Source organism: Bacillus rossius, chromosome 3 (genome assembly GCF_032445375.1).
Source record: "Bacillus rossius redtenbacheri isolate Brsri chromosome 3, Brsri_v3, whole genome shotgun sequence".
NCBI classification, from domain to species: Eukaryota; Metazoa; Arthropoda; class Insecta; order Phasmatodea; family Bacillidae; genus Bacillus; species Bacillus rossius.
In genome coordinates, this window is record NC_086332.1 from 105,907,433 (window position 1) to 106,051,611 (window position 144,179).

Here is a 144,179-nt window from a genome sequence, read left to right on the forward strand (position 1 = left end):
TATTTCCATTTTAAATGATTTCTTTTTGTAAAATCTTATTTAATGTTTTTTTTTGGTTAATTATTTAATTATTGTGATTATTTCCTTTTATAGTTTTATTCTGATTTGGTGTCATTCTAGTTTTATTGTTTTTCCATATATATATCGATTGTGTTTTCATGGCCGGCTACTGGGAGCGCGGGTTCGTTTCGCCAATGACGTCATGAGCGCTCGAGTGCCGGTGAGCGGGGACTGAACTGTGGGCCGCGGTCTGTTGGTTTTTTGGAGTCGCCGCGACCGGACGTGTGTCGCGAGGCAAGCAAAACGACTTTTCGACTCTGCACCGGCCAGTCCTCGCCGGGGCCTGCTGAGATGGGGCCTTGCCTTACCCGGAGGCGTCTTCAGCGGCGAGATATTCGAAATCTACGCTAAGGTAAAGAGGCGACACATAGCTTTGGCAGTAGCGGGTTGTGGATCAAGATTTATAATTAAAAAGAAGCATAGTTTTGCGAGGCGAACTTTTATATGAACTGCGTATAACTGTGCAAGCTTATGGATTAGACCTTCCCGTTCTATAAAATGGGTCAATGCTACTTTGCTGGACTATGATAAATGTGGAGTGTAGAAATTGCTGCTATGCCCTGAAGAGATTTATTATTTAAATTATGTTTACCTGCAAGATTTGCTCTCAGAACTAAAAAACATTTTTAGTGAAGCCGCCTCATTTCGACTGAGTGATATTTTGCATGGCGCATTTGACTGGACTATATCTACTCATTTTCTGAAGGTCACGGTTATCAGCTGTTTGATTCTTGGAAGCAAGATCTGCAAATATTCATGATCGTGCACGTGTATAAATCCGGCTCCCAGTAGGACTCTTTTTGGAACTTTTATAATTAATTGTTTTTATTATATAGTATTTTTATAGTATTTGTATTTTCTGATTATATAGGTATTTTGGATCTTTTGAAAATGATATTAATAATAACATTTTGAGTAGCCTTAATCTTTTTGATTGTTGAAATGAGCCAAAGTCTTGCTGTATACGTTCGTAGTTTTTCTACCTTTCATAGCTCGACCGCCCGGGTGCGACTTTTTGGAGCGAATTACCTTTTTTTTTGTTTTCCCTGTTTTTGTATTGATGGTTACCCAGGGTGAGTCGGGGACGGGACCTCCCTTCCAATTTGGCTGGAAGGCGGGTTTCAACATGCTTTGATAAACTTTGTACAATTTACTTTTTTTTGGCTCGTATCGGCAAGAGAGGCTCGTTCCTCATTTAACTCAGCCGATGAGGAAACACACGGAAATGCTGAACCACCGTCATCCGACCTGAAATAACCACACCCTGTATAAATGTCTTGTCTTCCAATTGTAAGAGAATAAGTTATAGTGCAGTGCAGACTATCCATGAGTCGAATATATACGCAATAATCATTATTTGGGGAATTTATTTTGCGCTAATAGAATCTGATCGCTAACTAGACCTCAAAAAGCCGGTATGCCTGCGCTAGCGTGTGTTCCCCTGTAACTGACGGCCGTCTGCAAGAGAAGCCATTTCACTTTTTGGCCGGGCCAGTTGATTGGTGTGCTGACAGTAGGCATGTACATGAAATAAACCCTGCCAACACAGGCAATGAATGCTACGAAGTACATCTAGTCTCGAAATGACATCATTTCCAACCATCGACCATCCGCGAACATCGGCTCTGAACCGCTGCTGGCGCCAAACTGGCGCGGGGCACTCGCAGCTTGGGAATAATGTTCCAAACGAAAACCGTTAAAAGGTACGCTTTTGTTTCGTTTTCCGTTAGTTCGCCTTCGTACACGCAGCCCCAGTTATGCTATTCCAGCCATACCAGGGGAGACATTACCCTAAAGGGCCCTACAGATGAACGGATTTGGTCAGACGGTCAGGTGGATTTTGTCAGATCACGCGTAATATCCGGTAATGTGTTGTGTCGTCTGACGGAAATCCTGTCGGGTGGTCGGGTGAAGTCAGGTGGCCGCGCCATCAGACAGCCATCTGACCGCCTGACCGCATGACCATATCAGAGTGTCTGTAGCGTTATCAGGCGGTTGGGCTGGTCAGTCAAGCGTTGAACGTCGTAGAGAGCGGACATGGCAGCCATGCAGATGGAGCGGGAAGTTCTGATACAGTTTTTGGAGTTGCATAAGGAATTTGGGTGTTTATGGGACATATATAGCAAACAGTATAGCAACAAAGATGCTAGAAATCAGGCTCTTGAGATCCTGTTGGAACAATTAAAACGTATCGAAGGTGATGCAACAATTGTGACAGTTAAAAAGAAAATCGAAAATATGAGAGCTGCATACAAAAGAGAATGGAAGAAAGTAAGTAAAAATAATATGTTTATGGTGTTAAATAGAAAGTTACACTTTATTGTAATATTTATTATATTGCTACTATTTACACTATAATAATGTACATCTCAATTTCAGGTGCAAGAAAGTAAAAGTACATGAGCAGGCAAAGAGGATGTATACGTTCCTTCTTTATGGTACTACGAACATCTGAACTTTCTCAATGAAAAGGACTCGGTAGACAGAAAAGGAACGGACACTCTCAGCACCTGCGGGGACGATGGAGATGTCAATGAAGTAAGTTCATATTTCCATATTATTAAAAAACGTTAATGCATGTTATCCAAAACACTGATCATATTTTCCTGAAAAGGCACACTCACTACATTATTGAAATATTCCGTAAACATTTGGCGAACATTGTTGCCACTCTGCAAGTGCTGTGTTGCATTGTTTTTGTCAAGTTGTATCCATGTATTTCCTGTCGCCAATCGTCTGCTCGGAATGATCCGTTGTCGATGTCTTCGCTGTCAACACAACTGTTTGATATATAGCCCCTGGGATTTCTTCTCAAACAATTGCGTAGAGCACAACAAGCTAACAAAACCTTATCTACATTATAAAGATCCAACAAAATAGGTTTCTGGAATAAATGGAAGCGCGATGAGAGTATACCAAATACATTCTCCACAATTCGTCTCGCCCGTGATAACCTATAGTTAAATATCCTCTTATCATGTGACATATTTTTCTGGGGATATGTTTTCAAAATATGTTCGCTGATTGCGAACGCCCCATCACCCAAGAAAACATAAGGAGCTAATATTTATGTACCAGGTAACAATAATGGCACTGGTAAATTCAATGTGCCAGACTTTAATTTATTGTAAAACTCTGTGTGTTTAAGAACACCACTATCAGATACGCTTCCATTTACACCTGCATTGACATACATAAATTCGTAATTGGCATTGACGACTGCAAATAACACGATGCTAAATGTCCCTTTATAGTTGTAAAATAGCGAGCCACTTCCTGGTGGTTTCTTCACCAACACATGCTTCCCATCCATACTGCCTACACAGTGTGTAAACTGCCACATAGACTCGAACTGACGTGCAATTTCCAACCACCTGTCTTCTTTTGCTGGTAACTGAAACACAAACACAAAAATCACATCAACTACCAGCCTGCAAACGTCGCGCTACAACTGTATTGAAGAAACAGGAGGAGTTAATAGACAGTGCCAAAAATTTACTTTGAAGAGTTGATTCACCAGCTGAGTCATATGGCCGCACAGTAGGGTTACAGTTGACGGAAATGACGGACATGCAGCGTTGTATTGCGGGAAAGTTAATTTCTAACGTGATATTTTATGGAAAATTAGGTGAACTCAATACCCAGTCAACAATCGCAGTGAACAACCACCCTGTACGATCACCATCTCCTTGATGATCTGCCACATCCCATTCCTATACGTCCCATTCTCCGAGTATTCCTGTGTTCACACGGAGCAATACCCAGTACGACAAGTTCGCTAACTAAGGAAACTGTACCAGCATCTGACGGATTAAGTATGTATCAGCAACCAGCTGGCCAAAGTGAGTTCAGTTCATATAACGTGGCTGATATGCTGGTATTCAAGAATTTGTAAAATGTAACAATTAGAAAAAAACACATACAAATTTTTATCAGATTGTTGAAGTATTGTATTAGAAGTCATGAAAGATGTATATTTGATGCTAATGTTTTCTTACCTGTATGCACGTTTACAGTACCTTGTAGATAACCTCGCACGTTTCTGGAATGATTTCCGATAGTAACTGGGGTGAAATTGCAGTGCTGTACTTGAGATCTGCATAATCTGGCCCTGTTGCCAAATATCGTAAGGTTGCAACCAGTCGCTCCTCAGCAGTCACAGCTTCTCGCATGACGGTATCTTCTTTTGTTATAAATGGACTCACTAACGGTTAACAGCAGGCAAGTTCTACCAACTGGTACAAAACAAACATCTTTCTGCAACTAGTAGAATATATTTATTGGCCGGAGATGGTCCTGGAGTCGGAATGAGATGTGAGGTACATCTTAGATTGTAATGTCACGGCAGCCATCCTGGATGACCTTGACTCCGGCCACCATTTTGGATCCGCCATTTTGGATTCCACCACTTCGAATTCTAGAACACGTCATTTTGTGTTCTGCCACTTTGTTTTCTAGATAATTCCACCGTCTTGAAATCGAGCGCCTCCATTTCTGTGAGTTTCACTTTTCATTACGGCCGCCATCTTGAATATCAGAATTTTTAACGCTAGAAAATCGGCACAAAATATAAAATTTATAAAAAAATAATTAGTTTTTATAAAAAAATGTTTTGCCACTTTTTCATCATTTGTAATTATGGCGTCACTGTCACAATTTTCGTTAAAGTCGCCACCTTGAATACCTTAATTATTATCAGAAAAAATGAAAAAATAAAAAATTAGAAAAAATATTCAAATACAATTATTATAAAATTTCATTTAAAAACGCACACTATGGAGCTCGGAGTCTTCGGTTCGAACCCAGTAAGGGCAAAAAAAGACGATGAATACTTTCTCCATGGAAGCCATCGGCAGACTAATCTTCCACCACTAATGCCAAGGCTAATATTACATCAGCCAGTGTGACGTCATGGTGGCCAACTTGGATCCGCTGTTTTCTTTTTGTCTGTTAGAGGGCACTGCCACCTTATTGATTTAATTTTTACTCGCTAGAGTGCAGTAGTATTTATTACCATGGCGTCCGCTATCTTGTCGGCCATCTGAGCCACCATCTTTAAAATCCGTAATTATTAAGCTAGAAATACATAAAAAATTCTAAAAAATATCACCCATTGATTTACTGTTTCATTCACTCTATTTCTGCCCTCGGTTCGATCACTAGAAGATGCAAAAAGGCAATTTTAAGGAAAAAACACTTATTTAATAAATCACTTTAAAAAATTCTAAAAGTGGCTTAAATTCCTAGTGTAGCAGCAGCCAGTAAGCTACTATCATCCATCTTCACCGTCATCTGGATAATCTGTACATACCGACCTAGACATTCAGAAAAAGTTTTAAAAATCATCAAAAAAATCACTTATTAAAATTATGATTGATTTGACCGATTTATGTCCTCGGTAAGATACTTGCATGATGGAAAAATATACTTTTTTTAGGTAAACATATTTATTTAAATTTAACATTGATATGACAGGTCCAAGAAAGAAAACAACAAAATAACAAATAAAAAAATTATCACGCCAATCCTACATGTACAAACAAGGAAATTACTAGTTTTTATCGATTTCTGCAGTCTTATTTGAAGTGGAACTATTTATTTTAAAATGGGATTTCAAGGCACTTCTACATGACAGTCGATTACCCAGACACGTCCAATCAGCAACCAGGCAGCAACCAGCAATCAGCCTAAGGCTCCTTTCACACGAGGCGACTGATCGCGGCGACTGATCTCCGCAACTTTTAGTGGAGCATTGTTTTGTATGATAACTTTCACACGAGGCGACTGCAGTCGCTCGAGCAGGCGACAGTCGCTTGCAGTTGCTCACTATCGCAACTGATCGCCGCAACTACAGTTGCCGCAACTGGATATGAAACATGTAATCAGATACACGTTTTCACACGAGGCGACTGGTCGGCGCGACTGGCGAGTGGCGTCTGCCGTTCCCATAGTTGTGAAGTGACCGAACCATGGCACATCGTGTTCATATGAACCGTTCTATTACTAAATTAATAGAAGAAAGAGTAAACACTGAAGACCTCATTTATGAAGTACAGAACAACGAGGCTATTTGGAACAGTACACTTGAAGAATACGGAAATAAACTTGAAAAAGGAAATGCATGGCACAAAGTAATAACGAAATTCTTCGGTGATTTCGATGAAAAATCATCTCCAGAGAAAAATGAAATAGGTAAGATAAAACTTTATATTAGTTTCATTACGGTAATGGTTTATAGATATAGTGATACATAATACGCTTTGTAAATGTATGAGGCAGTGACTACACTAAAAGTACTTCCGTAATAAAGTAGCGGCTGAAAATATTTTTTTTTGTTCTTGACAATACACTTGTCCACACTTATAAAAGCCTCTTGAAAATAGTTTACAATAGTTTTAAATTTTGTTTTGCGTTTAATGGTTCTTTTAATATTCGAGAAATTTGTGCTAGCGTTGTTGACTTGCAATGTTGTTGTGATACGGAACTATTTCTCTACCGACAGCAAATATTTTTCAACAATAATAAATTATATTTCAGGACGAACGTTTTCTGCAATGGTTCTTAAATACGTTCCATTTGCCAAGGGACGGAACCTTCTGCACTTATGAAGTACTTGGCAAACATGTCTCTAACATTGCTTGCAAGTCTTGGTGTTGGTCGTCCAGCGGGTTCCATATCAAGGAGCCCTTCAACTGTTAAAGTATCCTCAAAGCGAATCCCGTCCCTTTCTTTTACAAAGTTGTGTAGTAAACAGCACACGCTGACTATGTCTTCTGCTAGGGTTAAGTCAACATTTAATGGCCTATGAAAAATACGCCACTTGTTTACGAGAATGCCAAACGTGCATTCGATATATCTGCGCGCTCAGGAGAGTCTGTAGTTGTATATACGTTTTTTTACACTTAAAAATTTACCTGAATAAGGCCGTAAAATATTATTAGAAAGTCCAAAACCTTCATCAGCAACAAAGACAAAGGGCATAGGTCCATCAAATCCTGCATATGATTCTTATGGCACCGGTATGTTGAGCTGTTGGTTCTGAAGTTTCTTGAAAAATACGCTTTCTTTAAACACTGTGGAGTCTGATGATTTTCCGTATGCACCTACGTCTATAAATAAGAACTTATACGATGCATCACACAAAGCAAGAAGGAGTATTGAGAAGTAGTTTTTGTAATTGTAATATAAAGAACCACTATGAGCAGGTTTGATTATGCGAACGTGTTTCCCATCCAGTGCTGCCATACAATGTGGAAAATTCGTCCTTTCGTAAAATTGTGCTGCTGTTTGCAACCATAGTTCTTCTGTCAGTTCACGGAAACATATCGGCTTCAGTCGAATCCAGATTGCCTTGCAAACTTGACGGACGATGGTAGAAATTGTAGAGATTCCTAGCCTATATTGGAAGTGAAGGTCTGTCATTGTTGAACCTGCACCCAAGTACCTGTAACAAAATACAATAAATTTAAAATGTACACAATCTAATAAGAATGTGTCCTAACAAATTTGTAAACGGTATGTTACAGCTGCTGCTATACAGAAGAAGTGGAAAAGTATCCGGACATGCTATGCTAGAGAACTTCTGAAAAAGAAGACAGAAAAAAGTGGTTCTGGGGCTAGTGGCCGAAAGCAGTATGTATATTTTGAAACATTGCGTTTTTTAGAAACTGTGACGAAGAAAACAACAAGTAGTATGGACTGTGTCTCTGGCGAAGATCTTAGTGTTGAAACAGAAGTAGACGATGATATTTCAACACAACAAGAAGAAAACCCAGTAAATATCCAAAAAACATAACGGAAGAGACAGATCAAAGAAAATGATGAGCTTATTAGTGTACTAAAAAAAATATGTATGGAAAGTACAGCTTCGGATGAAAAAGATGAGGATCGCTTGTTTTTACTATCTCTTGTTTCGGAAATGCGTAAAGTTCCCGATGAAAGAAAGCTCAAACTTAAATCTGACTTAATTTTGGCTATTTCAAATGCTCAACAAGTGCGACAGATGCCACAACAATTTCAGTATAATAATACCAGTACTGTAGGCATCCCATTTCAATCTGTTCCACAAATCAATCATGGTCCATCATGTTCTCCAGTCGGTCTGCCAAGTAATTCATCAGTGATAAATTGTGCACCGCAGAGGGATTATGTTTACAATGTTTCATCTCCTGCATCTACAACATCACATGTATTACGTTCACCAACAGAACCAGTGGGCAGCCAGTATAGTGATGTGATATGCTTTGAATAGTTACTCTCTTTCCCATTTTCGTGGCGTGGTCTCAATTTCTATTTGTTTTCCACAACTGTAACATTTCCTTTATGGTAGTTTTATTCACTGTAGTCACAAGTAAACAACCTTAAGCATACTGTAACTTGCTATACATTGTCTTATGCCGTGTGCTTTATTCAGAACATTTAGTGACTGCTAAAAACTAAAAACTTATTTCTTTATCACGAGAACAATGTTTCATGTGGTTGGTAGCCCCTTGCAAATTAATAATAAACTCATTACAGAAGCATTAAAAGTTATTTTTTATTATTTTTAATCACCTTAAATAAAAATATGAGTAGGTAATAATATACTGATATGTTTATGCCATGTATTAAACATATTGCTTTGATTACACATATTACTTACCTTAAAGTAAGAGCAAGTTTTTCTTTAGCAGGAATACTTTTTCTCATAACTGTATCAATTCCTTGCACATCGGATTCTATGTAGTACAGTAATTCGTCAAACGAATTTCTTGACATACGAAAGTAATTAAAAAATTTCTTTGCATCTGACAACAGCTCGTCAAATAAACTGTAAAAAAGTCCCCGCTCTATTCTCGACCTTAATATAGGATGCACATGCATGCTTCTGCTTGATCTGCGCTTTCTCTTCTTGAGAAGCAAGAGGAGCAGTAGAACCTCTTCGTCCCTGGACGCCATGACGAACTGAAATCTATTTTACTCGGCGATCGCCGCAACCAGTTGCCTGCGCTAACGGCACAGTCGCCAGCAAAGGCGACTGATCGCCACGCTCAGTCGCCGCGATCAGTCGCCTCGTGTGAAAGGAGCCTTAGATAACCAGACCCAACTAGACGCTTGGTCAGACCAGTTGGTGGCCAGGAAAATCTAGTCGATAGCCAACCATATCCAGTTGGTGGTTAGGTACATATAGTCCGAAGCAAAGATGCCTTAATTTCGATCATTATCATACATTTCAAACAGATTATATAAGTTTTCAAACATAGAGACCAGGCGTTTCCGAACCACGCGGCCAATCATTACCTGACTACAGACCTGACGATGCACACTCAATGAAAAGGACGAACGTGCTCGAACAGCTCCAATTGGTCCAAGGGCTCCAAGGGCTCCAGTTATCCCATTTTTTCAACATCTCCAAGTGCACCAAGTTCTCGAAGTGCTCCAAGTGGACCAGTTGTTGCAAGTGCACCAGTTTCTGCAAGTGTTCCAACGACTCCAATCACTCCAAGTTCTCTAACTGCCTCAAGTGCTCCAAATGCTCAAATTGCTTGCAGTGCTCCAATTTGCTCCAACGACTCCAATTATTCCAAGTGTTCCAAATGCCCCAAGTGCTCCAACTGCCAAAATTGCTCCAAGTTATCCAAATAGTACTCAAATTGTCCCAATTACTCCAACTGTTCCAATCACTCCAAGTGCTCCAACTGCTTCAATCGCTCTAAATGCTCCAAGAGAGCCTAATGCTCATTTGCTCCAAGTGTTCCATATGCTCCAACTGCTTCAATAGTCCCAACTGCTCTAGCTGCTCCAATCGCTCAAAACGCTCTATGTGTTCCAAATGCACATTTGCTACAAGTGCTCCAACATGATTCAATTGCTCCAAGTGCTCTAACAGCTCTAAATACTCCTAGTTTATAAATATCATACAGCGCTGTTTGAAATTGATATGTTGAACATTTTTTGTCCGTGCTGTCTTCGTTCTGTTGTTCATAATACTTGTTTGATTTCATCGTTGTTTCAGTTTGTCCGACAGCATCTGATTCAGTCTTGTTTACTGTGAACTTTTTATCATCATATTTTTATTTATTTTTGACTCTTGGAATTTTTCCATGACAAACATTGCAAAATTTCAAGTGTCCAAAAAAACTGCATTAAAGAGTTATGTAATTTAGTTCTTTCTTATTTCTTGAACCTGTCACGTTAATGATAAATTAAATATAAATAAAAATTATTTACCTAAAAACTATTATTTATTTTTTGCAAAATGCAAGGATCGTACCAAGGACAAGAATCGATCAAACATTCATTATTTAAAAAATTGATTTTTTAATGATTTTAAACGTTTAATGAATTACAAGGTAAATAATTACAGATTATCAAGATGACGGTGAAGATGGATGATAGTAGCTTACTGGCTGCTGGTAGACTAGGAATTTAAGCCACTTTTAGGAATTTTTTACTGTTTTATATTAAATAAGTGGTTTTTTTTCTTAAGATTACCTTTTTTGCATCGCCTGGTGTTTGAACCGAGAGCAGGAATCGATTGAATGAAACAGTAAATTAATGAGTGACAAATTTGATATTTTTTAGAATTTTTTCTGTACTTCTAGCGTAATAATTATGAACTTTCAAATGGTGGCCAAGACGGCCGATAAGTTGGGTACACCACTGTAATAAATACTACTGCACTCTAGCGGGTAAAAATTAAACCAGTAAGGCTGCAGTGCACTTTAGCAGACGGAAAGAAAATGGCGGATCCAATATGGCTGCCATTACATCACATTGGCTGATGTAATATCTGCCTTGGTATTAGTGGTGGGAGATCAGTCTGCTGGTGGCTTCCACGGAGAAAGGATCCATCGTCATTTTTTTTTTTGCCTTGACCGGGTTCGAACCGAAGACTCTTAGCATCATGATGTAAGCTCATTTTTTAAAATTAATATTTTATAAAAATTGTATTTAAATTATTTTAAAAATTATTTTAGGGTTTTCTAATAATATTGTTTTCAAGATGACGACCGTAACGAAAATTGATGCTGTGACGTCTTAGTTCCAAATGTTGATAAAAAATTGTAGTAATGTTTTTATTAAATTAAAATTTTATTAATAAAACTTTTCATTAATATCATAATTTTTTCCTTTATTATTATTATTATTATTATTTTAGCAAAGATACGGTTTTTCAAAATAGCGGACTAAACGAAAAGTGGAGCTCACATGATTGAGGCGCTCGATATCAAGATAGCGGAATGTTATAGAAAACAAATGGCGGATCCGAAATGGTTTCCGGGGTCAAGGTAAAGGTCAAGGTCATCCAAGATGGCCCCCGTGACATCACAATCTCAGATGGCAGACATCGCCACCTCAAACCTCACACCGACTCAGGTCCAGCTATAACCAATATATATCACTGCAGTTAACCTTTAGTTTTCAACTGAATAGTATTGTAATTTCAACCATGCAGGTAGTATAACGATAGCAGTTTTTCCTTGCCGCCAACTTTAAACTGCATTGCTAATAAATTATTATGTATTCACTTTTGTAAACGTAACATTATTTGGTATTTCTACAAGCATGTTGAATGTAGCTTTACCAGAGCAATCCTACTACATTCACCTACTCTGTTTCACAAACACATTATTTCTTTACGGAAATTTATTACCAACTTCACAGCGTCGTACGATTGAGAATATAATGGTTAATTGTCGGTAATATGCATTATTTAATTAGTAATATACAGTTGAATTTTTTTTCACAGTCTGGCACATTAATGTGTGCCAAAACCAGCAATCATGCACATTTATTAATAACATAAATTCTTGTATTCATATTATTACATTTTTGTATTTATATTAAAACATAGTATATACTAGTAAATTCTTTCTCGAATACAGAGCAAAAATACTTAAATGATAATGAAAAATGGTTACACAGTTTCGGTGCCTGCCAGACATGTTTAACTAGATTCTAAAAAAAACAAAACAGAATCGATAAACTATTTAATTTTGAAGGTTAACTGTCAATCATTCTTTATACAGCAGAGTCCCGCTAATCCGAACTAATTGGGACCGAACCCTGTTCGGATTAGCGAAAATTCGGATTAGGAGGAATTTTCTTATGTAATGCCATTTATGGTCTTTATGAGGCGTGGGCTATTTAACATCTGATGTGTCAAATATTAAAGATCAGACACAAAACACACCTTTATTATTTAGCGTATTTAGCATAATATAAATACGTAAATATTTAAGTACTATGTACGTAATCATATTTTTTTTCTTTTTAGTTGGAAGGAGAAATAGATAAATAATAATTTTCTTATGTACATATTAATAAACGTAAGACATTACTTGAAAAAGAACTTGTTTTTCTTTGCTTTTCAAGGTTCATAATTGTTATAAAAATATTTATTTTTTCGTCCTAGCCGTGTTCGGATTAGGAGGATTTTCGGATTAGCGGGGTTCGGATTAGCGGGGTTCAGATTAGCGGGACTCTATTGTAGTTGCAGTTCACGTGTTAAAAACAACAGGTATATTTCGCAGATAGTTACCGGTAGCAACAGCAAGTGTCACAGCTTGCTCCAGCTCTGGAGAGAGTGTAGCCGGGGAGCGACGCGCGCGGAGGAAGTGCGAGGTCAGATTCCAGAGCGGCGCGGGACGAGGGAGGAGGGAGGAGGGGGAACCAAAGTGGCAAGGAGACTTCCGGTGGCAGCGTGGGAAAGGAGCCGCTCCGCTCCGCCCATCCTGCCGCGCGGGTCGCCCGCGGCGCGCGCTGCGTCTGCCGCCAGTCCTGCGAGCAGAGCGGCTACTCGCAGTACTGGCTGGTCACTGCTCGCGGCCCTGGCAGTACTGTGTGCTCGTTTCCAATGACTCGCTGTCGGCGAGACGTTCAACTCAATAAAAAAAAAACCTTTAGTCTAAAAAAAAAAAAAAAAAAATCAAGATGTTCGTAACATTCGACACACAGATACAGATGTTAGCTACTGCAGATCTGCATCATGTAATTAAGCGAGGCATTCATTACTATGGTGTCAATGATTTTTATTTTATGTTTTAATTCAACAGGAGCACAAACATTTATGATTCACATGGTTCGGAGGAGAAGGGGGGGGGGGGGGGGGGAAGGCCTCAAAAATTTGCAAGAGAGATTTCAGCGCGAGTTTAAGTAAAAAGGTGCACATGTGTTTATGTTTGAATTAAATTTCGTTACTTTGTAAGCTGGAATAATGTTTCAGAAAGTTGAATCAAGTTTGCAGAAAAAGTATGGATGGATTATACAAGTGAAAATACAAGGAGCCACCATGCACACTCTTGTCCAAGCCTGGCCCCACTGTGTTAGGGGTTGTGAATGCCAAGCGTCACCAGAAAACAATAATATGAAAAACTTAAAACATGCACATTTCATTTTTGGACCAGTGATAAATGCTCTGCAAGAACAGTTTTAATCTGACTGATTATTTCAGTGATTAAACAACAATTTTTTTAAAATTGAGATTTAGTTACTGTTACGCCAGTCATAATTTTATTGCGTGAAGTCATTAAGCTGTGGCTTCCGTAGCAAAAGTGTTTCTTATTACTCATTCAGATGTTAAATAAGTAAAATTAAACTTATAATTAAAGAATTTTCTAATAAAACAACTACGTTAATTCATGTTGTAACACTGACTTGCATTGCAAATATTAAAGTTAAATAACGCACAAATTTACTGAAGGATTAATAAAAAAAGTGAGCGAGTGTTTCAGTACTCGTCAGAGATATGTAAACATTTAACCTCGGTAACGAGCAAATTAATGTGCTATCAGGTTGCAAATAAACTTATAATAAGAAACGCAGACACGAAATTACTAGAATAATTAATTCTTTAAATAATGCCAAGGGTGATAAATATACGAAAATGGTGTTTTCCACTACCTTTCTGGGCGCGAATCATACGTAGTTTCCGCACCCGCCGTAGAATTCGCTGCCGTATTCGATGTGCGGAGCGAAAGGTTAAACTATAAAATGAAGTGGATCCGTTTAAAGCGATAAAGGCTTCAAATAATAGAAAACCCTGGTTGTGGACCTGATTTTCGACAAGGAATATTATTAAAATAATTCCCATATTACTATAATTCGTTAAATATTTAATACTAATTCGTTTCGCATTTTCTCTACAAACTTTAGTTCGCGCCAACCGCCACAGATGGCAGCACCGTGGTTACACATTTCCGTGCCATGTGACTTCCGTTCCATTCACGAAATTACTCCTACCAAATGCCTTATATCAAGAGCAGTGATGCTTACACATCAGTACTTGAAATTAAAGCCAAACTATGCTTTGCGTCGGGCAAAGCCGGCGGAAAAAGGAAACTCCATAACTGCATACAGTGGTTACCGAACCACGGGGAAAACTGAGGACCCTAATTAAGGCATGAACATAAATGACTAAAACGTACAGCATAATCATTCAACAAAAAAGTTCTAATTGATTGGAACATTCTGTGACGGCTCCGGTAGCCAGTGCATCTTCTGATTCGTCAGTCATGAGCAGCCTTTCATCACATTTTCTATGAAAAGTGTGCTTCTGTCTGACATAAGTGATACATGTTCAAAACTTTGCGCTACGTCTCTTGCCTACATAGTTGTCTACTCGCCACATGATAACAGCGCAAATCCTTGTAGCAGAGGTGGGAATATTATTTTCACACTTGTTTATGAAGCGTATTAGAGCCCAAGAAAGAGTGTCTGCTAAGAAGTGAAACTTGAAATACGAATGGTTGGACGTGTGCACACAGCCCGTGCAGTGCAGCTGTGCCTGCGGGCAGCAAGGCCCTCGGCGGGCGAGCGGCGCCGCTGCTGACGCCTGGTACTGACGCAGCGCCATCAGCACCAGATAACCTCTGCCAGTCCGCGGCCCGGGCTAGCGGTGAGCGCTCATCGCGATCCACGGGGGAATCCTTTTCTAACTGAAACTTCTCTGGGCGCGATCAGAGTAACATTTCAAGGCTGAATGTTAATGCAATGGTTTCCTATAACATTGTAATTTTTTTTTTCCTAACCTAACAAAACTAAGTGTATTTTGTTTGGGAGGGGTCTGGGTTAGGGAAGACTCTAAGTGCGTCTCAGGCCGAAGCCTATACGCTCTACACATGCAGGGGGTACCATGCAGAGAGGGGAACATGCATATGTGCTAAGGAGGGGGATTGGCCAGCCATGGCAGCAATTGGCGCCATGACTAACTCCCCTCACTTGGTTATTCTAGCCTATAACTAGAGTTAAGTTGGGCCCAGGCAAAACCTCCATAGACAGAGGGAAAACCCTGGGCACTGACATGCGGGATGCAAAATTTCATGCATTATTAGTGCAGGTTGGCTACAGGAACAGAAGGATGGTTCAGGAAGAAGAGCTGGACGGAGTAGACAGTATCTACTAAGCAATTTGGGTGCTTGGACATTTCTATCCGCTTTTGGGTTGGTGGTAGAGGTGGGTCGAAAAGTATCAACCTGATACTTTGACACTGATACGCGCCTGTATCAGGAACGGCAAACGAGTACACTTGAAAAGTATCAAGTACTTTAGTATCAGTTCATAATTCGCCTGGAACAACACCACGGCCAATGTGCGCAGAACCCGATCACAGATGACGGTCACTTGGGCGGAGCTTGTGAAAGGGGAGGGAGCAGGAACGACGAATAAGGGATAAAGAAGGGAAATAATGTAGGGGAGGAAGCGCAGGGGAAGGCGTTGAAGGAGAGGCGCAAAGCGAAATTGTTACGAGTCGTTTGGTTATCGTCCTACATCAAAGTACGCTCAGAGCGCAGTGCGTGCACAGACTCGTTCAATAATAAAACTAATGAAATTTTAATATTAAAAAGTACATTAATACAAGATATAATATTTATATTTGTGCACCTAACAGCTATGAAAATGCAAATAAATTCTCAGTTGACACTAATAACAGATGTAATCAACATTAGGACTTTTTTTTCCGAAAACAATTAGTAACTAGTGTTTTCATACATTAAAAGATTACGATTTTAAAAAAATTAAAAATTAAAAAAAAAAACAGATACGTACATTAGTGAGCATACTATATCAATGTTTACGTTTCAAATGTTTCTTCAGATTAGTCGATGATGATTTATAACTCAGTTTTTGTTTACACAAATTACAATTAGCAAACTCATTATTTTCCGTAAAAAAATTCCACACAAATGAAGTCTTTTTCGTGCACTTATCCATTCCTTATTTCACTATAAAGATACTAACTACAAAGCATGACAGACAGCCCGCAACAATCAATGTACATGGTGATACACGGCCAGGACGAACTGCAGTGAATGTTGAACTGATTGATACTGGCTGTATCAGGCGGGCATGAGAGTAACAGAGGTAGAGAATTACCGGGCGTGATAAATAATGTATCAGATTCTCCTTCCGGTCGCACGGTCTGCGTACGCGGAGCTTTGTTGCTTTCTGGGACCGTCTGATACAGAAGTATCAGAGACTTGTAACTAGGTACATTACTGTATCAGTATGAGGTTGGAACAGATACCGAAAATTGCTGTAACAACCCACCTCTAGTTGGTGGCACTGGTTTTTTGGGCGACATTATGTCGTTTCCCAAGCTGCCAGTCAGCCACCTATAACATTGTAGTGACGCTACAAGGTTGTGGACGGTGCAGAGAACTCGTTCCCTTGAGCGGGCTCCACTTGGTTGAACCCTGCCACGCTGCAAGGATAGCCGGAATAGCCCGAAGCCGTCCACCTTGCTGGCATCTAGTAAGGGCGTATTTGGGCAGAGGGCAACACAACGGGGTTTTAGCTTATTGTGTTGCACCGCGCCACGGGCCATATTCGCAATAAAATTGTGTTCTTTCAAGTACGTATTATTTTTATACTTGTGTAAATCAGTATTGTTAAACAGTGTTATATAAGTATTGTTTTAAATGTGCAACTAAATATTTTTTTCTGGTATAATGCTTTTCTCGCTTTAGTTTAATATTGTAATTATTTTTCACGAATTATTATTTGAGAAACTAAATCACACATCGTATTATAATTAAAAGCTCACGTGCGTGTAACTATGTTAAGTCCAACTAATAATATGCTAGTTTTAAAACGTTCAAACAAATCCCGTGCGTGGAATATTAATTGTTTTTATTTTCACTTTGTGGAAATATGGTTATAATGTAAAGAATTGTTATGAGGAAGATCCGTGCCTTTTAGTTTTCCGGTCGCTTAGCGGCGGACATGTTGTCATTGTTCATTCATTCGAATGCAGAACATTATCAATGCCTATGAATGCATTGCAGTGTGTCTATGTAGCCTATTGGCAGAATGTTGCACTACAACTCAGAGATAAGGTAATATTTTCATAACCACAAAATCAGTCAATTAGCATGCCCGATCACATCTTACCTATCCTACATAATGTAAAATAATTAAATCCAGTTTATTAAAATCAATCCTAGCTTTGATATTTACGAAACAAATATTCACTATGGTGTATTTCTATGTATTCAATGAATTTCAATGATTAATAATTATTGATATCCTGTTGATATTATGTTTATTTAGTCATGTTTTTTTATTTTATTCAAATTTGTAATAAATATAAAAACAAAGTTAGGTTCTGAAATACTTGAAAAAGAAATGAATACGAAAAATCCCCGCGCTGTGTTATTTTGTTATTAAATTGTATAAATGGTTTTGCTGAGTAATACTAGGTAATATTATAAACTTGGTTGAGAATAACATTTTGTCGAAGTTGAATTACTTTTTAAAACGTGTATAAATTGTAGTTCGAATTGTTTTCATGCTATAGTAGGGGCCCTGAAAATATTAATATAACATTTTATGGTGTACTTACTTCTACAGTGTGCAATATCAATGGTTAATATTAATCAATATTGATTGATCAATTATTATTGAAATTCTGAGCAGTTATTTTGAAGTGAATAATAATTTTTATTTAGAAAATTGTTTTTTATTTCTCTTCTCTCTCTCTCGCTCGCTCTCTCTCTCTCGCTCTCTCTCTTTCTGTGCCGTTTTACCCTTTACGATAAACTTTCGAGTAGAGGTTTGAATTGCCACGTGTACTGTGTCGTGAGGGCTCAGAGATGCTGGGGGGTCAGGCCACGCGCCTCCCGGCCAGTGGTCGACGTGGCGCACCTTGCTGCTAGCATTGCTCCCGTATCCTCCACCCACTCATTCGCTCATTCATCCCTCATCGATGTTCACGATCGAGAAGGTGTACGTCGCACTCAAAAACAGAGAATTTATTTTTTTTTTTTTTAATTCCATGCACTTATCCATGGATTTGGTTTTCACCCTGCATTATAAACAGTCAAAAATATAATAACGTGCCCGTGGCGGAACATTTTTGTTTTATCCGGAACAAAGAAAATGGCCTTCATATTGCCATTAAGTTAATCCTGCTCCAGTATATAAACAGTAAACCGTGATAGCTGAAAATAATACGGTTGATAAGATGAGAGGAAATAGGAACTATGATCGATTTAATAATAAAAAAAAAACTGATGCATTAATTACAGAGAAATTTTGACTAAAAAATTTTTGGAAAATTTTGAGAACATAATTTACATAAAATCCTGTATGTTCTCCAATATTCCAAATTAATCGATTACATAATTTGTCATATTCCATGCAATGAAAATGTATTAATGTTGTAAAGCATCCAGCAATGAATACCTTAAAGAACTTCATACTCGTGCCTACTGAGGTAGTAATGGATTTTTTTTAATATTTAGAACCCTATGTTTAATTCCTTACACTAATAAGTGTTTGTATAAAAATTTGTTTTAAACAAATGTTTGAAATAATGTTTAGATGCTTACAATAAGTTTGAACGAATTCGATCGTGTACGTAGAAAGTATTTCCATTTTATTTCACTAGTCCTGTTTTTCAACTCCTTGCAGTAATTGCTTGTCTCATAAAACTTTGTTTTAGCCAAAAAATTTAGATTGTTTAGGATTTTTACAATACATAATATTGATTTGATAGGAGACTTAATAAGAATGTTATGGATTTTTTTTTTGTCTTTCAATCCTTGTTATTTCCACTCCTTGCAGTAATGGTTGGTAGTACTAAAATGTATTTTAGAATTTTTTTAGATAATATTTATAATGTTTAAAATAAACAAGAACGGTTTCGATAGTGTATATGGTACGAATGTTACGCATTTAGGTTTTATTTCATCCCACACTTCTTCAACTCCTTGCAGTAATGGTTCGTCTTAGCAGAAATTGTTTCAGACAAAAGTTTTAGATAATATTTTGAAGACATAAAATAAATTGTAACTGTTTTGATCGTGTTTATAATAAGGGAGCTATGAACGTTTTTGTCAATTAACCCCTATTTTTTCCACCTTTTGCAGTAATGGTTGGTTGTATCAAAAATAGTTTCAGACTAAAGTTTTAGATAATATTTATAAGGTTTACAAATAATTTCAATGGTTTTCATAGTGATCCTACTACGGGAGCTATGAATTTTTTTTTCTTCAACCACGGTTTTTTTCACCCATTGATGTAATGGTTGGCTGTAGCTATAGAGTCGCACCTGTGTTTTCGTACCATGTGCGTCTCTGCCTGAGGACGGGAGCAGATAGCAGTTCCCGAAACGTCGCTTGTTTCTGTTTTAGAAAACTATTTTGTTTGTTTCGTCTTTTAGTTTTGTTGTGTTTTTGTTTCGTTTCAACTGTTGTGCTGCATTTTTTTGGGTTCAATATTTTTGTGCTGTCATCACTTGGGTTTTTTTCGTTCTCTTCTGTTTTTTGGAAAACTATTGTGTTTGTTTCGTATTTTCGTTTTGCTGTGGTTTTGTCTCGTTTCAACTGTTGTGCTGAATTTTTTCGGGTTCAATATTTTTGTGTTGTCATCATTTGTGGTTTTTTTTTTTTTTCGTTCTGTTAGTCCATTTTTCTTTGTTTTTCTTTGTTTGTTGACCATATTCCTGTTATGGAATATTATGTGGTGTTTATATCCTGTTGACAACAGCAATTTTTTGCTTAATTTGTGTTTTTGTCTTTTGTGTTTTTTGTAGTTTTCTTTTACAGACATATATGTGCTTAGCAATGGCGTATGTCCAAAAGCTTACATCAAGTCAGTGTAAATGGTACAAAAATTATACATTTAGTTTTTATTTTCATCCCTTATTTTTCAATCCCTTGTTCGTCTTATTGTCTTTTAGATAATAATGACAAGGTTTACAAACAATTTGGGTGGATTAGATGGCGTGACTATTAAAGGAGTTACGTTTTTTTTTTTTTTTTTTTTTGTTTTCCAACCCCTGTTGTTTCTACCCCTTGTGGTTATGGTTGGTCGTAGAAAAAATTATAACAAAGGTTTTTGGTATTACTCAAACGAGATATAATAAATTCATACGAATGGGATGATTGTCATATTAAAGATGTTATAACAATTTTCCGTTTTTTAAAAAGCTTCCTTATTCCTTTCGTCAGATTTTGCTCATTAACGAACTCGACCGAGATTTTCCTTTAGTTTATATTTTATATAGGCTTGGAAGTGATTTATACACAATTACGGCAGTTATAGTGTCCATTTAAATGTGTTATTTAAATACTTTTGATTTTACGATGGTTTTGGGCTCTATGGAACATGCAATGAAAAACTCTACAAAAATGTTTCGGAACTCGCATGTGGTAGGCACATCGGCAGCATAATTATTTCGTTAGACAGGTACCTATCTTGTATAGAGTCTCTTTTCGTATTCGTAGAGAGAATGATTAATAAACTCCACGAAAGGTAATGGGAAACAGAAGTTTTTTAAATTTTAAGTTTCAGTTACTGTTATCACTCACCATATTTTATTGAATAAATACGTTTTTAACCTAAAATTACCTTTCTTGCAGCGTCCAGGGATAGAATCGAGGACAAGAATCTATTAAATTAATAATTATTTTAATGAGTTTTTTTATGAATTATGGAACTTTTTCAGAATTTTTAGCAGTAGATCACTAATTTCCAAGATGGCGGCAAAATGTCAAGATGCCGGACGCCTCAGTAATAAATGATTCCTACACTCTAGCAGGTAAAAATTAAACTCTTATGGTGGCAACACACTATCAGACGAAAACAATGTCGGATCCAAGATGGTGGCCTGCAGAAGACGAAAACAATATGGCTGTCATGATGTGATAGTGACTGACATACTATCTACCTTGACATTAGTGGTGGGAGTTCAGTCGGTCGGTGGATTCCGTGGAGGAAGGATCCATTGCCATTTTTAATTGAACGACTTTGCCGGGTTCGAATCGAGAATTCCATGTCGTAAGTGCGTTTTTAAAATTAAATTGTATTAAAATTGTATTATTATTTTTTATGAATTTTTAATTTTTTCCAGATTTTCCAGCAAAAAAATACGGATTTTCAAGATGGCGAGCGTAACGAAACCTTACAACTTTTCTAGAATCCAAGATGGTGGGTGTGAAGTAAGCAATTTCTTATTAACATTTTATTTAAATTGTAGTTAAGAATTTTTAAAAATCGAACGGAGGACTAAGATGAATTCGATAATAAACATTCGACGTAAACAATTTTTTTTTTTTTTTTTTTTTGAATTTTTGTGAATTTTTCTGTTGAAAATTAAAGAATCCAAGATGGCGAGTGTTACGTACGCAACATTTATTAATATTTTATTTAAATATTAATAAAGACTTTTTTTTTTAATTTCAATAATAAGTTACGCGTTTACTCTCGCCGGGAATCGAACCGAGGACTGGGATGGATTGAATAACTCAACTTTTGAAGTAAGCCATTTTTTATTATTTGTTGTAAATTTTTCGTAATTTTTTGGTCAAATATTAAAGAATTTCAAATTTACGAGCAAGGTCTAGGTAATGACTTCGGCGGCTTAGGGCGGCTTGCTTTTAAGAGTCTCAAGCCATTTTTAGGAATTAGTTTTCTTTCGATGGTAAAAGTCTTTTGAAGCATTCCGAACTTCGAATTTATGAATTTTTGAGGAATAAAATGGAAAAATTTCCCTCAAAACGGGAATTTTTCCCTTGAAATAAATTTTTTTAAAGGTATTTTGAGACATTTTTGAGGAATATTGAAGGTCAAGGTTATCCAAGATGGCAACCTTGACGTCACAATCCAAAATGGCGATCGTCACCACGCACCACGCTCTAGCTCCAAAAGCTGGACCATCATTTACGTACTACTTTAGTTGAGTACACGTCACTGAGCCTAAAATTTTTCAGCCTAAAATTAGGCTGGATGTATTTTAGGCTGAGTGACTGTAGGCTGAGTGACTATAGGCTATGTTACTTTAGGCTTAGTGATTTTAGGCTGAATGACTTTAGGCTGTACGACTTTAGGCTGAGTGACTTTAGGCTGAACGATTTTAGGCTGTGTGACTGTAGGCTGAGTTATTTTAGGCTGAATGGCTTTAGGCTGTACGAAATTCTGATCTTGGCTGTTAATGTATGTCAGCGGTTGTATTTTTAGGCTGAACGATTTTAGACTGAATAATTTTAGGCTGAGTGACTGTTCTGATACGCAATGGCATAAAAGTTTAAGTTTTGTGCGCTTCGCATCTCATGTAGTAACATATTTTATACCTAGGTGGCAGCACTGATACGATATATCGTAGAGGACGGTAGTGTCAGATTTCACCTGAAGATGGTGCCATGAGCACTACAATTTCCACCTTTTCATTCAGTGGCAATAACAGCTAAAGCCACAGAAATTAAACTTAAATGTATAATGAATTGGCAAGGTGAACACAACAAATAATTTGCAAATACTAAAAAGAATAATAGTAGTAATACGTTGAGAATTTCCATAGCGTTATGAAAATGTAATAATAATATACAAAACATTTGACTTAATTGGTAGAGGTCGATTCTAAATGAATGTTTGCATTAATTACAAAAATAATCTATAACCTATTTTTAATAAATAAAAAAAACATTTTGGCAGGTCAGTTATTTGAAGACTCAGTGCTATTTTGTGCCAAAAAATTAAAACCATACTGAACGGCTTGAAATTGTGTTAAAAGACACATTTAGAATAAATTGTGGACGTTATATCCACTACGCTACGCTACCATTTTACACTGGCGTCCTTTTCTTTCTTAATATGTTTTGTATGTGTACCTATAATTCAAAGTTTTGTAAGTATTCTATGACATGTTTAACAACAATTTTTCTTGAAGAATTGCACTAATAAGTTTTAGGGTTCGCATTGGTATATTGTAGGAAGATGTAACTTTCTTGCGACGCGATATGTGTATCATATTACAATAATATTAAATTATTTTGAATAATTGTGAAGTGTGTGAATTTTGCATGGTTTTTTGCAGTTCAAGTTCAACAATGTCAGAAAATTTGTTATCTGTGAGATTTTTTGAGTACCTACACGTCACTGAGTGCCAGCCTAAGAATACAACTTAAGACGGTACAATAATCACTGCAATACGAAATAATTAGCAACTAGACACATTTAATAATAATTTTATTAAGTCTTGTGGCAAGAAAATTCAATAACAATGTTCTTGTCACCATATCACATAATGTGAAAATAATATAATGAAAGACTTTACGTCCAAGGAATGAACATTGGCTATCATAAACCACTTTTTGCATACTTCATACGATACCAGACAAGCCATCACATTATCCGGGCTTCCTAGGTACAGAGCTACGCACTGTGTTCGTAAATATAGTGAGAATATCTCAAGTTTAAATAGCTGACCGCGGTAACCAGGATATCTGGGACACGCTTTCAGCCAACGCACAGGCCACCCGCCTTAATACAGTTCACCTGATTACGACTGCTAGCCATTACGTCAGGCGTCGCATCCAGTCAATGCGGATGTGTTTATATTTAATATAAAAGTAAATCAATAATAAATTATTTCAAATAAAGTGTATGACCTATAGTAATTTGTTAATTTGTTTAGCTCGCCGAATATACTACTTCTTATACTCTAGAATATAGTTAAGGAAGGGATTTTGATCGTATTGAGTAGAACATACTTATAGTTTGTATTGCGATATATCTTGTATGAATTACTTACAAATTATTTCAACAAATAAAGAAAAACATACAAATAATTACATTTTCCGAATATTCTTGTCCGTTTGAGTGTGTTTGTTTCTGTTTTAATACCTCAGCAGTATAGCAAATGCATAGTTCGATATATATAGACTATATATTTGTATATATATTTAATTAAAGGAAACAATAACCACAAAATAAGATTGTCGAATGAATACTGATCTCAAGTGATTTCACATAACATATTGTTCGTCTGGATCTGAAAAGCAGCCCATTAATATTACCTTTCCAAGTGGTTGATATAATTAGATGAAATCGGAAATCAGCGTACACTAAAAATGCCAATAAATCTAGGCTTTTTTTTAGATGATTTCAACCAAATACTACTCGTATCACCAGAAATTCCCAAATGTTGTGACACTATAGTTACTTATTGCTGTCATGTGAATATTTCATCTATGGACATAGTAAAAAAAAACTTACTTTATTTTAATTACTTTAAACTTTCACTCGGCTGATGCCAAGTTATCATTACATACGCCGGTCAGATACACATTGAAACTATCATCATTTAAAACACACACCGTGTTTGAATTATTATTTTTGTAGACTAGTACCTACATTCATATTTAGAAGCGTTCAATTGGGAAGTCATAGGCCTATATCGTCATTTGTTCAGCGATGGTTGCGATGTGGTCATTAACTTAATTTTGAAATACACAAATAATCGTACAGCAATTTTTCCGTACACGCCACCGTTTTCGAAAAAATTAATGAATTTTGTTCGCGTTGTGAATTGTCCATACTTTTGTAATTTAAATGATAGAAACAAGCTTTTTCGGTGTTTTAATATTCACATATTGTTTTAAAATATATTTTCATTTCAAATTAAAAATTTAACTATTATGTTTTTATTAATTTTTTTAAATGTTTTTGTAGGTTTTGCGTGCTTTCCGGCATTCTGGAGCGTTCAATACTCCACAGCTTTGGTTCAAATAATGGAGATTTTGTGCTCCACAAGTCGTTCAAAATCGTTGCACTTGCCAACATCCATCGAAAAGCAGACATGAAAAAGGTTATGTAGGGTGATGTTCTGATTACAAACTAGCTGCAAAGTTATCTTTTTAATTAAGTTTTCATGAACAAACTGTTATAAAAATGTGAAATCTGAAATTTAAAAATGGGCTATGTCTATAGAAATAATAACTGAACAATTACAATCGGCCTATGCATTTAACAACATACGGATAATAAACAAACTTGACGAAGAACGGTTTATACAGTAAGTATTGCTTATTTGTTTATGAATACTTGAGAAATAAGTACTTATGTCTTATAGTGACTATGAAATCACAATAAGTTGTACTTCAACAAGTATTACTTCATGAAGTATTACTTTAAAGCATTCGAATAAGATATACTTATTTATTGTACTGTGAAATGAAAACAACGCAGTTCACTATGAATTCCGCCCTAACTGTCCTAGGCGCGAATCCCGGTTATTGAAATGCGTTGCAATCGGACATTGCAGTTCTTTCTTGAATCAGGTAAACAAAATTGCTTCCTCCCGCCACCCTCTCGTTTCTCGGAAAATCCACAGCTATGGCAAGCGTTAACCTTTCTTCCCCTTCCTTTGTTAACATTCCTCAGAGAGCGAAGCCAAGATTAGCCTGACTTCTTTCTATCCATCCCCTGGCATCATTTCGCATTATTTGATGGCAAGAGTGCTATTTCCTTATTTCGTGCTCTCGCATTCTGAATTGGGACAATGCGATATCTAAGCAATGTTAGTATGCATTTAAAACACATGATACGCGCAAAAAATGTATGCACAAATTAAAATAAATTACAACTGCAATGCTTTGTTGCATTGAAATATTGTGATGTCTCAGCACCATTTTTAACATATCCACCGTTTGCAATAACCACGTTCTACAAATATAAACAATATAGCGGATGGCAGAGAGTACGAGAGAGTGCAGCAAGTATATAGCATCGCTTTCTCTGGTACTCTCGCTCTTTCGCACTCTCTCAGCGCATTATCAAGACGGCCAGAGTGCTCTGTACGATGAATAAATGTCGTAGAAACCTGAGCACGACAGAGCACTCTAAACCAATTGAGACACGACCTGACACACGCCCTTATATATGCAATTTGCTTGCTCACTAAATAATTGACAAAATATCCGGTCATTATCAAGTTGTTATAGTCATTAATATAATATTGGGTAAATATGTAGTGTACGGATTAGCGCCAAAAAAAATCGTACAAATCTGAAATAACTTTCATTATATGCTCTTTTACGTCCTCTTTTCATAACCGCCTGCGGAGATAAGAAATTCCAATTACTTTTGGAGATCTCGAATTTTTAAATTTTAATTATTGTAAAAAAATTTTTATAAAAATCTGAAATAACTTTTATTATATGCTCTTTTATGTTCTCTTTTCATTACAGCTTGCGGAGATAAGAAATTCCAATTACTTTAGGAGATATCGAATTTTTAAATTTTAATTATTGTAAAAAAAAATTTTATAAAAATCTTAAATAACTTTTATTATATGCTCTTTTATGTTCTCTTTTCATTACAGCTTGCAGAGATAAGAAATACGAATTACTTTTAGAGATATCGAATTTTTAAATTTTAATAACTATACCTGCTCATTAACACGGCGTTCAGCATTGTTTTTTGTTTACGAGTTTCAATTGTTTTTTTTTTTGTATAATGTTGTCACGTGATAGTTCGTGATAGGCCAATATTCAAATGAACCAATAGGCCGCCTCCAACTTAGGTGAGTTTTTAACGTTTCAAATTTTTATGCTTTAAAAAATTACGTTCGTTCCTACTGTTAATCATTTGTTCCGGTTTGTTAGGTTAGGTCAGCTACATTATAAATACTTTAAAACTAAACAACCATTAAAATTAATTTTATTATTTTTAATGTCCGTTCAGTTTCAAAGTATTTATAATGTAGCTGACCTGACCTAATCTACCTTTGTCCCGTTTTGTTAGTTCAGGTCAGTTACATTATAAATACTTAAAACTATACAACAAGTAAAATAAATTGATATTTTTAATTTCCGTTTAATTTGAAGTATTTATAATGTAACTAACCTTACCTAATGGAAAATTTCTGTTATTTAGTCATTCACGCGCACACGGCAAAATATAAAATGGTGACGGTCAAATGTTTACATAGGTCTTTTATTGCAAAATAAGAACGGCGATATCTCCAAAAGTAATTGGAATTTCTTATTTCCGCAGGCGGTTATGAAAAGAGGACGTAAAAGAGCATATAATGAAAGTTATTTCAGATTTGTACGATTTTTTTTGGCGCTAATCCGTACACTACATATTTACCTAATATATTTTATCGTACTACCAAGCAATGTTATATTTATATGCACTTTTCATATTATCACATTTAGAAAACGCAGATTTTTTTTTTACATGTATAACCCCCAGTCTTTTCGTCCTTACAGCTGCAGGTTTTTGTGGAAAAAAAATGTTAACATGTTTACCACGTGATTTCTCATACTATGCAGCCCTGCCATATTCAGTAATTTATTTGGTTTGTTGTTAGTTAACAAATTTCGGTTCAACGTAGCTGGAAGAATGTTAGCTCTACTATGTAAATAGCTAATACTGGCCGTGCATGCTACCCTTGATAGCAACCCAGAGGTATGCGAGTCAGGTACCGGCCTAGCGTGGTAGATAACCTGCAGAAAACGAAGAAACGTAATACATCAACGTAACAATTTATTTACAGTAGCCTATGTGACGAGAGGCCGCGGTTGGTTACAGGATACTGCGCTCATCTTCTGGCACGTTTTGTTGTTGACTGCCTTACATTAACGTTTTCTATATATATATATATATATATATATATATATATATATATATATATATATACATATATATACATATATATATATACTAGCTGCAGTACCCGGCTTTGCCCGGGCTGAACACCGGGTGATATATTGTCCGCGAGTTACAGCAAAATGGATAGCGATATGTCCAGTGTGGTGGACATTAAGAAATGACACATAATTACTGTTGTGTATCTGTGACCTATGGTTTTCTGTTTACCCATGGCGATCGGTTGAAAGGTTTAGAAGTTGATGCGCTACAGCGCCATCTAGCGGCGAGTTACAAAAAAAATGGTTAGTATAAAAATCTTCTCCATGATAAAAACACTTCGATGTGCCAACTTTCATGGCGATCGGTCAAACGGTGTAAGAGTTTATCGACGTCATACATGCCAACATCCAATTATATATATTCTTATATTTCGAAATTTTGGGGCTTTCTTTTTTGCGGAAAGTGGATGTTCAGGACCTCGAATGGTTTGGAACACTCCATCTCGAAAGAATAGATATTTGAAATTCCTGAAATTGTCGAAATTTTGGGGCTTTGTTCCCAGAAGGGGGCGGGGGGTTCGAGGACCCTGATTGCCTCGAAAACACTTAAAATCGAAAGAGATAGATTTTTAAAATTTTTAAACTTTCGAAATTTTGGGGCTTTAACCACATAGGGGGGAGGGGGATGTTGAGGACCCCGAATGGCTCGGAAACACTCCAAATCGAAAGAGATATAAAGGAATATAAGAATGTAGGCATTTACTGTACTCCTATCTACCATAATAACAATATTGACAAATAGAAAGCTTATTACCTACCTATGAATATTTATCTAAATAAATAAATAACTGTATGTTTACGAATTTACGTACATACATAATATTAAACTTCAAATTATACACGCCAAAAAAAAACTAAGGATGTTTGTGAAACTATTTTTTATTTGTCATAATGTTTAAAACATTTGTAGGATTTGTTTATATGTAAAACTGTGGTGGCAATATTCCGCTTATCCAAAGGAGTATAGAAATTAATAGAGATATCACTCCCTGTACACACCACAAATCTTTGAATTAAGTAAAAAAAACATAGTCCAAAATGAAACAAAAAGTATAAATAACAACTAATTTGACAAAAAAATGTATACAACTGGAATGACAATGTTAACATCCGCCTGAAATTTAATAGAAGTAGGTAGGTAAGAATATATATAAGAAATTAAATGAAATTAAAACATACATAAATAAAATTATCTCACACTCAACCAAACATAATGTTTAATATGAAATAAAGGAAGATGGCAATTACACGTAACTATTCTAATTAATAAAAAAATAATCTTTCCTGAAATTTATACAACTGGAATGAAAATATTAACATACGCCTGAAATTTAATAGAAGTAGGTAGGTAAGAATATATATAAGAAATTAAATGAAATCAAAACATACATAAATAAAATTATCTCACACTCAACCAAACATAATGTTTAATATGAAATAAAGGAAGATGGCAATTACACGTAACTATTCTAACTAACAAAAAAAAAAATCAACTTTACTGAAATAGTAAAATTCAAATTTTTTAACAATATATTACATAATTGATAAATATTTCTGGTCTTCGGTCTCAGCAGCCCTAAGACTCTTTACGCTCAGCAGATAAATTATAAACACTAAACCAAACTCCTTGCAAATAAGTAGGTACTGTAAAAAAATTAAAATATTGACAAATAGAATGAATGAATTTCGAAGAAATATATAAGTTTAAGAATTTATGTACCTACATAATATTAAACTTGAAACTATCCACACAATAAAAACCTAAGAATGTTAGTGAAACTAATTTTTTTTATTTGTCATAATACCTAAAATACGTATGTTTCCAAAATGAAACAAAGTATAAATAATGACCAATTTGACAAAAAAAATTGTACAACTTTAATGACATTGAAAACATACACGTTAAATTTAAAAGAATTATGAGTGCCCTAGGTAGGGAGAAAAAATATATATAGAAGAAATTAAATAAAAAAATGGGTGCCTGTACTTAGGTACGCGCATGAGAAGTTATACTTCTTTAGCATCATCAAAAAATAGTTTTTGATTGCATGCAAAAATATTGCGTGGAGTCCCTCCGCGTGGAATAAGTGAAACTTCGTAATGTGGAAATGAAAAGAGGAATGGGTAGAAATTGATTTTTAGTGAAATCATATTGTATCAAATCAAACTAAAAAAATAAAGGAAATAAATTTGTAACGATTCATAGATTGATCTTCAGAGAGAGCGATACACCTATTGAATGTCTATAAAACTAACTTTTTTATGAGAGCAGATTTTCATGATATAAATCATGAAACCATTCAACGATAAAAGCTGTTTATTTAAGTAAGCGGACGGGTTCGCCCCAAGGAGAAAATTGACGCGGCGAGACCTCGTGGACATAGAGAAATGACACACACTCACTATTTATGTGTCTATGAAACATGATTTTTTTCTGCAATTTAAATTGTAATATACAAAAACGGTATTGAAAATTGAAACAAATATGGTGACACTACAAACTGTCAAGATCTTTATTTTTTTCTTACTCTCTACTTAGTTCCTTACAATAGAAAAACGTAACGCAATGGCTTGAAAGCTATTGCTCGGCAGACATAGAGGAATGACACTAACAGTTTGTATATCTATGACACACATTACATAAAATTAAGATATATTTTTTTAACCCGTTTTAAATTTTTTTTTTGGACAAAAGATAGCCTATGTCCATCCCCAGGATATAATCTATCTCCTTGCCAAATTTCATTACGATACGTTCAGCCGTTCAGTCGGGAAAAGGTAACAAACAGACAGACAGAGTTACTTTCGCATTTATAATATTAGTAAGGATATAAATAAATATATGTATATATATATTAATGATCAACGAATACTACACTAAAATAGTCTTGATTTTGTTTTGCTTAGCTGTTATCACCATCAAACAACTGTACTCCATCCCATACTTTTACGTTTCCGAAATCTTGTAGAATTATATAGGCTGTAATATATATTAATCTTGTAGAAATTATATATATATGCATAAATAATATTAATCCTTTACAGACAAATGCGTACTAAGATATGCTGTAAACGTAAAAAAATACTACACCCATTGTCAGTGGCCTGCGCGTAGACGTGCGAGGCACTCAGTACGGATGTATAGCGTTTGTGCGCCTGAAGGTCTCGAATATGCTAAATAATTCTAGCCGGTTGCTTTCAAAACAGTAAGAAAATACTTATGTTACTCCCCTACCACTTCGTTTTCTCCATAAATAATGTTTAGTTAGTACATTCTTGACCTGTTAGTGAAACGGTTTTCAGTTTTATATTTGTGTGATTTTCCCAACGTCTGTATCATTTCGACGGCGCGACTTTAACATCTTAAATTTTTACTATAATTTTTAAAATTTATGTTTCTTTTAATAAGCAACTATACATTAAATGTTGGCTCATTGCATTTGCTTTCATCTATCAATAACGGTATCTTCTATTTTTACATAAATACTGCCAACAGTAGCTATACACATGAAGCCACCACCTACCGTGCTTTTATGAATACGATGGCATGGCACTTGCCATCAGAATTATAAATAATCAGACAGTTTTGTAGGAGCAGTAAATTTATTTAACTTGGTTTGACAAGCAATAACGATGTCACAAATCTATACTTGTACTGTGCAAATGAAACGATATTCTATACTTCAAAAAGCTTTAAAAAATGGCCATAACTCTGATTTAATTGCAGTTCAACACAATTCTGTCAAAAAATCGTTTTACATTCACTATGATAGTAATAATGGGAGCAGAGATAAACATAACAGTTACAATAATATAATTGCACACAAACCATGTTCTAATGAGAAAAACAATATGTATTGATTTCGTTTAATATATTGATTTATTTTGCTATTTGCTACAAAACACGTGGACAATAAGTTACATGAAAGACAAAAGAGTTACCACGAATTCAATCGTATCCTGTATCTTAGCAACAATTACTCACTTTTGTAAATTGATACCTTCTAAATAACGATTTTTTTTTCTCTCGTGATGTATTTCAAGGCCATCTTTTTATTTACTTCGTATTTACAAGCAAAGTGATGTGGTAATTTATCCAGTTCCTAGACAATATCATTATATATACACGCAGAATAAAAATTTAAATAGTCACATAATTTGCCTTGGGCTTGGATGCACAAGTATAGTAGAGTAACAGCTAAAAAAAAAAAAAAAAAAAAACTAAAGATTTACTAGGAATTCCCCCGGCCAAGCTGTTATATAGAATTTCTGTTGTATTGACTAGCTGTCAAAGGGAGGAATGGCCGGGGACCCAGACGTTATTCCCGACTTTTACTGGCTTTAAGCATGGCAACATGGTAGGTCGCGAAATAAGTTGTAGATCTCATCGCACCCTTGACATTGCCAACACGCCCCAGGGATTTTTCCGAAGATGGCAGGTACCTAACGCCGTTAATGTTTCAAAAATGCCGAAAAACTAATAGCGTCACATACACATGCCATCACAAATAGGAAATAACAAGTATCCATCATACATTATTAATGGCAGGGATTCGGTAAGTTGCAAATCATTCGAAATACTAATCCCGGACTTCACAGCTCTATAACTGGCGTAATTGGTGCCATAACAAAATTTAAGTATGGTGCACAAAGCATAGAGGTAATATACATGTGGATGATATCAAGACAACTTTTTATCAAAATGTTAACATAGTTGTGTCGTAATAAAAAATATTTAACATAAAAAAATTACGTAAATAGGATAATAATGAAAATCGAGAAATTTGAAAATTTTACATGTTGCATTACGTTCATAAAAATAAATATTTCAGAGCGTACGATCTAAGTCATGGTTTCGTTTAAGTAATGCTATTAATAGCGGTATAAATACAACATATTTTTACAATAAAAACCCCAATATAAAGTGTCAAAAAATCCGCAATTATACAAATGAAAACTTACTCGAAAAACTGAGAAACAGATTTGTGATATGTAAGCGATTAATCAGTGCTTACAATAAGAAGTTTATATTAAATGCATTTGCAGGCAACACATTCTTTGTTCTACTGTTCATTTTTGATGTTCTTCATTAATAGATTCTGTTAAGAGAAGAAAAACAAAGAAATTTCACTTCTATGCGGTCCATCGTTTGCCATATTAAAAAGGAACACAGTCTGTCGCCCAAGGTACTTACTTGCTATCATGTCGGAATTTTTATATGTAGGCTACGATAAGTATAATAGTAATGCCTAAAAGATAACAGTACTACAAATAATATTGTTTTAAAAATTTAGTGTACAGTCGTACTACAATAGAACTATGGCCAATACCATAAAAACTAGTCCACGTACCAAAGTTTTCGTACAGTATATACGCTGTCATGCTCTTTACTTTGTTACCGAATTTGTGATAAACTTGAATATTTGTTAGTGTGTTATGATTATGTTAATAATTCCTTGATAATAAAATTTAATATTTACACGTTCTTTTATTGAGTTACCCCTATATTATTATGTATGTGTAAAAACGTGAAAAAATTTCACAAATAAATTGTGCAAAGCTTGGCTGTATCCGAATACTGGCCTAATGGATCCCTTAGCTAAGGGATCCACTAAAAGTGCATCGTAGTGGGCGCGGCCATGATGTAAAGAAGGGGAGGTGAAACCGTGCGCAGGTTTTCCCTCTCCACGCGCTCCCTCGCTACGTCACCTTGGTTGTAGCCAGCGCACTTCTTCCAGGCGCTTCCCATCCATTTCATCTGCGTCTCGTGCGAACCTTTGTTATTGTTGGTGCTTACATAATCCTGAGTGATTTTATGTAGCTGTGCAGTGTTGGGATTTCACACTCATTTCAAAAAGACTCGAGATTCTGGCATAAAATATTTTTATTTTCAAAAAAATGAAGATCTTTGCAATAAGTGGGTGAACGTATGCAAAAGGAAGGACACATTCTGTGTTAGCAGAGGTAAGTTTAAACAAACGTGATTTTAAGTAGAAATGTCGTTTTTTTATAATACGAGTTTTTTTTTTTTATATGATTAACTGTAGGTTAATATTAGGTCAAGGAATATATTTCGTGCAAAATACTGAGTTATTATCTATAATAATAAAGTCTTACGCGGTAAAAAGGTTATTTACTGAATTAATTTATTAAAAATGAAATCTCAACGTATATATCCTACCCATTAATAAAAACTCAAATCAATTGCTTTAAAATGTTTGGTGTTCGGGCATCAGCGAGAACTACAGAATTTATTTCAATTTAACTTATTTTTCTTGTTTGTTATAGAACTAACCTAAACACTAGGTTGTGTAGTATTAATAAAGGGGGGGAAATATTTCATCAATGCATGTAAACAAATCGAATGAAAGTAGGAATGTGAACCCCCTATACATCAAAAAGAAATATGCGCATTTTTTCTATTGTTCAAAATGTTCTCTTTAATGTAGTGGAGAGGACATATGATATCATTACGTTTAAATATATTTAAGTATACACGCAAAACTGTGAGATAAGAATTATAAAATATACAAAAAGTAAACAGGCTTACATACAACCACTTTTGAAATTCGAGGTCTAATATGTTTGTTTTAAATGAATTCGTTTAGGCTTTGGAAGAAGTTAATTTTTATTTTATTACGATATGTATTTAACTTAATAATGTTAATTCAAAATACCGCTCAAATGCGGTGCGTGAAAGTGAATTACTTTTCTTGTTACATGTGATGATACTGATTTTAATAATATGTTAGTTACCTAAAGGTATTTTAAGATTTCAGCACTACAATCTCTTTGTGTTGTGTTATGTTGTTGGTTTACACACAATAATGAAAATTAACGTAAATGAATTCATTGTTATCTAATTTTGTCTTTGCCAATTTTTCCATTCAAGCGTTTAGATAATGGTACAATTTTGTTTCGTCTCTCCATGTAAGAGTTTGTGTTTACGCCTTAAATAGCATTTAACGCGTTAAAAAAACTGCCGTTTTAAATACTTAAAAATAAGGTTTGCAGGGACCATAGCTCAGTACATTCTCAGCGCACGTGCGTGTGTGCTCCATAGGTAATGACCAGGAGGGGGGGGGGGACACAGGGGCACGTGCCCTCCCACCCATCTAAGGTTACAATATACATTGATTAATAACGACTTTTGCAGTAATAAACAGGTATCATACTAGGCCCAGACTCACGTCCCTCCCCTCCCACAGTAATTCCTGGATCCGCCCCTACTGTGTCTACAATCCTAACACTAACACAACTCGGCTATAACTAAAAACAGTGTCGCACATAAGTTTGCATGTTTGTAGGTATTAATTTTTCTAGATTCTATAACTATAAAGCGCATGAGGTATATAAAAAACAGTTATGTATTGAAAATTGTACATGTGGGCATTTGCAGCGCGGCTTTGGAATAGTAATTATGGAGGTAAGCGGCTTTTCCGTAAAACTAGATATAAGTGGGAAAAATGGTATTTCCGATTTTAATATTTCAATGATTACAATGATTTTATTATATTTCAATATTTTTATATTTTTAATGTTTTTATCACACCATTTACCTTGAATTTATTGCCTTCAAATCATTTTAGTAATTACAGAATCCAGGAGGAATTTTTAAACGCCAATTTTAAGGGGAATTAGATGAACTTGGATATTTATTTTGTAATTTTTTTCCATGGAAAGGCCGTGACTCTCTTCAATTGTCTTATCAAATTATGCGAGTGCCTGCAAATGCACAATAGTGCCTGCAAATGCACAATGTACAGGAGGTAAAAAAAAAAATACTTATTTTGTTATAACATGGAATTTTCAGTAATCAAAATTATAGCAAGCAACATTTTTAGTTTTCAGAAGTTAACGTTATAAAAATGGAGAAAGAAACACCTACAGCCAAGATACACAAGTTAAAATTACATTCAAATACCCATGAGGGACGGGAGTTCTTCAAGCCATTATGAATCGATTTTGGCTTTAATAAAATGTAGTGTAGAAGGCATACGGGTTTTGTGAAATATTTACTGGCGAGTTATTTTGTAATTGAGTTATTTTTAGTAATCAACCAACAATTATGTGCCATGTTTTAACGCACAATGTGCTTGAGGGATTTGAAAACTATTAGGTTTTTCCTCTCCAAGATAATAAAACAAAACCAACCTTTTCGTTTTTTTTCCTGTGAAAAATTTTTTGTAATGCCTGCAAGCTGTTTTTTTGCTGAATATTGTAGAGCTATTTGGTTTAATTATATGTTTTTAAATATATATTTTTTAATATACTTTCTATCATTATTTACCCTTTTGTTTATTGTTTGTAACTAAATAAAATTAAATTTAGTAAATAAATAAAAAGCGCTTATGTTTATGTAAATTACAAATAAGTATTTATAGAAACTTTGCTTTGTGTCAGATGCTTTTTTTTGTAATACGTTTGTATTATTATTTGTCGCCTGCATCCTGAATGTTTATTATATCTATTTTATTAATATTCATAATAAATATTTTCGAAGTATATTCATTCCAATTCCCATTACCATTCTGTGTTTACAAGACCCAATCAACATTTTGAATTGATGAAACAGCAGAAAAATATTGCTTCGTTGATTTTATTATTAATATAAACCCCGTGTTAGATGCTAATACATTTATTTAAACTGTATGTTCTAAATGCATGCTATACAATGTACATAGCAAAGTATTTCTACGCTTCGTGGTCACTCCTACTATTCAAACGATTGTAAATGAACTGTCTGTGCGTGGTATTCCCGTAAGCGCGCTGCGTGTGGACCGGGCGGTGCGACCAAGGTGACGTAGTGCGCAGTGGAGGACGAGTTTGGGCGGCCGGACGGTTTCACCTCCTCTTCTTTACATCATGGGCGCGGCCATCTTTGTGTTGAATCCGAATTCTCACAAGGGATGCCGATGCATCCCTTCACGCATCCACTAATTCGAGATTTCTAGGGATGCGACACTCGCATCCACTAACGCGTCCCTACATCCATTAGCTTCGGAATCGGGTTTAATTTTGTTTGTGTATAATATTACTTCCGATTTTCAGCATAATATTTGTTTAAAACATTATAAGCGAAAGTGATAACTTAAACAGAGACAAATGAATACGTTAATAAATATAATAAAAATACGAATTTAAACTTTAAGGATAATTCAAAACTCATAAGTATTTTTAAAGTTTACAATTTATAAAATGTATTTTATTTGGATCGCTAACATGTATAACATACACGTTACATTATTTTTTAATTCGTAGGTATTTATTATTTACGTTTTGCTGAATATTCGTAGAAATCCCTACACAAAATGGCTGCGTGAACATTAGTACGACTGACAGTCAACAGGTGGTGCTAGTAGTAAAAGTATTCGGATACTATCCATCCATTAGAAATGCGTCCTCTACATTGTGGCTGCATTTGCTAAGGGATGTAGGGATGTGTGTGCTAAGGACGCATCCCTATGTATTCGGATACAGCCCTTGTGTTCACAGTTAGATATTGACTGCTTCCAACGTTATTATTTTAGGTTTAAGAAAATATAGCTGCTAAATACAAATTTTTAGTGATTTTTATATATGGTATATTATACTGAAGTGTCTCCTGTCATTATTTCTTCGGCTCGAATTTAATCCTATTTCATGCATGCAAACATATGAACACATGCTGCTTATCATCATTCTGTGGGTTCCCCAATCCCTTACCAGATGTCAAAAATTTTGCTTTGAATCTCGAGAGTTAGGTTTCGAGAATAGTTCCAACACTGCTTCCTAGATGGCACTACAATCACTGAGCGTTTGTAATAAAAAATAACGGTTTTACAGCAGTCAGATACTTATAACATAAGACTTAAACATTTTAGGCTGAACAACTTTAGGCTGAACGACGTTAGGCTGAGTGACTTTAGGCTAAGCGACTTTATGCTGAATGATTTTAGGCTCTACGACTTTAGGCTGAATGACTTTAGGCTGTACGACTTTAGGCTGAGTGACTTTAGGCTGAACGATTTTAGGCTGAATGACTTTAGGCTGAATGACTTTAGGCTGAGTGATTTTAGGCTTAATGACTTTAGGCTGTGTGACTTTAGGCTGAATAGTGTTTCAGAGAGGGTATTAGGCTGAACGATTTTAGGCTAAGTGGTGGCAGTCCCTTTAGTTAATTACTTATCGTGTGTGTAGTTTCACATTGTGAAATGTGTGATTTACACACGTTAGCCACTGTAATTTATGAAGTATATTATGGCAACCCAACCGAAGCTTGTAGTTGAATGCAGCTTATTATAATGAATTTTGAACAAAGGTAGCGATTTTTTCCTCTCTTGATGAGGCAATATTTAAAAAACCTAAACTCTAATCAACAAGCACTAGAAATATAGATATAGGCCATTCAATCTAACTGGTCTCAAACTTGGCAATTCTCAAAAGTAGTACCAGTGGTACCCATTATTCAACTCACTTGCAAAGCAACACATGATGTTAGTTTACTAACACTGACAGCCACACATTGACAGAACAGCAGTGGCGGAAGGAGACGAAGACCATTCGTAAAATTTGAGACCAAATACGCAGTATTATCGTTATATATTAAGCTATGCCTATACGTTTGAATGGCAACTTTATCATTTTATGTCGAAAAATTGAATATGTATTGCAAGTCCATGTGGTGCTTTCAGAATATGGTATCACTGTGTATTTGTATCTAAAAATTAACTTCAAAAGTCATATCATCCCTTCACACAATAAAAAAAAATAATTGAGCTTGAGCCAAAATACGTGTGTCTAAAATCTCAATTATGCCATAAGCATTTTTTTCAGATGCTATTCGTAGACAGATGCCACTCTGATATCGCGGGTAGTTTTAAAATCGCGGTGTTATTTTAAAGTTCTGAGCATCGTTTGGAGGCAGAGGTAGGGCTGTTTGTACCTTATCTTGTATCCATTCAACAACAGCGAAAAAAAAAACAAAAAAAAAAACGTAGTTTTTGAGTTGCGTTATCTGGAAAAAAATACTGATACGCGCTGGAAAAAATTTCGCAGGTTCAATGACCTATTGGACTTGGACTTCCCAGCCTCATGTATGCTCTCCGATAGCGAGTGTTTGCCGGATAGTGTGGCACTGGCCTAGCCATGCCTCCGGGTACGTCCTGGTGCGCTGCTTCCCGCTTGTCGCGTCCATCGAGCGGCGAACTACCTGAGACCGTCATGGAGCACGGTGCAGCTGCCCACGCGCTTGTACCCGCGCCACTCTTGTGCCTTACTGTACACTGTATACAACCAATACAAACTTCTCGATAGGTAGATTTTGTTGGTTCAACAAAACAGTTTCGTCAAATGGTCAAATGGTTTCGGGTATTTCTGACTCGTGTATAATTTTCTCGGCGTTCTGTAAAGTAGATAAAAAGGAAGAGTTTGCCTCCACAACCCAAAGGCAACGTCCGCCACGTCTCGAACTTAACGAGAGTCCGGAAAGGGGTCGTCAGGCTTGCGGTGGCGTATTCTTTCTTTAATAAAATGAGTTTTAGATAAATCTGATTTAACGCTTCTATCATAAATATATTGTTAAAATAAAATTTTCGCAACATATATAAATTCCTGTTTAAATATTAGCGCACTATTACAGTATACGAAACAGCCAAAACAACTCAGAAACACTATATCTTCTTGCTGAAGAATTATTAGTTGGTGAAAGTTACACCATAAATTTTTTTCTCTCTTCAGTAATCGATTTTGTTCAATATTTGTCAAATGCGTGTTTATTCATTCGTAAAGCCTACTCGTAAAATTTCTCAGGTAAGCCTTGAGTTGAGGTAACAAAAGTTTTGTTGAGGTAACAAAGTTGAGTTGAGAAAACTTCAACGGTATTCGTGATTATTTCTGGTTTAATTTGATGGTCAATAGTACCTGAGGTCAACCAAATACGCCGTCGATCCTGACGTGACAGCTGCATGATGCTAAATGACGGGCGCTTGAAAACAACGTACGTAGCTCAAGAGGCAAAACCACTTGCGAGTAAGTAAAAGCATTTGACTCGCCCTGTGTGACTGACACCACGCTTACACGCCAACGAGTAGCCAGCAATTCGTACAGTGAGTTTGAGGCTTTACTTTCAGTCAACGAACAGCGCGCAACACGCTTTACTCGCCCTGATTTTAAAGATCTTAATTTTTTTTTTCTGCGCTTGATGCCACACTGATTTTTTTTTTGCAAATGGGCCAGAAATATGTATGTATTATTATATATACATATATGTAAATTTGTTCATTTACATGAAAATAACTGTATCACTACACTACAAAATAGGGTTCGCAATAATACTTGATGAGGATTATTACCCAGCCATTTATGATTTGTGTTGTCCTAATACCGCCAATAGTTAAAGTTATTTGTAAACCGTTCCCGGAATAGCTTTCCAGTATTAACTGCGCACGTTAATACGCATAATACAACAAAATAATGTCCAATTATTAAATAGCAATATATCTTTCTCATGTTTAAAAAAAATTAATTTTAGAATGAAACAACGATCAAAATATAAAATCATTGTATAATTTACGTAATTAATACTCAGTATTATAACAGAAAAAAATCATTTATGAACAAATAGCTATAGCCATGTGTTGTACCAAGTTACAATATCTTTCTTGTAGTACAGGTATTACAAACTATTTCTTAGCAACTGTTACCAAAGGATGATTTGTATGAGTACAGAACTGTTGGTTCCGTGCACGAAGCTAATGGCTAATGTTCTGTAAGAGTAGAAACTGTTTCTATAATGCACGAAGCCAAGGGCTAATGTTTTGTAAGAGTACAGAACTGTTTGTTCCGTGCACGAAGCCAAGGGCTAATGAGCTCTCCAAACGCCCACGCCACACGCAGCACTAGATCCCGCCCCGTGACGATGACGTCACACCCGCGGCTAGTTCTACGTCTAACACCCGCCCCCCCCCCCCCCCTCGTGGCGGAAACACGGCGTATTAGTGATATTCCGTTAGTTCCATTTCGGTAGCGGATGTCGAGGAAAGCCCGTTGCCTATTTCTGGACCCGCCCACGCTACCCGCGTGGCGCGTGTCGGAATGTTGCGCACGGGGACAGAGCAGATCTGCCCGGTGCGAGCTGACGTCACCACTCCTGGACTCGCAGCTGGTGAACAGGGGAACTGAGTTACTGACGGCAACACGCCGGAAATTAATACAAGATGACATACTCAAGACAATTTTTTTTATTAATGCAATTAATGCTCAAATTATTACTTCCGACTTTATTAAATCCAGATGTATAATTATTTTTATCTATACTAATAATAAAACTTTTTGAGGCATAAAGTCTGTACATTGGATGAAATGAAGGGGAAAACTGTTGGAAATGGCTATTTCATTATTGGAAAAACAAAAACATAGTTTTTTAAAATTTTTGTCTGTTTGTTTTTTGTTTGTTAGAGCATCAATCGAGAACTACTTGACATATTTCGATGAATTTTGTTAGTTGAAAAATCTTCGGCTAACTTAATAATGGTGCTACTCACTCACACACGCACACACGCACACACACATCAACACCTACACACACATAACTACACACACATACCTACACACACATATATATATAATTACACGATTTCAGTCCTAAAAGGGAGGGGGGGTTAAGATAATTCATTATATCTCTGAAACTAATCAAGCTAAAGATAAGGTATTGGGTACCCAAAATAAACATAAGAAAGCTACCAAACACAATTATTGTTATATTTTTTGTAAAATTTAACCCCCAAGGGGTGAAAAATGAGTAATTATTTTTTAAAATTAATAATTATACCTCTGAATTTAATTAAGCATGATAAATATACGAAAACTATCAAACAACAATTTTATATTTTGCATAATTTAACCCATAAGGGAGAAAAAGGGGTATTTTTTTAAGAATAATATAATTGTATCTCCGTTTTTAACTAAGCGCAATAAATTATTTTGAATACCATAATAAACATACTAAAACTACCAAACACAATTTATATAGTTTGCAAAATTCAACCCCTAAGGGGTGAAGAAGAGGTAAATATTTGTTTTCAAGATAAATAATTATAGTTCTGGATTAAATTAAGCGTAATAAGTGATTTTGAATACCAATAATAAACATACGAAAAACACCAACCAGTATATTTACATTTAAAAAATTGAAACTTTGATTGGTGGAAAAGGGGTATGATGGTTTTATTATTAATAAATATACTATCTCAGAATTTAATTAAACTTTATAAATTATATTGGGTAACAATAACACATACAAGAAAACAAACAATAACAATTTTTAGATTTTACGAAATTCATCTCCTAAGGGGAAAAAAAGTGGGTAAGTTTTCTTTTAAGATTAATAATTATATCTACGAATTTAATTAATCGTAATAAATTAATGATTTTGGGTACAAAAATGAACACACAAAAAATAATAATGACAACTTTATATAATTTACGTAATTCGACCCCTAAGGAGTAAAATGTAGATATGGTTTAAAATGTAATGATTATATCTCCGAATCTAATTAAGCATACTAAATTATTTCACGATATCATTAACACGGGCCAGCAATAGTTTTGGTGCCGGTGTATTTGGAGCTGATTTCATATGAATTTAGTGCCCTAAATTTAAATATGGCATTAGGTTTTGCCTAGGAGGTCAAGATTCTAATAAAAAAGAAATATACAATAGTAGTGTATAATAGGGCATCCGAGCCCTGGCTTCGGCTTGAGATGCCGGTGCGGGGATTCAAGCTGTGGATAATGTCACGGCGACCATTTTTGCTGTAAAATTTCCTCAAACCCCCCCCCCCCCCCCCCCCCAAAAAAAAAAAAAAAAAACTCAAAATAATTCAAAATTCCTAAAAAAATTTCAAATTTTGAGGGGAAAATTCCCGTTTTGAGGAAAAAATTTCAGTTAAGTCCTCAAAAATCTCAACACCTTGAAAATTGCTCAAAGTGGATTTAAATCTCCAGTGACAAGCCGTTCTAAGCCACACCTTAACAATTAGGATGTCATGGTTGCCATATTGTATTAAGACATAACTGTTATAATTTTCCTTAAAGCCGCCATCTTGAAAATCCGTAATTTCTAAGCTAGAAAATCGGGAAAAACTTTAAAATTAATAAAAAGTATTAATTGATAAAATTTTAATAAAAAATATTTAAAACACTAATGCACATTTTGTAAATGTCACCATCTTGAATTCTAGAAGCGTTGCTTGTTTCGTAACGCCCAACAGCTTGGACGTTTATGACATAATGGTTACGCGTTTCGTTATGGACACCATCTTGGATTCTAGATCGTTGCGGCCGCAATCTTGAAAATCTATAACTATTATCAAAAAAATTAGAAAAAAAAATTAAAAATTTATAAAAAAATAATAAAAATTTTAAACAAAACACTCCACTATCTTGTATTATGACGTCACGGTCGCCACCTTGTAAATCCATAATTATTATCAGATTTTAATGGGAATAAATTTAAAATTTATAAAAAAAAATTAATCAATATGTAACGAAATATTATTTAAAACACGCACTTACGCCCTGGGTTCAAAACCCGGTGAGGAAAAAAAATGACAACATATCCTACCTCCACAGAAGCCACCAGCAGACTGACCACCCATCACTAATGCCAAGGTATATATCGACAGCTAGTATGATGACACGTCCGCCATCTGGTTTTAGTCTGCTGGAGGCCACCATTTTGTATTCGTCTAGAGTGCACTACCACCATGTTATTTTATTTTTTGTCTACTAGATATTTGACCTTGACATTTAACCTTGGACTTTTACCTTGGCATTGACATCTGACCTTGAACTTGAACTTGACCTTGAACTTAACCTTTGACCCTGGACTTTTACCTTGGCTTGACATTTGACCTTGACTTTTAAACTTGGAATTTTACCTTAGCATTTGACTTTGTACTTTGACCTTGACCTAGACCTTTGAATAGGGACTTATAACTTGACATTAACATTTTACCTTGACCTTTAACCACGACCTTTGTCATTGGACTTTTACCTTGACATTGACATTTGACCTACACCTTGACTTTTACCTTGACTTTGACATTTGATCTTGACCTCTGACATTGGTATTTTACCTTGACATTGCCATTTGACCTTTGACCGTGACATTTAACCATGGAATTTTACCTTGACATTGACATTTGATGTTGACCATTGCCATTGGAATTTTACCTTGACATTTCCATTTGACCTTTGACCTTTATCTTTGACCTTTGTCCTTGACCTTGACCTTTAACATTGGACTTTAACTTTGACATTGACATTTGACTTTAACCCTGGACTTTGACCTTGACATTGACATTTGACCTTGATTTTTAGCCTTTCATTAGACCTGTTTTCAGTACTCGCTACCAGGAGCGCTAGTTAACACACATAGCCGGCTAGGGGTCATCGCCGCCAACTTGTTTTCAATACTTGTTACTAAGAGCACTAGGATCACATAGTACATTTATCATCTGCTAGAGTGTGTTGCCATCATATTAGTTTAATTCATAGCCAATAGAGTGCAGTATTATTTATTAACAGTTATCTCTCACTGTATCCGCCATTTTGGAAATTGGACGCCATTTTGGACATTCGTAATTAATTAATTATTGATGTAGAAAATCGGAAAAAATTCCAAAATTCATCAAAAAATCTGAAATTAATATACTGATTGATTCGCACGATATCCAACCTCGGTTACATCCTTTATTGATGCAAAACAATATAATTTCAAGTAAAAGCATACTTATTTAATAATAAATTATCATAAAGGTTACAGGCTAGAGAAAAAAGCAACACATTCTAAAAAAAAGATTTTTACATAAATTCTACAAATACAAACAAGTAAATTACTAGCGTTACTCGATTTCTACAGTCTTCTTAGAAGGCGAAGTGAGTCCTTTGCATGCCTTGACATGTTGTTTTCGAGACAGTTATACATTACAGTTGATTAGCCAGGCATGTATATTCAGTAGCCAGGCGGCAAGGCACATACAGTCAGTGGTTAGGCACATTCAGTCCATGGCCAGGCACGTACAGTCGGTGGCCAGGCATGTATATTCAGTGGTCAGGAATGTATTTAGCGTACAGCCATATTCGGGTTGTTGGATAAACACGTCCAGTTAGGGGTCAGGCACATCCAGTAGTTGTTGGCTAGACACCTCCAGTCTATGGCCAGGCACGTATATTCCGTGGCCAGAAAAGTATATTCAGTAGGTAACAAGACATAACCAGTTGGTAGTTAAGCCTTTCTATTCAGTAGCCAGGCACGTAATTGGCGTCCAGGTGAGTAGTATAGGAAAGTATTAACTGGGACACGGGTTCTGGGTGTGGATTGTGATTGTCGGTCCGCCATATTGGATTGTGACGTCACGGCGGCCATCTTGGATGAGTGTAACGGGACACAGCGTAACGGGACAAGTTTGACCTTGACCTTTGACCCTCAAAATCCGCCAAAATTGGGCAAAAATTGCCCAAAATTCCACAAAATTCGTCAAAATTTACATTTCTGTGGAAAAAATTCCGCCAAACATTCTCAAAAAATTCCACAATTTAAAAATCAGGATTTCGAAAATCCTCAAAAGTCGTTTTGTCCTAGAAAGAACCCTAATTCCTAAAACTGGCTTAAAACTCCTAAGAGATAGCCGCTTATAAGCCATTTCTAGGAATAAGGATACCATGACCGCCATCTTGGATTATGTCGTCACCGATGCATTTTTCGTTACGGCCGCCATCTTTAACTTTTTTATTTATTATCCGATTTTAATAAAATATTTTTTAAAAATTATAAAAAAATTAAATAATAAAATTTTAATAAAACATTTATAAAAAACAAACATTAACGAAACGGAGTTCGGAGTCCTCGGTTCGAACCCGGTGAGGGCAAAAAAAAAAATAAAAATGGCGACCGATCCTTCCCTCACAGTGGGTGCTGGCAGACTGACTCCCACCACTTTTTTTAAAGCATATATATCGTCACCTAGTATGACGTCATGTACGCCATCTTGAAATTTGGACGCCATCTTGAAAATCTTTATTTATTATCCGATTTTAATGAAAAAAATTCCAAAATTTATCAAAAAATTAACATATTTGAATTCCGTTTGATTATATCGTTGTACGTCCTCAGTTCGATTCCCGGCGATAGTAAATGGTCGATCCTTCCTCCATGAAAGCTACCTAGACCGATCTACCACCACCAGTACCAAGGTATATATCATCAACTGGTATGACATCATGTCCGCCATCTTGTCTTCATCCGCAGGAGACCACCATCTTGTTTTCGTCTGCTAGAGTGTGCCGATACCATGTAGTATAATTATCTGGTCACCAAACCTTTGACCTTGACCTTGAAATTTGACCTTGACCTTGAAATTTGACCTTGACCTTGAACTTTGACCTTGACCTTGAAATTTGACCTTGACCTTGAAATTTGACCTTGACCTTGAAATTTGACCTTGACCTTGAACTTTGACCTTGACCTTGAACTTTGACTTTGTCCTTGTCGTCCATCATGGATCCGACATTTTATGTTCAGTACATGCTACCAGGAGCTACCACCTGCTGGAGTACGCCATATTGTGTGTGTACTTGTATTATAGAGTACATTTCCATCTGGATGATTTTATTCTAACCCGCTACAGTGCAGTAATCATTTATTATGGAGGTGCCCCCCGCCATCTTGAAATTCGGCCGCCATCTTGAAATCATGTAATAATGTAGCTAGAAAAGCGGGAAAAAATCCAAAATTCATTAAATAAATTAGTAATCCATATAATGATTGATTGGATCGACTAAGGTCCTTGGTTCGATCCCTGGCCGATACAAAACCACTTCAATTTAAAAAAAATACTAAAAAAAGTGTTAGGTTTGAGAAAATAAAAACACCGCAAGTTCTATTTAAAAAATTTTATTACATAAATTCAATACACTACTACAAGTACAAAAAAAACACTGACAAATTACCAAAGCCTTTTGGATTCCTCGATTCAAACAGTCTTCTTATTGTACGGACTAAGCCTTTTACATGACTTTAAATGTCTATCCGATCCGTTCATCACCACAGCCAGAGGCGGACTGAAGTTCATAGTACTTATATAGTCTCATTAGCCGGTACAACACATGAGTCAAATCAATAACCATGTTCATTATACTTCTCGGAGCATTTTTTATAATGACGATGTAAGCTATCGAGACGTGAAATTAGTTTATTGCACTTATTGCACTGAAATTGTATTCTTTGAACATTATTAGAACAACCGCTTCTTTCATGTCTGCGAGCATTTGAGGTGATAGTAAATGATGCACCACAGAATTTGCACTGATGCGAAGTACGCTCTTCATTAATTGAAGTATTCAATGCTGATGAAACGTCAGCTGATGGTGGAACAGCACATATCGAAGTCTCCTCCAGTGTTGTCAGAGGCGTTGCCAACGGGATCTGCTCCAACATCGTCGGCGCCGACGTCACGGTTCCCAAAGTCGATGGTACATCCTCCATCGAGTACGACGTTAAAGTCGGTAAAGATGCCATCGAAGTCTCAAGAACAGACAATTACACGACTTATACACCAGAATAAACAAACTAGATGATCCGTACACCGTCGAAGGCAGTAACAAACTGAGCGTCCTGCTGTCTAGAACTCGTTTATATACATTAACCGGTTTGAATAATACGCTAGTCAAATCAAGAACAATTTACTAAAATACTAGAGTCAAAACAACATTAAAAAAATAGAAGCACCATCAACAAAAAAGGAAGCACATTTGGAAGCACCTTCAAAAAAGGAAAAACAATAGGAAGCACCATCAACAAAAAAAGGAAGCTCATTTGGAAGCACCGACAACGAAAAGGCAGCACAATAGGAAGCACCGACTACGAAAAAACAGCACATTTGGAAGCACCGTCATCGAAAAGGCAGCACATTTGGAAGCACCGACTACGAAAAGGCAGCACATTTGACAGCACCGACAACGAAAAGGCAGCACATTTGGAAGCACCGACTACGAAAAGGCAGCACATTTGGAAGCACCGACTACGAAAAGGCAGCACATTTGGCAGCACCGACAACGAAAAGACAGCACATTTGGAAGCACCGACTACAAAAAGGCAGCACATTTGACAGCACCGACAACGAAAAGGCAGCACATTTGGAAGCACCACCATCGAAAAGGCAGCACATTTGGAAGCACCGACTACGAAAAGGCAGCACATTTGGAAGCACCGACTACGAAAAGGCAGCACATTTGGAAGCACCGACAACGAAAAGGCAGCACATTTGGAAGCACCGACAACGAAAAGGCAGCACATTTGGAAGCACCACCATCGAAAAGGCAGCACATTTGGAAGCACCGACTACAAAAAGGCAGCACATTTGACAGCACCGACAACGAAAAGGCAGCACATTTGGAAGCACCGACAACGAAAAGGCAGCACATTTGGAAGCACCACCATCGAAAAGGCAGCACATTTGAAAGGTCCATCAACAAAAAAAAAAAAAAGGCAAAAAGGAAGCACAAGTTAGAAATCAGAATACACGAAATAAAAACATTAAATTCTTATAATTTAAATTATTTATTTTATTGCTTTACATTATACAAATGCAAGTAAAACAAGCCATTATTGTATGTAGCCAGCATTCCTCAGTTCCTTGAGTATGAAGGATATTTCTTTGATGCACGAATAGTTTCCTGCGCAAAGCGAACCATGTAGAAGTCTTAGCCGGTCAACCAATATGTTTGGATCTTTCCATGATGTGTAATCATTCTCTTCTACCACCATCTTCCTTGCACCTTTATAATAAATATTATGATCTCTGGTGTCTTCCGTTTTACCACCAACCTCAGGGTAACTTTCATGTTTGAGACGGTGATCATCACAAGCTTGATCAGATTTATTTAATATATCACGTCGTTTCCATCGTTTCGGTCTCAGGACACCGCCACATTCTTCGATCTTGGCAGCTTTAGGTGCTTCATCATAGTCTATGTCTTTGTCAACAGCCTCAGAGTCACTGTAACAATCACCGTAGAAGGAATCGTCTTCACCCAATTTACCGTAATAATTCGATGTTGATGATGTTGAAGTGTCTTCATCGTCTTCATGCTTCCTTTTCAGGAGTCCATCATTTTTACAAAGTAGGAAAGATCTACTTGAATTCGGCTGGAATATATTCTCACTTTTCACGTTAAGGATTCTTCCATCGTCTTCATTGTTCCGTAAATCATCAACCTCCTTCAATTTAAGTTCTTTGTCGAGATCGGAAGAGCCAAGAAAATTATTGTCGTAATGCAGATCACTCTTCCTTACGCTAGTAGATTCATCGTTGTCCTCTAGCTTGTACGCAGGCTTGGCGCTACAAGTTCTGCCATGTCTTTTTAGGCTCTCTCTCCGCGTAAACGACTTGCTACATCGAACACAACTTATCATATTGCGCAGTGGATTTTTAACACAGTCATTCTTCTCGTGTTGTCTTTTATTCTTTCTCAAGATAAACTCTTTACTGCAAAACTTACACCTATGTTCTTTCGATACAGCGTCAGATCCCGAATCGGAATTCATATTAGTTACTGAGACTAATGCCAGATACCAATTGAGTGTTTTAAATTAGATCCAATACTTAAATAGAAATTTTTTCATATTTCATCAGCGAGAATTAATATATCTCATGCAAAAGTACTTTATGCATGTAGTTCTGCTTTTCAACAACAGATGTCGCCACATGTTGCTTGCAGGTAAATCATATTTAGTTTTTTTATGCGGGATGCGGGATGCTCACTAACGATCGCAAAAGAAGGATGGCTTCGCTAGACTCCAAGGAAAAGGAAGTATGTTGGTGCTCCACAGATGTCTCATGGCGTAATATTAATTTGACTGAGTAATGATATTTTTTAATTCCACCTGATGAAAATGTTGCAAGTTTTGATTTAGTAGCAGAAATTATCGAATTACATGTAACTCCAAATAAAATGACATGTCTCATTAGACAAAAAAAATCCATGCGGAGAGCGGTTTCTCAGAATAGTCAGAAACACTTGAAGAAACCACAGGATTGATTGCAAGAACACGGAAAAAACCATCATAATATTGGCAAGAATAATCAGGAGCACACGGAGAAAACCATCATAATATTGACCAGATTAATCAGAAGTACTCGGAGAAAACCACCACATGTTTTCTTTGATATCATAAAATTACAGGAAAAAATATTTAAATATAAAAATAAATTAATAAAAAATTTAAAAAAATTTAAGAAAATGCATAAACAGTTTCTGCTAGCTTGTAAACTTATCATTGTTGAGCAAAGATAGAGTTCTTGTACAAGCCAGAAATTTATGCATTTTTTTAAAATTTTTTAAAATTTTTTATTAATTTATTTTTATATTTAAATATTTTTTCCTGTAATTTTATGATATCAAAGAAAACATGTGGTGGTTTTCTCCGAGTACTTCTGATTAATCTGGTCAATATTATGATGGTTTTCTCCGTGTGCTCCTGATTATTCTTGCCAATATTATGATGGTTTTTCCCGTGTTCTTGCAATCAATCCTGTGGTTTCTTCAAGTGTTTCTGACTATTCTGAGAAACCGCTCTCCGCATGGATTTTTTTTGTCTACTGAGACATGTCATTTTATTTGGAGTTACATGTAATTCGATAATTTCTGCTACTAAATCAAAACTTGCAACATTTTCATCAGGTGGAATTAAAAAATATCATTACTCAGTCAAATTAATATTACGCCATGAGACATCTGTGGAGCACCAACATACTTCCTTTTCCTTGGAGTCTAGCGAAGCCATCCTTCTTTTGCGATCGTTAGTGAGCATCCCGCATCCCGCATAAAAAAACTAAATATGATTTACCTGCAAGCAACATGTGGCGACATCTGTTGTTGAAAAGCAGAACTACATGCATAAAGTACTTTTGCATGAGATATATTAATTCTCGCTGATGAAATATGAAAAAATTTCTATTTAAGTATTGGATCTAATTTAAAACACTCAATTGGTATCTGGCATTAGTCTCAGTAACTAATATGAATTCCGATTCGGGATCTGACGCTGTATCGAAAGAACATAGGTGTAAGTTTTGCAGTAAAGAGTTTATCTTGAGAAAGAATAAAAGACAACACGAGAAGAATGACTGTGTTAAAAATCCACTGCGCAATATGATAAGTTGTGTTCGATGTAGCAAGTCGTTTACGCGGAGAGAGAGCCTAAAAAGACATGGCAGAACTTGTAGCGCCAAGCCTGCGTACAAGCTAGAGGACAACGATGAATCTACTAGCGTAAGGAAGAGTGATCTGCATTACGACAATAATTTTCTTGGCTCTTCCGATCTCGACAAAGAACTTAAATTGAAGGAGGTTGATGATTTACGGAACAATGAAGACGATGGAAGAATCCTTAACGTGAAAAGTGAGAATATATTCCAGCCGAATTCAAGTAGATCTTTCCTACTTTGTAAAAATGATGGACTCCTGAAAAGGAAGCATGAAGACGATGAAGACACTTCAACATCATCAACATCGAATTATTACGGTAAATTGGGTGAAGACGATTCCTTCTACGGTGATTGTTACAGTAACTCTGAGGCTGTTGACAAAGACATAGACTATGATGAAGCACCTAAAGCTGCCAAGATCGAAGAATGTGGCGGTGTCCTGAGACCGAAACGATGGAAACGACGTGATATATTAAATAAATCTGATCAAGCTTGTGATGATCACCGTCTCAAACATGAAAGTTACCCTGAGGTTGGTGGTAAAACGGAAGACACCAGAGATCATAATATTTATTATAAAGGTGCAAGGAAGATGGTGGTAGAAGAGAATGATTACACATCATGGAAAGATCCAAACATATTGGTTGACCGGCTAAGACTTCTACATGGTTCGCTTTGCGCAGGAAACTATTCGTGCATCAAAGAAATATCCTTCATACTCAAGGAACTGAGGAATGCTGGCTACATACAATAATGGCTTGTTTTACTTGCATTTGTATAATGTAAAGCAATAAAATAAATAATTTAAATTATAAGAATTTAATGTTTTTATTTCGTGTATTCTGATTTCTAACTTGTGCTTCCTTTTTGCCTTTTTTTTTTTTTGTTGATGGAGCTTCCAAATGTGCTGCCTTTTCGATGGTGGTGCTTCCAAATGTGCTGCCTTTTCGTTGTCGGTGCTTCCAAATGTGCTGCCTTTTCGTTGTCGGTGCTGTCAAATGTGCTACCTTTTTGTAGTCGGTGCTTCCAAATGTGCTGCCTTTTCGATGGTGGTGCTTCCAAATGTGCTGCCTTTTCGTTGTCGGTGCTTCCAAATGTGCTGCCTTTTCGTTGTCGGTGCTTCCAAATGTGCTGCCTTTTCGTAGTCGGTGCTTCCAAATGTGCTGCCTTTTCGTAGTCGGTGCTTCCAAATGTGCTGCCTTTTCGATGGTGGTGCTTCCAAATGTGCTGCCTTTTCGTTGTCGGTGCTGTCAAATGTGCTGCCTTTTTGTAGTCGGTGCTTCCAAATGTGCTGTCTTTTCGTTGTCGGTGCTGCCAAATGTGCTGCCTTTTCGTAGTCGGTGCTTCCAAATGTGCTGCCTTTTCGTAGTCGGTGCTTCCAAATGTGCTGCCTTTTCGTTGTCGGTGCTGTCAAATGTGCTGCCTTTTCGTAGTCGGTGCTTCCAAATGTGCTGCCTTTTCGATGACGGTGCTTCCAAATGTGCTGTTTTTTCGTAGTCGGTGCTTCCTATTGTGCTGCCTTTTCGTTGTCGGTGCTTCCAAATGAGCTTCCTTTTTTTGTTGATGGTGCTTCCTATTGTTTTTCCTTTTTTGAAGGTGCTTCCAAATGTGCTTCCTTTTTTGTTGATGGTGCTTCTATTTTTTTAATGTTGTTTTGACTCTAGTATTTTAGTAAATTGTTCTTGATTTGACTAGCGTATTATTCAAACCGGTTAATGTATATAAACGAGTCCTAGACAGCCGGACGCTCAGTTTGTTACTGCCTTCGACGGTGTACGGATCACCTAGTTTGTTTATTCTGGTGTATAAGTCGTGTAATTGTCTGTTCTTGAGACTTCGATGGCATCTTTACCGACTTTAACGTCGTACTCGATGGAGGATGTACCATCGACTACGGGAACCGTGACGTCGGCGCCGACGATGTTGGAGCAGATCCCGTTGGCAACGCCTCTGACAACACTGGAGGAGACTTCGATATGTGCTGTTCCACCATCAGCTGACGTTTCATCAGCATTGAATACTTCAATTAATGCAGAGCGTACTTCGTATCAGTGCAAATACTGTGGTGCATCATTTACTATCACCTCAAATGCTCGCAGACATGAAAGAAGCGGTTGTTCTAATAATGTTCAAAGAATACAATTTCAGTGCAATAAGTGCAATAAACTAATTTCACGTCTCGATAGCTTACATCGTCATTATAAAAAATGCTCCGAGAAGTATAATGAACATGGTTATTGATTTGACTCATGTGTTGTACCGGCTAATGAGACTATATAAGTACTATGAACTTCAGTCCGCCTCTGGCTGTGGTGATGAACGGATCGGATAGACATTTAAAGTCATGTAAAAGGCTTAGTCCGTACAATAAGAAGACTGTTTGAATCGAGGAATCCAAAAGGCTTTGGTAATTTGTTAGTGTTTTTTTTGTACTTGTAGTAGTGTATTGAATTTATGTAATAAAATTTTTTAAATAGAACTTGCGGTGTTTTTATTTTCTCAAACCTAACACTTTTTTTAGTATTTTTTTTAAATTGAAGTGGTTTTGTATCGGCCAGGGATCGAACCAAGGACCTTAGTCGATCCAATCAATCATTATATGGATTACTAATTTATTTAATGAATTTTGGATTTTTTCCCGCTTTTCTAGCTACATTATTACATGATTTCAAGATGGCGGCCGAATTTCAAGATGGCGGGGGGCACCTCCATAATAAATGATTACTGCACTGTAGCGGGTTAGAATAAAATCATCCAGATGGAAATGTACTCTATAATACAAGTACACACACAATATGGCGTACTCCAGCAGGTGGTAGCTCCTGGTAGCATGTACTGAACATAAAATGTCGGATCCATGATGGACGACAAGGACAAAGTCAAATTTCAAGGACAAAGTCAAATTTCAAGGTAAAGGTCAAATTTCAAGGTAAAGGTCAAATTTCAAGGTCAAGGTCAAATTTCAAGGTCAAGGTCAAATTTCAAGGTCAAGGTCAAGGTCAAATTTCAAGGTCAAGGTCAAAGTTCTAGGTCAAGGTCAAATTTCAAGGTCATGGTCAAATTTCAAGGTCAAGGTCAAAGGTTTGGTGACCAGATAATTATACTACATGGTATCGGCACACTCTAGCAGACGAAAACAAGATGGTGGTCTCCTGCGGATGAAGACAAGATGGCGGACATGATGTCATACCAGTTGATTATATATACCTTGGTACTGGTGGTGGTAGATCGGTCTAGGTAGCTTTCATGGAGGAAGGATCGACCATTTACTCTCGCCGGGAATCGAACTGAGGACGTACAACGATATAATCAAACGGAATTCAAATATGTTAATTTTTTGATAAATTTTGGAATTTTTTTCATTAAAATCGGATAATAAATAAAGATTTTCAAGATGGCGTCCAAATTTCAAGATGGCGTACATGACGTCATACTAGGTGACGATATATATGCTTTAAAAAAAGTGGTGGGAGTCAGTCTGCCAGCACCCACTGTGAGGGAAGGATCGGTCGCCATTTTTATTTTTTTTTTGCCCTCACCGGGTTCGAACCGAGGACTCCGAACTCCGTGTCGTTAATGTTTGTTTTTTATAAATGTTTTATTAAAATTTTATTATTTAATTTTTTTATAATTTTTAAAAAATATTTTATTAAAATCGGATAATAAATAAAAAAGTTAAAGATGGCGGCCGTAACGAAAAATGCATCGGTGACGACATAATCCAAGATGGCGGTCATGGTATCCTTATTCCTAGAAATGGCTTATAAGCGGCTATCTCTTAGGAGTTTTAAGCCAGTTTTAGGAATTAGGGTTCTTTCTAGGACAAAACGACTTTTGAGGATTTTCGAAATCCTGATTTTTAAATTGTGGAATTTTTTGAGAATTTTTGGCGGAATTTTTTTCACAGAAATGTAAATTTTGACGAATTTTGTGGAATTTTGGGCAATTTTTGCCCAATTTTGGCGGATTTTGAGGGTCAAAGGTCAAGGTCAAACTTGTCCCGTTACGCTGTGTCCCGTTACACTCATCCAAGATGGCCGCCGTGACGTCACAATCCAATATGGCGGACCGACAATCACAATCCACACCCAGAACCCGTGTCCCAGTTAATACTTTCCTATACTACTCAGGTGCATTTGGTTTGTGGTCGACATGTCCAGTTACCAGCTAGTCATAACTAGTCAGCAACAAGGCACGACCAGTTGGTGGCCAGGCATGTATTTTGTGGTCAGGTACGTCCAGTAGGTGGCAATACGCGTCCAGTTGGTAGCCAGGAATGTCTATTCAGCGTTCAGCCACCATTAGGTGGCAAGTCATATCTAGTTGGTAGCCAGGAGCATCCAGTAGGTGGTCAAACACATCCGATCAGTAGTCTAGAGGTAATTTTTCGTCGATACTACACGAACAATCTAAATAGTTTATGTACAAAATCATACGCATAGGCCAAGCGTATACCGAACCAAGAGGTTTCATTCACCGATATGTGACCAACATTTTAAACACGTTATGTTCAATGCCACGGAAATATACCTACCAGTCGTCTTCGAACCATGAGACCAATCATGTCCTGAGTACAGATTTATCTATGCTCATCATTGATCAACAAAAAGGAAGCAGATTCTAAAAAGAAAGCACATTAGTAGAAAAGGAAGAACTTTAAAAACGCAAACACATTAAAAAAGGAAGCACAAATTGACGAAAATTCTATGTGGTGTGATACAATATCGTCACAGGAATACGATCTCGCCAATATATGGTAGGCTCCAACTGCACCAATGCTCCAAGTGCTACAAGAGCTCCAAAGCTCCAATTGCTCCCAAACATACAAATTTCTTATTGCTCCAACAGCTCCAAGTGTTACAATTGCTCCAAAAGCTCTAACTGCTCCAATTGCTTCAAAGCTCCGAGTGCTCCAATGCTTCAATTTCTCCAAGTGGTCCTAAGCATCATTCGCTCCAAGAGCTCCAATGCTACAATTGCTCTAATTGGCCAACAGCTCCAAGTGCTGCGAAGCTGCAAATGCTCCAATTGCTTCATAAGCTCAAAGTGTTCCAAAGGCTACAACTGCTCCAATTGGTCCAAGTGCTCCAATTGCTCTAAATGTTCCACCTGCTCCATCGAAATTTGGCTCCAACATATTTCATTTGCATTTTTTGATCGAACTTAACAAGAAGCATATTCGAAAAAAGGATGCGCAATTGAAAGCACATTCTGAAACACAGTAAAAAAAAAAAAAAAAAAAAATTAACGAAAAGGACGTACATTTCGAAAATACCATCTCAACAGCATGAGTCTGTCCCATCAGTTGGATATGATACTACTGTCTTGCCTACGCAAAATTAACGAAATTGAAGTACATTTTGACGAACATTTAACTCAGTAGGATGCGTTCGTCAATTTTACGGTAGGATATAATGCCTCTAGCAGTCATTGGCTACAACAGTCATTGGCTCCAACGGTCATTGGTACCAACAGTCTGTGGCTGCAACAGTCTTTTGGCTCAACAGTCAATGGCGCCAAAAGTTTTTAGCTCCAAAAAGTCTTAGGCCAAGCTGCTATTTAGCTACTAGACTAGGAGGCTACGAAGCTACGACACTACAGGACTAAAAGTCTACAAGGCTTCGATTTGCTACGAGGCTACAAGTCTACGAGACTACATGGCTCTTAACTGTCTTTCACTCCATTCAGCGGCGAGAGTTAATTTATCTCATACAAAAGAACTTGTTGCAAGTAGTACATATTCTTGCCGACAGATGTCACATGTTGTGTTGAGGTAGATATTATTTGTTTATCATGTGGGATGCGGGATGCTCACTAACGATCGCAAAAGAAGGAAGGCTTCGCCAGACAACAAGGAGAAGGAAATTCGTCTTGCATGATTGTGATTCTCAGCTGTCTCAAGGCATGATATTTGACGGAGTAATGGCGGTTTTTGTTTAAATTCCACCCGATAAAAATATTTTTTGGTGATTATAGATTTTTCTGCATGAGAAATATATAAATTTAAATTTTCATAGTTTTAAATCTACAGCAGTAATATTTTATACTCTTGGACTAGGCGACAATGCGATTAAAAAAAATTGGCTACCTTCAAACAGGCTGATAAAGCATCTTTGTAGCACTTACATAGTATCATCACTTTGTACCCTACCTGCTTCTCGAATCTGGGTGTGAATTTGTGTGCGATTGCTGACGTAGCATTAATGTAACGACATCTTTAGTTTATTGTTTTCATTTTGACATCTTGTGATGGTTTACCCTTAATTAGCTCACGGCATTTCTGTGCCTGATTTAAAACAATTCTTTGGACATAAGCTATTGCAGTTTTGCAATGTTTTCTTGTGAAAAAACATCAAGAACACAAAATAAAAACATAAACCCACAGATACCAAGCCTAAATCAGCACATGTCAAACAGAGTATTCTGTGAAAGGAATATACAGTCATGGGAAAAAAAATAACACAGCACAGACGCTAACAACGAGATAATTTCAACAAACATACTGTTTGTGCCTGATGAGGGGAACAGATGTTTAGTATCCTCGCTGGGTTAGTCTGTACGCTGTGTTATCCAAGGATGTTGTCTGTTTGCATTTACTGTTTTTGTTGAAACTGTATCTTCTTAGTCCACTCTGTTCGTCTGTGCTGTTATTTTTTTATGACTAAATTCCTTTCACAGAGTATTCTGTGTTCTCATATATTTAAAGTTTCACATGAGCTGTTTTAGGCTTGTTATAAGTAGTTTTATATTATGATTTTTATTTTGCATTCTTAACGTTTCCCTTGATGCAATGTCGTTCGTCCGAGAATTCTATTAAATCAAAATTCCCCATTGAAAGAATAATTTAAAGAACGTATTTTTGTGCCTTTAATTAATTTTGAGTAGAATGGCAATCAGTGCTATTTTTTTTTGTTTTGGACTTTGCAAATTTTAACTGTTGTTTTTAAACTTATAACTAGTGCTTAATGATTTTTCCCCATTATATTATTAATTGTCATATTTATGTGTTAAAAAATTAACTTTTTAATAATAATAGTGCATTTGTAAATGTGCGTTACAAGGAACCTTTCTCTCGCTTCAATTTTGCCTCCAAGGCAACCTTAAAATAAATACATAAATAATATGTAGATCCAACGGTAACCAAGTTTTCAGATGCACCGTCCGAAGTTAAAAAACACGTTATGATACGATGTACTTATGTTTGTAAAGAGTTCAAGTTAGCATGGGTATCTTAAGAACACCAGGGTTGTTAGAAGTATGTACAATTGAAATGATACTTGAACCATTTTCGAGCCTTGTTTACCACAGTAGTATCATTATGAAGCAGTTACGGTACACGAATGTGCCATTATTTAACAGTGACGTCTGTAACTTGTTTATGAAGTGTACCGTAAGAATGGCTGCCGAATGTATTGACAACTAGCGTAATAGCACTTTTTTTTTTCTATACTGATGCGATATAGGAACATTTCTGGTTTTCACCATATTTCTTCTATAAGCCCAACGAAAACAAACAAATGAGGAATTAAAGATGTTGAAATTTTACTATAAATGCGTTTCTTAGTATTTTAGTTTCGCTTTATTCGTGTTTTGAATAGTGTTTTTCCTAAAACAAGAAAAAAAAACCATATTTATGTACAAATAATTTTTATCGTATACTGATCTAGTAGGTAGTATACCTATTATATATATTTTAAAATAATAACCAATTTAAACCAAACAGAGCTTGGAGTTTTGTCAGGAATGTATTATTTTGGGCCAATGAGGCCGTGTTACGGTAAGAAGAGCGAACTGGCGCAGTGGTAATGCACCAATGACCTGGCCGCTCGCCGTGGCAGAGGTGTTTCAAGAAGCCGAGGATTGAACACGCGCTGAGGCCAGCAGCAGGGTGTGCCACAAGCTGTGTCGTCCTCACACCTGGTGCCCTGCGACCCGCGGGCCCACGGAGAGATGCTCGCCTCATCGCCCTTGTCGGCGGTGCCACGGCTCGGGTTTGCGTTGTGGTGGAAGGAATGTTGTTGTGCTGATGTGGGGTGCAACTATGTAACTACAGTTGGCGGGAAGGGGCGGAGAAAGAGATGAGCATCCCTGTGGAAGCAGTCGTGCCGCTAGTTGCGAGGCGAGGGCGAACAGCCAGATCTGTCCGCGTGCGAGGGAGCTCACACCGGAAGTTGAGAGGCCTTCCCCCTCGCCCCGCCCCCACCCTGACCCGATTACCCCCCCTCCTTCTACCCCGCGTACCCCGCTCCTAAACTAGCTTCATTTCCTCCGGCCGGTGCGGGCAACAGCGGCACAAGTGCCAGCGCGGCCACGCGCAATGCAAGCACGCTGTAACACGCGACGGAATCGCGCCATGCAGGTTGTTTCGTAAAACATCCTTTATAAGTGAATAACATCTCTAAACGTTCGTAAGAAGATTCATCGTAGGGAACATTTTTTCTGCTCTGCCTTTTCGGTGGTATTCGTACCTGTAGGGATGAGACAATGGGAGCAGGGGCGTAACCAGGGGGGAGGGGGGGTTAAGGGTTCAACCCCCCTCCTCCCTTAACCCAAAATCTTTAATTAATTTCTTATTCATCACTCAAACAAATTTCATATTAAAATTAATACAATTTAAACCATTACAATATTTAAATTTAAGAACCGAAAACTGCTAAAATAGCACTATTTTACACCTTATAATCCAAATTTTCCTGGGGGAGAACCCCCGGACTCCCCGCTTTAATACGGGGGGGGGGGGGGGGGGCATGCTTCTTAACACCCCCCATACACAAATCCTGGCTACGCCACTGAATGGGATGAAGGTTAAGAAACCCAGTTGGCAACAAGACAGGCAAGGATGAGTTGTAAAGCCATCGGGTGGTCTGAAAAGGACGTGAATTAGGAAGGTTTCGACAATCTCACAATAATTAGTAGCTCAGGAAACAAACTTGTGAAAATTTTGTCCAAAGCTGAATTTTTGACAAGTGGTATAGTCGACTATGCGTAGCAACATACCAAAAGTTTACCGCCGTAGACCTGCGTATCACCGAAAACGTACTGTTAAGTCCTATATGTCAGCGACTTAAAATGCTTCCCATTTATGTACTTTTGAACGTAGACTTTCCAAAAAATTATTAAAAATAATCTATAAACGCTATTATAATATTAATATTATAAAAAGTCCAGAGTGTAAATATTAAAGGTAAAATAAATTGAAGAAGTAATAAAATAGGTGGTTTTATATACAGTCAATAACATAAAAAACCCTATTCATATAAAGTAAAGGGTCCGTCTTATTAAATACGTTAACCAAAGTTGTTGCAGATTTCTTAAGCTTCAAAGTGAGATATTATTCAAGAGGCTAGAGTAATGGATTGAATCGCTAGAGCTTTCCGAGCGCAGCAGTGTGGTGTGCGAACTGCGACGGTGCTACCGTTGCAAGCGCTGGGGCTACTTCCGCTCCCACGACATCCAGGGTTTTTAATATATGGAAAATTCGTTCCAAACTGAAATTTAGTACAGTGGTAATATCAAAGTTTTCTAGTAACATGTGAAAAGTCTCCTCCACACCAAAAATGTGCAGTTAAGTCCTAAAAAATAGCTTCTTGAGTGTTCCACAGTATAGCATTCCTTAAACATTATTATAATATATCTACACTAGACCAAACCAAAATTAACTAAAAAAAACCTACTTGAGAACATTGAAAAGCGTTAGTTATTTATATATTAAATAATATTGGGAAAAGAGGATTATATTAAAATTTACAAGTATTAAAAATAGATATTACATAAACATTAAGAGCCCGACCTTAAAAACGCTTAAATAAACCTTGTAGAATATTCCTTAAGTTTTCAAATGGTGTATTTGTTGATAGCCTGGTACAATCGACCTGACATCTGAAGTGTTCCGAGCTGCGTAGTGTGTTACGTAGGGCGGCGGTGTTGAAGTCACTCGGGCCGGGACGAATTCCGGTCCTAGTAAACCAAGGTTTTTAATGTGTTGAAAAATTTGCCAAAACTGAATTTTAGTACTATGTTAGAATAAACTTTTCCTAGTTACGTATCAACAGTTTATTGCCACTAATCTAGAAGTATATGATTGCAAGATGGCAGCATAACGAAAAGTGCAATTTTAATCTCTAAACTATCAATAAACTAAAATCACAAATAACATACTTATCACGTGGCGTCAACTGATGTTGAAAAGCGGAACTACTTGCAACAAGTACCTATGCATGAGATAAATTAACTCTCACCACTGAATAGTGCTATTGTAGTCAGTTAGAGACATGGAGTTTCGTATCCACGCGCCCAATTAGCCATGCAGTCTCGTAACCATGCGATCTGGAAGCTTCGTAGTCCTAAGCCTCGCGATCACGTAACCTTGAAGACTTGCAATCGCATAGTCTCGTAACCTCATGGCTCGTAGTCTTGTAGTCATGATGCATTGGAGCCTCGTAGACTTGAAGCTACGTAAGCAAGTAGCCTTTTAATCTTATAACATAATGCTGCTGGTGCAGTTGAAGCACAAGAGAAAATTCCGACGAAGACAGATGTGGCAATTGGAGCCTTGTAGGCGAGTAGCTTCGTAGTCAAGTACTCATGCAGACTTGTAGTCCTGTATCCTCGCAGTCACGTATACTCGTTTTCTAGAGGCTTCGTAGCTCTGTAGCTTCTCAGTCTCGAAAACTTGAAGATTCGTAGTCACGTAGTCCACTGAATGGCGCTATTGTAGTCAGATAGAGACATGAAGTTTCGTATCCACGCGCCCAATTAGTCATGCAGCAAAGAAATAAATATTATTTACCTGCAGCAACACGTGGCGACATCTGATGATGAAAATCGGAACTACTTGCAACAAGTACCTCTGCATGAGATAAATTAACTCTCAGCACTGAATGTTGCTATTGTAGTCAGTTAGAGTCATGAGTTTTCGTAGCCACGCGGCCAATTAGCCATGCAGTCTCGTAACCATGCGTTCTGGAAGCTACGTAGTCCTATTGCCTCGCCATCACGTAACCTTTAAGACTCGCAATCGCATTGTCTCGTAACCTCATGGCTCGTAGTCACGTAGTCATTATGCATTGGAGCATCGTAGACTTGAAGCTACGTAAGCAAGTAGCCATGTAATCTTATAACATAATGCTGGTGGTGCAGTTGGAGCAAAAGAGAAAATTCCAAAGAAGACAGATGCGGCAATTGGAGACTTGTAGACGAGTAGCTTCGTAGTCAAGTACTCATGCATACTTGTAGTCCTCTATCCTCGCAGTCACGTAAACTCGTGTTCTAGAAGCTTCGTAGCTCTGTAGCCTCGCAGTCTCGTAAACTTGAAGATTCGTAGTCACGTAGTCTCGTAACCTCATGGCTCGTAGACTTGTAGCTACGTAAACAAGTAGTCATGTAATCTAATAACATAATGCTGGAGTAGTTGGAGCCGAGTAGACTTGTATTCTTGTAGCTTCAAAGACATGTAGTTTCGTAGCCACGCGGTCTTTTAGCCTTGCTGTCTCGTAGCCATGTATAACTCGTAACTAGCTAGATCATTTTAGACTCGTAGCCTTGTGGCCTCATAGTCTCTTAGACTCGTAGAATTCTAGCGAAATATATTTGGAGCTGATGAGACAAAAGACTGTTGGAGCCAATGACTGTAGGAGCCAATGACTGACGGAGTTACTAGACTGATGGAAACAATAGACTGATGGAGCCAATGAATATTGGAGCCAATGAATATTGTAGCCAATGAATATTGTAGCCAATTACTATTGGAGCCAATGACTATTGGAGCCAAAAGACTGTTGGAGCTAAAAGACTGATTGAGCCTTTTGGAGCCTGTTGACACATTTGGAGCAATTGGAGCCAATGAATATTAGCGCCAATGAATATTGGAGCCAATGAATATTGTAGCCAATGAATATTGGAGCCAATGAATATTGGAGCCAATGACAAATGTGCTGCCTTTTCGTTGAGCATTTTACGAATAACCTTAACTACGTATATGTACTGAAACATTAAACTCGATAGGATACAATAGTCAATTTACGGTTGGCTACAATGCCTCCAACTGTCTTTGGATCCAACTTTCTTTGGCCTAACTGGATACAAGCCTACGAGACTGCATTGGTACTAGACTACATGGCTAAGCGGCTACATGACTACGAGACTACGAGGCTACAAGACTACGAGGCTATAAGGTAACATGATTATGAGGCTATGAGACTATGAGGCTATGAGACTACGAGGCTACAAGGCTAAGAGGCTGCAAGGCTACATGACTATGAGACTACAAGGCTTCGAGATTACGAGGCTACAGGACTACACAGTTACAATGCTATGAGACTGTGAGGCTACAGGACTATGAAGCTACAAGACTACATGTCTACAAAGCTACAAGGATATATGGTTCCAACTTGCTACAATAAGTGCAAAGAGAAGCAAAAAGATAAATTAGCCAAACTGACGAGTCAGGTGAATACAATAACACATCCCACAACACAGAAAATTAACACTGTCGTTAATTCATCTTCAAGAAAGCTGTCCAATAGCGAGGAAAATGTTCTACAAAAAGGCCTCAATTTCAGCATTGCTTCACGACACATTCCTGCACTTGACATAGTTTCATCAGTTGAGAGCGCAATATACAAACTTCCTGCCGCCAAACAAGATGAATTTCGTTCGAATGTGCGTACAGCAATCACCTCAGATGGTCCGCCTAAACCAAGTCTGCAGCCTGATGAACTCAAGGCCATCAAAACTCTTAAATCTGACCATAACATTGTAATCCTCCCAGCTGATAAGGGTCGTGCTACAGTCATACTTGACAAACCAGACTATGACCAAAAAATTACTGATTTTATCACCATTGATCAATATACAAAACTGGTAAAAGATCCCACAGCCATCATTGAAAGAAAAGTGTACAAAACTCTACACCAGAATCACATCCCAGCAAAAACTACAGTAGATCAGAACTGACGCCTCACAGCAGTAAAGCACCCCACATTTACGGTCTTCCAAAAATTCATGAACACGACATGCCTACTCTGCGCCCGATCATCAGTTGTTGTAATTCCCCATGCCAGAAACTATCAAAATATCTCCTGAAATTTGTTGTAGAGATGGTCACTATTTTGTTTGGGATGCAGGATGCTCTCTCACGATAGCAAGATAATGAGAGCTTCTCTTTAAGCTCAAGGGGAAAGGAAATCCTTTTGCTTGAATGTGTTTCTGAGTAGTTTTAAGACAAAATCGTGGTCTGAGTAATAAAAGTTTTTTGTCTAAATTCTACCTGATAAAAATATTGCATGTGATTATTTGGAAACAGAAATTTACTAACTAAACAAAATTCTGAATAAAGTTGCTTGTCTTATTACAAAAATATACATGCGGGGATTGTTTTCTCAGGAATGACCAGAGGCTCTTGAATAAAACCAAAAAAATAATGACAGGAATAATTAGTAACTCACCATAAAGTTCGAATACTGACTGTACTAATCAGGAGCACACTGAGAAAACTAATGCACATTTTTCTAAATCAAGATCAGAGAATTACAAAAATTATCTTAAATAAAAATTACAAACAACTTCTGTCAGCTCGTAAAATTGTCCTTTGTTCAGCAAGGATATAGCTCTAGCACAAGTCAGAACTTTTTTGCAATTTTTATTGGGGAAACTATAGAGATAAAATTTTGACAAGCGAGGATGGCTTTACCCATGTATAAGGGGTCGTTGAAAATAATGCAATGTTTTTTTCAACTCAATGAGGACAAGATATGTATTGATTACACTGGTCTACAATCAAAATCTATCCAAGTTAAAAAGAGTTCATGCCTGTTCATTTCGATGTGATATAAACGAATATGATGTTTAAAATGTTTACTTAACTCTCATATCCTTGATAAACAGAAATTAATTTTATGATAGAGGGAAATTTTGCAATTGTGGTAATTTATTTTGTTTTCAAATAAAGGTTGTCAACACTGAGGATGCCATATTTTGTTTCTAGACAAGCCATTTTGTTTACATAAATGTCCATTGTTGTGCTTATAGAACTTATGTGCCCTATATTCTCAGTAATTTTCTGTGTTTGAAGTTAAATGTTCACAGGTAAATAAGAAATCAAGTGCACACCATTGTTTTTCTTCTTGGGTGAAAAATACATATTCATGATCTAAATTTTCTTAACCAATTTTTTTGGTTTGTATTCCAGATTAATTCTACTTCAAGATGCTACGGAAATGTGATAACAGTGTGAATAACTTTTGCTATGTTTGCCATGAAGTGACTTTTGATTCTCAGAAATGTGAATTGACTTCATTAATAAAGACAGCATATTACCATTGCTTTGACTGTAAAATAGATAAGGGTAAACATTGGGCACCAAATATTTGCTGTAATTCATGTGCAGTAATCCTCCGTTGTTGGTTAAAGGAAACAGTGAAGTCAATGCCATTCGCAGTTCCCATGACATGGCGAGAACCTACAAATCATGTCACTGATTGTTATTTATGTATTGTGACTCCTCTTAAACATGGCATGTTAAGAAAGAAGAAAAAAACGAACCATCACTTATCCAACTTCAACATCGGCAACACGACCTGTACCACATGGAGAAAGTCTGCCTGTTCCTATCCCTCCGAAACATCATGTCCTAGAATCTGATGAAGACATGGAAGGAGAATACAACCAACAGCCAGAGGATTTACAGGAAGATCCAAACTATACACCAGAACCGATCTCGCCCAGTAGGTCACATAAAATTACTCACGAAGAACTTAATGATTTGATTCGTGATCTGTAGTTACCAAAAAGCAAGGCCGAACTTCTTGCCTCCAGGCTTCAGCAGTGGAATCTCCTGGCGAATAGTGTGAAAGTGTGTGCATATAGACATCAAGAAAGAGACTTGATACCATTCTTTCAAATGGAAAACAACCTTGTTGCCTGCAATGACGTAAATGGTCTGATGACATATATGAGAATGGAGCATATTCCGAACACTGGAGACTTTTCATTAACTCCTCTAAGTTAAACTTGAAAGCTGTTTTGTTACACAATGGAAACACAATGGAATGTTCCTATAGGCCACAATGTACAAATGAAAGAGAGTACTATGTAATAGTATGTCCGGCGCCAGGGTTCAGGGTTGTGGAGCTGGAGCCGGGTCAATGACCGATTACTCTGACATCACGGCAGCCATCTAGGACTCAAAAATCCTCAAAAATGACTCAAAGTTACTCAAAAATTCCCGTTTTTAGGAAAAATTTCTCGTATTCGAGGGAAAAATTTCCGTTTCGAAAGAACATTTCCAATTTTAGTCGTTAAAAATACCAGCAGATAGAAATGTCCATAATAAGGCTTAAGCATCCATTTATACAGTCACCGATAAGCCTCTGACGTCATCATGGATTATGACGTCACCATTGCAATTTCCGTTACGGCCGCCATCTTGAAAATCTTTATTAAAAAACCAATTTTAAAGAAAAAAATTTAAATTTATAAAAAAATGCAATTAATAAAATTTCAATAAAAAAATTTAAAAAACATAGGTACTTTTATGACATGGAGTTCGAAGTCACGCTTCGAACCCGGTGAGAACAAAAAAAAATTAAAATAGTGACCGAACCTTCCTCCAAGGAAGCTGCTGGTAGACTGACTCCCCCCACCACTTATGTCAAAGTATATATATCGTCACCTAGTATGACGTCATGTCCGCCATCTTGAAAATCCGTAATTTTAATGCTAGAAAATATATAAAAAATATAAAAAATTATTAAAAAAATTAATCAATCGAATTGAATAATTTAAATTTAATAACATATTACATAAAAACACAGTTGCACTTATCATTCTGGTCGCCCTCTCGGAATGTATAAATATTGCATGTTTTGTTACTCCCGCCATCTTGGTTGAGTACGATGTAATCGTTACACTTTACGTTACGACCACCATATTGAATCCTATTAATGTTGCATGTTTCGTTACGGCCGCCATCTTGAAATTCCGTAATTTAATGCTAGTACTTCCGAAAAAATTCCAAAAAAATATTTTGAAAATTGCATACTACAAATGTTTAGTTACTTAATTGTTTTCGGTCCTCGGTTCGATTCCCGGCGAGAGTAAACCAGTAATTTATTAAAATATTTTAAAAAATCTAAATAAAAAGTAATAAAAATGTTATACACCATACGCGACATACTGAATTATGTCACCACTTGTATCAATTATCGTGAAAGGCACCATATTGAAAATCTTTATTTATTATCCGATTTTAATGAAAAAAAGGGAAACATTCACCAAAAAATTAACAAATTAGAATACTGATTATTAGATCGATTCCCATCCTTGGTTCGAAACAGGTAAGAGCAAAAAATAAAAAAACCACAGATCCTTCCACCACAGAAGCCACCTATAGACAGACCTACCACCACCAATACCAAGGTATATATATATCTACAGCTGGTATGACGTCATGTCCGACACCTTGTTTTCGTTTGCTAGAGTGTGCTGACGAAATGTTAGTATATGTTTCTGTTCACCATACCTTTGACCTCGACTGTTGACATTGAACTTTGAACTTGACCTTGATTTTGACATTGACCTTGAACTTTGAACTTGACCTTGACCTTTGACATTGACCTTGAACTTTATTCTTGACCTTGACATATAACCTTGACCTTTGTACTTTGACCTTGACCTTGAAATTTGACTGTAACCTTGAAATATGATTTCGACCTTGACGACCATTATGGATCCGACATTTTATATTCAGTACATGCTAACAGGAGCTACCACCTGCTAAAGGACATTGCCACCATCTTGTTTTCGCCTGCTGGAGGACACCATCTTGTGTGTGTACTCGTCTTATAGAGTACATTACAATCATGCTAGTTTTATTCTAACCCGCTAGAGTGCAGTTATCATTTATTATTACTGAAGTACCCGCCATCTTGAAATTTGGGTGCCATCTTGGAATCGTGTAATTATTTAGCTAGTAATACGGGAAAAATTTCAAAAGTCACCGAGAAAAATCACTTATTAATTTACATATTGAATCGATGGATTCCTGTCCTCTGTTAGATTCCTGACCAGTGACAGGTGTAACTAAATATTAAATATATTTAATATTTTGTTTTCCATTACCTTTTGGGAAATTTATTAATCATTTACTCTACGAAAAACAACTCATGTCAATATACCTGACCAACTAAATAAATAAAGTGCCGCTATGCCTTACATGAAAGTCTAGTTTTTGATACTTAAAATAACCTTTAAAATGTTCAGGTACAAAACCATCCATACATTTACACCAAGCATCTTCGGACCGCAAGACCGGGTCATGAACAATGTCAGGCATATAGACCATGAACACAGTACACACAGGAAAACGGAATGTACACACAGGAAAACGAAATGTACACACAGTACACACAGGAAACGGAACGAACACACAGGAAACGGAATGAACACACACACAGTAGCGGAAACACAGGCTTAGTTGGAAATCAGAATACAATAAATAAAACATTAAATTTTTATAATTTAAATTATTAATTTTAAATCTCAACATTATACAAATGCAGGTAAAATTAGTCATTATTGTATGTAGCTAGCCTCCTTCAGTTCTTTGAGTATCAAGGATATTTCTTTGATGCTCGAATAGTTTCATGCACAAAGCGAACCATGTAGAAGGTTTAGCCGGTCAACCAATATGTTTGGATCTTTCCATGATGTGTAATCAATCTCTTCTGCCAACATCTTCCTTGCATCACAATCACCGTAGAAGGCATCGTCTTTACCCAGATTACCGTAACAATTCGATATCGTTGATGTCGAAGTGTCTTCATCGTATTCATGCTTCTTTTTTAGGAGTCCATCATTTTTACAAAGTATGGAGGATCTACTGAATATAGGCTTGAATGTATTCTCACTTTTCACGGTGTTGATACTACCATTATTTTCAGTCTTCCCGAAGCCATCAGCATCTTTCAATTTATGTTCTTCATCACGATCGGGTGAGCTAATACCATCACGCTCAGGACAAGGAAAATTATTTACATCAACCAGCACGCTCTTCCTTTGTGTAGTGTCTTTATCGATGTCCTCCATACCGTAAGTGGGCTTGGCGTTACGTGTCCACCATGTCTTATTAAGCTGTCAATTCGTGTTAACAACCTGCTACACCGATTACAGCTTAATATTTTGCTTAGTTGGTTTTTAACACAATCATTGTTCTCATGACGTCTACCATTCCTTCTCATGACAAAATTCTTGCTACAGTATCTACAGCAACTTCCTTCCGATTCAGCTGCAGATAACAAACCATGATCCATTGTGTCTTCTGTGACTAATGTTAGATGCAAACTGACACTTTTACAATTAGAACCATTACTTAAATAGAATTTTTTAAATATTTCATAGGCGAGAGTTAAGTTATCTTATGCAAAGCAAATTGTTGTAAGTAGTTCTGCTTGTCAACAACAGACGACGCCAAATTTTTCTTGCAGGTAAATATTATTTATTTTATGTGGGATGCGGGATGCTCACTAACGATCGCAAAAGAAGGAAGGTTTCGCTAGACACCAAGGAGAAGGAAGTTCGTCTTGTATGTTAGTGCTTCACAGATGTCTCATGGTATATTATTTGACTGAGTAATGGTTGTTTATTTTTTGAAATCCACCTGGTAAAAAAAAATTGTATGTGCTGATTTAGTAGCAGAAATTCTCGAATTAAATGTAACTCCAAATAAAATGACATTACTCATTAGGTAAAAAATCCTTCATGCAGAGAGCGGTTTCTCAGAACAGACAGAAGCACCTAAAACAACCACTGGAATAATCAGGAGCATACGGAGAAAACCATCATCATATTGACAAGAATAATCAGGAGCAACCGTATTCACAAGAATAATCAGGAGCACACGGATAAAACCATCTCACTTTTCTTTGATATTATAAAATAACAGAAAAAATATTTAATAAAAAAAAATGAAAAAAAAAAATACATAAACAGATTCAACTAGCTTGTGAACTTCTCATTGTTGAGCCAAGATAGAGTTCTAGTACAATCCAAAATTGGAATCGGAAGGAAGCCGCAGTAGATACTGTAGCAAGGATTTTGTCATGAGAAGGAATGGTAGACGTCATGAGAACAATGATTGTGTTAAAAACCAACTAATCAAAATATTAAGCTTTAATCGGTGTAGCAGGTTGTTAACACGAATTGACAGCTTAATAAGACATGGTGGACACGTAACGCCAAGCCCACTTACGGTATAGAGGACATCGATAAAGACACTACACAAAGGAAGAACGTGCTGGTTGATGTAAATAATTTTCCTTGTCCTGAGCATGATGGTATTAGCTCACCCGATCGTGAAGAAGAACATAAATTGAAAGATGCTGATGGCTTCGGGAAGACTGAAAATAATGGTAGTATCAACACCGTGAAAAGTGAGAATACATTCAAGCCTATATTCAGTAGATCCTCCATACTTTGTAAAAATGATGGACTCCTAAAAAAGAAGCATGAATACGATGAAGACACTTCGACATCAACGATATCGAATTGTTACGGTAATCTGGGTAAAGACGATGCCTTCTACGGTGATTGTTACAGTGACTCTGAAGCTGGCGACGTGATCGAAGACTGTGCTGAAGCACCTAAAGCAGGCAAGATCGAAGACTGTGATGGTGTCCTGAGATCAAAACGATGGAAACGTCGTGTTATATTAAATAAATCTGATCAAGCTTGTGATGATCACTGGCTCGATGATGAAAGTGACCTTGTGGTTGGGGTTAAAACGGAAGACACCAGAGATCATAATATTTATTATAAACGTGCAAGGAAGATGGTGGCAGAAGAGATTGATTACACATCATGGAAAGATCCAAACATATTGGTTGACCGGCTAAACCTTCTACATGGTTCGCTTTGTGCAAGAAACTATTCGAGCATCAAAGAAATATCCTTGATACTCAAAGAAGTGAAGGAGGCTGGCTACATACAATAATGACTAATTTTACCTGCATTTTTATAATGTTGAGATTTAAAATAAATAATTTAAATTATAAAAATTTAATGTTTTATTTATTATATTCTGATTTCCAACTAAGCCTGTGTTTCCGCTACTGTGTGTGTGTTCATTCCGTTTCCTGTGTGTTCGTTCCGTTTCCTGTGTGTACTGTGTGTACATTTCGTTTTCCTGTGTGTACATTCCGTTTTCCTGTGTGTACTGTGTTCATGGTCTATATGCCTGACATTGTTCATGACCCGGTCTCGCGGTCCGAAGATGCTTGGTGTAAATGTATGGATGGTTTTGTACCTGAACATTTTAAAGGTTATTTTAAGTATCAAAAACTAGACTTTCATGTAAGGGATAGCGGCACTTTATTTATTTAGTTGGTCAGGTATATTGACTTGAGTTGTTTTTCGTAGAATAATTGATTAATAAATTCCACAAAAGGTAATGGAAAACAAAATATTAAATATATTTAATATTTAGTTACACCTGTCACTGGTCAGGAATCTAACAGAGGACAGGAATCCATCGATTTAATATGTAAATTAATAAGTGATTTTTCTCGGTGACTTTTGGAATTTTTCCCGCATTACTAGCTAAATAATTACACGATTCCAAGATGGCGCCCAAATTTCAAGATGGCGGGTACTTCAGTAATAATAAATGATAACTGCACTCTAGCGGGTTAGAATAAAACTAGCATGATGGTAATGTACTCTATAAGACGAGTACACACACAAGATGGTGTCCTCCAGCAGGCGAAAACAAGATGGTGGCAATGTCCTATAGCAGGTGGTAGCTCCTGTTAGCATGTACTGAACATAAAATGTCGGATCCATAAAGGTCGTCAAGGTCAAACTCAAATTTCAAGGTTACAGTCAAATATCAAGGTCAAGGTTAAAGTACAAAGGTCAAGGTCATATGTTTAGGTCAAGAACAAAGTTCAAGATCAATGTCAAAGGTAAAGGACAATTTAAAGTTCAAGGTCAATGTCAAAATCAAGGTCAAGTTCAAAGTTCAATGTCAACAGTCGAGGTCAAAGGTATGGTGAACAGAAACATATACTAACATGTCGTCAGCACACTCTAGCAGATGAAGACAAGGTGTCGGACATGACGTCATACCAGCTGTAGATATATATATATATACCTTGGTATTGGTGGTGGTAGGTCTGTCTATAGGTGGCTTCTGTGGTGGAAGGATCTGTGGTTTTTTTATTTTTTGCTCTTACCTGTTTCGAACGAAGGACGGGAATCGATCTAATAATCAGTATTCTAATTTGTTAATTTTTTGGTGAATGTTTCCCTTTTTTTCATTAAAATCGGATAATAAATAAAGATATTCAATATGGCGCCTTTCACGATAATTGATACAAGTAGTGACATAATTCAGAATGTCACATGTGGTGTATAACATTTTTATTACTTTTTATTTATAATTTTTTAAATATTTTAATAAATTACTGGTTTACTCTCGCCGGGAATCGAACCGAGGACCGAAAACAATTAAGTAACTAATTTGTAGTATGCAATTTTCAAAATATTTTTTTGGAATTTTTTCGGAAGTACTAGCATTAAATTAAGGAATTTCAAGATGGCGGCCGTAACGAAACATGCAACATTAATAGGATTCAATATGGTGGTCGTAACGTAAAGTGTAACGATGACATCGTGTTCAACCAAGATGGCGGGAGTAACGAAACATGCAATATTTATACATTCCGAGAGGGCGACCAGAATGATAAGTGCAACTGTGTTTTTATGTAATATGTTATTAAATTTAAATTATTCAATTCGATTATTTAATTTTTTTAATAATTTTTTTATTTTTTATCGATTTTCTAGCATTAAAATTACGGATTTTCAAGATGGCGGACATGACGTCATACTAGGTGACGATATATATACTTTGACATAAGTGGTGGGGGGAGTCAGTCTACCAGCAGCTTCCTTGGAGGAAGGTTCGGTCACCATTTTAATTTTTTTTTGTTCTCACTGGGTTCGAAGCGTGACTCCGAGCTCCATGTCATAAAAGTACCTATGTTTTTAAAATATTTTTCATTGAAATTTTATTAATTGCTTTTTTTTTTATAAATTTAAAAGTTTTTCTTTAAAATTGTATATTAAATAAAGATTTTCAAGACGGCGGCGGTAACGGAAATTGCAATGGTGACGTCATAATCCATGATGATGTCAGAGGGTTTTCGGATGCTGTATAAATGGATGCTTAAGCTTCAATATGGACATTTATAGCCGCTGGTATTTTTAAGGACTGAAATGGGAAATTTTCCCTCGAAACGGGAATTTTTCCCTCGAAAACCAGAAATTTTTCTTTAAAACAAGATCTTTTGAGGAACTTTGAGTCATTTTTGAGGAATTTTTGAAGAATTTTTGAGTCCTAGATGGCTGCCGTGATGTCAGAGTAATCGGTAGGGATAGGAAAAATTCGCGGGTTCAATGACCTGCAGGATGAACTCCATAGTTCTACGTACACTCGGTCAAATGCCACCCACCCATTGGCTGCCGTCTTGTGAGACGTCCCAACGTAGCAGCCTGTGATTCGATAAAGCTTTGTTCGGGCGTTTCTAATTGGCCCAGAGTCATCCAGGTGAGTTGTGAGCCAATAGCAGAGGCAGCACTGAGGTGTAACTATTTGTATTTTAGCCTGTCGCGAAATGAACCCGCGAATTTTTCCTATCCCTAGTAATCGGTCATTGACCCGGCTCCAGCTCCACAACCCTGAACCCTGGCGCCGGATTACATACTACTAAAGCAGTGGTTCCCAACCTTTTTTGATCAGGGACCACTTTAATTTCATTATTATTAGCAGGGACCACAATTTTAAAAAATAATCTGTATCAATCTAAAAATAAACTTTAAGCCTAATCGTTCAATGATAATCGAAACGTTTAACATAAGCAATCTAAAAAAAAATAATTAACAGTGTTATGATTGGAAACATATATTTTTAGTACACAATTTAGTTTGCATCAATGAGATTTTTGAGCTTGCATCTTCTATACAACATCTTGAATTCTTGGGGTAATATTTTTGCTCAAAGCTACACGCATATAATCACTTACTTTCAGTCGATTCCTGGATTTGTTTTTAATGATCAGTAATGCAGAAATACCTTGTTCGCATAAATAAGTTGTTGAGAAAAGCATAAGAGAGCGCAAAGCAATTTCTCAAATTTTAGTATATGAAATTGCTTTCTTACACCAAAACGTCTCCAAAGAATCAGATTCAAAAGCGTCGTTACAGTTCCTGTCATTTTGTAATTCAAATAAGTTCTTGTTGGATTTCTTCTGCAACTTCTCTAGCGTTAGTGCCAAAAGGGTTACGTATCAGTTTTTGGTCCACATTAGCTTCTGTATTGTTATATTCTAGGAAGTAACAGTTCAATTCATCAACCAACATTTGCAAATGACATTTTCTGTTGTTTTTTTTGGAAGCTTTCCCTAAACATGACATACTTTTTATTATCCAGGAGTGTCTTCAATGTTGCAAACGCACTATAATTGCCCTCGCCTACTTGACTAATCCATAACTTAAGTTTGCAAATGAAAGCACGAAGTTTATCTTCAAAATTAAAAATATTTGCAACGCCTTCTAATTGTCTGTTTCCTGAACCTTGTATTTGCAAGTTCAACTTATTTAAGTGTGTAAAAATATCCACAAGATATGCCAAATGCATCTGGGATGTCAAATCACGAAACTGTACTAGTAAGTCTTTCATATTTTTCTCACCTAGAAACAACTCAATCTCTCCTCTCAACTCATATAATCTTTCCAGCATATTGCCTTTCGACAACCAACGAACCTCTGTGTGAAAGAGGAGGTTCTCATGGTTGGAGTCCATTTCAGTGCACAGTTTTTTTTTAAAAAGGCGTGAATTTAAGGCACTGCTTTTAATGGCATTAATTACTTTTATGGCCAATGTCATTGTATCATTAAGGCATTTAGGAAGAGTCTTGGAAAGCTAACACCTGGCGATGAAGGATACAATGCTATGTTAATGTTGGCGGATTCCTCTGTTTGATTAACGTTGCTAGACCGGAATGTGATCCTAACATCGCAGGAGCACCATCCGTACAGAAACCGAATAGCTTTTCCCACATAATGCCATATTTCTGGAAATATCCAATTATATTCATGACGTCGATACCTCTTGATGTAATTTCCAGTTCCTGAGAAAACAACAGTTCTTCTTTGATTATGTTGTCGTCGTCTAAAAAGCGGACAAAAACAAGTAACTGAGCACAGTTAGAAATGTCAGTGGATCAATCGCACTGCAAAGCGAAGAATGGCGACATTTTAATTCTTGTAACAAGTTGCTCCTCGATATCATTTGACATGAGTTCAATTCTAGCTTTCACCGTGTTGTTCGACAAAGGTATATCATGTTTTTTTTTGCTTCTAACCCTAAAACTTCTTCGACGGCTTTGATCAAAGAAGGTTTCACAAGAGTTTTTCCTATTGCGTGAGGCTTTTTTGATTGTGCTATTAATTTAGATATCTCAAACGAGGCTACTAATGTTTTTTCAGATGATGCATATCTTTTACCACTAGGCGCAGGTTTCATTTTTTTTTTTAATTCTCCAATTTACCTTGAAAGAACTCTGGTGGTCGGTCAGAAAAATTTGGATGGGTCGTTTCTAGGTGACGTTTTAATTTCGCTGGCTTCGTTCGCGAGAGCAGTTGCCCATATAACACATTGTGGTTTTATTTCTCCATTACTTTCTATCGAAGTAAATCCAAATTTAATGTAACTATTATCATATTTTCTCTTAGGCGGCATTTTCTGAAAACAAAACCAAAATGCAATAGAATATACACTGTTATGCTTATATTATGTTTTATGCCAAGTAAAAGAATAAAAAATTATATAGCTAATTTTTTTTCATGATTCATAAAATAAATAATTAAATAAATATAAACTGGCTTCCAAAAAATTCTAACCTTGCTATAATTTTTTTTTTTACAAACTTAAATCTTTACTACACAATTAAAAAAATAATGTTGTCTAATCGTTAAAAACAAGGGTCTTGGTAGGTACCTTAAATTTCCCTTAACCCTCTTGGTGCCAGCCTCAAATTGTCTAATTCTATGACGGTTATACTAAAAACGCCAAGTCAATTTTAAATAAATTACATATCTGGAGTTAAAATTAATAACTTTTTTACCTTTAATAACTTTTTACCTTTAATTACTTTTTTACCTTTAAGTATGGAAGTATAATTTTTTTACATCTTATAAATAAATTATTCTTTGTCATTTTTTAAGATTAAATAAAAACATATAATGCATTTTTTTTTAAAGTTCTCGTGAAAAAGTTATATTATTTTTAATGTATTGGCTTGCGAATAGGGCATGGTTATCAAAGTAATATTCTTGACACGAAGAATTTCGTGGGAAAATATAATCACTACAACTATTACAAAAATGATTTTCAACGCACAATAAACAACAATAAAGGATAACTGGCAATTTATAATACCCACGAAACTGCTTATTATTTTTTGATAAAGCAACTTAATAACTTGTAGGCCAGAAATATATAATTTTTGTAAATATTTTCAAAATAAATTTTTATAGGCAGGAACACATACGTATGTAGAAAATAATTAACACTTATAATTAACAAAAGAATCAAAAGATAATTAAAAAAAATAATAGTTGAATTTCTCACAACGGAAACTTAAATTCAAAACGAAGAAATGCGCACAAACGCAGTACCAATTTGTTTCACATGCTGTTCGAAAACAGCATGAGAACCCTGCTCTCTATCAGGGAAGGAAGACAGAAGCGTGACTGCTCTGCTCTCTATTTGAGTAAAAGCAACTCAATAGTAGGGCGAGTCAAACCGACAACGGTAGAGTGCGCTGCAAGTGTCGTAAATGCGTCTTTGAAAGAAAAAAATATTCAGGCCGATTTTTCGATCCTCCAATTTTTCGCACGACACAGAAAAGGCAATTTATCCGACTTTGGCATTAAAAGAGGGTTAACGGTGTTTTTATTTCGTTATGAAAAACCTAAAACAGCATAATAACAATTCAACAATTATATGATAGCACATTTTTAAGAATTTTTGTGGCTGGCTCCATTTTTTAATTTGGGAGGCCCGTGTTCTTTTACTATCGTAATTTTTAATTTCATATCGCTTTATTTTAAATATAATTAGGTTTTCAACTAACTGTACCTAACTGTTGTGAACATTTGTAATACACAAACTCAAGATTCATACGTAAACTAACGTCCACATTCTGTTTTGTAATTGCATGTTTTTATTAAAAACGTTTAACAGAGAAAAATGCGTAGCCTACTTACCCTGTTCATATTTTATCAAAATATCCATAAGAATATTGAGGAGTTACAGATGTTGACCCACTAAACAGCTAAACAGAATCACTAACACAACACTGCTGAGCAAAACAAAAGAAAACGCACGATTAACTGACCAGCGTACGCCATAATGTTTAGTCAGTTGCTTGCCCTTCCCCCGGTCGCCTGCGCGCCGCGCTCGCTTTTGTTCACCGACGCGCGTTCATTCAAAGTTTGAAATCTTTCACGGACCATATTTTAGCTCTCGCGGACCACTGATGGTCCGCGGACCACTGGTTGGGAAACACTGTACTAAAGAGAGCTATGAAAATCTAAAATTGGTTCATAAAAAAAAAAATTAGTCTATCAATGGCAGATTGTGGCGATCTGAAGGTTATTGCTATTATACTCGAAATGCAGGTATGTTATACAAAGTATTGCTGCTTCCTTTGCGAGTTGTATAGTGTGACAGGAAATTACACTACACAAGAAAAAAACTGGCTTGAAAGGAAAATGATAGAACATGGGGAAAAAATATACACTACTGTGCCGTTTTGCAGCATTTAGCTGGGCGTACACTCGCTTTGTTATCTTTAAAAGATTTGTGCAATGGGAGTGCATGACTTGATGTAAGTTTTTGGACATACGCCATTGCTAAGAACTTTTTCTGTTGAAGAAAAACTAATAAATAAAATAAATAAATAAAAATAAAAATACTCAAAAAAATATACAAAAAACACACAAAATTAAGCAAACAATTGCTGTTGTCAACAAGGATATGAACACCACAAAATATTCCGAAACAGGAATATGGTCAGCAAACAAAGAAAAAACATAGAAAAATGTACTAAGAGAACGAAAAAATCCCCACAAATGATGACAACACAAAAATATTGAAACCCAAAATAATTCAGCACAACAGTTGAAGCGAGACAAAAAACATGACAAAACGAAAAAACAAACAAATACAATAGTTTTACCTAAACAGAAACAAGCGACGTTTCGGGAACTGCTATCTGCTCCCGTCCTCAGGCAGAGACGCACATGGCACGGAAACACAGGTGCGACTGAGAAGGGGCTGGAAAATGAGGGTATTTATCAGAGAAAGGGCTACATCTTGCTCAGCCAATGACAGACGAGCTGTCTCCCCATTGGCTGTGCACCATGTAGTTAAAGCGGATTGGTTATGGTGGGTTGAGTATTGGCTATTGTTTTGTGCTGCAGGGATGTTTCTCTCTTTATCAAAGGGATCCACATATTTTTTTTAATTCAATGCTTTGCTGGCTGAAAATATTTTTATTGCTAATAATGAAGGCTGATTCTTTGATTTTCCTTTTTATTTTATCGGATTCCTGTATGAGTGGTGTGGAGTCTTCCCAGAGAATTTTGTGGCTATTTTCCCATGTATGTTCAGCAAGTCTGGATTTTAGGGTTTCACCCTTCTTGCAGTTGTTTTTTGTGTTCTTTGATTCGGGTGGATAGAGCTCTGCCAGTTTCACCTATGTACATGTGGCCACATTCACAGGGGATTTGATACACACAGTTGTGAGTTTGTAATTTTTCTGTGGCTGGTTTCACCTTGGTAACAATACTTTTAATAGTAGATTTAGAACGGAATGCTGTTTGAAGTCCATATTTATTTCCTAGGCGTCTTATTTTTTCTGAAAGCCCTTGAACATATGGAATAACTAGGGTTCCTGCAGGTTTCTCAGTTTCTGTGGATTTGAGTGTTTTGTTGGATTTCAAATGCTGTTTGATGGTGTTGACAGGGTAACCATTGGCTATGAGTTCTTTTTTTATATGATTGTGTTCAACCGCAATAGATTTCTCATCAGAACAAATAATCTCAGCTCGGTTGGTTAGTGTGTGAATTATGCCAGTTTTTGTTGTTTTGGGATGGTTGGATGCAAAATTAAGGTATTGGCCTGTGTGCGTAGGTTTCCTGTATACTTTTGTTTCCAGGCTGTTGTTTTTTCTGCTGACTAGTACATCCAGGAAAGGAATGCTACCTTTGGTTTCTTTTTCATATGTGAATTTTATTGATGGCCTCAGAGAGTTGAGGTGGTTCACAAATTCCTCCAAAGTTTCAGGTCCATGTTGCCAGACAGTGAAGGTATCATCCACATAACGGAGCCAGATTTTTGGATGGCTATTACTTTTGCTAAGTGCTTCTTGCTCAAAGTTTTCCATAAATATATTGGCCATAAATGGTGAAAGAGAAGAGCCCATTGCCATGCCATCGGTCTGTTTGTAGAAAATATCCTTGAACTGGAAATATGTTGTGGTGACACAGAGGGTAATCATTTCCATGATGGATGGGATTGGTATTATAGTTCTGTCCTTTAGGGTTGGATCAGCTTCCAATTTCGCCTTGACAATGCTGAGTGTTTCGGCTACTGGCACATTAGTGAAGAGGCTTTGGACATCAAAACTCACCAGGGTATCATTGTTTTCTATTTTCAGTGTTTTGACTATAGAAATAAAATGATTAGAATCTTTGACAAATGTATCTGTCTGTCCTGCTAGTGGCTCAACAATTTTCAGGAGATATTTTGATAGTTTCTGGCATGGGGAATTACAACAACTGATGATCGGGCGCAGAGGCATGTCGGGTTTATGAATCTTTGGAAGACCGTAAATGTGGGGTGCTTTACTGCTGTGTGGTGTCAGTTCTGATCTAGTTTTTTCTGGGATGTGATTCTTTTTTTTTTTTAGAGTTTGGTACACTTTTCTTTCAATGCTGGCTGTGGGGTCTTTTACCAGTTTTGTATATTGATCTGTGGTGATCAAATCAGTAATTTTTTGCTCATAGTCTGGTTTGTCAAGTATGACTGTAGCACGACCCTTATCGGCTGGGAGGATTACAATGGTATGGTCGGATTTCAGAGTTTTGATGGCCTTTAGTTCATCAGGCGGCAGATTCGGTTTAGGTGGACCAGCTGAAGTGATTGCTGTACGCACATTCCAACGAAATTCATCTTGTTTGGCGGCAGGAAGTTTGTATATTGCACTCTCAACAGATGAAACTATGTCAAGTGCAGGAATGTGTCGTGGAGCAATGCTGAAATTGAGGCCTTTTTGTAAAACATTTTCCTCGCTATTGGACAGCTTTCTTGAAGATGAATTAACGACAGTGTTGATGCTCTGTGTTGTGGGATGTGTTTTTGTATTCATCTTACTCGTCAGTTTGGCTAATTTATCTTTTTGCTTCTCTTAGCACTGTAGAGACCTCTTTTGGACCAGATTCGTGATGGACTGATAGATGCGATTGAAATCTTTAGTATTGAGGGTAGACTGAATTTCAAGCTGTAGTGCCGAAATTTCATTGTTCAAATGTGATTTTTGGCAGTGATATGCGGCAATTCTTTCACTCAGAAGCTTTTGGCTGGCTTTCCGGGTTATTTGTTGAGCCTGTTTGCTGTTGACCGGGGATTTGATTGTGAGTCCTCTAGGAATGACTCCCTTACTGCGACATTTACAGAGAAAAGTCAAGTTATTCGAACATTGTGATAAATCAATTAATTTATTTTCCAACTTCCTCAGAGAAATATGCATACCGGGTCCATACCGGGCATTGATGTTATCTTTAAAAGATTTGTGCAATGGGAGTGCATGACTTGATGTAAGTTTTTGGACATACGCCATTGCTAAGAACTTTTTCTGTTGAAGAAAAACTAATAAATAAAATAAATAAATAAAAATAAAAATAAAAATACTCAAAAAAATATACAAAAAACACACAAAATTAAGCAAACAATTGCTTGTTTCTGTTTAGGTAAAACTATTGTATTTGTTTGTTTTTTCGTTTTGTCATGTTTTTTGTCTCGCTTCAACTGTTGTGCTGAATTATTTTGGGTTTCAATATTTTTGTGTTGTCATCATTTGTGGGGATTTTTTCGTTCTCTTAGTACATTTTTCTATGTTTTTTCTTTGTTTGCTGACCATATTCCTGTTTCGGAATATTTTGTGGTGTTCATATCCTTGTTGACAACAGCAATTGTTTGCTTAATTTTGTGTGTTTTTTGTATATTTTTTTGAGTATTTTTATTTTTATTTTTATTTATTTATTTTATTTATTAGTTTTTCTTCAACAGAAAAAGTTCTTAGCAATGGCGTATGTCCAAAAACTTACATCAAGTCGTACACTCGCTTTGCTTAACTCTTTGTGTGTTTTTTTTTTTGTTTCGGCAAACTGAACGCTTTTTTTTTAATTTTTTTTTTAAGAATTTCTGTTATGGGGTTAATTTATTTGTAATTTTGTCTTTAAGTGAAGGTATGTTTAGTTCAAACCATTTGTATTGTATTTTTATTATCACATAATTACTATCTAATTTAAGTGCATCAAGAATCAAAGAAAAGAACTTTGAACCAATTTAATTATTTTATAGTTTATTTAATTATTATATTTTGGTCAAGGCAGTGTGCTATTCTAATTTCGGAACTATTCTTTAAATTGCGCATTTGTGACAATGTTTTGTTAACTGTGTAATGCCATCTAAGGTGACTTCCTTCTTCTTGGCGACCATCATGTGAATAACAAGTGTTAATTATCTGCTCTAATTTACCACCGCATTCATGCGGTAATTTCAAGTTTGGTTAGCCGCCAATTGGGTGAGTTTTCGCAGATTTCTCTGGAAATCATGCTGGACATTTATTTTTAAATATTTCATCATGTAATTAGTCTTTGAAATGTTTTTATAGCGGCCCACGAGTCATGGATCAGGAGTGCTTTTCTATGCCGGCCATGCTATGAACAACTTGTAACCCTTGTTTGGAGTAGAGGATGTTCTCCTCTACCTTTTCTGACGGCTACGGGATTCACTCACTCATGAATTCAGGAAAGTGATTCTTCGTTTTCATACTTCGCATGAAGCATGTTTCGGCAAATGATTTGGACAACCTACCTAAATTTATTTTATAAAATTTTCATCGTTCTTATTGTTTTTTTTTGCTAACATAAATTTAAAGTAATTTAAAGTAACGTTAATTATTTATTTAATGTTTTGGGGGCCCATCTTTTAAAATTTAAGGTACCAAAGGTAACAAGTAACTCATGATATTCTATTTATTGTTTATGAAGATTTATAAGTAATACTGTAATACTCACAAAGTTTGTTTTAAAATCAAATATAAATGATGGTCTGAAAATGAGTTGGTTTCTATCTTTTACTATACTTAAATATTACCCCCAAGTTAACCTAAAACAAAATATTTCTTTTAATTTTGTGAGCTGATTGTTCAGTCGGCCTACTTTTCTGCCTAACTACTTTCCACCTTGAGGTAAGACACCATTGAACCTAAGGTTCAAGGCAACTTCCACTGCGGGCCTTTCTCGGAATGGTTAAACCTAGCCAGGCTGGGAAAGGTTGGCAGGAAGTTTGGTAGCAGAAGCTGGTGGTTCTGGTGTTTTATCTTTGGGTGTTGTGTTGTGCATGTGTAGCTTTTTTTTAGCTTGCATGTGTTGCTCCCTCGGAACTTTGCATGGCTTGGGGGTGACAGCAGTTTGGTAGTTCTTTTGGTGTTTTGTATTAATTTTTTGTTCATTATGACTACTTTGATTCCCGAGTTTCTCTTTAAAGATGAATTTACATTTGAATGTCAATTACGTGGTGTTCCCTGTGAGGACACCACTGCTACCGTTTTGCGCAAAAGATTGCGCACGGCACTTCAGATTAATTTGACTGTTGATTGTGACAAGTTGGTCAATTTGAATCCCAATGATGAATTTAATCTGTGAGCCAGTAAAATTTTGGTACTGCAGTAATCAGTGTCAAACTTGGATAATGAAAACTTCGTAAGCACCTTACCTCGTGTCAAAAACCGTTTGGCCCACTTAAACAGAAGTGTCCAGTGCCTTTTGGACATTCATTCCCCTAAGTTGTCTGAGGTGCAGATTGCATCATTAGAAACTATACTGATTGAGATCCAAAAGTTAGGTGATATCCTCAATAAATCTGAAACTGAGTTTTCTCTTTTGCGTGACCTGACCCCTGTGTCATCTATTGCGCAAGTGTGTGACCAACTTGGTAGGTTAGCACTACGTACTTCCTCAGCTCAAATTCCAGACATTTCTCCTGTTCCAGGTCCTTCCAAACAGGATGTTGAACATGTTTGTAGTATGACAGGTAACCTTGTCGCGTTACCTAACCTAACCTATGTTTCTGCTACACAGCCCGCTGGTGCTAGCTCACAGGTTGTTTTCAGTGGTGTACCAAGTACCTACACATCAAGCAACAGCGCTGAGTAATAAAGTTTCCTTTTCCAATGTGTTTGGAAAGTTAACCCACCCTTTAGAAAAATTTTTAAAGGATTTCCCAGCTACCGATGGTCTGCATATACCTAAGTTTCTCCATTTTCTTCAGCTCATTGTGAAGCTACGTCAAAGCAACTCCTTACATGAAGCTCAGTTGCTAGATATTATTTACCCTTTTACCTTAGGTCCTTTGGCAGAGCGAACACATTTGGCCATTTCACAAAATCTTACCTTTGACAAGTAGCTATCATGAAGATATCCTGAGTTTTTTTATTCCCTCTAGGTTATTAACTCAGCTTCAGCTGAGCCATTTCAATCGATTACAAAAACCAGGTGAACCCCTTGCAGTTTATGTAAACGAAGTGAAGGAGACAGCTGCCATTTTTCGTTTACAAGTCTCAGAGCAGGAAGTGATTAATACCATTTTAGATGGTTTGTCTCCTGAAGAGCGATCTAGACTTGTCTTTTTGTCTAAACCCTCTTCCTTTTCTGAACTTGATAGGATGTGCATCCATTCCCAGAATGTCAGATTTGCTGACCACCATCGAAATACACATTTTCCTCAGTCCTCAAGTTACACACAATCCAAGAACCTTGCTGGTTCATTTAGTGCTACAAAATCTGATCGTGTTTATGTCAACAGTACTGCTAGTGGAAAAAAGCAGTATAAAGTGACTGCAAATCAGGTGAACTCAGACCAGAAGCCAGTCTGTTATTTTTGCAAAAACCCTGGACATAAAATTAAAGAATGTAGGAAGTTGCAACAAAAAAACGCCCAGAGCAGGGACGCGAGGTGAGCCGCTTACCGTGCAAACCTAGCCTGAATAATGCGCAATATAACACTCACCTGTTTCGACAAACCAAATCAGCTCTTTCTTTTCAAAAATACTTTGGAAGTAAAAATAAGCCTTACCCGGTCTCTAACATAAATTCTCCTAATTTGGTGGGGATAAATCCAGTTCCAGTTCTTCGGATTGTAGTCACCTTTGGCACTTTTGAAGAGCAGGCTCTTGTAGATTCAGGTTCCACACATTCCCTTATTTCACATGGTTTGTTTTTAAAGTTGAAAGAGACAAAACTAGTTAAATCTGTTGAGAAAGGTCACTTTAAATGTTATACCGCCTCAAATGATGTGTTACCGATAGTTTGTTGTGCTATCATTAAGCTGAAAATTGCAAATTTTACGTGGAAGTTCCCTTGTTTAGTCTCTAAGGATATTGGTTTAGATTTTATCCTTGGAGCAGACTTCATGTCTAAGTCTGGGCTTATTCTCGACATGCAAGAAAAAAATATTTCCTTTAAATTTCAAAAAAATCTCAAGATATGTTTTACAGATAGTAATCAGAGTCAGGATAATCTTGCTGAAATCAGTGTTGACCAAAACGGTAGTAATACTTGTGATCTTTTGAGTCATTTAAATGATGAACAGCATGAAGCACTTAAAAGTTTATGTGAACAGTTTCCCAAAGTTTTAACTTCAGATTAAGGCCTTACTAAACTTCTAGAACATGAAATAAAACTCCATGATAAAAGCTATGTTACAAGTCATCCTTATCGTCTGGCGCCTCCCCAAATGAATATCTTAAGAAATGAGATACAACAACTTTTAGACAAAGGAGTCAATGAGCAATCTACCTCACAATATGCTAGTCCTGCTTTCTTGGTCCCGAAACCCAATGGTAAACAAAGAATGGTTGTTGATTTTCGTCATGTTAATCAGAAAATTGAAATTGAGTCAGTGCCTTTGCCAGATTTACATTCAGCATTTCATTGGTTTTATAAAGCAAAATATTTTACTACCATTGACTTAAATTCAGCGTATCATCAAATTCCTCTAAAAAATGAGTCCAAGCCAATCACAAGTTTCTGTGTACCATGGAACCTTTATCAGTTTACACGTGTACATTTTGGTCTCGCCACGGGTGCACAAGTTCTCACACGTTTATTAGATCAAATTTTTCATGATGTAAAATTTAAGTTTGTGTACAACTATTTGGACGACCTGGTTGTGTATTCAGAAAATTTCGAAGAGCATCTTTAGCATCTCAAAGAAGTCTTGTCTCGCCTTGAAAAGGCTGGTTTAACTGTTAATCCGCAAAAGGTTAAATTTGCCGTTCATGAAATCTCATTTCTTGGCCACAATATTTCATCTAAAGGCATATCTATTGATCCGGAGCGCACTAGGGTTATCAGAGAATTTCCTCCACCACGGGATGTTAAGGGCATAGCCCGATTTATTGGTATGATTCAGTTTTTTGGCAAGTTCATTCCAAATTTAGCTGAAAAGGCAGTTCCCCTTAATAGTTTACGAAAGAAAAATGTTAAGTTCGAATGGGGAGAGGAACAGCAAAAGGCTTTTGAATCTTTAAAAAATGACATTATAATTCCACCAATTCTTCGTATGGCAGATTTCTCAAAACCTTTCATCTTACAAACCGACGCTTCAGGTTCAGCAGTAGGAGCAGTCTTGGCGCAAGAATTTGATGGTTGTCGCCAACCTATTGCATTTGCATCCCGGACTCTCACTCAACAGGAAAATAAGTCTACGATTTATGAACTTGATTGTTTAGCTGTTGTTTTTGGTATCGACAAATTCAGGCCTTATTTAGAGCATGCAGAGTTTTTGTTGGAGACTGATAATCAGGCTTTGTCTTGGCTTTTAGCTCATCCCCGACAGTTAGGTAAAATTGGTCGTTGGGTCATGAGAATATCCTCTTTAAAATTCAAGGTGCAGCATATCCGAGGAACGCAAAATGTTGTGGCGGATGCCCTTTCACATATGTTTGATACAAACCAATCTAACAAACCTTCAGGGGAAAACTTTTGTAAAGTCCTCGTGACAGATTTTCCATTGGCATTCAAAAACATTCAGTCTTATCAGGAAGAAGATGAGGAATTGAGTAATATTGTTAAAAAAAATAAAATCTGGAATTCCACAAAAACCTTATTTTTTATCTAAAGACATCCTTTATTCTAAAATTCACCATAATCAGAAACGTATTGTGCTACCTAAAGTCTTGAAACCTATGGTGTCCGAATACTTTCATTCTTCACCTATTGGAGCCCACCTTGGTATTTACAAAACTATCGAATCTATAAGAAATCATTTTGTCTGGAAAGGTATGCATGGTGAAATTTCCGACAGAGTTAAGCAATGTCGTCTTTGTGCCCTCAGCAAACCTGCTCAAAACACACAATTGGGATTCTTGTCATCTGAAGTATCTGAGAAACCTATGGAAAAATTATTCATTGATTTTGTAGGTCCGTTGCCCAGAAGTAAAAATGGAAACAATATGTTATTGGTCTGTGTTGATGCTTTTTCAAAATTTGTTTGGCACCATCTACAATTCGAGCTCTTCAGACTCGTGTTTTCCAAAACTTTGGCGTTCCGATATCTATCGTCTCTGATAATGGTAGCCAGTTCACTTCTAAATTATTTAAGAGTATGTGTCTCACCCATGGCATACGCCATATCACCTTGTCACCCTACTACTCTCCACCTTCGCATGCGGAAAGGTTCAATCGTAACCTCCGATCAGCGTTAATCGCTTTCCATGCGCAAGATCAGTGTAGTTGGGACAAAAATTTAGTTTGGCTTCAAATGGCATTCAATTACTCCCGCCATGAATCTCACAAAACTACACCCTTCAATTTAATGTTCACTTTTGCTCCAAACAACCCATTATCTAATCTTTGGTGTCTGAACGAGTTATTACCAGAAAACCCTAAAAATATTAAGGAAGTTTGGGCTTCTGCCCTTAAAAATCTCAAACGGTCTCACGAAAGGAGCCGCTTAAAATATAATAAGAATAGAATTGACAATCCTTTTCGACGATGTGATCTAATTCTTTGCAAGGCTCATCCCACAAGCAAAGCAGTGGATAAAAAGATGGCAAAATTGTAATTTCGTTGGTCAGGCCCTTTTCAAATCCAACGTTTTCTCACGCCAGTCACAGTAAGCCTAGTTAACCCTGACTCAGGAGCTTATGTGACTAGAGCACACATTTCACATTTAAAGAGATATTATTCCCCACCTCCAGTTTGAGTGGACATTGTCTAGGTGCTGCAGAATCTAACCTTGTGCTCACTGTTGGTTTACATTTCATTCAGGTCTGTGACTCAGTTGATCGTGGTCTGATCACCCACCGATCCTAGTCTTTATAACCCAGGAAACTTTAATTTACATGTTAAAGGCCTATAATATTCACTTTGTTAGTTAATAAAGTAACAAGAAGAGATAAGTAAAACTCCATGGTACTAATTTTAAGTCGGTTGCAACCTTTGATATATTTGTTATGTAGTTTAAGGGAATAAAGTTTTTTTGTTAGTTTTTTTTAATGGTATAAGGGTAATGAATTTGGTTTGATAGTAGATGTTAAGTGATTTTTTTAGTCATCTATTGACCACCTTGGTCCCCTTTTGTTTCATGTTCCAGTGTCCCTGTGTTTTTTTTCCCGTCTGACTCACAACGTTGTGCTTCTGCGCCATGATTGGGCGGTTGTGCATTCTCACATGCATCCACGCCTTGGTTGCCAACATCACGGTAAAACAATTACAATCTGGTGTTCTTCTTGAGAAAGGTCATGAGCTACATTTTTCGGACAGTTACTATTCTGTTGTGTTGAGATTTGATCTTCTTAATTTACACGATGAAAGTGCACAGTTGTAAACAACATTGGATCAAGTTCTTCTACTTAATAACGAACAGTATTCCAAAAAATATTCTATGAATCAAGATTTTGCTTTTGTCATTCCGCAGCTCAGGGAGAACTTTTTAGCATACAAAACAGAAATTTTAACTTCACTTTTGCCCCGAAGGGATACACGCGAAAGACGTGGTTTATTTAATTTTGGAGGTACAGTGCTCAAAACAGTTTTTGGAACTCTAGATAATAATGACCTCGTGATGTTAGAAAAACATTTAAAATCAGTAACAAAAAATCAAGAAGATATTGCTACCAGTGTTTTCCACCATATGATTGTTGTCAAGGATTTGGAAGAGAGAGTGCTTAATAATACTAAACTCATTAAAAATTTAGCAGTACATTATTTAGACAGCTACAATGAATTTTTTAAGCTGTTTAACAGCACCGTTCATGAAGTTTGGGATAATATGATGATGATAAGTCTCAGAATTGATTTAAACACCCTTCTGTTTAGAGTCAGTGAAACCCTCTCGAGCGCACAACATGAGCTATGTGACTTACGTCTAGCCATTGAAAATAGTGTACATGGGAAGTTAAGCTCCACCTTAGTAGTACCCAATGTTTTCCTTCAGCTATTAGATAAGATTCAGCACTTGATTTCTTTGCCATTGTATATGTTGGCCCCAGTTTGTATTGAAAATCTTCACTTATTTTATGGTCTTTGTCATGTTCAAGCGGTGATCTATAATCATTCTTTGGAAGTTATTGTTAATGTACCCTTTGGCTACTAAAGATAGCAGCTTTGAATTCTATAATGTTTTTAGTTTTCCCTTTTTCTTTTCTAAATTACATCATTATATGCTTCTTAAAGTTCATAGACCTGATAGAAAACGTTTTGCACCAATTAACTCTAAGTTACTCGATGACTGTAAGGAACATGGTATCATCCTGTGCCCTCCTACTTTTCCGTTTTTTGATTCTCACATGAATAACTGTGAATTTAATCTTTTCCTCGGCAGATCGTATATGGAATTTTGTGATAAGTCCATTGTTCCGTTGGACCTTCCCTTTTTTCAAAAAACTAACTCCATATGGATCTTCACCACCAACCACTCTATTGATGTTGCGTTTCTGTGTAGAACTTCTACCATGTCTTTTGAGCCTTTCACCATGTCCATAATTGGCAGTGGATATATCAGCAACGCATCACACTGTGATATTGTAAGTCCGTTCTTTCGAACCTTTGGATCTGTTAGCTCATCCCTACATTTGAATTTATCACTACCTTCTGTACACGTTCCAAAATTTAACTTTAATTTAAGTCACTTAAGTTTGCCTATTTTGTCTAACCTAACATTAAATACCTCCTTGATTAAGGACATAAATAATTTGCTAATTTCTCAACCCAGTGGAGTTTTTTTTAAAGATATTGCTAACCTATTATGTATTCACACAGTTGTTGAGTCATTGTCCTATGTAAGTTCTATTGCTATAGCCTTTTCTTGCCTAGTTTTGATAGGTATTCTTATCCTCAGTTTGTTTATTTGGTGGAAGTCGCGGACCAATGCGACCACTCCACCTAATACTACTCCTACCATTCCTTCAGGTACTATCCTCATTCCTCTAGCTTCATCCTCCTCGGTAGAGTAAGTTTGTGCAGTGTGTATGTAATTTTTGTTTTATTTTAATTGTCAGGGACTTAATAAAGTTTTGGAGAATTTAGTGATTGTTGTCACCCACCTGCTATGTTGTGGTTTGAGGGAGGGAGTGTGTGCCGTTTTGCAGCATTTAGCTGGGCGTACACTCGCTTTGCTTAACTCTTTGTGTGTTTATTTTTTTTGTTTCGGCAAACTGAACGCTGGTTTATTTTTTTTAAGAATTTCTGTTATGGGGGTAATTTATTTGTAATTTTGTCTTTAAGTGAAGGTATGTTTAGTTCAAACCATTTGTATTGTATTTTTATTATCACATAATTACTATCTAATTTAAGTGCATCAAGAATCAAAGAAAAGAACTCTGAACCAATTTAATTATTTTATAGTTTATTTAATTATTATATTTTGGTCAAGGCAGTGTACTATTCTAATTTCGGAACTGTTCTTTAAATTGCGCATTTGTGACAATGTTTTGTTAACTGTGTAATGCCATCTATGGTGACTTCCTTCTTCTTGGCGACCATCATGTGAATAACAAGTGTTAATTATCTGCTCTAATTTACCACCGCATTCATGCGGTAATTTCAAGTTTGGTTAGCCGCCAATTGGGTGAGTTTTCGCAGATTTCTCTGGAAATCATGCTGGACATTTATTTTTAAATATTTCATCATGTAATTAGTCTTTGAAATGTTTTTATAGCGGCCCACGAGTCATGGATCAGGAGTGCTTTTCTATGCCGGCCATGCTATGAACAACTTGTAACCCTTGTTTGGAGTAGAGGATGTTCTCCTCTACCTTTTCTGACGGCTACGGGATTCACTCACTCATGAATTCAGGAAAGTGATTCTTCGTTTTCATACTTCGCATGAAGCATGTTTCGGCAAATGATTTGGACAACCTACCTAAATTTATTTTATAAAATTTTCATCGTTCTTATTGTTTTTTTTGCTAACATAAATTTAAAGTAATTTAAAGTAACGTTAATTATTTATTTAATGTTTTGGGGGCCCATCTTTTAAAATTTAAGGTACCAAAGGTAACAAGTAACTCATGATATTCTATTTATTGTTTATGAAGATTTATAAGTAATACTGTAATACTCACAAAGTTTGTTTTAAAATCAAATATAAATGATGGTCTGAAAATGAGTTGGTTTCTATCTTTTACTATACTTAAATATTACCCCCAAGTTAACCTAAAACAAAATATTTCTTTTAATTTTGTGAGCTGATTGTTCAGTCGGCCTACTTTTCTGCCTAACTACTTTCCACCTTGAGGTAAGACACCATTGAACCTAAGGTTCAAGGCAACTTCCACTGCGGGCCTTTCTCGGAATGGTTAAACCTAGCCAGGCTGGGAAAGGTTGGCAGAGTACACTCCCTTAGATTTCCCATGATAATATCTTACTGCCACCTGTACACATAAAGCTCGGACTTAATGAAGAATTTAGTGAAAGCGATTAATCAAGAAGGAGAAACTGTCATGTATTTATAGTCTAAATTCCCACATCTCAGTGATGCAAAGATCAAATATGGAATCTTCGCTGGACCACAAATTCGAGAGCTGTTGAAGGATAGAACATTTAATAGGGCCATTAAAGGGAAAGAGAAAGCAAAGTGGGTAGCCTTCAAAAACATTGTTCACAAATTCTTGGGAAATCAAAGAACTGAAGATTAACTATTAGATGTTAATAAACGTCTTAGGACACACCAAGAGCTAAGTTGGAATATGTCGCTCAAAATATACTTTTTGGACTCGCATCTCGACTTCTTTCCAAGCAATTGTGGTTCTGTGAGTGATGAGCACGGGGAATGCTTCCATCAAGACATTTCAGCAATGGAAATAAGGTATCAGGTCAAGTGGATCTTATCTATGCTTGCATACTATTGCTGGAATATCATGAGAGATGTCCCAGAAGTAGATTACAAATGAAAACAAAAAAAAACCGTAAATGCTCAGAGTAAATATTTTCATAGGTAAGGAACCAAAGGGAGAAATTCCATACATACGTTATATGTGTACATTATATATGCATACATATATATGTATATATTTGAACCAAGAGCTAACAAAACATTTCTGGTATCATATTATTGTTCTTGGACTTCAAATTACATAGTCGAAATTGACTGTTTTTGTTCATGATAGAGACAGCATTAATTTTTTTGTAGACCAGTGTTATCTGCCTTGCCTTGAAAGTTGGACGACCAATGAGTTCTGCCATGCCATAACTACCATCATACAGTGAAACAACACTAATATCGCATACCTTCCTTAGATTTTGAAGAAATATTCCTAAAGTACTGTTCGATATGAGCTTATAAAACGATTTCTCGAGAGTATTCGCAGCTTTAGCTCTACATTCGATATGCACGATAATGAAATTGGCCATCCAGGCCTTCTGCTCAAAGCATAGAACATGTTGAACATTGTCCAGGATGGCCCCATACCAAAGATAGTGCTGCATTGTTTTGGCATGCAATATATGTATATATTTTTCACAGTGTGAGAGTTAGTAAAAGTTTCTTCATTGTACTGTTTGGTGGTACTCCATTCACGGGTTCAAGGGGCAGATCGAAAAGACAATCGTGACAATCACAGGGGAAGGACTGTTATACTTCCATGAAATGCGAGCAGTCACCATCAGTGCCCATGGTGGCAAACTCCCAATTAGCATAATCATGTTCCTGCACCCACTGAAAGTTGCTGATCAGAATCTTACCCAACATTGTGAGTTCATAGAGGGAGTTAATGTAGAATTAGCATATGTAAGACTCCAAGAGACTGGTATAGAACTCGGCCATGTAATGAGTACTAGCCTTTGCTTAGCAGCGACTAATGTTGGTGATGCCAACATGCATAGCACTCTCCAGGAAGATTTACTTGCGAGGATATTAATTAACTTAAGTTGCTCAAAATACCATTCCACACAAGTAATGGGACATACCACAAACAAAGTACCTCAAAATGTATAAGGACACAGAAAACCCTGGAGAGTTAAGGCTATGAGGGGTCCAAGAGGTTCTTTCTTTCTTTCTTTCTCACATCATTACAGCAATCGATATAAGTAGTATGTAATAGTTCCTCCGGGGACAGGGTTCAGGGTGTGGTGCCTGTGGTGCCGACCGCCATCTTGGATGGCCGTGACCTTGACCCTTGACCTTGACCCCAGCGACCATATTGGATACGCCATCTTGGATCTGCCAATTTGGAAGATGTCATTTTGTTTTCTGCTATTTTTATTTATGATGTTGCAATTTTTGTTACGGCCGCCATCTTGAAAATCTTTATTTATTATCGGATGTTTATGAAAAAAATTAAAATTTATAAAAAATTCAATTAATAAAATTTTAATAAAAAATATTTAAAAAACATACTTTTACGACATGGAGCTTGGAGTCCTCGGTTCGAACCTGGTGAAGGCAGAAAATAAAAATGGCAATCGATCCTTCCCTCACAGTGGCTGCTGGCATACTGACCCCCACCACTTTTTCATAGCATATATATCATCAGGAAGTATGATGTCATGTCCGCCATCTTGAAAATCCGTAATTTTAATGATAGATTCGGAAAAAATTCCAAAATTCAATAATAAATTTTTAATAAATATTCTGATTTATTAGATCGATTCCTGTCATTCGTTCGAACCCTGTATGATGCAGAAAATTGTAATTTTATGTAAAAAAATAATAATTTCAATAAATCATGATAAAAACTCTTAAAGAGGCTTAAAATCCTATACTACCAGCCTCCAGTAAGCCGTTAGGTCCACCATATTGGAAATTTGTATTTATTGACTCATAAATTTATAAAAAAATTATTAAATTAATAAAATATCAATCATTCATCTAACTATAGAATCGATACATGGAAAATAAACAAAATGAAGTAATTTCAGGTAAAGGTTACAGGTTTGAGAAAATAAAAACACCGCAAGTTCTTTTAAAAACAAAACAAAAACAATTATAACATAAATTCTACACTACAAGAACAAAAAAAAATCAAATTACTAAAGTCTTGAGCATTTCTCGATTTCTGCATCTGCCACCCACGAAATAAAGCAAGGTGGAAAGCCCCACCACTTAACGTCGGATCGTCCATTTCTTCGTTTTATAATCTTCTCCACCAAGTACGTATCAGGATACAACATAGGCTGAATCTCTTCGGCATAGAAGCCGCCACGAATAGGTTTATGGTCCAAATCTTCGAGGTAGTAGATCCTAGGCTCTGATTCACGTACATGTGTCACACAGAAAAGTTCGGGACTCCAGTTCGCAGTGAAACCTTTATCTAAGATACCTTTCAGCTTGGAGATTTGCACAATGTCACCGATGTTAGATTTAAGCTTCCGTGGATCTTTCTTCTTCGTGTTTGAAAACACTGTTCGAAGTAGGCGATTGTCCTTTACGTCCTTTGGTTTCATTTTCGCTGTAGAATGCACTGTGGAATTATACTCGCTTATTAGTTTCGGCAAGATTTCAAGCCACTTGTAATTTCCGTTAGCCGTGAACTGTCGCCACATCTTGGAATGCAAAGTTCTGTTAAACCTTCCGACAATGGAGGCTTTAACATTACTAAATGTAGAATAGTGTATATGCAATACTTCATCAAAGCGTTGAAGGTTACATTGAAGAATTCTTTCCCGAGGTCCGTTTGCAGGTGCGACGGTACACGACCATCCTGCAAAATATTGTCCATGGCCTTGGCTACTTCAGTTGCAGTCTTTGATTTTACAGGTCTAGCCCAAGCGAACTTGCTATAAACATCGATGACTGTCAACATGTACTTGAAACCTTTATTCAATCGGGAATATGGTATCATCTCAACAAGGTCCACCTGGAATAAATCATCAATTCCACGAAACTATAACCTTGCGACGAAGGTATTTTCGTCTAGCAGGAGCATGAAGTTCGCTAGCGATTCCAGTTCGATTCATTGTATGTAGCCAGCTTCCCTCAGTTCTTCAAGTATGGAGACTATTTCGTTGATGTGCGAATAGTTTCCTACACTAAGCGAAGCATGTAGGATTCTAAGGCGATCCACTAATTCATTGGGGTCGTCCAAATATACATAGTCAAATTTCTGACCACTTTCTAGCTTTTTTAAATCTTCACCATGATTAACAAGAATGTCGATATTTTCGTGATCGTCGTCTTTATATACACCACTATCTGGATCGTTATCGCGAAAATGTGCATTGGTTAGCTCTAGCTGTTTTTTGTACTCTAGTAAGTCTTTGTGAGAATATCCTTTAGGCTCCCTGCGAAACAGCAATTCTTACAGACCCGGAGTCCCGTGCGTTTAGAACTCTTCTATGCGCACGATATTTCCTGGTAGAAAGTCTGTTTCTTTAGCACCGAGGAACCACTTATTAGGTTTTCTTAACACTCCATAGGTCGTGTCATTATTTCGACTAGTAAACGATATTAGGTATGGTCGTACCATTGCATTTACTTGGTGTCATTTTTTTGGTATTTTTTCTTGTGCATGGACTCTGTACTCGTTAAGTCCTCTTCTTCTCGATCTAGTTCATACTTTCTCTTCTTTACAGTTGGCATTTCATCTTCAACTTCTGTCTTCACATTGATGGCTGGTTATTCGTTATTTTTAAGTTCGTCGAGGCGACTTGAAATTGGTTTAAATATCTCTTTATTTTCCATCTCACGTGCAAGGCAGGTTCGTCTAGCAAGTAGATATTTTTCACGAACAAACTGTATAGCTCGATGAAGGTCACTGTCCAGGTTCTACATTGTACTGGCTGACAACATATTTGCAAGACCTCCTTTTAAACTTTTTTATTCGTTCGCAGAAACTTCTTTCTTGTGTTTGACTGAATATGAATTTGTTGACAAGTGAGTTAGTGATGATTTCAGACTACTTTGAAAATTCCTCAAATCGTCACGTCTTAGTGCATTAGATACTTCGATAATGTCGTGAATTCGAGAATCCGAGGCTTCCACACGCTGGTCGATGGCAACGAGATACTCTAGTAATTAGTTTTTCACACTTTCTACTTTATGAGCCAGTAGCGAAATGTATTTGCGGGTAACGTCGTCATGAAACTTGAGAGCAGTACGTAAGTCTCGACTGCTACGACCGAATTTTGAAATGCTATGACTCATGTTTGACGATAAACTGATCGAAACCTTGTCTGTACCTACCCTTATTTAGAGGCCAGTCTTTGACTATAACTAGGAATACGTGTTATTTTTTCCAACATAAGGAGCACATGTCTTTGAATTCCTGGAAATTAATGTCGGTGTTTACGTGAGCATCATAAGCGTGACGTAAATTAAGTTCGTACATGCGAAAAAGTACTATGACATTTGCGTTGTGTCGTAGGAGATAGTTTGGAATACGATTGTACGTCTGACACAGGTAAACGCAGTCTACGTTAGCGTGTCTGCCCATGGAAAAGTACTCTTGTATTATGCCTTGCTTCTCGCACATTACATCGTCGAAAACAAACACGGAATTGGCTTTTGTTTCGCTTGGAGGTACCACATCCGCATTATCATTGAATGGAAAATACTCCAGACCATCCACCGATTGTAGAACTGTAGCTAGTCGCTGGTACTTTGGCTGTTGCAACGATTTGGAATAGAGGTACACATTTTTAAACCTAAGACAGTTTGGCTCCTCTAATGAATTCAGTAGAACGCACGTTTTACCGCAGTTGGACGGACCCACCATTATGCATCGTATGGCAGAAGGCAACGGTAAGCCATGTCGTGATTCACGCGCACTAAATACATCCTCTTGCTTAATGCGCACGGGCAAACAAACTTCTTGCTTGACGACTTGAATTGTACTGACAAAAAATTGTATAAAAGAAGCGTATTTATACTTTCTGGTCAGTTGTGCGCAATGACTCGAAGATGTAAGAACAAAAAACACATCGGTGCAGGACTCGTAAACTCGCTGATAAACCAACCTACCCTTCGAGCTACACATTCCCGGATACAGATTCTACGGCCCCGGCACTAAACTAGCGAAAAGGTTAGCTGGCGGTGACGTGGGCATCACGATATTCCACATTAATTAAGCAAGGATTTGGAATCCAGACACCGGGCCGACGAGATAATGGCACAGGAAGCCGAATATATGGGTAAATCGTCAAACGCGGGACTAGGAGAGAAAATCGCAGCCTGGGGCGTTTCCAAAATCATGAAGACAAAGACCAAATTAGGACTGGGTGCTCGTCGAGCCAGTTCCATCAAGTCACAGACTAACTCACGCAAGACCAAACGCAAAACTGGTGCAGGCATGCAAAAAGCCATGCAAAAATTACAGACCCTCGACAAAAAGATTATGGGAGGATTTCTTCCTTTGCTTTTGCTGGCATTGGGTGCTCTCGATGGCCACATCGGTGCAACAAGCAGTATAGTGCGGGCAGTCAACACTTCGAAGAATGAGCGCAAGCAGTTAAAAGAAGCACAACGACACAATGCCAGCATAGAAGCCATTGCCATGGGTAAAAAAACGGTGCAGAACTCTACTTGCAACCTCACAAATCAGGTCGAGGCATGAGAAAGAAACGAATGAAAAAATCCTAAGTTCTTTGCCGAAACATCCACTCACCAATATAGATTTATTCAAGTACGCTCGAAAACTGAAAATACCAAATTTCCGAGGCGTTTTTATGCGAGACACTTTATCCAGCAAGCCAAAGACACGTGAACGTGCCATAATTAATTTAGATCGGGTCGTGGCACGCACTAGGTGGCGTACATAAAGTCTGGAAAAATGGCCAAGTATTACGATAGTTTTGGAAATTTACGGCCTCTGCCAGAACTTAGGTGGTACCTGGGCTGGACCACTACATTTTTCCACAATTATGAAACAGGACAGTCACCTAATCAAACAAACAGCGGACACTTGTGTCTTCGCTTTTTAACTAAAAAAATTTATCTGCGAAAAAAATTGTTTTGCCTATAAAATAACTGTTCAGATGAAAATTTATTAGTCATGTCGATAACACTTACCTTGTCATATCACGCATCAGAGCTGCGGGCGGTCCATTTTCCGCCTTTGAATTTATACGGAGAATAGTGTATCGGAATCGTAGATTTTCAAACGTATAATTCCATACCGAATATCGACGAAGAAAATTGCAAGATCTGCTTCCTGACAAGCGATGGGACCGCTCATGAAATACAGTTACCTGTTGGCTCTTACGAAATTGAAATTACAAATTACATCAGGGATATGTTACCACAGGATATAGACTTTCAACTGCGTGGAAATCCAAACACTCAATAAATCATTCTAACATGCAGTGAAAATATCAACTTTATGAAACCTAGTACCATAGGTACGATGATCGGATACGAACCAAAGGTGTATGATACATGAAGAACGTACGAATCTACGCGTGCAGTAAACATTTTACCTGAGAATGTCATAAGAATAAACTGTAATTTGGCAAGTGGAATGTATCTCAAATGAATACTAAGCAACATGCTGCACGAGTTTTCGCCGATGGTGCCGCCAGGATATAAACAGGTCGAAGTAACGCAAAGTATCATTTACATTCCAGTCGTCGTGAAGTGCGCTCACGAAGTATTCATCAGAATCGTTGACCAGCAAGGAAGATTGGTGAATTTTCAAGACGAAGAAATTATATTACGTCTGCACTTGAAGCGATGGGCATAAAGTTCGTAACACCAAACAGTTATAAAAGAAATCGCATTGGTGTGAATAATAACAGTTCTCTACCAGACATCGGTGCATTAACACCTGACAGCATAAAGTATCTTCTTAGTATTGGACAAGTTTCAAATAAATATGTTAGACGAAATCGTCAACGTGGAAGATACGGTCATTTTTGATGACAGCATTACGAAAATGGAATAGCACAAGTACCAGCCTTTCCTTCTCAGACCGTACGCACTACCATCAGTAGTACGCATTGCTGTACCAAGATATATGTACTTTACCTTCGCAGTCATTTCTAAGTATAAGAGGCACACTGACAATTGCGGATGGTACGCATCCGACAACGACGTCAATATCCTGCAATGGTATTCTTCACCTAATCGAGCGTATTACATATGTACTCAATGGCGTCGAGGTAGACCAGACAAGAGATGTAGGCATAACATCTGTTATGAAAAATTACCTTTCGCTCACGCCAAATTAACTGTCTGCTGCAAAGATGGCCGGTTGGACTCTCGAGGATGAATATAAGAGTCCGGTTTATACCGAAGGAAAGTTAGAAGTTTGTGTTCCTCTGTCTATGCTTCTTGGATTCGCTGAGGAATACATGAATATAATCATTAATTCGAAACAAGAGCTCGTACTGCTTCTAGCCAACATGCACATTAATGCAATTGTCGCTGCTGCAGAAAACCCTCAAGATGTCTCGCTAACACTACAGTCTATCGTGTGGATGCTGCCCCACATCCAAGTGAGCACCGTTGAACGAGTCAAGATGTTGAAGAACATAGAAAATGGCAAGACCTTCGATGTGCCATTCCGATCTTGGAGCCTGGAAACTTATCCTGGCTTGCTTCATAGTCGGCGTATCAATTGGATTGTAAAGTCCAGCTTCACTACGAAAAAACCAAGTTACATCATCGTCGGGCTTCAGACCGGAAGACAGCTCAATGCAGGAGTAAGTCGTTCCGTATTCGATAACTGTCAAATACGTAATGTAAAAATATTTTTAAACAGCGAAAGCTATCCATATGTTGATATGAACATGGACTTGAAAGTGGAAGATTTCTTCTCGCATATCAAATGTACGCCAAGTTTCAGCAAGCATACTATGGGCGGAGACAGTCACCGATACTGAGTCCCGACAGTTTCAAGAACAAGGCACCATTAATGGTGTTTGACGTTTCCAAACAGGATGATCGAATAAATTCAAACATCATTGACTGTAGGATCGAGATATCGACTAGCGGAAATATTCCACCAAAAACCTATGCTTTTTGTCTGATTACTTCACGATCGACTTGCATCGTACAATTGTCAAGACAAACTAGTGAAAATTCTGACATAAATACCGTTTCGTTTTCGATAATAATTTAGTTACGACCGAGCATTGCTAGCGACAAGATGTACTGCAACCTGCAAGGTTACCAGAGGCAAAATGGATTCGTGTTCAGGGAAATTAGCGTCACCTCCGGAGACAAGACTTGAACTCACACGTTCCGACCTCCGTATCCCTGGAAATTATTAGACAATGGCCTGGAGTGGGACGAAGGTAAAATTCCATACCACCAAGAGAAAACCACTATTGATGATTTATTATTTCAAAACAAAATAATTTTCGTTACTGGACCTGAGCAGAAGAAATGGCTGAGCAAGTTGTGTGATGCGTCAGTTGAAATTGTAGACCTACAGAACGATTTTGGCTGTCCTTCCCTGCGCAAGCTTAGTGCAATATATGACGTGCAGCCACGTGACAAGTTTGAACGAGTATGTGCCGGTACAAACTCGCAGTTAATGCAGAAATGGAATACACAGTGTTAGTAGGAGCCTGCATATATAAAAGGTGTGCATCCATTCGTGCCTTCAGTTGACGTCGACCTGCAAGAAGATGTTTACGTTTCATCCTGCTAATGTGTACGTGAGTGTAAGACCTAGCTTCATCAGTGTCGAGTACAGCTATTGGGATGCCGGGTATTTACGTACATATACAGAAACCTGTGATGGAGGCGCTCAGCATTGGCAGTTTGCGCACTTTCCTGTGTCCTACGAACCGACTCAGCAGGTATTAGATTGTTGCGAACCTGGAAACTGCGCCGTCTATCACATGAGACAGCACAAACCTTCCTGCTAGCATCGGTGAGGTAGTCGCCTCGTCTGCACGAGCAACACCAAACATGAGCGTGTTGCAACCTGTTGCGACCTGTGATGCTTCTACGCAGACGTCCAAATGCAGTGCGTCTCGTCGTCGAAGTTCAGACAGTGAATCTGTTCCAACTAGCACTGAGCCAAAGCCCTGGCACAGACATGGTCACAGACATCATCGACCATGTTGTAACGCCCCTCGTGCCTCAAAATTGAATTATTTTAAATTAATTAAAAAGAGCCTTGGAAACTTGCTGGGTAAGAATAATAAGAAAAATAAGTTTATTGAACAGAGGTGGCACGAGGTGGAGAACAAGACAATCTGGAACTCCCTGACACAAGCAACTGGGGAGCTGGTAGATCGTTTAAGGGAAGAAGGTATATCATAAATAAATTAACACTACACAAGTAGCTTGGTCTATAGGTTCCCTGTTTTATTTAAAAATGGAAATAATGAATTCCGTTTTCCATTTGATTTGGAATTTATAAGTTTCCCAATTAATGATATTAACAATATACTTTAGTTTTTCGAGAAAGGGCCGGCCCTATATTAGTATAACAACACATACTTAACTTTACCAACAAACAATTACATAAACAAAAATTTATAAGTATCACACCAAAATTTGATTTGTCCAATTATTACATCGATGATTATTTTTATTGATTCTACATATTCTTGAGGAAAGCACTGTTCGCTGGTGGGCTATTCGATTAATGTAGTTCGTAGCTAGAAAGTGGGGGGGGGGGGGGGGATGTTGATTTTACATTACCACCCGGGTCTTCAAAAGATAACGTCGGGTCGCGGAAACATCTCTTCTAACGTGACCCGCAGTGGAGGTGCAGGACCACGAGCTGGGAGCAATTTGTCTCTCCAGCACTTCGACCCTGTCTGAAAACCAAATCAAATTCAAAACGAATTAGACTTGCTTCCAGACAGCCCTACACCATCGGTGCAAAAGGCCAACCAACGGGAATGTGGGGGAAAAGGCCGGATTACTCACCAAACAGGGTGTAGAGTTCGGAGCTCACTAGGTGTCTCGCGCCGACATTAGGATGTCGCGGACCGAGAAGACGCGGATGCGCGAACGAAGCCGAAAAATGTAAAAAAAAAAAATACTAAAACTTAAAAATTAGAGACATGACTTGAACTAATTACTACTACTGACCGACTACTGAACAAATGCGATCACATCCCTTAGAGCAACTGACTACATCTCTTCTGCACCCGAATTCGCAATTCCCGCGAAAAACCTCCTAGCGCAGAGGATGTCGAGAAGACGTGGTCAGTAGCCGCGATCAGAAGACTGAGTCCACGAGGGCGGACGAGGCTTCTAATTAAAACAGGCGCTAAAGCCCTAGGGAGGAGGGGGGAAAGTTCGGTTCTAAGCCGAAAATTTCCGAAGGAGTCCGAGGCGGGCGTGACAAGAACATGACATGCGCGCTCTCTACCGGACCGAAACGAAGACAACGAACAATCGACTTCTACAGGTCGGGAGGAAGAAGCATAGGGCCATAAGGCGTAGCGGCGCTGCGCTCTGACGGTGTAAAGGGGAACTAACGGAGGCGGTGAACTGACTCGCCGCCAGGTGTCACGAGCGTAGTCTCAGCTCGTTTGCCACCATGGGTGAAGTTGCTTTTTTCTGCCGCTAGGTTTCGCGGAGGTCTCTTGGCTAAGTTCATGTCAGGTCACTGCTCCTGGATTTCTCAGAACTAAGGGGGAAGGGTGAAGGAAACAAAAGGCGCAACGAAGCTGGGAACAACCGTCCATGGGATACGCTTTCGTGACAAGACTTACTACTCTCAGCAGCTCTCTGAGAAGTAGCAGCTTGCAGCCCAGAAGCTGCTCTATGCAGTTTTGGTCATGCAGGGAATTAAAATTACAAACTCGGGACGTGACTGCAGGCGAGAGAAATTTCAACCGGGCTGACCCTGTCCATATTAGACAGCAAAATATCAGATTGGCCCCCTGGGAAGGGGCTTCGGTCCACTGGCACAAAGTTTAAATCCGTGGCGTACACCGGCCTAACAAAAAGTAAATCACCCCCATTAACAACCAGATAAATTAAAAAATAAGAAACCTCAAACAATTTTAAAATTATAGAAAAAATTAAAAAAGGTGACGAAATGCCTAATTTCCGGCACAATGTCTCACCGCAGGTGTCGTCGGCGGAGAAGATGACCAGGTGGTAACCTGTGTTCCTGATCCCGTGACCTGCGACCAGTTGGAACCGGAGCCAACGAACCAGTTGGAACCAGAGTCGACGAGGCAGTTCGTGCAGCATTAAAGACTTTGCTTTCGAAAATGCTTAATTCCCTAACTTAATATGCATTTGTGTAATTTCTCTAAATAAATGTGTAAAAACGGAAGTTGTGTGTTTTTATTGCTATAATTTTAGGGTACCTAATAAAATATTATTTTTAAATACAGTCAATATTTTGACTCATGTAGTATACCATTAGGCCTCGAGTATATAAGCGAGGTTCAGACGACTGGACCTGTACTATCCCGAGCGGCTGGGAAGATGCATACAGTCCATCCTTGCTTGAAGGTAGTGTGAGGATGTGATAATTAAGTGCAATAACACAATATGACAATTCAAGCCGGTAGTAAGGTCGTTTTATTGAACAGTTCTTTATACAATATCAGTTAGATACACTGTATGTATTGCTGCGGACTTATACACATTCAGACGAGAGTTCACACAGTGTACGAACGTCGCACACTGCCTGGAATGTGTTACAGCGAATCCCCTATGGTCCACACAGTTCCTGGATCTAACACCTTTAATGAGCTGTCTTACCACGATACTCCAAGAGGTGTTTATCAGCCATGGGATGTCTTACCACGATTCCTCTAGTGGCTGCTGCCCGGCACTGCCGGGAAAACTCTGACAAATTAGTCGATGAGCTTTCTGTTATAGACTGCACAGGAGTGCCCCTTGTCCTTTATTGAGGGCCATGTGACCAAGCGTGCGTGTGCAGCGCTTCCCAGGGTTCGTGTGCAACAACTCCCACCAAGCTCCACTGATACTTCCCCTGCCTCGTGAGGGGAGTTGACCCTTGTCCTTGTGCTGTTTATCATAATTTTCGGGCACAAATTTTGAATTTTGAATTTTATTTTTAATTTTTATAGATGGATACCCAAAAATAAGGTTGCATTTTTAATGTCATTTAATTTTGTTTCCATTACTGTACACTCCGACGTAATCTTGTGCAACCTAGTGCACCTGCGCTTGTTCGCAGGCCCAATTAGATACCTTTTGCTGACATTTGGTGATCGCGGAATCTCGGCCGCGGTTTGCATCATGATTTCTCCCTGTAACAGTATGACTTTTCGTGCTAGCGAATGCTACCCCAAGCCCACGGCTAACAACTTTCATTTCTCGGATGCAAGCATAGGTAAGCGGTTTCGCAGCACGTCGAGGACCATATTACAGTCCTCGGCGACGCCTCGGGACGGTCCACACGACGCCGTTCCCAGGCGACTTAGCAATTTTAGACCCCCCTTCCCTCATCTCCCACCTGTGGCTTCACGAGAAATTCAACCCGGAGCATCGACCCCCGTGAACCCGCTCAGGGTACATGGTCTCCAAAAGGACATTCGCCCTTGTCAAACAGAGCCCTCAGCGAAGCCTAGCGGTGGGAAAAATCCTTAACCTTGCTTGGTCCGCTGGTTGCGAGTGTCACCAGTACACTCTAGCGGACGTTTCTGTGACCCTCCAGTCAGGTTCTCATCTTTGCCGCCAGAGCGCACTACTCATCCCTCCCATAAGAGACAGCTTGTCACAATCGACCTTGGTAGCAGTCGCAGTGCGATTGCGATCTTAGTTCGCCTGCGACTCGCTTGAGAGCGCAGCGAGTGCTTTGCAGTCTGCTTCGCCCCTTCAGGTATCTCCCGACACCTTCGGGCAATCACCACCTCCCCCTTTTTGGATGAGCACAGTAACCTGCTTTAATTAGGCGCCACAATGCCCTTTTCAAAGATTCGGCGGGCAGCATCTGGTCTGTGCGGACCATGCTTCGCAATTCACGAGAGTCCAACTCTGTAGTTCTTCCAAGACTCGACACTACGTCATGTAGTCGCCAACATCAGGGCATTGAGGCCTCAACTGTCTTATTTTTAAATTTGGCTGCCCTTAATAGTTTTTTTTAAATCTAAATTAGTTCTTCTTTTCTCGACATGGCTACCGCGAACTTCCGCGCCGGGAGCTGCCTTCCCAAGATTAGCTTCAAGACCCCAAATTAGAATGGAACTTCACTGTCAAATTAGCAGTCCGTGATTGGGCTCATGCAGTCAGAAGTTTTCTCCCCTCTCCGGTCGACATACAAGTTTCTACATAAAATGATTTCTTCTGGACTTTAATCTACCGTAACCTCCGGTGCCAGGACACAGGATTGAGCTAAATTCATTTGAAAAGAAAATTTAAAAAAAATGTAATTGTTTCTTTCTTTTGAGCCTGCGAGCTCACTTAAAACCAGGGTCAAGTTAAAGAGATATGATTTTTTTTTACTTTTATATGTATTTTGTTGCCCCGGGGCTCCCTCCTTTTTGTAATTAATATATTTTAATACATGTGTACTTAAAAGTTAAAGATAAAAGAAAAAACTAAGCAAATTATTTTAGTAAAAGGGCAGTTATATAAATCAAACCACCAGTCTTGTTATTTCATTATTATTCATCCTCGATCCACATAGCCTCCTAGAGTTCCTAGTAGGTTATAAATAAAATTCCTTTGTACGACATCTGGGCACCTCTGTGATTATTGTTGTTGTTTTGTTTTCTAGGCTGACGCTTCCAAGGCCTTAATTTTTTCTAATTAATTTATTGAGTGTTTACCTGCAGCCCAGCTATGTTACATCCTCTGCGGTGTTACGTTCCGTCTTTACAAGCTCTTATGGAGATACAGCATGATATTACAAGATACATTCTGATATTACAGACCCTCAGTTCACCTCTGGCCGCGGTGCAGTTCGGATCGGCTCTCTTCAGTAAGTTTTGTGAGATTTAGTTACTGCTCTAATGTCGACCGGGATAGACTGTTTACCATCAGCAGCGGGGACCTCGATGACAGCAACGTTGATGGAGTCGGAGATCCCGATACCGGCTGCAGAGAATACATCGATATGTACTGTTCCAGCATCAGCTGAAGTTTCAACATCAGCATTGCAGACTTCAATGAATGAAGAGTGTACTTCGCGTCAGTGAAAATACTGTGGTGCATCATTTACTAAACCTACAAATGCGCGCAGACATGAAAGAAGCGGTTATCCGAATAATGTTCAAAGAATACTGCTTCAGTTTATAAAATGTAATAAACTATTTTTACGTCTCGATAACTTAAATGGACACTATAAAAATGCTCCAAGAAAGTTAAGTGCAAGTATAATGAACATGGTTGTAGTTTTGACTCATGTGTTGATACAGCTAATGAGAATATATAAGTGAGACCCTATCGATGAGAACTTCAGTCCGTCTCTGCCCACGTTGTCGTGCGGATCGGATAGTTAGACATGTATAACATAATAGACCAGTATCTAGCTATTCTTGAGAACTCGATGGCATCATTACCACTATCAACATCGACTTTGATCGAAGGTCTACCATCATCAGTGCAGAGCCCGATGACGTCGTCTACAGCTACACCTACTCTCTCAGCACAGCAGGAGATTTCGACGCGTGCAACTTATTCCGCAGAGCAGACCTCGAATGCTTCAGAAATTAACATTTCGGCGGTGTTACAATGGTTATCAACAGTGCCAGTGACATTGATGAAGGAAGGAGCATCCAACGGTGTTCCTTCACCCAACTGTACGTACTGTGAGAAGATCAAAAACTTGAAATTACGAGATTATGTAATACACAATTGTAGTAATAACTCTTAACACATTAAATATCAGTGCAACAGGTGTTTAAGCAAGTTTATACACTATGGAAATTTAAAACGAATCAAGCTGTATATTTTGTAACAAAACATGAACAAATATTCAAAGTGCAAAACAACATGAAATATATCACTGTCCTTTTAATGAAATCGATAATTCTTCTCTGTGTGAAAAGTGCGGAGTACCAATTTGTCGACCTGATAAACTGAAAAGACATTTAAAGTCATGTAAAGGACATATTCCGTACAATAAGAAGCCTGTTGTGCCGTTTCAGTGCCACTTTCAGGCACAAATGTACGAATTTAAATTTAATTTTTAATTTTTAAAGAAGGAAACCAAATAATAAATTTGTATTTTTTTATTTTATTTAATTTTGTTTCCATTACTGTACACTCCGATGTAAGCTTGTGCTACCCAGTGCACCTGTGCTTGTTCGCAGGCTTCTATTAGATACTGGTTGCTGACGATTTGTGATCGCAGCATCTCGGCCGCTGTTCGCGTCACGTTTTCTCCATGTAACAAAATGACGTTCGTGTTAGCGAACGCTACCCCAACCCCACTGCTAGCAACTTTCATTTCTCGGAGGCAAGCATACGTAAGGGTTTTGCCGTCACGCCTCTGGACCAAGTTACAGCCAGCGGCGAAGCCTCGGGACGGTCCACATGACGCCTTTCCCATGCGACTTAGCAAATTTAAACCCCCCTCCCCTCAACACCCACCTGTGGCTTCACGAGAACGACCCCCAGTGAACCCCGAGCGGAGGCATTGTCTCCCCAAGGACATTCCCACTTGTCAAACAGAGCCCTCAGCGAAGTCTAGCGGCAGGAAAAATCCTTAACCTTGCTCAGAGCGCTGGTCGCGAGCGCGCCCACTGCACTCTAGCGGATGTTTCTGTGACCCTCCAGGGAGGTTCTCGTCTTGGCCACCAGAGCGCAATACTCATCCCTCCCATAAGAGACAGCTTGTCACAATCGACCTTGGCAGCAGTCGCAGTGCGATTGCGATTTTAGTTCGCCTACGACTCGCGTGAGAGCGCAGCGAACATGTTGCAGTCTGCTTCGCCCCTTCGGGCATTCCCGGACACCTTCGGGCAATCACCCCACCCCCCCTTCTTGGGCTGGGGGCAGTTGCTTCCTTTAATTAGGCGCCCCGACGCCATTTTTTGAAGATTCGGCGGGCAGCATCTGGTCTGTGCGGACCACGCGTCCCGATCCGCGAGAGTTAATCTCCGTTGTTCGTCCCAGACTCGACACTACGTCATGTAGTCGCCAACGTCAAGGCATAGAGGCCTCAATTTTCTTATTTTTAAATTTTGCTGCCCGCAATAGTTTTTTTGTTAATCTAAATTATTTCATTTTCTCTGATCATGATTACTGAGAACTTCCGTGCCGCGAACTGCATTCCCTGCTCCTGGAGGCAGTCTACATGAACTTCACCCCGCTGTTTTGGGTAAGTGGTCGTCATCCCTACTCCCCCCCCTTTTTTTGCCTTTCACTGGGCATAGTCTTGCCCAGGCTTAGCCGCCTGTTAACCAGTCTAAGTAATTTGGGACTTTGGTTGCAGGCGGGGTCCAAAATCAGCCTCCAAAATCAGCCTCCAAAATCAGCCTCCAAAATGAGCTCCAAAATTAGCTTCGAAGTTTATCTCCAAAATTAGCTGCAAGCTCCAAAATTAGCTGCAAGCTCCACTCCAAGTTTAACTCCGAGTTTATCTCCAATCCTACTCAAAATGATTTCTTCTGGACTTTAATCTGCCGAAACCTCCGGTGCCAGGACACAGGATATAATTAAATTTCAATGTAATTGTTTCTTTCTTTTGAGCCTGCGAGCTAACTTAAAACCAGTATTAAGTTCAAGATGTATTATTGTGTTACTTTTATATGTATTTTGTTGCCCCGGGGCTCCCTCCATTTTGTAATCAATATGTTTTAATACCAGTGTACTTAAAAGATAAAAAAAGGTAAATTATTTTAGTAAAAAGGGCACTTATATAAATCAAACCACCAATCTTGTTATTTCATTAGTATTCATCCCCGATCTACATAGCCTACTAGAGTTGCTAGGAGGTTATAAATAAAATTCTTTTATACGACGTCTGGGCACCTCTGTGATTATTGTTGTTATTGTTTTGTTTTCTGGGCTGACGCTTCCAAGGCCTTAATTTAATTATTCACTTTTGAGTGTTTACCTGCAGCCCAGCGTTCGTTATACTGTTGAAATCGAGAAATTCTCAAGACTTTAGTAATTTGATTGTTTTGTCTTTTTTGTACTTGTAGTGTAGAATTTATGTAATAAATGTTTTTGTTTTTTTAAGAGAACTTGTGGTGTTTTTATTTTCTCAAATCCTGTAACCTTTACCTGAAATTATTTAATTTTGTTTATCGTCCATGTATCGATTCTATAGGTAGATTAATAATTGATTTTCTATGAATTTAATATCTTTTTCGTTTTAAATTTTATGGGTCAATAAATACAAATTTCCGAAATGGTGGACTTGACGGCTTACTGGAGGCTGGTAGTATAGGATTTTAAGCCTCTTTAAGAATTTTGAACATAATTTATTGAAATTATTATTTTTTACATAAAATTACAATTTTCAGCATCATCCAGGGATCGAACGAAGGACAGGAATCGATTGAATCAATCAGAATATTGATTAAAATATTGTTTATTCAATATTAGAATTTTTCCCGAATCTATAGCATTCTGTTATGCCAGCCATCATGAAATTCTTTATTATCCGATTTTTATGAAAAAAATTTTAAAATTTATAAAAAAATTCATTTAAAAATTGTAATAAAATATTTAAAAAACATACTTATACGACATGGAGATCGGAGTCATCGGTTCGAACCCTGTGAGGGCAAAAAAAATGTCGACCGATCCATCCCTCACAGTGACTGCTGGCAGACTGACTCCCACCACTTTATTCATATCATATATATCATCAGGTAGTATGACGAGATGTCCCCCATCTTGAAAATCCGTAATTTTAATGCTACAACATCGCGGAAGAGGAACGAAGGCAAAATATTAGACGACAATAATGATTACGAAGAATGTAAAAAAAAAAAAAAGCTAATGCTAAAAATACTGCTCTAGGTCACGATGATAATTTAAAATTTCAAACAAACGAAGAAAGTAGCAACCTCATTAGAATTGAAAAGATATTTACACCAATATCTAGTCGACTCCATGAAAATGAACGACGGAGAACCACCTGAAGCTGACAATGATGAAGACTGTGATGAATCATCTGAAGCTGACATGATTGAAGACTGTTGTGACACATCTGAGGCTGACATAATCGAGGACTGTGCTGACATATCTAAGGCTTACATGATTGAGTACTGTGCTGAAGCACCTAAAGCAGGCAAGATCGAACACTGTGATGGTGGCCTGAGACCAAAACGATGGAAACGACGTAATAAAATAAATTATCCTGATCAAGCTTGTGATGATCACTGTCTCGATGATGAAAGTGACCTTGTGGTTGGTGTTAAAACGGAAGATACCAGAGATCATAATATTTATTATAAACATGCAAGGAAGATGAACGTAGCAGAAGAGATTGATTATACCTCATGGGAAGATCCTAACATATTGGTTGGCCGGCTAAGACTTCTACATGGTTCGCTTTGTGCAGGAAACTATTCGAGCATCAAAGAAATATCCCTCATACTCAAAGAACAGAGGGAAGCTGGCTACATACAATAATGAATTAATTTAAATGTATGTGTATTAACTTGAAAAAAATTTTCAAAATGGGTCCCATCATTTCTCGAAATCTGATTTCCAAATAAAACTTATAACTTAAAGGTGTAAAAATCGTCACCAATGACAGACAAAATGTATATTAATAAAGTCATTCAAGTAATCATGATAAGTTCGATAAAAAAAAGTAATTAACATCAGTTGGAGCTAATGTAGATGGTGCAGATGTATCACTTCGAGAAATTGGAGAACTTGGAACAATTAGCAGTTTGGAGCTCTTGTAGTAATTGTAGCTTTGGAGCCAAAAAACTGTTGGAGTCATAGACTGATGGAGCCAATGACTATTGGAACTTTGGAGCTTTGGAGCTTTGACAATTTGGGCTGATGGAGCTTTGGAGCATTGGAGCTTTGGAGCTGTTGGAGCTGTTGGAGTTTTGGAGCTTTGGAGCTGTTGGAGCTATTGGAGCTTTGGAGCTGTTGGAGCTTTGGTGCTGTTGGAGTATTTGGAGCTGATTCAGCATTTGGAGCCGATTGAGCAATGGGAGCAAAATACATTTTTATTTCCCTTGGTGGTATCAGGCAGAATATTATAAATCAGCTTACTGAAGATTTAGCAACAAACGTTCCTTTAAAATATAACCTGTGGCTGTACTATATATATGGAAAGTCATATCTGTTCGATGACAAAGTGAAGAATTGTGCATTCAAGACATCGGTTGCAGTAATTTACAGTTCTGATGACGTGAAGCAGACTGTTCAACATGGTGTCCAGAAACTCTGTCAAGAAGAGGAGGACCATGTCAGTAAAGGTTCTGGCTGGTCTCTATCTAGTATAAACCGATTGGAGCTAAGAATTAGTAATTTCACGCTTATGTAGACCTAAATGTTTATAAGTTTGCTAACCTTCGCAGGGTGATCATATAGTATAATAGAAATTAAGTAATACATATTACATTTGCAAAAGAAATTGAGGTGTTTTATTTCTCGAACCTGTCACTATTATGCTAAATTGTTGTTGTATTAAATTAATTTTATATCGCCCAGGGATCGAAATAAGTTTAGAATCAATCATTACTTTAATGAGTGAATTTTTTGATGAATTTTGGATTTTTTCCTGACTCTCTGGCTAAATAATTACATGATTACAATATGGTGCCCAAATTTCCGGATGGCGGCACCTAAGCAATAAGAAATGATTACTGCACTCTAGCGGGTTAGAATAAAACTGGCATGATGGTAATGAACTCTATAAGACGAGTATACACACAAGATGGTGTCCTACAGCAGACAAAAACAAGATGGTGGCAATGTCCTCCTAGCAGGTGGTAGCTTCTGGTAGCGCGTACTGAACACAAAATGTCGGATCCATGATTTTCGTCAAGGTCAAGGTTCATGATAAGGTCAAATCTCAAGGTCAAGGTCAAAGTTCAAGGTCAAGGACAAAGTTCAAGGTCAAGGACAAAGTTCAAGGTCAAAGGTTAAGGACAAAGGTCAAGGCTTAAGGTCAAGGTCAATGTCAAAGTTCAGTGCCAAAAGTCGAGGTCAAAGGTATGGTGAACAGAAAATTACACTAACATGGCATCAGCACACTCTAGCAGACAAAAATAAGATGGTGGCCTCCAGCGGACGAAGACAAGATGGTGGACGTGATGGCATACCAGTTGACGATATATATGTTGGTATTGGTGGTGGGTCAGTCTGCAGGTGGCTTCCATGGAGGAAGGATCTGTTGTTTTTTTTTACTTTTTGCTCTTACCGGTTTCGAACCAAGGATGGGAATCGGTCTAATCAGTCATTATATTAATCAGTAAATTTTTATATGAATTTTGAACTTTTTTCCTTAAAATTGGATATTAACTAAAGATTTTCAAGATGGTGCCCGTAACGATAATTGATACAGTGGTGACATAATTAAAAATGTCGGGCGTGATGTAAGATGTTTATATTACTTTTTATTGAGAATTTTTTATATGTATTAATAAATTACTTGTTTACTCTCGCCGGGAATCGAACCAAATTCCAAATCGTTTTGTAACTAAACATTTGAAGTAGGCAATTTTTAAAATATTTTTTGGGATTTTTTGGAATTTCTAGCATTAAAATTACGGATTATCAAGATGGCGGCCGTAACGATAAATAAAACAGTTAGTTACGTCTTAGTACAAGATGGCGGTTCTGTCTCGAACAGGTGATGTTATTATTACTTCAAATTTTAAAAAAATCACAAGTCTGAATATGCATGTTATTTTTATATAAACCTTATTTAATTCCCAGTCTGGTAACTGTCTCGATGGAATCGCGGTCAAAGACGTATGTTTTTCAACTTAGAGGTCAGAGCTGCAATAGTTTGAATCACATCACTTCCATTGTATTTTGCATTAAAAATAAATTTTAATATGTCGATAAGGACCATAATATCTCTGGTAGGTAATGGAACATCGACCTTATGTGATGACACAGAGCGATGCTGGCGGCCTACAAAACAGAAAAAAAAATCAAGAGCGATTATGGCGCTCTCTAGGAACAAACAGCAGAAACAAAGTCGACGGTATCCAAGATGGCGGCCTCCAGCGGAACAGAAAAAATCAATATGGTGGCCATGACGAAAATTCATCATGAGTGAGTTAGATGGCGGATCCAAGATGGCTGCCAATGTCAAGGCTCAAAGGTCAAGGTAATCCAAGATGGCCGCCGTGACGTCACAATCCAAGATGGTGGTCGGCTCCACTGGCTCCACAGCCTGCAGCATGATCTCGGAGTAACCAATACATACTACTTATGGCCGATACGAACCATTTGTTTATATGAAAATGTAGCAATATTATCATGCTCTAAGAGAAATAAAATATCCATCGTGGTTCTATGGTCATAGAGTCACTGACTGGTGTAACTGCCCAATTTCATATACTATTAAAATAAAAATTAAATAAACAGATAATGCAAGTACAGTTCATGCTTCTGTTATGTTTTGGCACACCATCATCAATCTTGATGCCAGTGACCTCGATGACCTCGAATATTCTGGAGGTAGCAGCTCCGTTACCTAACATCTGTACAGTATAGGAGACTACAACTAATACAGTTTCATCAGGAGTAATAATAATGATATAGATAACCAAGGAAGCAACAACTAGCGGCATTTCATCATCCAACTGCAGTGCCAATTGTTTTAACATCGTAAACTTGACTATTTGTGAGAGTGTAATACACGATCATAATAATAACTATAAACATGTAAAATATGAGTGCAATATGTGTTGTATTCTTACCCCTAGGCCAAGGCAAAGGTAAATAAAATTTGCACTGGTAAAGTTTGTATAACTTTTTATTATCATTTATTATTATTTATTAATGTATGATTTATCCTATATACCTGTAGTTGGCACTCTAGTAATAATAGTGCCAAATACGATCTTCATATGCATAGTGATAACGTTTTTAATTCGTAAGGCCGTTGTCTCTTATAGAGTCCACACTCGTGATGAGAATGATTAATAAACTCGACGAAAGGTGACGGGAAAAATCAAAATAGTTGTTTTAAGCTTTAATTAGTCTTAGAAATGACTAAGACTCGAACCAAGATTGACCATCTATCGAGTCAATCACTATGGTTAAAAATGAGATTTTTTGGAGATTTTTATAAAATATTTTATTATCTTACAGATTTTCAAGTTGGTGGCCAAGATGGCATCTGCATCTTACTGGCGGTTGGTAGATAAAGATTTAATGTTTTTTTAGGAATTTTTCTTATATTTAATAAAAATAAGAATTTCCAACCTGAAATCAACTTTCTAAAATAGACCAAGGATCGAAGCAAGTACCAAATCGATCGATCAATTAATACATCAAAAGCTGATTTTTTTGATGATTTAAATATATTCGAATTTCTAGGTTAATAATTATGGATTTTCAATATAGCGACCTCGATGGTCAACAAGATGGTGGCTGTTATGTCTGTTTGGTTATTAATACTTCAGCACTCTAGCGGGAAAAAATATAAACTAATATGCGGACAGCGAACTCTAGCGGGCTATGAGTCTACTACATGACAATGACACTAGTGCTCCTAGTAGCGAGTATTGAAAATATAGATGGTGCCAGCGCCCTCTAGCAGTAAATGTGTGCACTACATGACACTAGTGCTCTTAGTAGAAAGTATTAAAAATAAAGCTGCTGCAAATAATGCTGTTATTCATTTTTAAAAAAATGTACAAATCCGTACATGTTTTATTTTTATATATACCTTCTATAATTAACAGTCCGGTAAATGTTTCGTTGGCCCTGTGGTCAGAGGCGTACGTTTTCCTTTTCATAGATCCGAGTTGTCATTGTTCGAGTAAACTCGTTTCCAATGTATTTTCTATGAATAATTAAATTTTATATGTCTATAAGGGCCATAGTGGTAGGTAATGGAACATCCACCTTACGTGCGTGAGACAGAGTGACGCTGACATACCTCAGGAACAAACAGCAGAAACTAAAATGGAGACCATTATGTCATCCCAGATGGTGGCCTCCAGTTGAGAAAATATAAATATGAGTGCTGTAGCATAATTGAAGATGGTGACGTTCAGCAGACGAAAACAAGATGACTGCTATGATGTCATAATCCAATATGGTGGCATTTAGCATAAAAATCAATATGGATACTGTGATGTCATCCAAGATGGTGATATATAGTAGACGAAAACAAGATGGCTCCTGTACGTCGGAATTTCAGTGTTGGAAGGTTCTTACAGTAACGATAAGTGCAGCTTTTGAGAGTATGGCACACCATTCCAAGATGGTGGAATTCAAAATGGTTGATTTGACGTTATCCTTAAGTACCACCGAGGTCAAGGTCAACGAAAAAGGTCTAGGTCATCAAAGATGGCAACCGTGACGTCAGATGGCATTCGGTCATTGACCCCACCACCATAGGCGTGCGCAGGACTTCAGTAGTGGTGGTGCCAGATTACACAACAGCCCTATCATTCACGGACCCCGAGCCTAAAGCGGAGGGTCCGGGGGTCCTCCCCCGGAAAAATTTGGATTTGAAAGCGCAAAATGGTGCTATTTAAGGTGTTTCCGAACAAAAACATTAAATACACAGATGTAAAAATTTTAACATTTTTTATAACAAATTATGGCTTTGAACGTTTTAATCGCCAGGAAAACTACTAAACTATTTACAGTTTTAAGCTTTGTTGAGCCATAAAGTAAATTGTACAAATTGTTTACACGGAATTCATGCTGGTGGCTTTGAAAAACCGTACTTACATGTTTTCTGAAGACGCCAAATAAATGCTAGAAAAAACATTCTCAAATGTTAAGTTTTAAAATCATCAAATCAAGGGAGTTTTTGTAACATACCTCAAATGTGTAAAATATTAAAATAATAAAAATACACAAATAAGAGTGGGCAAAAGTTTTAACTTTTGGAATACAACAGGAATGTTTTGTCGGCGACTGCATATAAGTCATCGAGTAATCCTTTTCGGGATCCGGCTTTTTAATTTTAATCGCCCATTTATACATCATACAGACAGATATTTACAGCAATTAACGAACCATAACAACTGTCAACTAGTGAAAATAAAATGATAATTAATTAATGAGTGATCCACGTAACAAACACAGGCTGTACTCGTGAACTCATTAGAACAGTAAACTGATGAGTAAACAGTAAGAGTAAACACTACACAGTAGTGCTACCTGGCGGACGGCGGCTATTATTCCGTGCGCCTGCCGAGTGGAGTGAACAGTGAACACCGAGCGCACATTCTATGTTATTCAAGGAGAACTATGAGAAGTATTTACATTTCAGAAGTTTCGTAGCCGCGGCCCGCGTGTACAACACAAGTAATTGCACCTGGCTTGTTTCCGTGTGTATAGGTAGTTGGTTCGATTGATAATTGATATACTGATAGTGTTATGAGCACATATCTGTAACTCGACACGATTGGAAAACATATTTTTTTGGAAATAATACGGTTTTTTGTAAGTATGTATTATTTCTGCTTGTAAAAAACAAAATAACGTTAACCCTAATGGTGGTGCCAGGGCACCTGTGGCACCTACCGTGCACACGCCTATGCGGCCACCACCACAACTCTCCGGCTTCATTGGCCGGACACCCATTTATATACTACGGTTTTGTTTTATGTAAAATTATACAGTTGCGTTTAAACAGTTTCATGACGGCTCTGTCGGCGGCGAAGCTGACTCGGAACGAGCCGCGAGGAGTGTGAGGACGGGTTCGGCCCGACCTGGGCATGCCATGTTGGGACCTGGGCATGCCATGTTGGGACCTGGGCATGCCATGTTGGGACCTGGGCATGCCATGTTGGCACATTCTGGAGGATCCACCTGCACGTTGGCGGACGCAGCTGCTACGCTTAGTAAGGTAAAACGCCAGCCCTAGAGCTTAGGTTTTCCCCTTGGCCAAAAAACTGTTGGAGAAGTCAGAGTGAAAAGATTTAATAAGTTTTTGAACTGACTGTTTATCGTTTTACAACATAGCACTAGCGGGTCCCACGAAATGCGTAACCTCTCTAGAAAGGACATATTTGAGCCCTGTGTTCAATAATGCTAATTAATATAGTATTTTGTTTATACAGCATCCAAACAGGCTTAACTGAAGTTTCGATGTTTGTAAGTCTTTTCAGTTAATTGCTGGTAGGAAAGTTACATAGAACAAAACAACGGTCGTGCCAGTTCGACCGTGTGCTTACGTCACGCAACGTCAGGCAATGCCAAGCAAGCTGATTCAAGGTCGTGTATTAACGAGTTATATCGTGAACTTGTGGAACTCAGTTGTTATTTAAAAATGTATTTTTAACACAATCCAAAACATTTTTTAATACTATTCCCATTTGGGTCGCACAGCAAACGACCTACTTAATCATATATAGTCTATATTTTTTTTAAATTTTATTAAGGGTGTGTACACCGGAACTTTCAATATTATTTAAGGCGCATCCTAAATATTTATATATTTTTACTTTAGTATTTATAGTATTTTTATTTGATAAACTTTTTGTAATAAGGTGACTCGTTATTTTATACACCCAGTTAACAGTGAATAATTTTTCGAAATGTGAAAGTTTTAATGTGTTTGCAATTTTGGTGCTTATAAATCCAAACCAATGATAGCCCTTATGACTTTTAACTACAACCCTAATATAGTCTAGCTTGTATTTCAACTCTGCTATTTCTGTTTATTGCTCGACACCACGAAGGCTTATTCTACTACAGGGTGGGAAGATCAGTGTTGTAAGTTTGGCACACTAAATGGTTTCACCGCTAGATAGCAGTGGTGTTAGACCAACGGAACACATTAATTTTTTTAAATGCAATCAAGGCGGCTGTTTGCAAATTTTAAATCTCAATATTAAATATATGTTAACTTTACCAATAATTTATGCCTTTGAATTAGACTTAACCTTTCTCTCTTTGTGGTTTTAAAAATTGGTTTTGAAATAGGCCTAGTATTGTTTTATGTCCGTGTGCTAAACTCAGTGTAGAAAGTTAGAATATTAAAGGCTCCTGCATACAAATAAAAAAAGATAATCATGCAACAGAAATATCCCTAAGATGAACAAAGGTAAAAAAATAAAATAAAAATGTGTATGAAATAAACTTTGAGGTTCATGAATCTTAAATACCACCCCCACTTCACGGTTATAGGCACAATAATAGACCATACTGCATTTAGGTTAGGTTTTCTGAAATTATAAATATATATAACTTTTTATATGAAAATTAAATCGCCAAACATTGTATCTATGTATTTTTTATTTAACGAAAACATACAATTTTTTGTTCCTTGTTTAGCAGAAATCTAACTAAAACAATACAAAAATTAGAAAGTTATTATTTTAATGCGTTGCATATTTTACCATTCTGTGAGTCTACATTGCATTTACCCAGTAGTTTACCGATAATTTACTGCTTTATGGTTGGTTATGTTAGACACATTTAAAATACAGTAAAAACACATGATTGGATGGATAATTTTGTCAGCTACATTAGTGATGTATTCAATACAAATTATTAATGCAACTAACCTTATCCAACTAACCATTCTTGTTTGCAAGAATCTGCAACATGCAAAAGTCTAACCTCGGAAATGTATATTAATAAATCAAATGATCACCAACACTAAGAAATACAATGAAACATCAAATAGCTCACCTTTGCAAAAAATAACATCCACTCAGAACAAGCAAAGTCTTATTCTGAATATTCAACATGGTGGAAACATGAACATTCCACTCGAAAATAATTTCCAATAGGCCAATGCGAAGCTTTGACAAAGCGAATCAATAAAAGCTCTTTTTAATATTCAATTTGACTTCGCCAGAAAATTTGCCATTATTTTTATTTGAATTTTCGGTTGTCATGTAAAGCTTCGCGTCTGATGTGAAGCTTAAAAAATGGAGTCTAAGATTCACTCATGAAAATAATAAGTTTTTTTTATTCGTATATGTCTTGCATGGATAAATTTGGTTACTTAAAAAAATTAAGTATTGCACTCAGGTTGGGTTATTTGAATGCTCAATATTTATATTATACATGGTTAGATTAAAATTTTTATTGAATGATGTAAAGGATTTGGCCCAATTGGTTAATCACAATCACTTAAAGAGTTCTAACATTACAAATGTTAAAATATGATTATTTTTACTTAAATCCAGTATTTTTTAACACAAGTGTAATACAGCTTTTCTGAGAACGATATTCGCAGTTCGATTCAACTTCGCGAATATTTTAAGCATTTTATTTGATATTGGCTTTGCATCAAGAACAATATTTGCACAGGCCTATGTCTTGGGTAATGAAATATTTCGGATGCTTCCCTCTCTTAGATAATTACCCTTGGTTCGAATAAACTAAGTTATTGAGTTTTTTGTTCATGAATTAATAATTGAAACTTCAGTAATTTATTGTGTTTCCGGCTTTTAAGATTGAAAAAATTGACAATGTTAGTTAAAATAAGTTTTAGGCCATGATTTATTTTAAGATAAAGCATTTACGTTCTTGCACCCACTGTCTCTGGTTTGGAATGAGTTTAGACATCCACCCTTGGCACATTTAGATATGACAATACTGTATGCATTCAAAAACACACATAAAACGTTTATTTCTTCCATATCAATATCACAAACTATTACTTATTTAACTGCAATTTTCATTCAATTTTTAGATAACCATTGAAGTCTAAGTATGTGGATTAAAAAAAGTAAAGGTTTCATAAAAATTACTCATGGGTACCAAAAAGTGTAATAAACATTGTCACTCCATCCCTTTTCACTCGTTCTCCCTATAAATCGGACAGAATGAGAGAGGGAGTACACTTAGTTATGTAAAAAGGGGTTGAGTCAGGAAGATACAACACACATGGCAGACCATAAAGATATACTAATAAGCCTTTATTATTTCCTTCCAAAACTAGGAATATTTAAATGCATGTGACAATACATAGGTTCCCAAGTGATTGTTAATTCAGCTAATCTTCTTAGTGTTTTAAGGAAGAAAATATATGTTTTACTGACATGAATAAAAATATTATGATGTAAGTTTGCTATTATTTGAATGAAAATTTCAACAGAAACTGCATTTTCAAATATTCCCTTTGACCCAGGGCTCATTTCATATCCACATTTTTATGAATAAAATTCATTTTAATTTTACTTTATTTTGGTTTCAATAAATTTTGAAAAACATATTTTAAAATTTTGGAAAAAAACACAGGCTATTATTTAAAAGTAAATATTTATAACACTAATTTAAATAGTTACTAACTTCAATACATAATGCAATAACTATTTAATTTTATGTTATGGTCGACTGTAATGTTACCTAAATTTCACTAATAATTGAATACAATAAATTGAGAGCTTTTTCGAACAGATCGTGTTCAAGACACCAGAAATCCATTAAATGATAAACTATTTAACAAAAAAACATTTGTGGTCAAATTGAAAGATGCATAGATCATTAAATAAAGTGGCAAGTAAAAAATAATTTGAACATAGCTGGTTGTACAGTGGTACGCTATCAAATAATTAGCACATTAGCAACCAAGTAACACATTTCACGAATACATGATATAAGACATTATATATTCATGAAGTTCAAGATACCACGAAACAAAGTTAACTTAACAGAATCTGCACTGTCAACATTTTCCTAAATCTTCCATCGTACGTGACACAATGCAAGCCATAGGCCTACATAATAAAACTGTAAAAGAGTTTTAGTTTTCAACAACAATTTTGTTGCTGCAGTTAAAATCAAGCATAACCAAGATGTCAAAGTAACAAACGTTTTTCTTAAAAACAATTTACAGTTGCTGTTGGCACTTCTTTTAATAAAGCATTATTGTCACACAGTGCAATTACTTTAATGCAATGTAATAGCACTTTTTATACAAGCATATAAAAAAAATTCTACATGTTCCCAATCATCGGAGGTGTATAGGCAGAAGCGGCATTTAAGATAATATTTTGCAGTGTAAAGTAAACTGAAATACTTGCATTTAAGTCAAGACGCTACTGAATATTATTGTTCAATGAAATAAGTTCAACTCAACCTTTTTTTTTTTAATTCGGTGTTTCGTGCAGTCACAGGGTCAGTGTATGTAGGTTGTAATACAGGTGTATGTTAATCATGGTTTAGTCCTGATCTTTCAGTAATTTATTGGTGACGGGCCAGTTGTTGGTGTATCTAACCAAAATTGCAGCCCCTGGCAGTGTCCTCAGAAATATGTTATAGATGTAATTGTGAAACTAGAAGCAGGTGGTCTGTTCGTAGGCCCTGATGTATATACCAAGAATCTTGAAACTCGCTGTATAAGCTGCTCCGTGATTTGCCGGCGATCGTCAGCGGACTCGTGGCGTGGTGAGATATCCCCTGGCCTACTCAGACACTCTTGCACGTGAGTGACATCGACTTAACGCCTGTCAGTTATTTCAAACAGTGGTTCGCCGAGAGATTGTGAACATACGCCGGTGCAGTAACAGACCGAAAAAAACAACATTCATACAAATGAACAAAAAAAATGATTAACACAGTCACAAGAAATAAGGAAACACGCAAGAAAGTAAAAAAAAAACCAAAACCACTACGGTTACCAACTGAACGAGCAATAAAATGGACGAAACGAGGAGACAGTTGCGAACAACAGGCGTACAACTTCAGGCGACACAACGAAGACAGCGCTGTCGAACAGAAGAAGACTTTGTACGAAGAGACAGTTGTGACGTTTAGGATTCTGAGATCCCTTCCCGTCATCAGTGGACTGCGAAATGTGCGTTATTATTTGAAGACAGACCTGACTATATGCTATTATACGTTTGACTGGCGTTTTCATTGACTCAATGGCAGTTTGCTACGACCGGAAGGACAATAAACTAACAACAAATTCAAAAGTTCATTTTATCCAACTATACATTTGCAATATGTACAGAAGGAAAAACATGTGGCAGCAGCCAATGAAAAAAGTACATTGACTGGTTTGTGTCCACGTGCGTGAAATGTAGCCTGGTACCAGATAATAACACGAATTTAGTGGGTGTTCTGTAGCGTATATTTTCCTTAGATTGCAGTGTGCATTCTAATGCGTATTTACTATCTCTCTCTTTCCCATGCATGATATCCGTTATTAGCGCTGTCCTTGTTTCAGTGTACTCTGTTGCTAGATGTACCCAAATAGCATAAAAGTGTTAGACACAACGTTATAATGTAATATATTTTTTAAAGTACTTAAAATTTATTTTAAAAGTAAAATTTGGAATGAGAATTTTGGAAAAAGCAACTGAAACACGCCGTCTTTGCTTCGCCGTCTTAGTCTGTTTTACCATAGCGCATAATTAATGGGATGCCTTTTAATTAATAGTAACCACCTGCTACAATTAGTTTCGCCTGAGAAATAATAAATGGTGTTTGGTATTTATATATTTTTATTTCAGAATGTACACATTTGTAATAGTTCTTACAACATACCCTTTTTTATGGTTTTAGCAAAATCAACAAAATTAAAATTAAAAATAACACTAAAAGTTATTTTAATTACTAATACTATACAAAATATGAATTTTAATATCAATAAGGCATGAGCTCTGTACTGCAATATATGCGTGAGACAGACTATAGTGGTCAGGCGAACAGCCACGTGTAGGTAGGTTATGTGTAGGGATAGGAAAAATTCGCGGGTTCAATGACCTGCAGGATGAACTCTATTGTTCTACGTACACTCGGTCAAATGCCACCCACCCATTGGCTGCCGTCTTGTGAGACGTCCCAACGTAGCAGCCTGTAATTCGATAAAGCTTTGTTCGGGCGTTTCTAATTGGCCCAGAGTCATCCAGGTGAGTTGTGAGCCAATAGCAGAGGCAGCACTGAGGTGTAACTATTTGTATTTTAGCCTGTCGCGAAATGAACCCGCGAATTTTTCCTATCCCTAGTTATGTGTACAGCGAGTGAGCGCCTTGGTCCCTTCTTGCGCACAGGTCCTCGTCCCGCCGGAGGTGTTTGGAAATCCTCGCTTATTTCCAAGTGAAATGTGGAGTTTTCTTTTTGTGGCGTTTTTCGCGCGCGGGTTTACTAGCGGCCGGCAGGAAGTCCCCTCTCCCCCCCCCCCCCCCCCCGGGCGTAGGTCCCGGTCTGCGCCCCGCGGCTGGCCTCGTGCTCATTGGTCGCCTCTGGTCGCGTCACCACGCGCGGCCTGCCGTTCCGTTACCTGCCCGTGCGCGCCACTCCACGCACAGCCAGCCACTGCCGAGAGCGGGCAATTCTTTTCGGCAGGAGGGAGGTAATATTTTAAAATTAAAATTTTAATAGGTTTTTTCAAAGGAACTATTTACACTGACGCGCTGACATGTGGGCCTACAAGGGTAGCCGAATGGGCCAGGAATCTTGCGAGCTGTCTGCGCGGGGGTGAAGGGGAAAGAGTGGTTCAAGGCCGGCAGGAGAAGTAGTGGTTGAAGGGGAAGGGAGTGTCTTCCCTTCCTGCGTTAAGAGGCCGTGTCAGTAAATGTTTATTTCCAATATTCTGCTCTAGAAGTTCTCTCTTTTAACAGTGAGATTTAGTGGCTTTTTCAACCGAAGGAACTGTAGCCGCAGCGCGTGATAAAGCTACTATACCCTTATCACAGGATTAGTGGGAAGGTTGACAGCTCGAGTTTACTCGACGAAAAATGTATCTGGTTCCTCGACAATCTGAGAGGATGACAATCTGACCGGCGGCTCACTAGGAAATTGCAGATGCAGGGATTCAGAATCAAGAAACCTCACTTTAACAAATGTAGTATGAGTCGTATCTAAAACTAAAACTAAAAATTTTAATACTTTAAACGTATCGGAATACAATTAATCTTCAAACATGTGGTAATTATTCTTTATCTGGATGTAATAGTCCGTGAAAAATAATGTTAGTTGACATTAAAAAGTATACGAAATTCATCATGTAACGTTTTAAAAGGATAATAACATAAATGCATATGCTTAGATATTGCATATGCATCACACACAATCTAAATACAATCTCACTTAAGTCAGACTACCTAATTTTTTACAATGCACCATCATACAGTTTAACAGAGGTAGGTGAACCTCTTATCGACGTTGTTTCAAAGAATTTAAATTTACAAATATTACTATTTATCTTAATACGATATGTAGCCTACCTTTATGAATACGAACATACAAAAAAAATATTGAATTTATCACATTACACAAGACTAAAACACTAACAAAACTTAATTTTATACATTGCTGTAGCATATTAGAAGACGAAATAACTCACAAGACTAACATTAAGAGGGCTGCATTACAAATTTACTTTACAGAGAAGAAAATATCCTTTCAGGATATTTCATTACCTCATTGATTACATAATACTGCCGTTGATGTGATCGTAGATATAAAGTATTTAAAAAATATATTCCATTATGTTTATGTAAATATTTGGAAAACGTTATTGCTTAAAGATGCTCATTATTTAAATAATAACGAATCTTTTACTTTTATGTACTGAACAAACAAAATACTTATAAGTTAATAAGAATAAGCTTAGTTGAGTAACATCTTCAATTTGTATTGAATTCAATGTACATATCGAAAATCATGTACAATGAATGCAACAGATTGAATTCAATAAATATTTGATCTTGTGAAACGGCCATAATATTGATGTAGATTAGGGACCGGAAAAATTCGCGGTTTCGACGGCCTTCAGGATAGACTGCACATTCCCCTGTACACTCGGGCAAATAACGGCAGTTCATTTGCTGCTGACTTGTTAGTCGTCTCAGCTTGTTTGTCTGTGATTCGATCCTTCTTTGGTTGGTGTTTTATAATTGGTTGAGATTCGTCCAGATGAACAGTAAGCCAATAGCAAAATCATCTAAAAGGTATATGTATTTGACTTCTAGCCTATCGCCGAATGAATCCGTGAATTTTTCCGGTCTCTATTAATTATAGATGCTCACATGCATCGTGAGAGTCCGTATAAAGCCTATTACAATTCTATAAGTATACATTAAAATGCTTTTAAAATATACATGTGTAATATAATTAAAACTTGTTTAAGTAAGATCATCACAAAAAAAATGAAAATCCTTCAACAGTAAGTGATGTTTTATAAGATTTTAACAAAACACATCTTACAATAAGAGAATACTAATCATACCACATAATTCAACACAAAATATACATTCCAGTAGGCGCTACGTAAAAACAACTTCTATTTTTATGCTGATTACTCTGCATTGTTATATATATATATATATCATTATTTCTTACTTTTAATATTCTCTACACATTAACTGAAATTACTTATTTACAGAGTCTTAGCTAATGTTGGTCTGTACCACATACAGTTCGTACGATATCTCTACGCAAAACACATACAGTTCATTATTAGTAATATCAATTATATTTCATGAACATAATGAAATTAGTATAGGCCCTAGGTTGTTCACTGTTAATTGAGTACTTCTGAAGTATTTTCATTGTGAGTTAACATACATACCAAATGCCATTCTTCCAGTAAAGTTACAAAGAAGACAACAAGATAATATAAATATGTATGTAGTACCATATTTTAAACTCCTATTAAATGAATAATAACTCAATCTCTATTCTGGACTATTAAGTAATAATTTTTATTACTGTTATTTATAACTTAAATAAAATGACAACTAACAAATTAGTAAAAAATAGAATTACGTGCGATATAGTGTGACATTTGTACTTGGACGGCAAACGAATATAATAAAATGTCTATGACAATGTTAACTTTACTCATTATTATGGAAAGAAACAAAATGGGCAGATAAGCATATTCTACGCTGACATTTAAAAATGCTCAATTCAAAATGAACATTCCCTAGCAAGAAAATTTATTTTATATCACCACAAAAAATCAAACTGCGGCGTCATTTTCCCGATGACAAACAAAAAAGTTGTATGGTCGCGAATAATACATTCGTATAGCGTCACATCAGCGGAATATTCCCTTGGCATAAATGTGTGAAGTCTGTGGCACTTATGGAGAAGTAAACCTTCGCTCGAACACAAAAACAAATGAACGAACAGCTTTTTTTTTTTTGATAAGATGTGCAATCGGAGACCCCTGGGGTGGTTGAAGAGTGTCAGGTCCGTCGCCAGACCAGATAGTAAAAGCTCAGGGGCTGAGGATAGAAAAGGCATATCTCCAAATTATTAAGTATAAATGTTGTCATGTAATTGTTAAAGACTTGATTACACCCAGGTTTATAAACCCATCATGATCATGAAGACACTGATCGGAAGGTAATGTGCAATACATTTCAATGGCGTTTTCAGTTTTTGCTAAATAATTATAAATATAAGCAAAATTCCACTGTATCTGGACAAATCAAAATATTGATTATATTTTTTTCATCACAGAAATAATATATGATATGATAACTAAATTTGAAAAAAGCGGTTATGTTAAATGTATTGTATACTTTCAGTAGGCAAAATTTCTGGCCCCTACCTCTTATAGACTTTGAGAAAAACTGCCTTTTAAAATAACATTGATATAGATAGGAGCGCAAATTTGTGACACGGCCTCTTAAGGGGCCCGCCTCGTCAGGGGTGAATGTGTGTTAGTGAGGCGGGATGATAAGCGCGACGCTCGCTGGTGCTTCCAGCGCGGTATAGCCTCTAAGCGCAAGTCTCTGAACTGGCGCGCATTCGTCTCGTCGTCACAGGATAACTGTGAAATTTGAGCGGTGACCGTAACATTATATGGCGGAGAAATGAAGATAAAGGTGTAATGCAAGTCCCTTAAGTGCTTTCAAGAATCTGTACTGATTGTTTTATGCCTAAAAATTACTCTGAAAACATGCGTTTTAGGCATTTTAACGCTTCTAAAAATACAGTTTAAAAACTTAATCCGAAATTAAAAGTACTTTTCGGTCCTCAGCGAACTCTTAAATGCTATTCGTAAATAGGCCCCACTCGGATATCTTGAGTAGTTTTGAAATCGCGTTGTTTTTCCTGAAGCTCTGCACACCGTATGTGTGCCCAGGTAGGCGGGCCCCTTAATAACCGTGTGAAGTATATTGGCAGGTAGTGTGCGACGAGTCATGGAGGCGAATGTAAAGCGTAGGAAAAGTAATAAAGTGATTCACAGCAAAGAGAGAGAAATTATTAGTAAAGTAATATAAATTTGTGATCAAGAAGCTCGTGAAAAATGCCTTTCGATTCCTATTCACAAAGCAACGGAACGTGCTGCAAATTATACAGATGTAAGCAAAGCAACAGTGATGCGTATTCGAAAGAAACAAATTGCAATGCCAAATGAACCGCATACAACACCAGGGAAAAATAAATAAGTAATGCATTTTAAACATGTGTAATGTGCATCAGTAATATTAAACAAAGGGTATTTATCATTGGTTATGTTAGTTTTACAAAATATATCAGACGTGCATATGTTTTTTTTATTATTAAGATTGCTACAGCATAATTTTTTTATGTGCAGGCCACGAAAAAAAACGCAAGATTGAGACCGACAGCTTCGATAAACGTGTCATAAGAGACACAATCCAGGAATTCTATGCGGTTTAAAAAGTTGTCCCCACAGTACGCAAAGGATGACTGGGTAGGCTTATGCAATTATGTTCAAAAATTAGAAGACAAATACTGGAAGAGGGACTGCATCATAGACATGGCAATGGACCAGTTCTTAATAAATTTACATGACCACAGTGACGATGACGAATTCCTTTCATCAACAAGTAACAGAGTAATGGACAACAGTGATGAAAATAGTGATACTGACAGTGCTACATCGTGTTTGGCTCAGCCTTTGTAAGAACTGGTATTTATTCTTTGACTTATAGATAGGGATAGGAAAAATTCGCGGGTTCATTTCGCGACAGGCTAAAATACAAATAGTTACACCTCAGTGCTGCCTCTGCTATTGGCTCACAACTCACCTGGATGACTCTGGGCCAATTAGAAACGCCCGAACAAAGCTTTATCGAATCACAGGCTGCTACGTTGGGACGTCTCACAAGACGGCAGCCAATGGGTGGGTGGCATTTGACCGAGTGTACGTAGAACTATGGAGTTCATCCTGCAGGTCATTGAACCCGCGAATTTTTCCTATCCCTACTTATAGAGCTCTGGTAATATTTTAATGTTTCCATATCGCCTCGTTTCACATAGCTAAGAGGTACAATTTTGCCACTCTTGGCTTACATGAGCTGCGGATCTAACCAACACTGCCTTCACTGTGGTGAGTTTCGAAACTTTAGTCAAATTTTTTATATAGTCATGTCATGTTAGATTTATAAGTGTCTATTTATATTTGTTCAGTGTAACAAAATGCCATTACGTTTTTACATATACACAATTAAATGTTGCGCTTTCATTACTGCGCTGCATGTTTTTATAACGCCTAATATATAGTCGGGCCGTGCCTAGTTCCGTGCGCGCCGCCCCATCGCCGGCGCCGCTTCGTTCTGCCCATCCGTGCCGAGCAATGTTTGTTGTCGGAACTATGGGATGCAGCTTGCTACTCTCGTGGTCCCTACAGTAGGTGACGCGACCTTGCAGGTGTATATAACAGCTTGCATTGGATCACCCAAAATAACATACTGTCTTCACTGATATTTTGTACATTTTTATAATATCCGGGTTCGGAGGGGGGGGGGGGGGGGGGGAGTTAATCATCCTCCCATACCGCCCCTCAATCACTCGTTTTTCGTCCGCCACTGAGACCAGCCTCATCTGCTGTCGGCGTGGCGTTCGCCGCAACACACACCGCGCGCGAATCCTCCGCAGTAGAACACACAATAGTGAACATGTTTCCAGACGTCGAACGGCTTAATTAAACTGGACTCACAGTGATCATTCACGTCCATCCGTTTCTCAACTGTTTGCCAACCACGTGACCTCAAAGCCAGTCAGACGGACAAAAAAAAAATTCCATCCATCCGTCAAATGTTTCTCAAGCTTTTACTTTCGACAGACGTACGGTTGTAATTATAACCGCAAAAATATTAGCTAGGTATTGCCGGAAACCTTTAATATCTTAAAAAGTAAAAAAAAAAAAAGGTTAACTTAATTGGCTGCTTCCATTAAAAAACGTTAAATACATTTTGAACACATTTTACAGAGTAGGTAATTACGTATGGAAAACCTGAACATATATGAATAAATATAAGCGCCAAAAAAGTTTAGTTTAATGATTTATAAGCAGTTAAAAGTAAAAATAAAACATATCACCTCAACTAAGCCATTAATAAAAACGATAACTAAATAAAAAAGTATATATTTCCCCTTCTGTCACGCTCACTTCTACACTCCTCGCTCCAAGGGCGACTCCAGCAGTACTTCTCGGAGGGGTTGTCGCCCATACGCCCCCCACACCACCCAATAGCAAGAGACGCACTTGCCTTTCCCATTAGCTCCCAGCTCGCAGCACGTTTGACTCGCGCTATATATGGATGGCTTACTCATTTATTCCAACAAATCCCAACTAAAATTAAAAGTTTAGGTTAGTTAGATTGAGCTCTCTCTCTCACTCTCTCTCTCTAGTAGGTATATAAAGTATGTATGAGGACACCGGAGGACGGAGGGGGATCCGGGGATCCGATCCAGCCACCTTAAGGCTTCGCTTCATCAGCCATGTTGGATTATGTCACTTCCTTCGGCCATGCACACACGAAAAAGTGTCACGTTACGTTCATCAGCCATGTACGCACGAAAAAATGTCCCGTTACAGTAGTAGGAAATAGCCGGTTCTGGGACAGGCGCAGGATCCAGGATCCATCTAATCCGCATGCTAATCCGTATGCTAATCTATGCTAATCCATGCCAATCTATGCTAATCCATGCCAATCTATGCTAATCCATGCCAATCTATGCTAATCCGTATGCCAATCTATGCTAATCCGTATGCCAATCTATGCTACTTCGTATGCCAATCTATGCTAATTTGTATATCTATGCTAATCCATATGCCAATCTATGCTAATCCATATGTTAGTCCATGCTAATCCATCCGCCATTTTGTATTTCTAGAAATTTCCACCAACTTCGAATCGTGACGTCACCGTTGCACTTTTCGTCACGGCCGCCATCTTGGATTCGAATTTTTTTTTCGAACTTCAACTTTTCGAAATTCGATGTAATCATCAGCCGCCATCTTGTTTCGTCTGCTGGTGGCCGCCATCTTGTTTTCGTCGGCTGGTGGCAGCCATCTTGTGATGTCATATAGTTCTGTTGGTCGCCACCAGATAGCAGCAGGTATTATTATTTTATTTTTTTCTTTAACTAAAATATTTTCAGTGCCGAGGCTGGGATTCGATCCATGGGACGTGAAAACGTCCAGGATGTCGTGGTTACGAGGCGGACGCCTTGACCACTAGACCACGAGACCATTTGGGATATAGTGGAATAAATAATCTATATATGCTACGTATTGACGGCAAGTTTATGATAAATGAGGGGGGAGGGTGTTTTTGCCTTCCTTAATGCATACCTAAGGTGCCACATTTGAAATTATAATTATTATACAGCCGCCATCTTTATTTCCAGCACAGACTACCAGATGGCGCTAAATTCAAAAATTAGTTGCCAGAGGCGCCGCCATCTTGGTTCTCAAGTTGGCTGGTAGATGTCGCTAGTATCGCGCGCCAAATTCAAAAATTAGTTGTCAGAGGTGCCGCCATCTTGGTTCTCAAGTTGGCTGGTAGATGTCGCTAGTATCGCGCGCCAAATTCAAAATTAGTTGCCAGAGGCACCGCCATCTTGGTTCTCAAGTTGGATGGTAGATGTCGCTAGTATCGCGCGCCAAATTCAAAAAATTGCTGTCAGAGGCGCCGCCATCTTGGTTCTCAAGTTGGCTGGTAGATGGCGCCACCGCCGCCATATTTTAGTTCATATAATCGATACCAGATGATGCAACTGTCGCCATCTTTAGTTCCTAGTGTTGCTACCAGAGTGTGCCACCATCGCCATCTTTAATTCTTAAAGTTACCGCCGGAGCGCGCCACCGTCGCCATCTTTAATTCTTAAATTTACTGTCGGATGGCGCCAAGTGTTATGTAGTCAGTCGAGACAGGTCGGGAACGAGTCGAGACAAGTCTAGACAGTCGAGACAAGTCGGGGGACAAGACGAGACAAGTCGGTAGCCTGCACTCATCAAGTACTCCGTTGCCGTCACAGCCACCCGGGTATCTGACGAGTCCTAATTAATATAATCGTACACATCCTACCTCTATGACTTCTACAAACAGACTGATTGTCTACATATAATTACATTTTACCATTCTCTAAGACATTTATAAGTATCTTTACCTTGGGGGGATATAAGTTATAACAATTAAAAAATAAGTAATATGTAGGTAAAATCTTATTTATTAAATTAAGAACATAAACTGAAACAGAAACTATACAACAAAAACAGAAACTATACAACAAAAAAGAAACTATACAACAAAAACAGAAACTATTAAACAAAACAAAACAGAAACTATACACCAAAAATGGAAACTATACACCAAAAATGGAAACTATACAACAAAATGAAAACCATAAAACAAAAAATGGAAACTATACGACGAATGGAAACAGAAACCAAACTACCAAAATATTTACAACAAAAACTATTTTACAGAAAAAAAAATTATTCGTCGCCTCCGATATAGCCGTGGGGGACTGTGCGGATGCCGTCTTCACAGATTAAACGTTTGTCATCCTCCCACGTTATGGCTAGCTTATTGCTGTATTCGCTATACAGCACATGCTTTCTCGACCGTATGGCTCTAACACCTGCCCTCCTTGTGCGGTGGTCTTGCAGGGCATCCCGGTAATCACCGAATGTGATGTGGTTTTTGACCACACAACGCTGGATACCCTTAGCCTTCTTCTCAACCTTGCCACCGCACATGTATGCATAGAGTTTGGCCCGCAGACTGACAAACTCGCTCATTACTTCTCCCCCACATTCATCTTTGAATTTGCCAACAACTTTCTTGTTGATGAGGGAGAAGCATGGGTGGTCAGGAGGGTAGCAGCTGGTGTCGAATTCAGACATGAACTTAGGGTCGGCTCTTAGATCATGGTAGAAGTCCTGTGTTTGAATCTCATACACAAAGCTGTCTGTATCCATATATACCAGATGAATATTTTCCTGATATTTTGGTTTCATAGTATTATAGTGGAAGTCGTACATGAGTGTTTTTGATAGATCAAGTACTGCGAGTCCGGCATAAATCGGCTTGTCGAAAATTATGGTCTCATGGTTCAGGTGGACAAGAGACAAGTTTGGCTCATACATCGTGCGGTCCTTGAAGGACGGACGACACACCAACTTCTTAAATCTCTTCTCATCTCAGAACACACCAACTCCATTTTGAGCCTCCGCCGCTTGTTTTCCATCAGTTTACCAAATGTAGAGTTCACAGCGAGCTTGAAGAACTCCTTCTCGAACTCGTTGGCTGCTGCTTTGCGCTTGTTGGTATTCAGCCGAATATAAGGCTCCAACCATGCTGACTGCTCAAACTGTAGGACTCGGTGTATCTTAGTCACTCTAAGCCCATTCGATACTGCTTGCTGTAGGTTTTTGTAGTGAACGATGTAATGCTCTTTATTTTCCAGCGTTGTCATCAGCTTTGATTGCTTTGAGCCGGGCGGACACTGATTTACTGGAATAAATGGTAGGTCTTTGTGACTTTCGTGGAGTTCGTGAGGATACTCCACGTCACACTCAATAATGTAGCCTGTAGGAGAATCATCTGGGACAGACATGACATCAATGGATGTGTCTGCCCATTGGAAATGACGAATTGGAAGCGGCAGAGACATCGCCCACCCGTACAAGTTGTTTGCATCAATGTACTCCAGGAATGTGGATGGCTTGGATGCATCATATGTCTCAGGTATGTAGGAGTTATTGGCTATGCAATGACGTTTAATGCTTTGCGCTACTCCTCCCCTAATACCTGCTTCCACAAACATATACATGTCATAATCTGTGAGAAGCTCTAGCTGCACACCTGTGGTACGAAGCATCGCATCGAAAGCGAACCCAGGACAAGAAATGTAGTGAAACGGATCTAAACTATATGTCTCCAAACATATGGAACGGAAATTTTCAAATACTTCCGCCAAAATCAGGACATCCGTCTTTAGGTACAAGTCAGCGTACTCCCCCAAAGTAGCACACTGAAACTTATCCCAGACTTTCACTGCATGAGCGTACTCCGCCTCGGAAATACCGGAATCAGTAAGACTGTTGTAGAACTCATCGATAGGCGGAAGACTAGTATCATCTAGTCGAGCAAAAGAATCGACAAAATCATACGGGAAGACTCCCTTGCGAGTAACCAACTCCAACTCATCAGGCCCGAAAAACTCAGCAGTACTGACAAACTTGTCTGCAGGCAAGAACTCAGCAAGCGAAGCAAGACCCCGACTCATGAAACGGAACGTATCGACAAACTGAATGCTGAACTTATCATGCAACTTCTTGGAAAAAGTTATCAGCTTCTCCTCTGAATTCGGGATTATGAAGATGTCTTTACTGTCGTAACCCAACTTCCTGATAATGAAGTTCTGGTCGTATGCCAGGTTGTGGAAGAACACAATCATCTTTTTCGGTCTGCGCCTGAGAAGGTTGCAGTCATTACATGCAGGCCCCAGATATTCACCAGTAAAGTGATTATGATCACGTACTTTCTTTGCAGTTCCTCCGAACTTTCCTCCACAGTAGCAACACACACTTGCTTGCAGAAAAGCAGTGTTCTGTGCATGTGTGAGCGGAGTCATAGGAACAGATGTAGAAAAGATTTTCTGTACGTCATGCCCAATCTCCACAATACGGGATATGAATTTATCTTCTGCATCACACCCCCTGTATACTTCAGGCTGTGAAGGAAGTGCAGAAGTGAGGTGTGCTGGAATGACTGAATTATCTGCTTTTACATAAATACAGTAGCTGTACGCTTTATGCTTTTGGTATTGCAGCGTGTATGACTCATCAGGATTCGGGTGACAGGTATGGATTTTCTCTAGAATAGCTTCAAAGTCACAATATACCACGATGGACATCTTATCAGCATGATGGAAGTTTTTGAACTGCAGAACAGGAGGCTGGCCATTTTCATCAAGCTGTGGCATTTCCATCCTAACAGCAGCATGCTGTCTGCAGAGCTCACGGTGTTTTGCCAAACACTGAAGACCAGTGAGCCCGCTAACCCTATCATGATCATCATAATGCTTGAAGCATCTTTTACAAACATGAATAGCCTCAGTGTGTGTAGTGAGTTGGGACCGAACCAGAGCAGAAAATTTTTTAATGAATGTGAAATGGGACGAATTGTCATTGACCAAGAGCAGCAGATCGAAATGATGTTCTTTCTCTTCAGGAGCGACTCGTGCAGGAACAACATTCAGATTCTCGTCGATACTATAAATGTTGATGGAGACTCCGGGGTTCTGTTTTTCAAACAGAGGTATTTGCTTGATTGGAGTAGGAAACTCGATGTTGTTGAAGTTGAATTTCTCTTCCAAGTCATGGTAACGCTGGTTCACACGTTCAGGATGCTCACCTTCCACATACTTGACCAGGATCGCCCACTTAAAGCACATGTGATCATCCAGGTTTTGCGGATTGATCACTGCGAATTTGTCTTTGATGGAAGTAGGTAATTCGATGTAAGAGCTGGCACGGAGTGGATCGAGCTTGTTTATACGTATTTGAAGTCGCTTAACGGTCGACAAAGTCCATCCGGACCCCTTCCCCATGTAGTCTTCCTCCTCCTTGCAGATCTTAGAGATGGACTCGGTAACTGCCTCCTCCACCTCATGAACTGTGTAGAGGGGAACATTCATGGTTTTGAAGGCCCTCTTGTCTTCGCTGGCATCCGTAGGTTTTTCGTAGTCGCACTCGAGCACGATATTGAATTTGAGAGGTTCGTTCTCTTCAACCTCCTCTATGAGCTGGCTTATTATATTTGCCTTGATGGAGTTCAGGTATGAGCAGATATCCTTGGCAGTACTTGATGTGTTTTCTGCCACGTATGTCTTCAAGTTACCCTTGAAACCTACTTCAGCAGTGATGAAGCCGTGGGTATTGACCAAACCCATGCCGGTCACCACCTTTGTTCGGCTGGTCGAAGGCTTGGGCGTAACTGCAGGCTTAACTGCTGCCATCCTCTGCTTCTTTGTCGGAGGCGGAGCAGGACCCTTACATACCTTGATGTGGGCTTTCAAATGATCTGCTCTGGCGAACTCCTTGGCACAGTTGTCGCAGGTATGTGCTATGCGGTTAGGGTTGAGACCACAAGCAGACTTCTCATGACGTCTAGCAAAATCAGCGCGGGCGAAGACCTTATAGCAGAACTGCACCGCATGCCTGATGTCGTAGCGACAGCTCCAGCACATGTTGACAGGTGCTGCTGCATCTTGTCGCTGCGTGCGACCATCTTGCCACATAGGTGGCACTGCTGGAAGTCACGCTGCTGGTTCTCGGCACACTGACGTTCGTGGCGGTAGCGGTTGTTGCCTGCCGTGAAGGTAGCAGGGCAGAAACGACATTTCTGCACGGTAGATGCCATCACAGCAATCGGTAGTCCGGTCTTGATGTACGGAACAGGCGAAGGAAGCTCGACGTACGGAGAACTATAACAGAAGAATAAAGAAAACAATGTAGCTAGCCATTACACGAAAACAAACATAACCTCAAAACTCTAGCCCTTAGGCTAACTAACCCAAACTGTTAACAATGTTACTAAATAAAAAATTTGCAAACATAACCTCAAAACTCTAGCCCTCAAGCTTACTAACCTAAACTGTTAGCAATGTAACTAAATAAAAAAGTTGCAAACATAACCTCATAGCTGCTCCTTCATGTACAATCCAAAAAATGGTATAATATTTAAAGTACTGGTAAAAGTTAAAGCTGAAAAAGTATTCAATGTTAACTAAAAATGATTGATTACATAACCTCAAAACTACTCTAATGCACATCCCAAAAATGCTAGAATATTTAAAGTACTGTTAAAAGTTTAAGCTAAACAATTCCTGTTTACCCACACATAAGTGTACAGAGAAAAAACTAGCTATCTTATAACCTACAAAAAAGCTGAGAAACATAAAAATATTAACGAAACATGTAGCATACCTCAAAAAACGATGAAGTGGAGCTGCAGAAGATGATGTAGCGTTGATGGTAGGAATCGTAGTAGCAGCGAAACTCACACACGAACTAACTTACTCAAACTCTAAGAACACACTGAAGCTCCGACAGCTAATCCAGGCCTTTTATAAGCAGTTCTGTTTTTCAACAACAGATGACACCAGTAGTATACGAATGGCGGAGCTGGGACAGGCGCCAGGCGCTGGTGCTTGGTGCCGATCCACATCTCTGACGTCACGTCCATCTCTGACGTCACGACGGCCATCTTGGATGGTTGTGACCTTGACCTCTGACCTTGACCTTGAATTTGATCCTCAAAAATCGCCAAAATCCGCCAAAATTGGGCAAAATTTGCCCAAAATTCCTCAAAAATCGCCAAAATTTCCATTTCTGTGGAAAAAAGTTCCGCCAAAAAATCTCAAAAAATTCCACAAATTATAAATTTCTCATTTCGAGGGAAAAATTTCCCGTTTCGAGGGAAAAATTCCCGTTTTTAGTCCTTAAAAATCCCAGCGGCTGAAAATTCCTAAAACTGGCTTAAGCATCCTTAACTCAAGCCTCAGTTAAGCCATTTCTAGGAATAAGGATACCATGACCGCCATCTTGAATTATGACGTCATCGTTGCAATTTCCATTACGGCCGCCATCTTTAAATTTATTATCCGATTTTAATGAAAAAAAATTTAAAATTCATAAAACAAATTAAATAATAAAATTTTTAATAAAATATTTAAAAAACAAACATTTACGACACGGAGCTCGGAGTCCTCGGTTCGAACCCGACGAGTGCAAAAAAAATAAAAATGGCGACCGATCCTTCCCCCGAGGTGGCTGCAGGCATACTGACTCCCACCACTTTTTATCATCATCTAGTATGACGTCATGGCCGCCATCTTGTCTTCGATGCTGGAAGCCATCATCATTGTATCGTCGGCTAGAGTGCGCCGATGACATGTTAGTTTAATTCGTATCCGCAAGAGTGCAGTAATCATTTATTACTGTGACATCCGCCATCTTGTCATTTGGCCGCCATCTTGAAAATCCGTAATTATTTAGTTAGAAATTCGGGAAAAGTTCCAAAATTCATTAAATAAATCACTCATTAATTTACATATTGATTCGATCGATTCCCGTCCTCGGTTCGATACCAGATCGTTGCAATAATGTTTAATCTTATGTAAAAAAAATAATTTAAATAAACCATGTTCAACATTCTTAAAGAGACTTTAAATCCTCTACTAACACCATCCTATCAGACATCAAGACCACCATATTGGAAATGTGTAATTTTAATGCTAGAGATCCGGGAAAAAGTTCAGAAATCATTAAATAAATTTCCGATCAATATACTGATTAATTAGATCGACTAAGATCCTTGGTACGATCTAGGATGATGCAAAAAAAATTAAATATATCATCAATTTAACATAATAGTAACAGGTTCGAGGAATTAAACACCGCAAGTTCTTTTACAAACATAATATTTATTACATAATTTCTATTCTACTACAGGATCACTTACGAAAGCCAACAATCTTATAATCATTTAGTTCCGCAGCGGTGTGAAATGACTAATTCTTAGCTCCAATCGGTTTATACTAGACAGAGTCCAGCCAGAACCTTTACAGACATAGTCCACCTCTTCTTGACAGAGTTTCTGGATACCGTTTTTAACAGTTTGCTTCACATCGTTAGAACTGTAAATTACTGCAGCAGATGTCTTGAATGCACACTTCTTCACTTCGTCATCGAACGGATATGGCTTTCCATATATACAGTCCAACCACAAGTTATATTTCAAAGGTCCGTTTGTTGCTACATCATCAGTAAGCTGATTGATTATCTTCTGTCTGATATCGTCAAGAAAATTACAAATGTCCTTCGACTCACCGAACGTATTTAGATAATAGTAGTCTTTCAACGTTCCACGAAATGCAGACTGCGCCAAGTAGAAGCCATTATCGTTCACTTGTAATGCTACGAACACAGTCTTAGGTTTAGTTCCATGTTCAGACGTCATAACAATCGGTTGCTGGGCATCTGTTTTTTTGGTTGTACGCTTTCGTGTCTCCAATCTAAAGCGAGGAGTCGAAATGTCGGCAGGTAGTTCAGCAGTAGGAGCACAGACTCCACCTTTACATTTTTTCGCATGATGTCGCAAACTGTCAATTCGAGTAAACCATTTAAGGCACTCATCACATCGAAACTTCATGCGAGAAGGATTCTTCGCGCATTTGCTCCGCTCATGTCTTCGTGCATCATGGTAAAATGCGAACGACGTATCACAGTAGCTGCAAGGATACCGTGGTGATGAAGACGATCCTTTCAGACCCGATCCAGATACAGGCGTTGCAACAGTAGTACCATTTCCAGGCATTCTCTTATGCACATCGATGCATCGTTGTTGCGCCGAAACCTTTACTTTCTGCCGCACAGCAGGACCTTTGCATGCCTTCATGTGCGTTTTCATATTATCTTTTCTGGCAAACTGCTTATGACATTTCTCACAAACAAACATTTTACGATATAGGTTCTTGGCACATTCGCTCCTCTCGTGTCGCCGAGCATTGCTGTTGTTTGAGAAAATCTTGTCACAGTAACAGCACCGATGTTCGCTAGTTGTCAAATCAGCATCCATTGAAGTCTCCATCGAGGTCGTATCGTCGATCGTCGTGGTTTCCTGCACATCCAGCTCAGTAGTCATTAAGCTATCTTCCGCTGGTGGTATCACATCTGTTGAAATCTCCTCCAATGTTGACATCGTCGTCGTTGCCAACGGGATCTGCTCCACCATTGTCGTCGCTGTCGTCAAGGTTCCCGTAGACGATGATACAACGTCCATCGAGTACGACGTTAAAGTCGGTAAATATGCCATCGAGTTCTCAAGAACAGGTAATTACGCGACTTATTCACCAGATGAAATAATCTAGGTGATCCTTACACCGTCGACGACAGTAACAAACTGAGCGACCTGCTGTCTAGGACTCGCTTATATACATGCACCGGATGGAATAATACGCAAGTCAAATCAAGAACCACTTACAATAATACCAGAGTCAAAACAACATTAAAAATAGAAGGACCATCAACGAAAAGGCAGCACATTTGGAAGCACCGACAACGAAAAGGCAGCACCGACAACGAAAAGGCAGCACCGACAACGAAAAGGCAGCACATTTGGAAGCACCGACAACGAAAAGGCAGCACCGACAACGAAAAGGCAGCACCGACAACGAAAAGGCAGCACATTTGGAAGCACCAACAACGAAAAGGCAGCACATTTGGAAGCACCGACAACGAAAAGGCAGCACCGACAACGAAAAGGCAGCACCGACAACGAAAAGGCAGCACATTTGGAAGCACCAACAACGAAAAGGCAGCACCGACAACGAAAAGGCAGCACATTTGGAAGCACCGACAACGAAAAGGCAGCAGCGACAACGAAAAGGCAGCACATTTGGAAGCACCGACAACGAAAAGGCAGCACCGACAACGAAAAGGCAGCACATTTGGAAGCACCGACAACGAAAAGGCAGCACATTTGGAAGCACCGACAAAGAAAAGGCAGCACCGCCAACGAAAAGGAAGCACATTTGGAAGCACCGACAAAGAAAAGGCAGCACCGCCAACGAAAAGGAAGCACATTTGGAAGCACCGACAACGAAAAGGCAGCACCGCCAAAGAAAAGACAGCACATTTGGAAGTACCGACAACGAAAAGGAAGCACCATCAACGAAAAGGCCGCACCGCCAACGAAAAGGAAGCACATTTGGAAGCACCGGCAAAGAAAAGGCAGCACCACCCACGAAAAGGAAGCACATTTGGAAGCACCGACAAAGAAAAGGCAGCACCGACAACGAAAAGGCAGCACATTTGGAAGCACCGACAACGAAAAGGCAGCACATTTGGAAGCACCGACAACGAAAAGGCAGCACCGACAACGAAAAGGCAGCACATTTGGAAGCACCGACAACGAAAAGGCAGCACCGACAACGAAAAGGCAGCACATTTGGAACCACCGACAAAGAAAAGGCAGCACCGCCAACGAAAAGGAAGCACATTTGGAAGCACGGACAAAGAAAAGGCAGCACCGCCAACGAAAAGGAAGCACATTTGGAAGCACCGACAACGAAAAGGCATCACCGCCAAAGAAAAGACAGCACATTTGGAAGCACCGACAACGAAAAGGAAGCACCATCAACGAAAAGGCCGCACCGCCAACGAAAAGGAAGCACATTTGGAAGCACCGGCTAAGAAAAGGCAGCACCGCCCACGAAAAGGAAGCACATTTGGAAGCACCGACAAAGAAAAGGCAGCACCGCCAACGAAAGGAAGCACATTTGGAAGCACCGACAACGAAAAGGCAGCACCATCGACGAAAAGGAAGCACATTAATTTGTCATTGACTGCAATATTCATTGGTTCCAATATTCATTGGCTCCAATATTCATTGGCTCCAATATTCAATGGCTCCAATATTCATTGACTCCAATATTCATTGGCTCCATCAGTCATTGACACCTACAGTCTTTTGGTCCCAAAAGTCTTTTGGCTCCAAATATATTAGGCTAGAATTCTTCGAGTCTAAGAGACTATGAGACCACATGGTTACAGAACTACGTGACTACGAATCTTCAAGTTTACGAGACTGCGAGGCTACAGAGCTACGAAGCCTCTAGTACACAGGTTTACGTGACTGCGAGGATACAGGACTACCAGTCTGCATGAGTACTTGACTACGAAGCTACTCGTCTACAAGGCTACAATTACAGCATCTGTTTTCGTCAGAATTTTCTCTTTTGCTCCAACTGCACCACCAGCATTATGTTATAAGATTACAAGGCCGCCTGTTTACGTAGCTTCAAGTCTACGAGGATACTTGGATACGTAGCTTCAATTCTACGAGGTCCTAAGTCTTCATGACTACGCGACTTCGAGCCATGAGGTTACGAGATTACGTGACTACGAATCTTCATGTTTACGAGACTGCGAGGCTACAGAGCTACGAAGCCTCTAGAAAACGAGTTTACGTGACTGCGTGGATACAGGAATACAAGTCTGCATGAGTTCTTGACTACGAAGCTACTCGTCTGCAAGGCTCCAATTGACACATCTGTCTTCGATGGAATTTTCTCTTTTGCTACATCTACGCCATCAGCATTATGTTATAAGATTACAAAGCTACTTGCTTACGTAGCTTCAAGTCTACGAGGCTCCAATACATCATGACTACGAGACTACGCACCATGAGGTTACGAGACTATGCGATTGCAAGTCTTCAAGGTTACGTCATCGCGAGGCTATAGGACTACGAAGCTTCCAGAACGCATGGTTACGAGAATGCATGACTAATTGGCCGCATGGCTACGAAACTTTATGTCTCTGACTGACTACAATAGCACTATTCAGTGGTGAGAGTTAATTTATTTCATGCAAAGGTACTTGCTGCAAGCAGTTCCGCTTTTCAACATCAGATGACGTCACGTTTTGCTTGCAGGTAAAATAATATTTATTTATTTTATGCGGGATGCGGGTTGTTCACTATCGGTCGCATAAGAAGAATGGCATCGATAGTCTTCAAGGAGAAGGAAGTTCGTCCTTCCTGCTAGTGCTTCTCAGATTTCTCACAGTCCGCCATCTTGGATTGCGACGTCACGGCTGCTATCCTGGATGGGTGTGACTTTGACCTTTGACCGAAACCGCAGGAATGATCGCAAGCACACGGATTAACCATCATAATATTGATAAGAATAATCAGGAGCACACGGAGAAAACCATCATAATATTGGCAAGAATAATCAGGAGCACACGGAGAAAAACGACACATGTTTTCTTTGATATCATAAAATTACAGAAAAAAAAATATTTAAAAATAAAAATAAATTAATAAAAAAATTTAAAATAAAAACAAAAAATACATAAACTGATTCTGCTAGCTTGTAAACTTATCAGTGTTGAGCAAAGATAGAGTTCTAGTACAAGCCAGAATTTTATGTATTTTTTGTTTTTATTTTAAATTTTTTTATTAATTTATTTTTATTTTTAAATATTTTTTTTCTGTAATTTTATGATATCAAAGAAAACATGTGTCGTTTTTCTCCGTGTGCTCCTGATTATTCTTGCCAATATTATGATGGTTTTCTCCGTGTGCTCCTGATTATTCTTATCAATATTATGATGGTTAATCCGTGTGCTTGCGATCATTCCTGCGGTTTCGGTCAAAGGTCAAAGTCACACCCATCCAGGATAGCAGCCGTGACGTCGCAATCCAAGATGGCGGACTGTGAGAAATCTGAGAAGCACTAGCAGGAAGGACGAACTTCCTTCTCCTTGAAGACTATCGATGCCATTCTTCTTATGCGACCGATAGTGAACAACCCGCATCCCGCATAAAATAAATAAATATTATTTTACCTGCAAGCAAAACGTGACGTCATCTGATGTTGAAAAGCGGAACTGCTTGCAGCAAGTACCTTTGCATGAAATAAATTAACTCTCACCACTGAATAGTGCTATTGTAGTCAGTCAGAGACATAAAGTTTCGTAGCCATGCGGCCAATTAGTCATGCATTCTCGTAACCATGCGTTCTGGAAGCTTCGTAGTCCTATAGCCTCGCGATGACGTAACCTTGAAGACTTGCAATCGCATAGTCTCGTAACCTCATGGTTCGTAGTCTCGTAGTCATGATGTATTGGAGCCTCGTAGACTTGAAGCTACGTAAGCAAGTAGCTTTGTAATCTTATAACATAATGCTGATGGCGTAGATGTAGCAAAAGAGAAAATTCCATCGAAGACAGATGTGTCAATTGGAGCCTTGCAGACGAGTAGCTTCGTAGTCAAGAACTCATGCAGACTTGTATTCCTGTATCCACGCAGTCACGTAAACTCGTTTTCTAGAGGCTTCGTAGCTCTGTAGCCTCGCAGTCTCGTAAACATGAAGATTCGTAGTCATGTAATCTCGTAACCTCATGGCTCGAAGTCGCGTAGTCATGAAGTCTTAGGACCTCGTAGAATTGAAGCTACGTATCCAAGTATCCTCGTAGACTTGAAGCTACGTAAGCAGGCGGCCTTGTAATCTTATAACATAATGCTGGTGGTGCAGTTGGAGCAAAAGAGAAAATTCTGACGAAAACAGATGCTGTAATTGTAGCCTTGTAGACGAGTAGCTTCGTAGTCAAGTACTCATGCAGACTGGTAGTCCTGTAACCTCGCAGTCACGTAAACCTGTGTACTAGAGGCTTCGTAGCTCTGTAGCCTCGCAGTCTCGTAAACTTGAAGATTCGTAGTCACGTAGTTCTGTAACCATGTGGTCTCATAGTCTCTTAGACTCGAAGAATTCTAGCCTAATATATTTGGAGCCAAAAGACTTTTGGGACCAAAAGACTGTAGGTGTCAATGACTGATGGAGCCAATGAATATTGGAGTCAATGAATATTGGAGCCATTGAATATTGGAGCCAATGAATATTGGAGCCAATGAATATTGGAACCAATGAATATTGCAGTCAATGACAAATTAATGTGCTTCCTTTTCGTCGATGGTGCTGCCTTTTCGTTGTCGGTGCTTCCAAATGTGCTTCCTTTCGTTGGCGGTGCTGCCTTTTCTTTGTCGGTGCTTCCAAATGTGCTTCCTTTTCGTGGGCGGTGCTGCCTTTTCTTTGCCGGTGCTTCCAAATGTGCTTCCTTTTCGTTGGCGGTGCGGCCTTTTCGTTGATGGTGCTTCCTTTTCGATGTCGGTGCTTCCAAATGTGCTGTCTTTTCTTTGGCGGTGCTGCCTTTTCGTTGTCGGTGCTTCCAAATGTGCTTCCTTTTCGTTGGCGGTGCTGCCTTTTCTTTGTCGGTGCTTCCAAATGTGCTTCCTTTTCGTTGGCGGTGCTGCCTTTTCTTTGTCGGTGCTTCCAAATGTGCTGCCTTTTCGTTGTCGGTGCTGCCTTTTCGTTGTCGGTGCTTCCAAATGTGCTGCCTTTTCGTTGTCGGTGCTACCTTTTCGTTGTCGGTGCTTCCAA

General features: G+C 37.9%; 1 long non-coding RNA gene across 2 annotated transcripts; it reads left to right on the forward strand.

Moving 5' to 3' along the window:
* The first annotated feature begins 2,089 nt into the window (after window positions 1-2,089).
* LOC134531484 (uncharacterized) lies at window positions 2,090-103,180 on the forward strand. 2 transcript variants are annotated; one of them, XR_010075006.1, is made up of 3 exons: window positions 2,090-2,331; window positions 2,440-2,598; window positions 103,066-103,180. It is a non-coding gene; the product is annotated as an uncharacterized LOC134531484 (long non-coding RNA). The 2 variants fall into 2 exon arrangements; XR_010075005.1 differs by lacking the exon at window positions 103,066-103,180 and adding an exon at window positions 65,421-66,205.
* Window positions 103,181-144,179: the final 40,999 nt, after the last annotated feature.